General features: G+C 42.2%; 1 protein-coding gene across 2 annotated transcripts; it reads right to left on the bottom strand.

Moving 5' to 3' along the window:
* Window positions 1–2559: 2559 nt before the first annotated feature.
* On the bottom strand, window positions 2560–65257 carry CDS1 (CDP-diacylglycerol synthase 1). Of its 2 annotated transcripts, none has more exons than XM_075284741.1 (13): window positions 64805–65257; window positions 35812–35942; window positions 31700–31796; window positions 28808–28905; window positions 22722–22861; window positions 18565–18623; window positions 16230–16312; window positions 13181–13268; window positions 11876–11944; window positions 8740–8892; window positions 8197–8319; window positions 7231–7334; window positions 2560–4377 (listed from the first exon to the last, which is right to left on the bottom strand). In XM_075284741.1, exons 1-13 carry the CDS (start codon window positions 64862–64864, stop codon window positions 4266–4268), a joined length of 1317 nt encoding a protein of 438 aa, XP_075140842.1. In that variant the 5' UTR covers window positions 64865–65257; the 3' UTR covers window positions 2560–4265. The 2 variants fall into 2 exon arrangements, with proteins under 2 accessions (XP_075140842.1, XP_075140850.1); XM_075284749.1 differs by having other exon boundaries at window positions 8197–8316.
* Window positions 65258–121896: the final 56639 nt, after the last annotated feature.

Raw genomic sequence — 121896 nt, 5'->3', positions numbered from 1 at the left:
TAAAGTCCTCAACACCGCTCCGCCAATTTGTGCAACTTGGAATGGTCGTCCACTAACTAATGTAAGTAAAAGCCATGATTCTAATGCATCAGTCTATGTGGACTTGAAAACGGCTTTTATGAAGCTGAAATGGAAAAAATAAATATTAGGTATTCAGAAGTTTTGGGGCGCCTTGTAAATTCTGCCCTTTTTTTTTTTTTTAATACATGATTCACTTGTTTCAAGCCTTAACCTGACATGCCCTGTATGAGTATATGGAAGTACTCTGATTTGTCTGGATAGATGCACATCTGAAGAAGGGACAACACTATGTGGATAGATTTCTACTAAGTGCTTGTCTGTCAATGGGTGCACCAGAACTTGCTTCCATAACCTGTAGCCATACATTGTGGAAAAGCTCGGGTTTTTTATTGCCAATTTTTACAGTGTTTTTACAGCCAAAACCAAAACTGGCTTTAAAGGGAATGAAAAATAGAAAGGAAGCTCCTACACGTCTCCTTTCTGCTCAATCTAATCTAAATCTGCAACAAAAAACACAACTTTCTGCAATGTTTGGCCTCAGCCTAATCAGGTTTTCTTTAATTAAAACATAATTACGGTATGTAAAATCTGAAGACAATGTCAATGGAAGATATAGATAAAAAGAAAAGAATGTAGAACCTATTTGGAACAATGGACATGATTTACTATTGTGGTTTCAACTAGCCATTGGCATATACAAGGCGCACCATTTATGCGGTGCATCTAGGTCGGGCTAGAATTTTCTGACATGTGGGCGTGGAATCTCAATAAAAGTGGGCGCAGCTTATATACGCCATGATGCACCAAAATAGTATCAAAAAAATTCTACCACATATCAAGCCAACTAAAAGTATAACTGCAGTCTCGTCAGTCTAAAGATATACCAGATCTATCATCCAGCCTCAGTCACTGTGATAAATCTGGCGTATTTTCAGACATTGTAAATTTATACTAATAGTCAATCTGGTCCAATGAATGTTATAAAATATACATGTACCCAATAGATCAGCTTATCAGGTGTTGTACTGGAAGACTCACAAACACTGGACTACGCATCTGTTAGAAGCAGGATATACGGTTTTTCCTATTTCTACTAATAAAGAAATGCTTCAATGAATTTAGCATCTTAATCTGTAGTTGTAAAGCACAATTCTAACTAGTAATTCATTACCATTATTATTAGAAGAGATGTCATCTAATTTATGAATGGAAATACAGAGTCCAGTATGACATATTGTTATATATCCCATCTACAAAGGGTGTTTTACGAATGCTAGCGCTACACTGACTTTACAGAATATTAGATGTGGACTATGCGGTGGGCTCAAGGCCAGTTATATAGCTGTGTACATAAGGGCATAAACTTCTTCTATATAAATATATGTCTAGACTTGCACTGGCCATTAAGAATTCCAAAGTATCTCAAATGTAAAATCCAAGTCATTCTCGTATAGCATATTGATACGGAATCTATCACTCATGCATGCCATTCAGATTAGGTATCCTTTCCTATGTTTTCTCAGTGGTGGATCATCGTAAAGACTGAATTGGACGGTGGCTGCACACCTGCCTGTATCTCTCCAGTGAAGGCTATAGGATTTAAGAAACATATATTCTAAGTGTATTCTCTCTTTCAATTACAAAGACAAGTTAACCTTGGTAATAGCATACTTCTATTACTGGAAATGCTTGGTTTACAGACTGGAGTGCCTCAGAAAGGGACAACTGTGGCATAAAATGAAATGGAGTGCTAGACTCCTATTGTTTATAATGGAGGAAAGGGGTTTTTTTTTTTGTCTTTTTTCTTTTCATAGAAAAGGACCTGACATCATTTCAGTTATATGTTTTTGTAAATAATTGTATGCAAAATGAAATAGCAAATCTGGCAACTCTTTACTCATAGATCTGTATTGTGCTCTTCTTGCGTTATTTTTTCCAGAAAATTAAAGAGATTCTATCATTAAAATGGAATTTTTTCTCCCTAACACGTAGGAATGGCCTTAAGAAAGACTATTCTTCTCCTACCTTTGGATGTCTTCTCTTCGCCACCGTTCCGTAGGTATCCTGGTTTTCTTCAGTATGTTAACGAGTTCTCTCGCAGTGCTGCAAAAGAACTCTCCAGCAATGGCCTCTGTCTTCTTCTGGCACGCCCTCTCCGCGACATCTTCTTCCGGATTTCAATGTCATGCATGAGTGTACTGTATAAGCGGCCACAAGAAAATGGCCACAGACATGCGCAGTCGGCTCCATGCGTGCCATTTAAAGCCAGAAGAAGCCATCGGAAGAAGACATTGCAGAGAGGCATGCCAGAAGAAGATAGAGGCCCGTTGCTGGAGAGTTTTCTCGCAGCATTGGGTATGCCCCCAGTGCTGTCTGAGTGCTGGGGACCGCCCCCAGTGCTGCGAGAAAACTCATTAGCATGCTGAAGAAAACCAGTATATCTACGGAACGGTGGCGCAGGGAAGACTTCTAAAGGTAGGAGAAGAATAGCCTTTTTTAAGGCTATTCCTACGTGTTAGGGAGAAAAAATTACATTTTAATGATTGAATCTCTTTAAGAATAAACCGATAGCTGGGCATTTCCTTTTCACATGTCAATAGGGGTGGTCAGCCCTGGTAATACGATGAGATAGTGTGCAGGCACTCCCTCCCAATTGGTAAGGAAGGGTACATATCACATAACTATATGGCTGAGCCAGAATTTTTATATGAAGCAGAACACAAATACGTCCTAAAACAGATGTCAGGTCCTCTTTATGTAATTCAATATATCATCTTAAAAAACTACTTAGCGGCAAAGGATCAGGCAAGGTTTCTTGCCAGAAATAATGTAAAGTCAATAGGATCCTTACAGACTTGTCATTTAATCAACTAATTTTTCGAATTAAAGAAGTGGCTTCAAAACATTTATTGTGTTAAAACTAGCATAGTCCACACTGTAGTCAGCTAGTACTGGTAGGCACGGAAGACCCTTCCCTACAGTTCCCAATGAAGAGCAGTATTCCATGTAAACCTTAATATGTACTCAATAACTGTGTACTGTTCCTAAAATAAATACACAGACTTTATCCTAGGTATTAAAAAAGATCATAGAACGTAGTGAACTTTCCATTCAGGAAGAAGGATTTAGTGCACATAAAAGCTGCACAAAGGACGGCACAAAGCATGTACAGAATCAATTCAGCAGAAGGGAAGCGCCTGTGCTAAAGCCCAAGGAATTCTGGCCGTGATACAAGATCACTTTAAGATCTGAATTCTGAAGACATCGTTCAATCTACTTGGACAGAACTGAGGGAGTTCACAGTTTATTACAAAATCATTCTCTTCCATCACCCAGACTTCCTATAGTAGAACTGTAGGTTGTCATAAATTCCCACCATTCATTACTAACTACAGATGAGCGAGTACAATTCAATATCCCAGTTTCAAATAGCACGCACCCATAGGAATGAATGGACGTAGCCGGCACGCAGGGGGTTAAGCGGACGGCCGCCGGCAAAGTCTGCATGCCGGCCGCTTTCATTCATTCCTATGGGTGCGTGCTATAGTACTCGCTCATCTCTATTACTAACCTTTGAGATTCATAGAGTTACATCAATTTCTTTTTGATTCTGAAGAAAAGAAAGCAGCATCTCAGTCCATCTACATAAAACATGTAGTACTGCCCTATAACACAGACCTCACATGGGAGCACTGAATGACTATGAGTTTCGCATGTATAGCGTACAGTAAATAAATACCATTACATTGTCTCCTAGAACATTTAAAATCTGCTAAAACAATCTTGGTGTTCATTGAAACATAAAATCTATCCCATAAAAGCAATATAGAGAAAGTGGAATTACAGAGCCATCTATTCAGCAAGAAGAGGTACACAGTGTGATAAGTAAACAATATGTCGGTCCCTTCCTATAAGAACTTGTGCACAGAGTCATCATTGAAGGAACTGCCCTCCTTCTTTAATATACTCACATGGAAATATAAGCTATTGGGGTATAGTACCCATACAGAATGTTTAGGCCTAGTGGAAAGATACCGTTCCAACATTCAGAGCTTCACTCAGCAGATTCATGTGTTTGATGGACAAGGATTGTGGGAAGGATAAGACAGCCATGTGCCTTCGCTACAGGGAACTAGCAAGGGAAAAAAAGTGAGTCTTTGGTTGTATGCTCTGGAGTCAGTGCAATAGCTCTGGCGCCATGAATATAGTCTTTGACATGAAGGTTACAGGTCAAATAGTGCTCCTCAGAGGACCCCTTTCTCCATTAAGTGGGTCTTCAACGCTTTGTAGATATTTAGTTGTTGTTCTGGCTGTAGTGTTAATAGTTGCTGCAGGACTTTGCTGGGATTTGGACCCCTAGAAATAGAGAAAATGAAAAACTGGATTAAAAATACGTATTGATTCATTATTTGATAAATGAAGAGGCTTGTGGCAATATAGGGAAATCCTTATTTACTCCTAATATTGGAGAACAGGGGAATTGGGTTCCTTTGGAGGTAATTTTTGTTAGCAGACAGATGGAGAGAGACTATGGTCCAGAGAGAGCAGTATACACTCAGCCCTCCCACCTCTACCTAAGAACCAAAAAAGTAATGCTTCTTAGGCACCATACTGCTTGGAGAAACCAAAGAAGATGTAAAGTGTGTCCTCATTTAGCACTCGACTACAGCTCTAAAACTGGGCACAAATATTAGATTCTTGTTGGCCAATATTGCTCATGATTGGACATGTAGATGCCATGAACAGATTATCATACAACATCCCAGCCAAGTATCAGTACATAATCCTATCATGTCCAAATCTAGAGTATGCAGCCCTATTTTTACACATCATATGAGAAATCATTTCCAATATTTTCAAGGAAACCTTTTAAAGGGGATATATCAAATTTTCAACCTATCACCAGTCTACAGGATCAGAGTTAAGTGTGCAAACAATGGGGGTCTAACCACTAAGTCCACCCACCACCAATGATAAGAACTGGGTCCTGTGGCCCTCCATCTGAGCATGTACATTTTTATAAAGGTTCCCATTAACATAACCATATTTAAAAACCGTAGACAATTAAAAGTTAAAGAGGACCTTTCACCACTTTTGGGCACAGGCAGTTCTATATACTGCCAGAAAGCTGACAGTGCGCTGAATTCAGCGCACTGTCGGCTTTCCCGATCTGTGCCCGGTGTGAAGAGCTTACGGCCCGGTACCGTAGCTCTTCTATGGTCAGAAGGGCGTTTCTGACCATTAGCCAGAGACGTCCTTCTGCCTCGCGGCGCCAATCGCTCTGTGCTGTGGAGCGGGGAGGAACGCCCCCTCCCTCTGCTCACACAGCTTGTCCGTAGACTAGCATTATCAGGAGAGGAAGGGGGGAGTTCCTCCCCACTCCACAGCACAGTGCGATTGGCGCCGCGAGGCAGAAGGACGTTCCTGGCTAATGGTCAGAAACGCCCTTCTGACTGTAAAGCGCTACGGTACCGGGACCGATAGCGCTTTACACCGGGCACGGATCGGGAAAGCCAACAGTGCGCTGAATTCAGCGCACTGTCAGCTTTCTGGCAGTATATAACAATGCCTGTGCCCAGATATGGTGAAAGGTCCTCTTTAAACATCTTTTCAAAATATAAATTTGGTTGGGTTTCAAAATATACAGAAACAGTCTGCTGTTTTGATCGGTTACCAATGGATACGACCATGAATGCAGAAACTTTCTATACTTTGGAGCCCCACCATGATTTTGTTTTTTTTGCTGGGTTCTTGTTCATATAGTGTACCTGCCTGATAACCCATCCACAATAAGGTAATCATGGATGGGTTTCTGACATGTCCCAGGCTGTAGAAAGTTCCTCCATTTGTGGTCTTAGCCATCGGCAAGCGATCAAGACAACAGATTGCCACAGCTAAGATGGTTACAGAAAATCTTAACCCTCCCCAACATCTACTGTAATAGTACGGTGAATGTCGGGTATTTAAATATGTCGGCCGCTTAGTAGCTGAGCAGCCACCATAGCCACCGGGTCTCTACTGTATAATACTAAACGTTTAAATCACCCCCCTTTTCCTAGACTACATAAATAAGTTCTGAATTACTGTGAAACATATACCCATTATGTATCCTTGTATCTGAAAACACCCAGTCTACAAACTTTTATAAACATTTTTCCTGTATGGTGAATGTATAAATAAAAAAAGATATTAAAAAATTATGGGTGTCAGAATATGGCGATATTTTTTTCTTTTTTGCAAAGTCTTTTATTTTTATTAAGGGGTGAAAAACTATATATATTTGGTATCCATGGAATCGTACTGAAACATAGAATACAGATGACATGTCATTTTGGCTGCAGAGTCAATGCCGTAAAAACGAAGCCCATACGAGAGTCGAACAAATGCAATTTTTCTCCATTTCCACCCCATTTGGAATTTTTTTTTCCAGGTACATTGTACAGAATAATACATAGTACCATTATGAAGAACAGTTTGTCTATAAAACACTGAGCCCTCAAATGGCTCTGTGAATTGAAAGGTTATGGGGTTTGAAAGATGGGTAGTAAAAAATGAAAATTTTTAATAATTTATATTTGGAATTTTTACTTCGATTTGTAGACAGTTAAATGATATTGTTATTTTTCTGGGATTATCCCTTTAAGTAGCTCTGGCAGTCCTTTGTTATGTCATTCAACTATAATTATCCACTGTTCTCGTGATGGGGAGGGGGGGTCTCCCAAGTGCCAAATTTAGACTTCTACATATGTAACCACAAAATCTCAAGAATTTTGGAAGAATTTTGCTATAGTATAATGTAGAATTCAGTAGTGATGGTAGAGCTGTGAAATTAAGCAAATGAATTAGATTTATTCACCTTGTCAAAAAATTGCATTTCTAATTTTCACAAGAATCATGAAATTTGTGTTAGCCCTGCTTGAGAGTCTGATATATTCCATGCAGGCTTTGTCTTCCCTGATGCAAACCATGATACATACTTTCTTCACTGAAGGATCATGAAGTTACCTTACCAAACTTTTTTTTTTTTTTTTTTATTTATTTAAGCAAATGCTTGAAAATCGAGATGAAAAAACTGGGATTTTATCTTTAGGCTACAAATACAAAAGCTCACAAGTCTAATTTATTTTAGAATGATTTTTATATTTAAACATAATTTCCATGACCCCATTCATTTTACGCTAAAGTAATACAAGAAAGAAGACCTCCTACCTTATGAAGCTTGCGATATACACATGGACAAAGGTGGCCATCAAATACTGGCAGTCAAATCGGTCCATAATGCCACCATGTCCAGGAATGGTGTCAGCAAAATCCTGGAAAATATCAATTGTATTTGCAAATTGTCTGTTGCAAAGCAAGTAGGGAATCGAGAAACTAATATTAAAAAATGCTGCTTAAACATGTACAGCAATATAGTATAGTATGAATGAATGTTCAGGAGGTTTTCTGGTTTTATATAAATAAAAGTTATGAAAGCAAAGAAGTGGTCAGCTCAACCGGAAGATTCACTCGATCCAGTCTCCAAGTCACAAGCCAAACACAGCAGAGATCAAACACTTGGGTAAAAGTCCATCATTTTATTAGTAAACCATTAAAATCTATGTAGAGATTAGCATAAACATATGGAATCCATGCAGTGCACCACTGAGGTCTGAGATGCATAAACCACTGTTCCCCGAGGGTGCACTGGAGGGATTCTATAGATTTGTGCTAATCTGTACATAGATTTTAATGGCTTACTAATAAAATGGTGGATTTTTAACTAAATGCTGGATTAGTGTTGTGCTTGGACTATAAGTAAAGCTCAGTTTGGTCACATATACACACCTGACCTCCACTGTAGTTTCCCCCTAGAATGGTACAAAAAAAAGCTAAAGGGGAAATTTATGCCAATGTGGTGGCACCCTGCATCCATCTGAGGTTCCAGGCGTAGGCCAAGGCCAGCAAGAAGGCAGACAATTACCGTATATACATGTCTTAGCAGAGAGCAGCCCTAGCTCTGCTCAAGTTGGAATGGAATCTGTATTTGTAAAAAATACATAATCAAAAATGGCGGAAATAGCATATATGTCTATATCTGTGTAATCCACAAATGATCTAGTGGCTTTTAAAAAAATAGTTGGACAGGTAACAATATAGACACAATGGATTTCAGTACCTGCAATGAGAACTTACCTTAATTTTAAAGGCTCGCTTAAAGCCACTAGCAAAGAAACCTCCAAATGGCCCAATGAGAGAACCGAATGTTGATAGGGCAATGCTGTGTACCTGGAATGGGTAAAGGCCAACTGTCCTCTGCTTAAATAAAGACAATATTGTCAGAGCTGCCCTATAATTCTAACTTTTAGCTATTATAGAGAAATCAAAGACAAAAGGAAAGCCTTCACATAGACCACTGAATAATAATAATAATACTAGTGTAATCCATAAACCATCAACATTGGAATCATGGGATTGTCTATTAACCCACGGACACAGGGAGTGCTGTCATTCACCATGTGGGCAGAATAAGCAGGACGCCCTGCTGTCAGAATTTATCTTGCTTTTTACGCAGAAACTCTCCTTGTAATCCTATAAACCTATAGAACGCAGTTCAGCTCCTCTCCCTGGATTATACCCTGCTCTCAAAGAGGGCAGCAGAAATCACTGGGCCACACTTTTCATCATGATAAATATTCTGATGTAGAAGACAATGAAAATACAAGAGTGAGCGCTTACCCATCCCACCAGCGCCTGCAGATAAGGGGGGACAGCGTAATCGTGGATTCTGAACAGCTCGGATGGTTCACAGCTGGTCGAGAAGCTGTTAGTTTCACTGTTATACTCCACAGGACATACAAAGTACTGAAACTGGGCCAGAATGTACGAAAACTGAAAAAGAGCCGTGAGTGAAGTTACAAAAAATTAACCAAGAATTTATATACTAAGCGATCTATGGATTAACCCCATCCTCTTGCAACCAGTTTACGTTTTTCAATTTTCGTTTTTTACTCCCCTCCTTTCAAAAGACATAATTTTTTTTCTATTCACTAAGGTCTCATTCACATCTGCGCCCGTACTCCGTTCTGCAGGTTTCCGTTTGCTGCACAAAACAGAGGCAGGAGATGGAAACCTGCCAGCATGTTTCAATCCTATTCATTTGTTTTATGCACTACATGCAGTACTCTGTGTCCGGTTTTAAAAAAAATGGTTTTGCCGCGGAGAGCTCACGGCCGGACTCGGCATGACAGGTTTCCGAAACCTGAAAACGGAGTTCAGGTGCTGGTGTGAACCCGGCGTAAGCTGTACTTGGCTTCATTTTTGAAGGAAAAATTGTGTTTTGTATTGGTACCATTTAATATTACATATGATGCACTAGGAATCTGGAAGAAAAAAAATCAGAAAGGGGTGAAACTGGAGAAAAATGCCATTTGTGCCACTTACTTATGAATTTTGTTTTTATGGTGTTCACTGGGCAGCCAAAAAATTCATGGGGATATCAATCATTACAATTGTAGCGGCGATGCACACGTGCTGCTGGTAGATAGATGCCTCAGTAAAACAGTCGAAAGATGGCAGCTATGGTGGACGCTCAGTTTCTCATTAGCGGTCCAACAGCTGTTATTCACATTGATCAGCTGTTCTCAACAATGGAAACACAGAGAATGGTGCAACCAGCAGACAGCTCTGTTCTATGACTAGGGGCTGAAAGACTTCTGGACCAGGTTATGGGGATAATATCTTTCCTTGAGGAGAGAGCACCTTGACAGGCGTACGGAGTCTTACTAAGCTATTTTTGCTCTGCTGGGGGATTGTGGGAAAAATATGCAAATCTGTTTTCCAAGCTGTAAATATGGGAAGAATATGCAAATCCGCCTTCCATGATGTAATTAGGAAGACAGTTGCTGCCTCATTGTTGCAAACCAATAGAGGGCGCTCACTGGAATGTGCAAGCCTGTCTTAAGACAGGATTCCAGTGAAATAACCCAATAATGGCTGCTCCCTTTAGCCTCATGCCCGACCTTCCAAGAGGCCTTTGTTTAGCAATGACGCTGGGATTATTACCAGGTTATAGTCTCTCAATCGAGGACAGCTGTTTCGATCTGGTTGGATCTCATCAGCCCGATGTAGAGAGGACTATAACCTGGTAGAGGCGGATTTGCATATTCTTCCCATAGTTCCTTGCAAAGTGGAGTGCTAAAGGCTTAACAAATCTCCACACACCTATATGGTGGTCTCTCCCTAAGGAGTGACAATATCCCCCGAACCCTGTCTAAGCCTCTCACCTCTACCAGGTTATAGTCCTCTCTACATCGGGCTGATGAGATCCAACCAGATTGAAACAGCTGTCCTCGATTGAGAGACTATAACCTGGTAATAATCCCAGCGTCATTACTAAACAAAGGTCGGGCATGAGGCTAAAGGGAGCAGCCATTATTGGGTTATTTCACTGGAATCCTGTCTTAAGACAGGCTTGCACATTCCAGTGAGCGCCCTCTATTGGTTTGCAACAATGAGGCAGCAACTGTCTTCCTAATTACATCATGGAAGGCGGATTTGCATATTCTTCCCATAGTTCCTTGCAAAGTGGAGTGCTAAAGGCTTAACAAATCTCCACACACCTATATGGTGGTCTCTCCCTAAGGAGTGACAATATCCCCCGAACCCAAGCTGTAAATAGGAAAACATTGCCTCTGTTTGCTGCCCTCTAGGGGTAGCCCTCTTATACATCATGCATGGCTTTTTCAAGTCTATTGCTATGATGCGAGGATATGCCAATCCAATTTATTCTATTCCAAAAGTCATGGCAGCATAGTTCCAAGTCCAGTGACACAGAGCTGAAATGCAGTAACCTGGATTGGCCACCACAGAACAGACCTGTCTGCTTCCTGCTCCATTCTCTGGGTTTCAGAACAGCTGAACAATGACAATCCCAGCTGCTGGACCCCACTGACCCCTTAAAAAGGAATGCATCAAAAAATGTAAATCACTATTTATTAATTTTAAGATTTTTGCCATCTTTAACATTTAAGCAAATATCAAAAATAAAATTAGTTTTGATATCTCACACTGAAACATCATCTGTGTATGGGGGTCACTGCCTACCAGGGTATATTAGTTGTATGGCTGACGGACTGTGCCCATCGCAGCTAACATGCACTCCACCTCAACAGCTTTTGCAGCATGATCCAAGTCACAGTAAGTAGATATGCGTCTCCTTATGCTTAAACATGGACACAGGATGTAGTGCTTAAACCTTGCAGGCTTCCATACTGCTGCTATGGGACCTGTGATCATGATATCACTAATCCTTAAAGAGCAGCACATATACAGCTCCACACTGATACACTCAAGCTTATAGAAGGCAGCTAATATGTACTGTTCAGACAGCTGTAGCAATAATCTTAGTGCAGTCTTTCATGCAAGCTTCAAATGTAGTAGTGAAGATCGGTGTTGTGTCACTGTGATCGCTTAAGGACCTTTGATAATGTCATAAAAGGTCATGTAGTAGGTAGAAATCATCTTTATACAGTGCAGAGCATTAACACAGTACACTGATGATGCTCCCTCTAGTGGACAACAGTGGACAACATTCAAAATTATTTTCTACATTTTCAATATTGAACAAAAAAAATCTAGAAAATTCTAAAATGATTAAACAGTAATTTTCATTATCATCCAATTTCCTTTCATCATTTGTAGATATATTGCTTGTCTTGTCATATTTATTGGAGTTCTATGAAACCAGTCCATCTGACAAGGTAAAGTCAGAAAAGACAGCATATCGGTCTATGGAATAATACAAGTACTCTGAAATCATTATTTCAACTGAATCACTAATTCCCTACACACCAATAATATTATGAGTACTCACCAAAAATCCAAATATAATGGTCAGAAAAAATCCACCAATGAACCCTTCCCATGTTTTTTTGGGTGACAGCTAAAAGATCAAAGGTTTACAATTAAAATTATGAAACCACAAATCATAGGTGAAAATAACATCCATGTATTAGATCTGTATTTTTTCTTTTAAATATGTTTGCCATACATTTGAATCTATGGGGTCACCTTTAAATTGATATAATTGGATGAATTGGACTGGAAGAACTTCGAGCAAATCCAATCGCATCATGTAGCCAGAGGAAAATAATGCAAATGCCATTAAAATGGACCATCACGGTTCATTTTCCAATGTAGTACAATTGACATAGAAGTTTGACATCACTGATCTGTCCTAGTAACTAAACATAAGGACACAGTATTGCTTTACACCTTTAGTACCTTCTGAGCTCTGATGTCTGTTCTATTGAGATTTAGAGCTATATGTATGCGTTCAACAATGAGGAGCCAGGGATTAAAGGGTTTTCCAGGCAAATGACTCTGATGACCTATTATTAAGTTATCAATATTAATTAAGTTAATCAATATTGGATTGTCAGGGGTCTGACACATCAAACCCTCAACGATCATTTGTTCTCACCAACCACTATACTAATAACAGGACTGGAAGCCAAAAGCTCTGTTCTCCATGTATTGGCTGCACTGAGTTTCATAACTTAGTTCCCATTTACTTGTATGGGAACTGAGCTGCAGTAACTCGTGGCCACTAGAGAACAGAGCTATCAGCTTCCAGCTCTGTTCTCCATAGAATGGTTGGTGAGAACAACTTTTATTGATGTTGTATCCTAAAAATAGGTTAACAATATAATTTATATACACAAAAAAAAAATATATAGGGCAAAAAGGGCAGAACTATATAAATATTTATACTGTGCCTGAATCAGGCGAACTGCCATAAACATCTCAAAAAATTGTAAATTGTACTTTATTAAATTTAACACATTAAAAATACACAATAATAAATGTACAGGGGATAGTACAAACCATATAATACATGGAGGTTAAGTTGTAATACTGCATCAAAGGCTGTAGGTGTGACTCTGGTTACATATATATATATATCAGATGTTATGGTATAATTGTGCGTCTGAACAGCACTTCATTAGTTTAAACATGGTTTACATAGAGTATATACACAAACAGAATTAAGGTCGTGCAGGGTTACATTTACCTATAAGTAGACCTCCATGTACATGAACGCGCCCCGACGCCCTGACAAACTTATAGACATCTCACTCAAGACATTTACAGTATTAATTTATTGACTGCCACTTACTTTTATTAATGGGGTCCTACCAATGAAGAACCCAAAAAGGTAAGCCATGATATCATTACAGATGACAATTGAAACTGGAACCAGAAACCTATAAAACATGAAAGAAACTACAACTTAATACCAAAAATCAATGTAATGTTATACACGAGATTGAGATTTAGAAGCGTACCTAATGCAAACTTTATCAATAGGAGCAAATTGGGCATATAGACATATGGGCTTTCACTTTCAACACAACTTCACAAATATATTTTGGTCTCTACTAGTGTTGAGCGAATAGTATTCATCGAATACCTCGCTCCCATAGGAATGCGTGTTAGCGGCTGGCAAATCTTCACAGCGCTTAAAGGGGCTCTATCAGCAAAATAAAACTATAAAAACATATAGGTAAATCATACCTTTGCAAGCACAGGGGGCGGTCGTGCACGATCCGACATCATCTTCGGTCCCTCCTTCCTCTTCTTTCTTCTTCCAGCGACGTCCTCCTGTTCTAGCTCTTCTTCGCCTTCATCCTCTGTTTTTCCGGCGGGCTGCGCACACGCCACCACCATTTTTGTTGTAGTTCTAAGTATCCTTAGAACTACATGAGCATGCGCAGTACGCTCGCAAACGTCTTCATATCCGGAAGACAAGAAGATGAAGGCAGAGAAGAGGCAGGACAGGAGGAAGTTGTTGGAAGAAGAAAGAAGAGGAAGGAGGGACCGAAGATGACGTCGGATCGTGCACGACCGCCCAGCGTGCATATTCAGGTATTATTTACATATATGTTTTTATAGTTTTATTTTAAAATGAGAGCAGGGGTTAAAATAAGATTAGCGGTGCCTGAATAGCCTTTTTAAAGGCTATTCACACATATGTGCGGCTCATACAGCATAATATTGCTGATAGAGCCCCTTTAACTTCTTGGGGTTTGGCCACTTCCACGCATTCCTATGGGAGCGAGGTATTAAATGAATAGTTTCGAATACTATTCGCTCAACACTAGTCTCTACTTTGGAAATACACCAGTAAAATAAAGTTCCAAGTTTCAACCAATCAGGTAGTAAAAATGTCCTTTTGTTGTTATATTAAAGGTTGCCATAAATTTTATGCTAGGTTAACACTAGCGTTGTCTCTCTGTTGGAAAGGTGGTCTGCTAGCGGTCACATAGAGTCTGATGGACCCCACTTGACTATAATGTGGTCCATTGGATGTCTGTTGAAAAAGCTGAAATGGACAGAGGAAAAAGTTCTCCACGCAGGAAATTTTCCTCCACTGATTTTCAGGCAGACACTGCAATGGAGACTCTGGCCAAGATGCGAACCTACCTTATATTGCAGTTCATACAATTGCAAACTCATTACAATTGTGGGGGACAGTTAAGACACCCCGATAAACATACGATGGCCAATGTTCTTGTAAGGTGTTCTTTTTCTAATAAAAGATTAAGAAGTAGAGTGGTTGCATCTCCTCACTCCTGCACTTACTCAGAATATGTGACAACTTTACCAGAATCTGGATCATCGAGACCTTTGATCTATTTTTGTCTGTGGAATATGTGAAGGTACATAAATGTAGACACAGACATAAGTGACATACACAAACTTTACTTTAAAAAGGGTTAGGTTGTGCTTGGGTCAGAATTTTAGCCGCAAACATGAATTTCTAACAATATAGTACACTTTGACGGAAAAATATATGATGACGTCCATGAATGTAAAGTGCTGTGTGGTAATTTTACCATGTGACTACTTTCAGAAAAAGTATGGGCATGGGAGAAATTTTCAATTATTTATAGATTTTTAATCATTGTCCCAGCAGTGGTTTAAAGGTTTCTTCATAGAAATGTGTATAATAAACGATTGGCCAGCGCTGCAGCAATACCACGCGTGTGTATTTACAATCAGCTTATATATGTGTTTCAGCATTCATGTATTTTGTCCATTACACCTTTGTAGGACTTCTAACCAAGCCCCCTTCTTGAAGCCTCTCATCTGTGACCATGGTGGGTTAGTTACACACACCAAATCAAGACAGATATGACCCATGTGGAGATTATGCCATACCTCTGGGTGGGCATCTCTTAAAGATATGACATGCATTGCAAGTGATGCCACATATTTTTCCAAGTCCAGGCATACCAAACAGTAATAATGGTCCAGATGTTTGATGCCACCAACTTATGCTGGGACACACATGGTTACAAAACACAAATTATGACATAAAAACCATTGATGTCATGTTTTTCCCTTTATTTAATATCAAAGTTTTTGGCCTCACATGCTTCTATGTATCTCTCTCTCTCTCTCACACACACACACACACACACACACACACATTTGGTCACTTGGCATATAAATCAACCTGTGCATTACCTTGACTGTCACAACAAAATTAACATCTGTTATGTAATAAATGTGAAATCATTGTTGGAGTGCACAGAGCGGGAGGCAGCAAGTTGCACATAGTGGCCCGGATCTGCAGTATTGGCACCCAACCACTATGCAGGGCATGGAGCCAAGTGTACACAGTAATACACAATTGGACAATCAGCTATTAGCCCCGGCTGATTAGATATTTACAGCCTATCCTAAGTACAGACCATACATAACAAAGTCATGGACAACCCTTTAATCTTTTGCTTGATTTCTTCCAGTCGTCAGAAGTAAAAAACACAATCTCAAAATCTATACATTATACAAGTGTTCCCTTGCCCTACATTGGCAGAACAGCTGTAACTGCAGAATGCTGCAGAAATATCATGTTCTTAGCAATAAGCAGAATTTGTGCTTGCATTGTTGTTTCTGGGTACTACAAATAGCTATGGCACAAAAAACATCCCCAGAACCTTCACTATGCACTACACTGAAAAATCTCATAACTGTAAGGTCAGTTCCATTCTTCTTCTATACAGTGCAAGACAGAAATACAAGTCAACCTTTGAAAGGTATCTAAAGAGTGAATATCTACTTTTAGTACATGCCAGGGCCATAACCTGTTGGTTATATGGGGTTCAGGTATCTCTCAATGAACATATTCAATATGAAGCTTGCACAGATGCCAGCCTTACCAGATAATGCCTTCGAAAAGATTTTGGATGATAAGATGAGACTGTGTGACAGTGATCAGCAAAGTGACATGAGTCCATCCAAACTGTGGATAGGGAAGACAACACAACAATCAGTAAACAGGACAGAACATACTAAAGGTCCTATTAGACATGCCGAAAGCTGATTGACAATATACGTATTGATCTGTGCCCAGTGTACCATGAGCGGTCCTCCCCCATTCAGATGTATTGATTATCAGCAACATGTCCCTGTTTACATGCAGAGATGTGCTAGCGTAATATGGCGTCTTTAATGCTGCACTTGTTTTTTGATGGCTGATCTGAAGCACAGAATTTCTACTCAGCCATGATGATACCTTGATCCATCCAATATCATGAATTAGGGGGGATCTCATTGGTGTCACTTAAATCACTTTATAGATCCTTACTCCCGTGAGTGGAGAGGACAAGTTTATAAGAATATACTGTATGAAAGAATTCATACAAGAATATACTGCATGAAATGGTATCATTTACACAATGACACAATTATTTTATATTGTCACCTTCTTTATTCGCTAATAAAGAAATTATTAACACTAAAAACAAGTCAGCTATAGGAAGGAGCGTTCCCAGGAACGTATGTTACCAATGATAACCAGACAATGTAACAGACTCAGTACAGGGATGATGTCACAGGCAGGACAGATGACCAAAAAGATGGTAGAAAAATAAACTATGAAAAGGTGTTCTCATCATATGACTGACACACAGCTCCTATAACAAGCCATGAGCCTGTGACCATCACGTGACCAGGACAAAAGTTCTTCCAGAGTAATTAATTGATGTATCAAGTATATAGGACAGTTAGATAACTTTTACTATACTATGAATAAGCTTTCTTTGCAGGCACTGGAATAGCCCTGAATAGAAGAAATTGGAATAAGAATTGTTAGGATTTAGTGATCACTAGGTTAAACCACTGGATTGTTTTTTTACTTTTTAGGTTTTCCAACTCCAAACTCCATATCAAATATGTACGAATATGGCAGCGAATGTGTTCTGAATGGGAGAGGGGAGTAAGAAACAGCCTGACACCTGGTTCCCTAAGAAGAGGAGGATCGGGCATGAAAATTCCACTTGTCCAATCTTCCTGTTTCCGGGACATCATCTGTGAGAGTCAGGATGCTCCACACACTTAAGAGAGATGCCAGCCTCCCCTAAAATAGTCAGGTTCAGAGGTATGGATACTGTTTTAACCTGTAATCTGCTAATGTACAGGTAGACTAAGAAGAGGAAAGTAAACCGAAAACTGTACATTGTTGGTTTAGGTGGCCATACATATTAATATAAAGTTTTGAAGGCATCTGCATTCTTTAAAGTTTACATCCAATAATCCCCAAATCCTTCCTAGTCTGTGAATAGTGCTGTCAGCTAAACCATGAATGATCACTCCATTAAAAGAACATCCCACTAAAAACTGTTCTGTAAATTGCCAATGTGGTTTACACTACAGTATATGGCTGCATTAAAATAATGGTCACTAGCCAGAAAAAGTATGCCTGGAGTGGTAGTGGGATATTGAGCTGCACTAAAATATTCATTGTCATGTTCAGAATGGATGTGTGTTTTGTTAGAGATTTGTAATACGTGTAGCACCAATCTCTATAGATATCCCTAAAAGGGGTATTCCTATAACCCTTGTTCTGAAGCCTGCAGGCTCTGTGCTCTCTTTACTTCCTGGTTTTCTCGGCACATTGGTGGGTGGGGTTTTACTTGCTCTGCTATCTGCTATGTTTGCAGTCAGTAATGAGGGATTGGTTGTAAATGCATTACCACAGTGTGAAGCTGATGTAGCAGAGTGGGATTTGAGTCAGTTTGTAATACATACAGAGGTAATGGACTCCTTATCTCAGCCCTTACCAGCCAAATTCAATTAAACCGACTGATAAGTGGAAGAGCAGGAGATAAAAAGTTCAAAAATCTCGGAGCTCTCGCCTTCCCCCTCCCCTATCTGAGGAGCTCCGCTGCGACATACAAAGCTCAGAGCTGCTTCCAGCACGCAGCCTCTCCCTCCCCCCCTAAGAGCAGGCAGCTAGTCACTGAGGGACTGAGCAGATAAGCCCCTGGTTCAGGGCCTGTGGTCATAGAAAGGCCTGTAAACAATGAAATGAATAAATTAAGATAGCGGCCAAACAAAGCAGTTTTGATAGAGTAATGTATTTAGAAAAAATCTTAAATCCACATAAACTAGCCTTATAGATAGGATCCTTATTATGGGACAACCCCTTTAACTAAACGCAGTCCTGTACACACACATTACAGGTCAATAAGACTTAGCAAGAAAAATACAAACCATGTAAAACTGGAGTCGGTAGTGCTTCTTTACTAGGCTCAACACAAACAGGCAGAAACCTGTGAAACAAAAAAGAAAAAAAAAAACAAAACAATGAAATAGCTTGATAGGTTTGTGTATCCAGGGAGAGGTACTTAAGGTGAGTCTATCAGTCCATCTAGTAATTCATGCACAGTGCACTGGGGGTCTAGTCACTTCTCCCAAAGATCACGGACTAGCACTGCTCCCTAATATAGAGATTGACAGATCCTGATCCTGGCAGATGCGACTATGCCCTTTGCACACTAGACAGCAAATTTGCAAATGGATTACGAGCTGATTTTCTAGGCAGCAAGTTTGCACTTTGACACAAAAAGGTATTTTCACAATGGCACTAATAGCCCCTACAACATACAAGAGGGTAAGATGTGATTTTGGTCCCTTTAATAAGTGTGCTGCTCACAGTAAATAGGCCACACCACACAGATAAAGTGATTATCTTTCTAGGGATGGGTGATCTTGCCTAGAAATAATAACTTTTAAAGATAACTAATTTAAAGGGATTCTACCACTAAAACCCTTTTTTTTCTAGTTACCACGTCGGAATAGCCTTTAAAAAGGCTATTCGTCTCTTACCTGTAGAAGTGCTCTCCGCCGCGCCGTTCGTTCAAAATACCGGTTTGTACCGGTATGCTAATGAGGTCTCTCGCAGCGATGGGGGCGTCCCCCATTGCAGCTCGAAAACTCACCGCAGCGCCGCCTCTCCGGTCTTCAGTGTCCTCCCCTTCCATCTTCAGCGTCTTGTCGGACGCCTGCGCAGTATGCTCTCTGTTTGGCGAAGATTGCCGAACGCACTGCGCATGCGCGAAAGTTCGGTGCCCACACTATGGCTGGGATCGCAATTTCGCGCATACGCAGTACGTTCGGCAATTTTCGTCGAACAGAGCATACTGCGCAGGCGTCCGACAGTACGCTGAAGAAGCAAGGGGAGGACACCGAAGACCAGAGAGGCGGCGCTGCGGTGAGTTTTCGAGCTGCAATGGGGACGTCCCCATCGCTGCTCCTGCGATGGGAATGCCCCCATCGCTGCGAGAGAACTCATTAGCATACCGGTACAAACCGGTATTTTGAACGAACGGCGCGGCGGAGAGCACCTCCACAGGTAAGAGACGAATAGCCTTTTTAAAGGCTATTCCGACGTGGTAACTAGAAAAAAAAAGTGTTTTAGTGGTAGAATCCCTTTAATAATAATATCAATTGTATGGTGATTCTTGATATTAATTTGATTTTTCTTAGAAACTATATAAGGCTCAGTGATCTGACACAGTGTGTGTGTGTGTGTGTGTGGGGGGGGGGGGGTCAGATATAGCTGATGCAGGCTTCCTCCTCTTACCACCCAAGTATTGACTATAGTGAAGAAACTATTGATCATAGCGTGCAGAAATATAAGAACGCTTGCATGGGATATAGACAAAGAGGGTGTATTCTGTTTTTCATGTGACTGTACATATGTATATTATACTTTGCATTGCTATTTCAATTGTCTGCAGAACATGACAACATACCATAGAAGTATGTTAAACTGTCAGCTGCTAGTGACTATGTACACTAATGCAACAGCTGACAGTCTCCATATCAATTGACATCGGCATACAAAGCTATCCATGCCAAGACAACTTTATAATTGTTTGCTTTCCTCCCAGGTGTCAATGAAGAACATCTATCCACAGTGAAGTAAGACATAAGACTGAAGTAGTAGCAAAGCCTAAACATGTGTTCTTATACTCAAAGGCTGACTCATCCTCACTAGAGGTAAACGTGTATGTAAAGCTACTGTTCTCTGTGAAAAGTGCAAAAAACCTTGTTCACGTTCAATACATTATCTTGTTTATCTTAGGCCCAGTTCACATCTGCGTTCAGTATTCAGTTGAGGATGTCCACTTGGGGATCCAATGAACAGAATACCTAATGCATTGAAAAGCGGTTAGCTAAGAAAGCACACGGACTCCATCCTATCCTATCCTATCCTACTAAGTATATATAATATAATATAATATAAATGTGAAAGTTTGTTCGTTTGGATGTTTGTTCCTCAATCACGCAAAAACAGCTGAACAAATTTGGATGAAATTTGGCACATAGATAGATTGTAACCTTGAATAAAACCTAAGCTACTTTTTATCCCAGTAAATGACATGGCTTCACGACCGCTAGGAACAAATTTATGTTCAGACTACACTAAAGGACCCTTGATGATGTCATCACAGGTCCTTGAGAAGGTTCTTGGCCTTGAGAAGGTTCTTGGAAAGGATCACGCCATTGTGTGGGCGGAACTATGTAGGATGAAAACGGACAGCGTGGAAGCGGCCGAAAATGGAGTCTAATAGAAGGTCAGGAGAGTACATAACATGCAGGCTGTGTGAGGGCAAGAGGAGTACGGTATATCGGGCGTAGCTTGCATGGAATATATCAGATTGAGCAGGGACAACAGCGATTATGATGAAAATTATCATTGTGCTTTACTGTGAATTAATTACCATAAATGAATCTGATTAATTGACCAGGACTACCATTCACCCTAGCACCACAAGAAAAAGTTCACATATATCAGGAGTTTGGTTAAGACTTTAAAACGATTGCTCATCTTTGATAATCACTTTTTCTTGGTTAAAAAAAAAAAAAAAAAAAGTCTACCCACTGAAGTGTCAGAATACTGTCAGTTGTAAGAAATGTAGAAAACGAGTGCCAAGTCTGTTCAAATCTTTTTCATCACCTCCTCTGTAGAGAATAAGGATCACAATTGCCACAGAAATCAATAACCTGATCACTAATGTGCTGGACCCTCCAGAGTGAGAGTTGCTTTTTGTAGCTACTGTCAGTTTTGTCTAAGGCTAGGTTCACACTTGTGTTCAGGGATTCTGAAGAGAGACACTATAGTATATGGAGTCCGCAGGTAACTGCTTATTAAGCAGATTGGGTTTCCGTTGTTCGGGTCCCTAAGTGGACCTGAATAATGAAAACCCCAACACAGATGTGAACCTAGCATCATAGATGAGAGCCCCGTACTACCTCAGAAAGCCCCTAACAATATTTAAAATAGGCCAGACTAGGCCTTTCAATGATGTCTATGACACCAGAAATAAATCACACCCCGATTATCCCTGAGTAGCTAGTTTATAGAATGATCATAGACATCTCAGTGTCACAGTACTATCTCCAACACTTAGATTTATGGCAGCTTGCAACTGGTCTTCCCCAATGAGTTCTCACAAGATCCATCTCCCTAAAATAGCCAAAACAGTAGCATCCATATACCCCACAAAGCCTTTCTGCTTATATTGGACGCCTCCCTCTCCTCCTGATAGTACTCGTCCACAGTCGAGTACTGGGGGGGGGGGGGGGGGGGCGTTCCTCCCCGCTCTCACAGTACAGCGCTATAGGCGCTGCTGTGCAAAAGGGCGTTCCTTACTGACAGTGAAGAGCTACGGTACCCGCACCAATAGTTCTTCACCGGGGACACAGATCGTGAAAGCCGACACTGCGCTGAATTCAGCACACTGTCGACTTTCTAGCGAAGAAGAAAGAAGAGGTAGGCGTTACAGAAGATGACGTCGTATCGTGCATGACCGTGACCCCCGTGCATGCAAAGGTATGATTTACATATATGTTTTTATAGTTTTATTTTAAAATGGGACGGGGGTTTAAAATAAGATTAGCGGTGCCTGAATAGCCTTTTTAGTCTATTCACGCATATGTGGAGCTCATACAGCAAAATATTGCTGATAGAGCCCCTTTAAGGTTGTATCTACCTCATTTTAAGTCTGTCAAAAGGACCAAATGTTTTTATTATTTCCTGATACATAAAAACAAAGAGGGTGTATTCTGTTTTTCATGTGACTGTATATATGTATATTATACTTTGCATTGCTATTTCAATTGTCTGCAGAACATGACAACATACCATAGAAGTATGTTAAACTATCAGCTGCTAGTGACTATGTACACTAATGCAACAGCTGACAGTCTCCATATCAATTGACATCGGCATACAAAGCTATCCATGCCAAGACAACTTTATAATTGTTTGCTTTCCTCCCAGGTGTCAATGAAGAACATCTATCCACAGTGAAGTAAGAGATAAGACTGAAGTAGTAAGATAGAATACTATGACAACTCACCTATGACATAAAGTGCAAATGATATAAAGCGATGATAGCGGATGAGGAATTGGAGAGATTCTTCCCTTTGTACAAATGTGGCAAAGTAGTCTGCCAGAGTCTCTCCATAGAAAAAATAGTTGACACACAGAAGGAAGTACCTGAAATACATTTAGAAGTTGTCAGAGGTTTCATATCAGTTGTTAAGTATAGTGATTCTGCTGTCATACACCTTCAATAGTTCAATAATCGTTTGGCTACCCGCTTATCACCAGGGATAAAAAAATTAAAAAAAAAAAAAAGACTGGGAGAGAGCCACGTACACATTACATATATGGCCTGTTCTGCCAAACTCAGTGGGCTCAGATGATGTTTCTCCAATGTCTATGAGAGGCTTAACACAGTAAAAAGGTCAGTACTGCAGGGATGGATTTGATGGACCTATGTCTTCAGCCAACATCATCTACTATGTAAGACACATAATTACAAAAAACTGAGGGTAAGGACATACTTTGAGATTTTATTTATGTAGTTTCTGAAGCCAAACGCAGGTGTGGATCTTAAAGGATAAAAACCTATAACTGAAAAATCTACACCTAGTATAGGCTTCAATGACTGCATCAGCAAAACCTAAACGTGTTCTTATACTCAAAGGCTGACTTATCCTCACTAGAGGTACAGGCCAACAACAACACGCGGACGAAGTCACGGGCAGATGCTAGTAAACTATAATTGGGTCCGTGTGTTTTATGCACAAATCATGTGGCGAGAAAAGTAGTGCAAACACCACACCCCGAACGGAATACCGAACGTAGATGTGAACCGGGCCTTAAATAGAATGTGTAATCAGAAAATGTTCTCTTGTTTATATCAAATTTTATGGTAAACATATTTTAAGAATTTTTGTTGATGTTTTTTGAATCTTCCATGTCTTCATCTATATTTTACAACATCCTACAGTGAATTGCAAAAGTATTCATACCCCTTGTACTTTTTCACATTTTGTCACCTGAAAACCACAAACTTAAATTTATTTTATTGAGATTTTAAGTGATAGAGTAACACAAAGTAGTAGATAATTGTAAAGTGGAATGAGAACAATACGTGATTTTCAAATAAAAATCTGAAAAGTGTGACGTGTAAAAGTACTCAGCCCCCTAGATCAATACTTGGTAGAGTCACCTCTCTCTGCAATTACAGGCTTTGTGCATCTAGAGACTGAGACTTTTGTTTGTTCTTCTTTGCAAAATCATTCCCAGGTACAGAGGAGCAGCAGGATCCACAATCACCCCAAAGGTGTCAAGAGGTATACAGTATACGAAAAGCTTAAACTAGTAGTTTGCGAATGCGCAGGCCACCCTTTCCAGATGCCGAGGTGGGGCAGTCATGTGATCCCCATCTCCAGGTAAAAATGTTTTGTTTTTGGGTTTTTTTTTAATTTGCTTACTTTATTTTTTTATTTCTTGAACAGCCTATTTATTTATAATAACCCTTCCATTGTTACGCTCCTTTTTTTTTTAATGTTCTGTAACTCCCAAATATGATCTGCATATACCCCAAATCTAGATCACATACTATATGGCAGTGATGGTGAACCTTTTAGAAACAGAGTGCATAATCTGCAACCCAAGACCCATTAATTTATCACAAAGTACCAACATGGAAATTTAACCTTAATATCGTGCGGATCCACAATTGTGGACAGTTACGGACCCACACACGTTCATGAGCTACAGAGCACGTTCCAGAGCTTTAAATGATACAAACAATTTTGTACAGAAAGGTAATAGTTTGCATTTGGTATAATTTGGAACAATTAATGTTCGCTATTTAAATTGCGCAGGATCTGTTATATAGTGACCGTGGAATGTTATTATGGCCTGTACTAATATCACATGACTGTTCTAAAACAGATATTGTGTGAAAGGTTCTGATTGCGTATCAGCACTTGAAAAAGGATGGACACATCCCCTTGTTAGTTTTGAATAAAAGTTACTTTGTTCCCTCAACCTGGGCGAATGCAGTTCATCCTTCTCCGCCCTAGCTTTACGATTTGGAATTGGTCCTATACTCTATAGTTAAAGGGCTCTATCAGCAGATTTACGAGTTATGAGCTAAAGATATTCCTGAATAGCCATTAAAAAGGCTATTCAGGTGCTGCTATTAGTGTGTAAAAAGACCTCCTCACCGTTTTTTTAATTACCTTGGTAATCAATATGTAAATTAGCTGGATCGTGCACGGTGGGCGTTTCTTGCAACCTTTAGCGTCATAGCTTCTGCACGCCCACTGCTGCCTCCAAGCCTCCCCTTCTCCTGCTTATTCACGTCAGTTTATATTAAAAGCACGCGTGTGTGCAGTACCGCTCCCTCCGGCGTGTTCACAGCGAAATTTTCCCATAGAGCATTGCAAGTTGGAGCATGCGCAGTAGCGCGTTGCAGGGGGCACTACTGCGCACTTTCAATACCTTTTAATAGAAACTGACATGAATAAGCAGGAGAAGGGGGGCTTGGCGACAGCGGTGGGCGCGCAGAAGCTATGACGCTGAGGGATGCACAACACGCCCGCTGTGCACGATCCAACTAATATACATATTAAGAGGGGCCTTTTTACACACTAATAGCAGCACCCGAATAGCCTTTTAAAAGCCTCTTTAAGAGCCCTTTTAATATTAGAAGCAGGGATCTGTATATGCTATAAATATAGTACCTGGAAATACAAGACCGTTTTGCTACAGTTCTTTGGCACTTAGTCTATTAGCACAAATAATCAGTTGACATATTAATGATATATTAATATATCAGGTCAGCAATATGCATATACATACAATATCACCATATCATGGTAAGTGTATATAGTATACACTGTCTACCAATAAGTAATAGAACACCCATGTAAATGAAGATATCTGCGGTCGTGATGTACGTCATGCCTTACGCCGTTAAATAGGAAACAGCATTGGATTAGTGCATTGGCATTAGTCGCATGCAATATGCCACGAAGTGCAGAGTTGTTTCGAGAAAGGGGTAATTGTGGGGTACCGTAGAAACGGTCGATCCTTAAGGGACATAGCAAGCGAAATGAATTACCCAAAATCGACAGTGGCCTATGTGATTACGAAGTGGAAGGTGAACGGTGATTATCGGAATGTGCCTCGAGTTGGCAGACCCCCGAACTGATAGATAGAGACCGACGGGTGCTGGCCAGAGAAACCGCACCCAACTGATGAGAAATCACATACACCGGGAGTTTCACCAGGCATCCGGGAGTATTGTGTCACTCAATACCATGTGTAAGGAAACATTTGCTGGGTTCTACCAACTACTGAATATGAAGAAATGTTGTTTTATTCTACCACAGGTGTTCAAATGCTTATTGGTAATAATTTTAATTTGTAACCCACAGTGGTGAAGAGACAAAATATATCAAGATGATCCTTAAAGGGGTTGTCTTAGTTATACCTTAAAAGAAAAACATGCCAATGGTATGGATATGCCATCAGTATCACAATAACCCCTTTACCATTGAAGTGAATTACGATAGATACAAATTGAAAGTACCGTATATACTCGAGTATAAGCTGAGTTTTTCAGCACAGTTTTTGTGCTGAGAAAGCCCCCCTCGGGTTATACTCAAGTTAAGCAAAAAAAAAAAAAAAAAAAATTATGTATTTACCTTTTCTTTTTTTTCTTCTTTTTTTTTTTTTTTTTTTGGGGGGGGGGGTGTCTATGACTAGCCGCAATAGTAATGTATACAATCTCCCATAAAATTGTGAAATATAAGAAGCTTTAAAAAAACATAATAAAAAAATAAAATACATTAAAGTTCGAAATCTCTCCTTACCCTAGAATACATATAAAAGTAGAAAATTACTGTGAAACACATACACATGAAAGTGCCCGGTCTACTGAATATAGGGTCTGCAGTGCTCCTGAAGGGGTTAGCACTGCAGATACCCTATATACAGCCAGGCTGAATTCCAAGTGGGGGAGAAAAAAACTCAGTCCTCAAGCTCAGGGAAGGGGCAGACAGACAACCAAAACACCCCCTCCCCTTCCCCAGCACCCAGCAACTACTACACTCAAAAACTCCGACCATTTTAATTTTTGAAATTTTCCAGTAGCTGCTGCATTTACCCCCTAGGATTATACTCGAGTCAATAAGTTTTCCTAGTTTTTTTGGAGTAAAATTAGGGGCCCCGGCTTGTATTCAGGTCGGCTTATACTCAAGTATATACGGTATGTTTCTTTTCTTTTTTTTGTTCTTGGGCAAAAAACATGGCCTTACTGAAATATGGAAAGCAAATGACAAGGTGCAGTTCAGTCACAACAGAGCTTTTGCCCCAGGAGGCAGTATGCAATTATGTATTTGGTAAGATGCTGTAGTATGGCAATATGACACACTAAATGTCCTTTTATAGCCACTTTCTAGTCTTCCCTTTTTCTCACTTTGATGCAGAGTAAGAATAACCTTCTCTCCAAAGAGTGATGTGGAAAAGGTCTCCTAATCTAGTTATTATTCTAATGTACTCATTATTTTGCATATAGCATAAATCTTTCATGGACCTTTGTTTCAGGGACAACCTGTGCCAAACAGAAGGATTGCTAGCTACACCCCAGCAGCAGACCAAGAACAGGATTTTCATGCAGAGTGTTAACATTCTGTCTAAGTCACACTGTGTTCTGGCCTAATTTAATCTTAAGTGAAAGAAGAGAACGTGAAGGAGCATGCCAACTCTTCAAAGCGGAAATACAGACTTCCAATACAAAGCTAAGTCTAAGACCCTGCTTGGCTCGTGAATAAAGAGCGCACAACAGAACATGTTCAATAGACATAGATATTTAGTCTCATTGCCCTGGAATAGGGAAATCACTTCTCATGTAACAGTTTTTGACTGGTCTTCTATTATATGGAAATGGTGATGACATGTAACAGATATAGTTTTTATTTTTGGATAGGAATTCATAAGTTACATTTTATAAAATAGCCCAGAATCGTAGTTCTATGTCATATATTAAAGAGGTGCTCGAAGACTAATCACTAATATAAAAGAGATCCCATTGCTATGAGAGACTTATAGATATAGTAACAGGATACTTACACAATGATTAGCCATATTTAATGTACCAAAACAACCTAGAAATCCACAGAACTTCAAACCATAGCAGAAATGCACAATTTTTCTGATATGTACTTTGTGCCGTGTAGACATACCTTATGTACTATACTGTTTTTCTGTTTGTGACACTTACTCTAGGTCCACACCTGCACTTGTGTTTCTGTTCTTCTGGATCTGTTGGGGACCCAGAAAACGGAAAACCGATCCGCTTAAAATGTGGTTACCCACACGGGGGTGCTTGCAGGACTTTTCTCTCTGCATTTTTCAAGCGGATTCGGGGACGGAATCCTCAAATGAAACTAAGTGCTGGTATGACTGTTGTGTTAATGCAGAGACAGAATTGTCACTGTTTATATTGAAGAAATGCAACATCACATAAAAATAATAACCAAAGAAAAAACAAAACATTTTGGCTAGTTCGCACTGAGTTTTTTGCAGGCGGATTTTGATGCGGAATTCGCCTCAAAATCCACCTGCAAAAAAGGCTCCCATTCATTTCAATGAGAGCCGCTCGCTTCTTTTTCCAGCTAGCGTTTTTTTTTTCAGCTAGTGGGAAAAAGAAGCGACATGTCCTATCTTCCGAGACTGACTCCCGATAAATAGAGATGAGCGAACACTGTTCAGATCAGCCGATCCAAACAGCACGCACCCATAGAAATGAATGGAAGCACCTGTGACGCTGACTTTGCCGGCGGCCGGCGTCACAGGTGCTTCCATTCATTTCTATGGGTGCGTACTGTTCGGATCAGCGGATCCGAACAGTGTTCGCTCATCTCTACCGATAAAGCCCATTCATTCGGGCCTAATCAGGAACGGGATGCTGGTGCACTACATCGGCATCCCGTCACGGCTAGCCACGCGGAGAGTTCACACTGCGCCGTGTGAACATACCCCAAAGGAGTTTCTAGCTACTTACCGTATGCACTATAGCTAGTATATATGTTATAGATACCCCTATGTGACCATTTCATCTGATAGATTGTGACCTACCAGCTAAGAGTTCTGAACCATGGAAGCTCATAGGACTTGTAGAATCTGTGGCCAATGGATATTATTTCATGGAAGCATTTCACCTGGATTGCAGATACCTGAAAGATATATGAGGAAATGTCAGCCAAACAAAGGATGGGACTGAGAGTGAGCAAAGCCTTTGCAGGCAGAGACAGTTTATTCTCCCTTCTGTGAATACTTCAGTAAAAATTGATGGGTACTTCACCAGCGAGGCAGCTTCATAGCTTCAGAGGCACTGGTAGATGGAAACATGGTGTGAACAGAGTTGTAGCACTGTTGACTGAATCTGTGCTTAATCTAAAATAAAGGTGGAAGTTGTGTTTCTCTGCTATTCCCAAGCTAACTAAATCCCATCGTAACAGTGCTTACATTGGCCACCCCCAGCTGTTGGATCTCCAGAGATCATGGCATCAGCAATGTAAAAAGTGTTCTTCCAGCTTCACTCTCTTATGTCTGATGTGCGAGAAACTGTGAAATTGAGTGCATTTTCACATAACTGTTCCTATCAGCAGCCCTTCGCACATACAATAATATATCTACAGTAATAAGTACAATACCACATCTAGATATGCAAGTGTGAACACTCCTTTAGGTAATGCAAGCTGTTATGTGGAAACAAGAAAAAAAAAAAAACACGTGGACAGTAATTTCATACATTTATCAAGTGAAATCTGAAGATCAGCCCTATAACACAGATGACAAGACAGGAACACATGAGGACTTTGCCTGCTGGGTGATAATGCTTGAGACTCCAGGTGTAATAAAAGGACCGAGTAGCCTTATACAACCTTTGATAGAATGAAGGTCCAAGTTCAGCATTTCTCCTTATATTAAAGGTAGAACTATTGAGCCACCGCTCACAATGTCCTTGTGTAGTTATCTTGTCACAGTGCTATAAGAAAACATAACATAGGGGGTTACAAAAGTTTTATTCCTGTATTGTATGTAATATGCGGTACTGGAGTCTGGTTTTGTACTGTTGTACCCCTGCATATGATATGGTGTTTGACATTTCACTACAGCGCCGTAATTAAAGGTTATAGCCCCACCCCCGACGACACCATATAAAATAAAAGTTACCGTATGTTAAATATTATATATTTACAATATTCTCTAGCAGACATGGGCCACTGTTAAATATCTTGTATTTAACACTGTAATGGAGAGGAAAAACTATTTTATAAAGTTTTTCAGTTATACTTTGTGTTATTAAATAAAAAAAAAAAGAAAAGTGAAAACCAGACACAATTTCCCTCCTATTATGTGTATATTTTTCCGGATATAAAAAAAATTAAAACACATTCGAAAATAAAAACAACATAAAAATAAAGCCCTATGTGTCCCCGAAAAAAGACGCAAAAATTAGTTGAATGAGACGTCTGAGAAAAATGTCACAGCCCTCTAAACTGCACATACAAAATAAACCTAGAATGTGTCTGGTCCTGGACACATTTTAGGTCCTCTAAACTGCACATACAAAATAAACCTAAAATGTGTCTGGTCCTGGACCACAAATTGGCCCAGTATATATTTTTTTAATATATATATATATATATATATATATATATATATATCTCATTATGTTCACCGCATATTATAGTATGTTATGGTAAACTACTACTCAATATTGCACGGTAAAACCTCATCACTCCTCACATATTTATTTTAGCAAAGACTTCCCCAAGAAAGAAAATACTAGTGTCTGTGGTTCCCAAACTATGGGTTGTAACTAGTGTTGAGCGAATAGTATTCGTGGAATATCTCGCCGGCATAGGAGTGTGTGTAATCGGCCGAACACCAAGGGGTTAAACGCTTCGAATATTCGATTCCAGCATTGTCCTTCCCCGCGGTTTCTGTTGAAATTTTGAACGTGCGCAGTAGTGCTCCCTCCTGAGTGCTACTCCACACGCTCCAGCGTCAGTTCGCAATGTTCTCTATAGGAAAATGGCGCTGGAGCATGCGCATTAGCGCTCCGGAGGGTGTCTTTTGCAGTCTATAGAGGAAATCAACCTATGCAGACGAATAGGCTGACTTCCTCACTTCTGAGCAGGAACAACCAGGTACTGGGGGCTACTAGCAACCTGATTCACTGGCCAGACCCCAGGCTGCAGAAAATACATATCGACAACTTCCAATGTCGCCGCTGGGGGTGTAGAGGGGGACATGTAGCATGGTGGAACCCCTTGGATGCCGAAGGAGCCATATGCTCCAACCGGGGATTATGGAGCATGGTGTTACAGCTAATAACCACTCCCAATGCCATAGATGGTCATGAAGGGCTGTGACATCACAGGGCTAGCTGCACGCATGGCATTGTGCATGATCCCACGTTTCCAGGGTTCCTTGCTCCATGTTTTAAAGTGCAGCAGCCATTTTATGAAAAAATGCGATTAGTTTCCATGAAGCGTGAGGAAATCCAGATTCGATCCGAATTTCAGGATATATTCGATTTGCTTCGAATTCCACTTTGCCAGCTTCGATTCACTCATCTCTAGTTAAACTATATTACAAATGCTAGAGTTTCATAATCTGGGGTTCCTCAGAACAAAACAGCAATTTCATTGCAATAAGATAAGGTCAGTGGAAATCAGTAAAGGAAGTGTCTTCTGTCACATTTTAGCATATCCTCAAAACTTGGCAAATAAACTATCAAAACAAACAGGGAGTGGGAAAAGTCGTTTATCAGAAACATTCTGGTTTCGGGTTCATTTAAAGGACAGTAGACAGTTCAGCTCTATTCAAGTGAATGAGCTTAAACTGTAATACGATATACAGTCCATGGGCAAGTGTGGCACTGTTTGTTTTTTTGTTTTTTTTTATTTAAAAAAAAAAAGTCCAATCGTGGACCAGTAAACAATATGAAAAACTTACCAAAAGTATCAGCATAACAGGCCCCAAGTAGATGAGGATAAAAAATGACGTAATCATTGTTAAGCTGAAAATACCTCGTATCCACCAGTTTTTCCATCTGAAATATGAAAATATATAAAATTAACATATACTTTAATGTGATCAAATTAAAAATTTTAATTGAGGCATTAGATAAAAATAAAATAAAATTCAGCAGAGCAAATAGTGCGAGCATCTTCTGCAGTATATATCAAGATGCGTAAAACATGATTTACTCGGGTCGCCAGTGCGGGCCTACTGGGAGGTTCCTAATAACATTAGTCGGGTATATATTAAACTCATAAGAAGCAGTATGTGACTACTAAGGGCATACAAAAACTGAAGAGTTAAAAGAGGGCAATGACGTGGCAGGTGGACTTCAAGATGGCTGGTGATTATTGGCCGCTGCAATGCGGTAATTACGTTGGCACAATTATTAGGGCTTTATAGCTTACATTTACAGGAGCAATGTGGCTGGCACCTGCTGTATGGCTGGAACTCAGAAGAGTACTATGTACACCATTGTAGTAAGTGTCATTGCTACGGGTATTTTATGCTGCATTTTGATATTTGTTTGGCACAGTATTGTGGATATTTAAAAAGGGTTGTGCTTTTCTGCTATGGGGCTGCTGAGACTGAAATAGAAGTGAATGAAGTGCCGGGCATGCAAGCCCACTGGTACTTAATTCACAAGGAGAATGCAGGGGGACTTTGGGTCCTTTGGGCTCCTGAGATAACTGGGGGACCCAGCAACTGAACTCCAATTAATGTGACTCTTATACCCTATCATTTTGATAGAAGATAGGTGCCTTCTAAAAGTACAACGCATTTAATATTACACTATGGTATGGCACCACTAGAACAGTGTTTAGTGCGACAGACTTAAACCAACATCCTAATGAGTTCAACATGTCCAATAACAGCCATACTTGCTTGCAGGGTGTGGTATTTTTTTAGCTATAACCAGAGCAAACAGCTTACTATTCAAATGTAATATTTACCGTACTTATTATTCTAGTACTATCATACAAAGAAAGATTAAACAGGAAACAACTACCGTAATTTCTACATCATTATACTGACTGGCGGAGGTGAAAACTCCTTTAACCATTCAAATGCTGTGGTCTAATGTGGCAATGGCATAAGATGGGATTTTTTTTTTATCTAACATTTCGTTCTCGGCACTGAATGGCTCTCCTACCACAAGATTGTGGGAGCCATTAGAGAATAAAGGCTTCCATGCCTGGAACTCTTAAGTTACTCTGTCAGGGCCAAATAGTAATATAGCAATTTTCCCACAGATTAAAATACTGTAGTATTGAAGTCTAGGGCATAAGGAATCGAATGATTGCTTGTTCAAGACCCCAAAGAAGTAGTAAATGTATTTTAAAATTTAAAAAATAAATAATTAAAAGCACAAAAAAAAATATATAAAAATTCAAATCACCACCATACCCTACAACACATACAAAAATATATAAAAGGGATAAAAAAAAAAATTGATAGTTGAATGGAATAGTTTCCGGCCATGTATAGAAATTTTTTCCCCCAAAGATTTACATGTTTTTAAAGTTATTAAAATAAAACAAAAATGGTCTGGGCCTGAACTTGTCCCTGGTCCCCCCCTTCTTTATTTTCCTTTTCCTATATGTAGTTTTTTGCAGCCGGAATTTGACGCAGAATCCGCCTGTAAAAAAAAGCCTCCCGTTCATTTCAATGGGAGCCGCTCTCTTTTTCCCGCTAGCGATTTTTTTTCAGCTAGTGGGAAAGAAGCAACATGACTAGAGATGAGCGAACACTATTCAAAACTCCCGTTTCGAATAGCACCCACCCATAGGAATGAACGGACGCAGCTGGCAGGGGGCTAAGCGGCTGGCCGCTTCCATTCATTCGGGTCTAATCAGGAGCGGGATGCCGCTGCAGTACATCGGCATCCCGATGTAGCTAGCCACGCGGAGAGTTCACATGATGGAAAAGGTTTCCACCAGCGAAGCGTTTTTTGACGCGTTTTTTACACGTGTAAAAAATTCCATTGAAGTCAATGGGACTGCTATTTTTACATGTGTATTCTATACACGTGTATTATGCTAAAATGCGCGCACGTGTGCACGGCCCCTTAGACTGGTTATGGGGATTGTTTGCTCCTGATGCCTGTCCCTCAAGGGCAAATGCTTTTTCTATAGTATTGTTATACGTCATATTTGTGAAAATTGCATAAATAAAGAATTTAAAAAACAACAAAAACTATACTTTCACATAATGTTATACAGGTCCACCTGACTGATATGTTTTTATAAGGTAAACAGCTATAAAAACGTATCACTCAATGGACCCATTGCCTCCAATAAAAAAAATAAAAAAAACCCACAAATCTGTTATGGTCTCTGTATGCTCCTGTCCGTTATTTTCTGTCTCTAGAGTTTTTTTATGTAAACGGATACAAGCGATTTGTAGCCGCAAGCATTCCGTTACAGCTTTGTCAGTTCAAGAGGGACCCCCACCCCCATTAGACACAACTCTGTCCTTTATGTTCATGCTGAAACCGCACAGCAGGGTCTTGTAGGAAAGAGAAGCCAGCCGAACTCTCCATAAGGTAAACCCAAATTCCCTCCTATCCAATCCTTCCCTCCCTTTCCTGGTCCTAGAATGAATGATCCTGTCATTGTGACCCCCTTAGAGAAATGTTTGCTGCCCCTCCCCACCTCTTGCCACGGGTGCGTTCCGGCTCCGGAATGTCTCCAGCACTACCTATCTTCTCCTTCCTTGCTACAAGAGCCGCCCTTCTCCCACCTCATTCAGGAGCTGGGACATGTGAGTGGTGAAAGGTGGGGGAGGGGCAGCAATCGTTGTGGGGGAGGAAAAGATAGGACTGGGGTGGCGCTGGAGACCTTCAGGAGCTGGGACACACAGCCATTTCTCTAATGTGGGGTTACAAATGGTAGTATCATTCATGCTGGGACCAGAGGTAGCACACATCGGGGAGGCAATCAATCCCTAATGGCTGCCCTCTTCCCCCACATATGCTACCCCTAATGCTATTAGGTGAAGCACATATGAGGTCTAGCAGAGGAGCTGTCCCCCAAGCACTACAAGTTACACAGCACATTTTTTTTTTTATCTGTGCTGTAACTTGCAGTGCTTGGGGCACAGCTCTTCTGCCATCCCCACATGCGATTCACCTAATTCTATAATTCCATCAGGTATGCTACCCCTACATGGTATAATGCCTCATTACTGCCCCTTAAATAGTATAATGCTTCATGAGTACCCCCTACATAGTATAATGCTTCATTACTGCCCCCTACATAGTATAATGCTTCATTACTTCCCCCTACATGGTATAATGCTTTCATTTATGCCCCCTACATAGTATAATGCTTCATTAGCAACCCCTACACAGTATAATGCTTCATTAGTACCCCCTATACAGTATAATGCTTCATTAGTACCCCCTACACAGTATAATGCTACTTAGTGCCCCACACACAGTATAATTCTGCATTAGTTCACCCCATACAGTATAATGCTCTTTAGTGCCCCTTTCCTTAATGCAAACCGGCAACATATGCATTGGAGATTCCATTATGACCTTTGTAAATTATTCTGTCTCTGACTGGAAGAAAGGAGCTATTTCTCGAGTGAAAATAAAGAAAAAGAAATAAAAATCTTCCAGTCAGGAAGGAAAAGGCTCGAGAAGTGGCACCGAGAAGTATTGGTGGGTGGTATGTCACATAAAATAAGTGTGGGTGGCCTGTGTAGAAAACAACCACCCTTCTTCGAGCAATAGTAAGAGACAGTGGTACAAGTCTCTGCGGTGATCCACACAATGTAAGTAGCATCTTCGATTAGTAATCTGTGGAAGAAGCCCAGAGCTCCTAACTTGTCCAGACCTGAACAATATTGCTATGTCGCCATTCCAGCCCAACTACAGTAGAAGTTTATGAAACAGCTGATAAACCTGCACTGTGAGATTATTTTCTATCTAGAAGTGGTCATTACTCATCACATTGCATATTTATTTTACAATCATCTGCTTTCAATAAAAGCTTTTTATTCTTATTTTTTCATTAGACAGATTGTATAGACATTTGTACCTGGATGACATGCCAGATAGTGCCGTATTCAGCAGCTGTGGGGTGCTATCTGTAGGTTGAGGGGCATCTGCCACATCGCCTTCAACTGCAGAGTCAGCATCTGCCTCTGCATACTTGTCCTCCACAGTCTCCTGTAGAATAAAATACATGTTAATATATACTTCAATTACCTGCATAAAATAGCATTTGGTAGACAGCCTAATAGTCCAACGATTATGGAAAGAGTGTTAGATTTGGAGCTTTTATTAAGGGATCATACTGTAGTATATTACTGCAGTGAAATAGTTTGCTGTAGTAAACATCTGCTTCATAGGCAGAAATTGGACAGCAATAGAAAACAAAATAAGGGAGGGTTCACACGGTGTAACGTGCCGCGTGATGTGGCACGTCTAGCCACGGGAGCCGTTGCGGGCCGTACACGCTCCCATTGATTTCAATGGGAGCGGGGATCGTATGCGCCGCGCTATTTTGCGTCCGTGATTTTGAAATCAATGGGAGCGTGTACGGCCCGCAAAGGCTCCCGCGGCGTAGACGTGCCACATCACGCGGCACGTTACACCGTGTGAACCCTCCCTAAAATGTCAATGTTGAGGGTATACAACTATCTCACATATGTCCTGTGAACTGGCATAGTAGATTCCATATAGCATGGTGTAAAAACGCCAGAGGGAAACTGATGCTATTGTTTTCTAAGGGATCCGCTCTGTGGAAAATGAAATGCCCAATGATAGACTCCCTTTAAACCTCCCTATGCTGTAAAGAAAGAAAGAAATAACTAAATCACCCAGGAACAGGTCATCTTTACCATGTTGTTACAGTATATTAATAACACTGTAGTTATTTGGTCCCTGAATGCAAACCATTTTTTTTTACTGGTTAAATAACTTGAGCTTGTTCTTAGAACTAGGAAGAATTTGTCCAAGTCTATAATTGTGTGAACAGAATCTAAAAAACTTCCAGCACCCCTGCTTATTATTAGCAGAACATTTCCACAGTATTTATCACTAAGTGGCTTCACCACCTCCTCCAATTCTAGTTCTTAGCATCTATTAATATGCTCCACTGATTCCAGCACAGCTAGAATTTTCTCTCTAGCTCCCCCCATTCCCAAGTAACAAACACAGTTAGTTTTGATGCATGATGTGCAATTAAGATTCTATAACGTCAGACGGGCGGTGTCTTACAGGGGGCGTGATACAGAGCTCCAATCAAAGGCAGCCAGTGTCAGATCTCAGAATCACCCCCCTTGCCTTGTCCTTCCCGACACCGCCCTCCTGATAGTACAGAGCCTAAACAGAAAGTCAGACACAAAAGAAATCAGCACTGATTACTCGGTAATGACGGGGGCTACAGAAAAATTCCTACTGTGGAGCAGCACCTTTTAATTGATGTAAGGAACTGGACTTGTTGTCGGTGAAAAGGTCCTCTATCATTGGAAAAAGTCATTTTTAGCTAAGCAAATACTTGGATAGCCTTTAGAGAGGCTATTTCACACCTACCTTTTGTATGCTTATCGCCTCAGTAATTTTTGAATGAGCCCTTTTTTATTCATATGCTAATTAGCCTCCAGCACAGGCTGCTGTTGATGATGACTCATCTCCCACACATAGAGAGGGTGTTCGCTGAGACTTCCAGTGCATGCTGGAGGCTAACTAGCATATGGTTAAAAACAGGCACATTCAAAAACTTCTGAGGGGATTAACATACAAAAGGTATGTGTGGAATAGACTTTCTAAAGGCTATGCAAGTATATGTTTAGTTAAAAATGACTTTTCCCAATGATAAAGCCCCTTTAGAGCAGAGTCTGACTTTCAGCTAATATTCAACATGTTAATCTAACAACAAAGAAATTGCTAAATAACAAGTATTTAAATATAAGACCATAAGTGGGTGAATCTCGTGCAATAAAGGAAATTACATGTAGCAGTAGTAATGAAGAAGACATACTTATCCCTAAACTGAAACTTCTACACACATAACTATAACATTACTAACACATCACAAATATGGAATATTGTACACAGGCTAACAAAAGCATTTTCACCAGGACAACATCTTCTAGAAACAAAGCTGGAATGTAAAACCCTCAGCTACACATTTTATAGCTATAGGGTAATAAAAGCACGGCATGGATTCGCCAATGAATTTATGAATAAATGGACAAATGGGTGTTACTATTACCCTTATCAAAGGGGTGTGTCTTTAACAGTCTGGCACCATCAGCATTGTGTAGGAACACGCCAACAGTTGTTGAAGACTTGTCGAGTTTTGGCAAATAAATGTTATTCTTAGTATAATGAAAACTTAAATAATTTTCTAACATAATTTCTTTATTAATTCCTCATGTTTTTCTAGATCTCTGCTTGCTGTCATTCCGATTAGTACCAGTGAATAAAAGTCCATACTCAATGTGTTTTCTGACTGTATAAGCCTTCATACATAGTATCCTACCAGTTTTTTTTTTTGTTTTTTTTTTGTTAATAGCTCCTTTATACATTCTACTTTTCTTACTCAAGCTATGGGCATGTACAATAAAGCAGTCTGCCCCACTCTCCAATCCATTACTACTATTACCACTACTGATTTCTTTATATTTAATTCTAACAACAGTAATTGTAAAAAGTAAAAATAAATAAAAAGTAACTGTGAAAAGCCCAACTGAGTATAAAATAGCATATCCAGGGACACTGTACTGCAAATCCAGGTTATGATGCAGCTAAAAAGATACCCAACATAAAAAAAAACAAAAGATCTGAGCAGTCAGGAAAGCAGCTTGCTGACTACAACTAACATATCATCAGTAACAACACAAGAACCTGGTCACAAATATATATAAAAAATACATAGACTCTCCTTACTTTGTAGAAGCTAAAATATTCTCTCAGTTACATGGGTAGCTTTCTGTTGTCTTAGCCTACAACTACCATGATGCATTGCAGTTCACTCAGATCCCCCCTCTCATTTCCTCCCTCATAACCCCCCCACCCGTTTCCCTAGCTAGCCCGTGGACTACTAGCCCTACCTACCTATTGCACAGCTCACTTGTGAAGGAAGCGGTGGCCAGTGAGCGTTGGAGAGTATGAGGGGGACAGCGGACGGGGGGAGAGAGAGGAGTACTGATGGCTTCCCGTCGCCGGAAACAGTGAAACGGGATGTCACCAGGAAATCAAAAAATGTGCCTGTGTTTTTTTCTGCAGCGCTTTTCCCTATTATATCTAAACGGGAACTGCACAGTGTCCGCAGGTATATCTGACATGCTGACTTTTACAAAAACACAACAGTTTTTCAAATCACAGCATTTCCATTGCAGATACTTTCTGAGGTGTGGATGGGATTAGCCAGAATGCCATCCATTTTGCAGGTACTGTAAAATGCAGCATGTTTTGCCATGACTTGTTCCCCATGGCCAAATCACGGCATTTTCACAACACAAGGCCCTGACCTAAAAGGTTTTTGAGACAACAAAATAACATTTCTAAATAAAAGTGCACTTTACTTTGGTCCAGAATCAAATGCTAAATGAGTCACATGTTAAGAGAGGCTAAATTGTCTGAAAAGTTAAACATTTAAGGCGGAGGCCATAAGTTGAAGAAAAATACATTTTTTTATTGCAGATTTTGTGCATTATTTTGAGTGACGCTGGGTTCACACCTGCGTTTGGGGTCTCCGTTCTATGGTTTCCGTCTTCTGCACGCTAAAAGACGGAAACCATAGACCGGGTCCGGCCGTGAGCGGCGGTGAGCGTTTTAGGCTCTCCACCGCGAAACCGGATTTTTTTATCCGGACACAGAGTACTGCATGTCCGACTCTGTGTCCGGATTAAAAAACCCGGTTTCGCGGCGGAGAGAGCAAAACGCTCACCGCCGCTCACAGCCGGACATCTCTCTCACCCATTCAAATGAATGGGTGAGAGAGACTCCTGCAGGTTTCCGTATCCTGCCTGTGTTTTAGGCAGGAAACGGAAACCTAAGTTTCCGCAGATGTGAACGAGCCCTGACTTCAAAGGCAATGGAGAATATAAAGGAAGCCACTTATACTTCTGTCTACTAAACCTACTATTGACTTTGGCTATTTTAAAATACTGAGTATTGTGTAAGTGAGCAGAAACCAATTACAATCTTACAAATGTTTTGGTTATAAGAGGTTGAAGTGATTGAATACCAAAGAGAGGTGAGGTAGGGATGGTTTTACCCTTTTAGTGACTAGATGGCAGAAGATGTATACCCATAAGACCAAATCTGCCTGGCATTGGCAAAAACGGAGACTCTGGAGCTGATGTGAAACTAGTCTTAGGTTTGTAAGAAAAAGATTGTATGCAGTTACTACACATAATTCAATAGTACTGCAAAGTTATCATTTTTTATATTGACATTCTCATTTTCAACAGACAGTAAAACTTTCTAAAAGGATAAAGAAAAAAATCCATATTGGATGTACATGTTTCTATTAAAAACTGGCATCATACTATGGCCACAGATAAAGAATCTGCGCACAAAACTGCCAATTCATAAGCACATGCTTAAGGAAAACTCGAGAAGAACTTCACTTTGGCCGGTATTCCAATTTATATCAAGCTGAGTTACTGGTTAGGCATGTGTAAATAGCAAGCTTGACATTGATGCCAAGAGTAAATACTATGAGAAGAGAGCCAAGATAACAGAAACCAGTCAAGCTTCTTCTAGAAAGATGTAGTTATACTGTCTGCATCAGTGGCGTAACTACTCGGGTAGCAGGGGTAGCGACTGCCACAGGCCATGGGACATTAGGGGCCTGGCGACAGCCGCTACCGCTGCGTTTTTTTTCTCCTTAATAGGCTATAATAGGCCCTATTTACTTACCGATCCTGGCAGAGGCCCCACAAACACTATTATTATATATTATATTATATATTATTATATATTATTATTATTATTTTATCAGACCCCCGAGTATAATGATTGGAGGTCCGGGAGAGGTAAGGGAACATAAAAAATAGTGTTACTTACCTTTCCGCGCTCCATACAGGCATCGGGCCTACTTGTGTGACGTCCCTGACGTCACTTGACCGGGACCTGCGTCCTGGGTCAAGTGACAGTGTTTTTTATGCTTGACCCCTTGGGTCTTCGATTATTATACTCTGGGGTCTGAAAAGACCCCAGAGTATAATAATTGTTCATGGGTGTTCATTATGGGGCATAATAGTATATGCAGGGGCCACAATGGGGCATAATACTGTGCGCAGGGGCCACTATGGGGCATAATACTGTGTGCAAGGGCCACTATGGGGCAATAATACTGTGTGCAGGGGCCACTATGGGGCATATGGGGGGGGGGAGGGGGGAGTCGGTCGGTCGAGGTCGTTGGTGTCGGTCGGGGGGGCCCCATGTCAAAAGTTCGCCACGGGGCCCCGCCATTCTTAGTTATGTCACTGGTCTGCATTAAATATGACAGGTTAATATAATGACATTTTAAATTTGGAAAAAAATTTTAACCCTTTCCCACCACAGCCAATTTTTCGAATTTTTTTTCTATTCCCCTCCTTCCTAAAGCCACAACATTTCTTTCATTCACAAAGGTGTACGTGTACTTAATTTTTGCAATTGTACTTTGCAATGATACTACTTGATATTCCGTATGATGTACTGCTAAACTGAAAAAAAAAAAAAAAAAAATTAAATGGAATTGGAAAAAAACTGCGTTTGTGAACTTTTTTGCAGGCCTCGTTTTTACGGTGTTCACTATTTCACTGTGTAGCCAAAATGAAAAGTCACCAGTATTCTATGGGTTGGTATAATTCTGGGGGTACCAAATTGATAGATTTTTTTTTTACATTTTAACCCCTAAAAAAAATCCAAAACTTTGAAAAAAAATTATTTTTTGCAGTTGCCATATTCTGTCACCTGTAACTGTTTTCATACTTCAGTGCACAGCGCTGCATAAGATATGTTCCGATATACTTTTTACTCATAGCAATTGGGGAAGGTCTGATGATTTCAGAATTACAGCGGGGAAAAAAAAAAGTATTTCGTCAGCCACCAATTGTGCAAGTTCTCCCACTTAAAGATCTTTCATGTCCTTGGGCACTTGCGGTGTAATACACCGCTAGAAGGCCGACAGTGCGCTGAATTCATCTGAGGTAAAACACCAAAAAAGCTCTAGGGACTAGGCAGCCCATAAGGGCCCCTTCACACGGCGTAAGCGCTCGGCTCATTCCGAGCCGTACACGCTAGCGCTTCTAAACACTTCCAATTCACTTCAATGGGAGCGCTCGTAAAGCCGGCTTTACGCGCGCTCCCATTGAAGTGAACGGGAAGTGTTTAGAAGCGCTCGCATGTACGGCTCGGAATGAGCCGAGCGCTTACGCCGTGTGAAGGGGCCCTAAAAGAAGTCAGTTAACGACAAGCCTGGGAACTTTTAATAGGCTCCGGCTGTGTTAATGTATCACTGGTCCCTAAATCTCGTTCCAGGGATTACGAGCCACGTTAAAATGGCAGCACCCGTGCACCAAAGTCAAAATGGTGCCTTGGTCAGCTTTGAATGAGGCATGAGGAGACTGCAAACAATTGGGGCACTGATCGCAGCATTGCTGCTGGGTCGCCAAATAGAAGTTAAAACCAAAGGCCAAGGGTTTACAAACTAGGACTTTTAAAGAAGACCTTTCCCACCACAGTTCTTTACATCCTTTAATACGTGCCACTCTGCTGAACCTGTCTGATATGCCAATAAGACTCTCTACTGTCTAGCACTCCTACTGCCCACCCTTGTGACAACATATCTCATACAGAAATGAACTGCATTTATTGCTAGGGAACAGTACAGGCTACAGAAATAGTACCAACTGTGCTGGAATCAGTAGAGAGACACCTATTAGAAGGATTCAAAGAGTTGGGGTTGGTTTAGGTAATGAAAGGTCCTCTTTACAACTGAACTGAATTAAACCCACCCACACACAAAAATAATACAATAGTACAGTAAGGCCACAAAGGATGCATCCACATAGACATTTTTTCACACGAATTTTGATCCAAATTCTGAGCAAAATCAATAACAAATCCACATCAAAATCTACATTAGTTATTGCTGATTTTGTAGTGGATCTTTTAGGGTATTTGCCATACATATTTACGTCGAGGGCCTCACGTTGCAAAAATGCAGAATTTTGGCCACGGCGAAAAACATTACAAACAGGGCAATATGACTATAGTGGAGTATAAATAAACCCTAAAAGTTAAAAGAGGACCTTTCATGTCCTGCAGCACATGCGGTTTTATATATCACTAGAAAGCTGACAGTTTCCCTTTCTGTGCCCCCAGGCTGGAGAAATCGGTGCCATTAGTTTCAGCATTAAACTCTGTCCACTTTCAGGAAGGCGATCCTGACAGTCTAGCTGGGCTTTGAGGAATGCCCCTTCTGACAGTACTCATCCATAGACTTTCACTGGGGTGTGGGCATTCCTCACAGCTCAGCGTCATTCTTGCGGTAAGAAATGCCCCGTCTGACAGTACAGGGCTATGGACCAGTTCTGACAGTGGGCAGAGATCAGTGGCAAAACTAACGGCACTGATATCTCCAGCTCAGGAGCACATAATGGGAAAACTAAATGTGTGCTGTATTCAGTGCACTGTTGGCTTTCTAGCAGTGTATAAAACCAAATATGCAGGAGCACATGAAAGGTCCTCTTTAATACCCAGTTGCCTGTTTTGGAACATTATAGTTATTGTGAAAAAGAAGGTATTTTGGCCCCCTCCTCATGAGCAAACTGCTTCATTTGTCTTGGGTTTGAAGGTCGCCTTTTCCAGACGGCATGTTTTCGCTCCTTCCAAAGATGCTCAATAGGACTTAGATCAAGGCTCATAGAAGGCCACTTCAGAATAGTCCAATGTTTTCCTCTTAGCCATTCTTGAATGTTTTTAGCTGCGTGTTTTGGGTCATTATCCTGTTGCAAGACCCATGACCTGTGACTGAGACCAAGCTTTCTGACACTGGGCAGCACATATGTCTCTAGAATTCCTTGATAATCTTGAGATTTCATTGTACCCTGCACAGATTCAAGACACCCAGTGCCAGATGCAGCAAAGCAGCCCCAGAACATAACAGAGCCTCCTCCATGTTTAACAGTAGGGACAGTGTTCTTTTCAAGATATGCTTCATTTTTCTGTCTTATGAACAGCTGATGTGACAGCTGATGTGATGTGGCAATGCCATAGGACAGTGCCATAGGAAATTCTCCCAGAAGCTTTGTGGTTTGTCATCATTTTTTTTATTATTATTATTACCGTATATACTAGAGTATAAGCCAAATTTTTCAAAACAGTTTTTGTGCTGAAAAAGCCCCCCTCGGCTTATACTCGAGTCAAGCAAAAACATAAATAAATAAATATTTATATATATATATATATATATATATATATATATATATATATATATATTTAATTTTTTTTTGGGGGGGGGGGGGGGGAGAGGGTCTACGACCAGCCGCAATAGTAATGTATAGAATCTCCCATAAAATAGTGGGGGAAAAAAGAAGCTTTAAAAAAAATATATAATAAAAAAAAATAAAGTAAATAAAAGTTCTAAATCACTCCTTTCCCTAGAATACATATAAAAGTAGAAAATTCCTGTGAAACACATACACATTAGGTATCCCTGTGTCTGAAAATGCCCGGTCTACTGAATATAGGGGATCTGCAGTGCTCTTGTTCCGTCCGGAAGGGGTTAATAGGAGCACTGCAGATACCCTATATTCAGCCAGGCTGAAGTCCAAGTGGGGGAAAAAAACTCAGTCCTCAAGCTCAGGGAAGGGGCAGACAGACAAACAAAACACTCCCCCCCCCAGCACCCAGCAACTACTGCACCCAAAAACTCCAACCATTTTAATTTTTGAAATTTTCCAGTAGCTGCTGTATTTCCCCCCCTCGGTTTATACTCGAGTCAATAAGTTTTCCCAGTTTTTTGTGGTAAAATTAGGGGCCTCGGCTTATACTCGAGTATATATGGTACTTTTGTCAGATTCAAGTTATTTCTGTAACTATTGTGAGTTTTTCTTTCATTAAACGAGAGGGACCAACAATTTTGTCCACGTGGATATATGGGCAGCTGCCACTGACAAGCTCTGCAAGCAAATGGGGCCACACCGTGGCTCAGTGGTTAGCACTGCAGCCTTGCAGCGCTGGAGTCCTGGTGTTCAAATCCCGCCAAGGGCAAAAAAAAAAAACATCTGCAAGGAGTTTGTATGTTCTCCCCGTGTTTGTATGGATTTCCATGCCATATTTCAAAGACATACTGACAGAGAGAAAAAATGTACATTGTGAGCTCTATGTGGGGTTCACAATCTACATAAAAAAAAAAAAAGAGAATTGAAGATCTGCAAGCAAATGGGGGTGTAAAGCTCTAGCCACACTATAAATGTTGGGGACTTACTATGAGCAGTTTTAAATATTTTGTCCTCTATTTCAGAAGTTCAGTTTTCTTTTTGTCTTTACTTTTGGATCATTACAATAATAATTATAAGGATCCCTCTAAAAAAATAATTTGTTCTCTGATAGAACCATAAAAACATCAATATTTCAGGAATATATCCTTTATACTCCTAATATAAACTCAGCTGACCCAAGTCACTAGAGAAGTAAAAGCTACCACTTCAACCGCATGGGTCACATGATGTCATAGATCCTCAGAAGGTTATGAAAGTTCAGAGTACTCTGCCCACAGCCCTGACCCATCACACCATTAACAAGCAGGCGTCATGCTGCTTTTCTTTTTTTCACTTCTTTTTACTTAAAAAGTAGATTAGATTATTGTCGGAGATCATGCTGCAATGTACAGAAAGCACAGCACCCTCTAAACGTGTACAAACCACAGCAGAAAATATATATAATACCGTAAATAAAGCGGATTTCATAATCTATAACTGTATCGGATGGCTCATGTTAACAGCCAACAGGTGCCAGCAGAGATCCCATAGAAAGCGTTAATCCTCCACAGATAAAACGTTTATTGGCATTGGATCTAAAGTCCAGTGTGAGACAGGAGCAGTGACTTGATAGTGATACTGAGTGATACAGGGAGCTAAGGTGGATTACTTCGTCCACGTTTCCACTCTTTTGTTTACCTAGGGCACAATGCCATGGGCTCCAACAAGACTCCTCTATTAGGAGCATTTACCAATAAGCTTTAGCAGCTATTAAATGTCACCTGTAACTTGTAAATGACAGCATAATACGCTGGATATTATTTGCTCTTTTCTTTAAAATAAAATAATTCAAAAACAACAGCAAAAGATCACACAGCAATGAGAAAGTACTGTTTAGCATTCCAAAAAAATTAAAAAATATGATCTTGAGTCGTCGTCATGGTATTGTCTTTATTCCACCACCTTGCCATAGAACATTATCATCTTCTCCATGGCCTCCCAGCGAATACTCTCTCCCCCCTCCAGTCCACCTTATACTATGCTGCTCGCTTAATCCACCTCACCCCCCGTTCTTCATCAGCTGCTCCCGTCTGCCAAGCCCTTCACTGACTACCTGTTGCCCAGCGAAGAGAGCTCAAAATACTAACACTGACATACAAAGCCATCCACAACATGTCCCTTCCATGTGTCTCTGACTTAATCTCCCGCTACCTGCCCACACGTAACCTCCAACCCTCCAAAGACTTCCTACTCCGCTCTACTCTTTTCACTCATCACATAACTGTCTCCAAGATTTCTTCCGTGCATCCCTCATACTCTGGAACTCATAGCCAAGAAATATAAGACTGACCCCCACAATCACAGGCTTCAAGAAGGCCCTGAAGACTCAAGAAGGCCTACAAGCTCCAGTAACACTACTGCCACCACCTGAACAATCTCTCCCCTCACCTTCTGTCTCTATCCCTCATAGACTGTAAGCCCTTGTGGGCAGGGCCCTCTATCCCACTGTGCCAGTCAGTCATTGTTAGTATTACCGTATATACTCGAGTATAAGCCGAATTCGTAAGCCCAGGTTTTCTACTGAAAAAGCCCCCCTCAGCTTATATCAATGTATAGAATCTCCCATAAAATAGTGCAAAAAAATAAATAAATAAATAAATAAAAGTTCTAAATCCCTCCTTTCCCTAGAATACATACACATTGGGTATCTCGGTGTCTGAAAGTGCTCGGTCTACTGAGTATAGGATCTGCAGTGCTCCTGTTCCGTCAGGAAGGGGTTAATAGGAGCACTGCAGATACCCTATATTCAGTCAGACTGAATTCCAAGTGGGGGAAGAAAAAGCAGTCCTCAATCTCAGGGAAGGGGCAAACAGACAACCAAAACACCCCACCCCTTTCCCAGCACCCAGCAACTACTGCACCCAAAAACTCCGACCATTTTCATTTCTGAAATTTTCCAGTAGCTGCTGCATTTCCCCCCTAGGCTTATACTCGAGTCAATAAGTTTTCCCATTTTTTTGTGGTAAAATTAGGGGCCTTGGCTTATATTAGGGTCGGCTTATACTCAAGTATATACGGTATATCTGTTTGTATAGTTTGTGTACTGTATGTAAACCCCCAAATGTAAAGCACCATGGAATTAATGGTGCTATATAAATAATAATAATAATAATAATAATAATAATAATCTTGTAATGGATAGAGACTTTCAAAGTAGACAGTGTCCCTCCAGGTTTTATTAACTGCAAATGCAGCTTTATATACCGTTTACCCTATGTGGCTAGCTGTGTTCCCGAGCTACCCAGAACCTCTTATCATTAGGTAAGAGGTGGACAGCATATGGCCTAGGAATTTATTGTGCAAATAGCCTATTGCAGTACTACCTAACCAGATAAACAATGATACACACCACCAAGAGAGCTTGGAACATACAGACACATTTTTCAGGTACTGTACTTGGGTTTTTGAGATCTAGGTCACTTTGTTATCAAGTATATGGAAGAAATAAAGGCATCAGATGAATGGATGATGGGCTCAGATGAATTTGTGCACAACCCTCCTCATTCACATTAGCCCAATAACCAAAAAAGACACCGCACAACTGACAGCGGAGTGGCGTGGATACAGGATTAGGGGCCGCGCACACCACATTTGTGTCATGCATTCAGATCAGGTTTAGGGATGTTAAAAACAGAGGAAAATAGATGCAAACATAGGGTGAGTTCACATGGAGGAAAGTAGAGCGCAATCTGGCACGTATACACGTTTGAGCAGATTGCGCTCACAAAAAGATCCCATTCATTTCAATGGGAGTTAGGATCGTATACGTCGCGTTATTTTGCGGCCGTGATTTTACTGGAGTGTGTAGCACCATGCTCTGCACTTTCCTACAAAGCAAAAAAAAAAAAAAAAACTACATTCTTTCATTTCCATCACAATCTGTCTGATAATGCAATACAAAGTATAGGAATTGATGGATAGGGAAGGATGGCAAAACTTATCAAATTTTTCATCCAGTTTTAGAACAACAATAAAGTCAGAATCCCCGCCCACACCCAATTATCACATGATCCCCAAATGTGGGCTGTTTCCCCAACCCATGTGTAAATGGGAGAACCTTTTTGAGAAGAAGCATACCAGGCTATGAGTACATCACTATCAATATCTATGAGTATCTGTCACGCCCATTCAGCATTTTCCAAGAGGTACAAAGTCCAAAACCAAACTAGAAAAAACCCTAAAGGCAGGATTTTGGAGTTTTTTTTGCAGATTTTGCTGTGTTTTATTGAGCTTAAGGCTACATTTAGACAATCCAGATGCAAAACGGCTGTGAAAAATGTCCATTTTTTATGGCTATCTTGCAACCAGGGGGCATCTGTTTTCATAGATTTGAGTGTACAGAGGGATCCATGAAAACAGGCAAAAATAGGACATGACCTATATTTTGACGGTCCATAGCCAACATTCACTGACATTGAATTTAATGCGTAAACAAAGGCAAAAGATACCAGGAGTTCCCAGAGACACCCAGAAATCACTCAAAACACTGATAAAGGTATACGGGTGCATTTATTAACTCATTAATAGCACTAAAACACCTTTTTTTAAAAACAAAACATTTTTTGCTCGGAAAACCAGTTTAAAGAGCCTTTATCATTGGGAAAAGTCATTTTTAACTAATCACATCCTTGCATAGACTTTAGAAAGGCTATTCCACACTTACCTTTAGTATGTAAATTGCCTCAGTGGTTTTTGAATAAGTCCGTTTTTATTCATATGCTAATTAGACTGGTGCACGATGTATCATGCACCCCCTTTGCTATTGTTTCCTATGGGTGTATACAGCACATGCTGCTGATGATGACGACTTCCTGCTTCCTGTTTGCACACACACAGGAGATAAAGGTCATGCTCTAATTTTGTCCATTTTAACGAATCCCTCCATACACTGTAACATATGAGGGATTTGTGAAAATGGCTGCCATCCACTTTGCATAAACTTCGGATCTGGCCTTAGAAGGTGTTACACAATGTCATAATTTATTTATAGGTTACCTGAGTTTTCATTAAAAATTGAGATGCCATGGTCACATTCAAGAGGTTAAATAGCAAGGTGTCACTTTGAGGAACATGAAAAAGTGTTCAAGGTGATGACACAGCTTCAAGATTTTCCAGATCTCAATCTAATCGAGTATCTGTTGCTGGAAAAACAAGTTTGTCCATGGAGATCTTGTGCAATCCATGCCTAATGGGTCAGAGTAGTATTGCTTTTACCAGGACCTCTACATTATTAGGAATAAGGAAGGTGATTTTAACATCTGGTTGATCCAGAATGGTAGGGTACACAATAACTAAGTCATGTTCATAGCAGTCTTGGAATTTTGGTTTGCAGGAAACAGGTTTCCTCCCTGTAGGTACTTAGTAGGTGATCCCTGGGTTGTACCTTAGCTTAGTTCATTGTGTAATAACTGGATTTACAGAGCTTCCATCTTGCTGAACCTTGTGACTTTTGCAAACAAATGTGGTGTTTTATTGCACTGCTTTTTTCTGCATAAATAAGTTCTTGTAACTCAGGAATGGAGTACAAAAATACTCTCACCTCCTTTATGATCCAGGCCTGTACCTGGAAATCTGAAATTGAAAAACACCCTACAAAACACAACTGCAGTAAGCCCATAATAGCTAAAGAAACCTCAGGTGCACACGATCCACTATCAGAAAAATAACACATCAAGTGTAGCTACGAAATCTGAGCATCAGCCGCTCACAATGACATGAAGCTTGGCACAGGTTTAGTTACAAACAGGTTGACTCATTCCATATGAATAGCACATCTGTATATAAATGCCTTTCTGGGTTTCCACCACCCTCTAATATTCAGACTATATATAGATAGAGTACACAGACAGCAGCAGCTTAGATGAACAGTTCTCTGTTTTTTTGTCTGGAAGCATGCAAAGAAATATTAGATAGTCTGATAGTATAACCAGCAAGGTATAACCAGCAAGGTAAAAGTGGGCAAGGACATGAAAATCAGGGCTGGACAACTATGACCCAAATCAAAGTCACAATTAATTGAACATTTTACCTCAATTATAATTAAACAATTATTTTAGGACACTCCCCCTATTGATATTCCACGCCATACCACTGAATTTTAGTTTTGGTTATTCACATATCAGTAATCCGGATTGGATAGTCTACAGTGAATGACATATCCTTTAGTCAATGGCAGTGTGAGAAAGTGTGAGGCAGGTTAATATGGATGCAAAATAGCTGGAATAATTCATGTGAGCAAGTCCATAACAAAAAAATAATGGAGCTGACTTTCCATTCAATGAATTGCTCAACTCACAGGGCTTTACTTTTAGATCAAACCTTCTTATGCTCTATATGTTTAGCTAGAGTGGAATGGAAAGAAGGCAGCCTTGTTTGGTCTCTACTCTGGTTAAAGGGATCCTATCATACAAACCCTTTTTTTTTCTCATTAACACGTCGGAATAGCCTTAAGAAGGCTATTCTTCTCCTACCTTTCGTTGTCTTCTCCGCGCCACCGTTCCGTAGGAATCCTGGTTCTTGTGCTCAAACAGCACTGGGGGCGTCCCCAACGATGCGAGAGAGCTCTCTCCAGCGCTGCCTCCATCTTTGTCAGCAGCTTCCTCTTCATCCTCTTCTTCCAGTGCTGGCTTGTAACTTCTAGGCCTCGGCCTTGGGTAGAGCAGACTGTGCATGTTCACAAGCCACAAGAAAATGGCCGCTTGCACAATATTGTAAGAAATGGATGAAGAGAACGCTTCTGACGAAATTGGAGGCAGCGCTGGAGAGAGTTCTCTCACAGCATTGGGGATGCCTCCAGTGCTGTTTGAGCGCTGGGGCCCGCTGAGAGAACTCATTTGCATACCAAAAAGAACCGGGATTCCTACGGAATGGCGGCGCGGAGAGGACAACGAAAGGTAGGAGAAGAATAGCCTTTCTTAAGGCTATTCCAACGTGTTAATAAGAAAAAAAATGGGTTTGTATGATAGGATCCCTTTAAGTCAGATGAGGTACATACTGAAGCAAGCAGACACCCATCCCAAGCAAAGCTTAAAGGGGTTGTCCAGGATTTTTTTTTTTTCACTTTAGGCTGGGGAAGGTGGGGGAAAAAAAAAAAAAGTATGTATATACTCCGCATGTGATCACTGTGGCCGATCAACGGCCTAAGGAAAGGGACACGGGACATCACAGCTAGCGAGGACCAGCAAAAGAAGCCAAGTATTAGGACTGGACCACTCACATTCATTTACTCAGCCATCACTCACATGCCTATAATACCAAAGCTGTGGTAAAGCAAGGTCATCCTTTTAATTGTATTGTGAAGGGGAGAAATAGTACAGTGTTTAGGCCAGGATTCAAAGTTACACCATATCAGAGTAATTTGCATTTTGGAGTTGAGAATAAAGACATACACTCACCGGCCACTTTATTAGGTACACCTGTCTAACTGCGCGTTAACACTTACTTTCTAATCAGCCAATCACATGGCGGCAACTCAGTGCCTTTAGGCATGTAGACATGGTCAAGACAATCTCCTGCAGTTCAAACCGAGCATCAGTATGGGGAAGAAAGGTGATTTGAGTGCCTTTGAACGTGGCATGGTTGTTGGTGCCAGAAGGGCTGGTCTGAGTATTTCAGAAACTGCTGATCTACTGGGATTTTCACGCACAACCATCTCTAGGGTTTACAGAGAATGGTCCGAAAAAGAAAAAACATCCAGTGAGCGGCAGTTCTGTGGGTGGAAATGCGTTGTTGATGCCAGAGGAGAATGGCCAGACTGGTTCGAGCTGATAGAAAGGCAACAGTGACTCAAATAGCCACCCGTTACAACCAAGGTAGCCAGAAGAGCATCTCTGAACACACAGTACGTCGAACTTTGAGGCAGATGGGCTACAGCAGCAGAAGACCACACCGGGTGCCACTCCTTTCAGCTAAGAACAGGAAACTGAGGCTACAATTTGCACAAGCTCATCGAAATTGGACAATTGAAGATTGGAAAAACGTTGCCTGGTCTGATGAGTCTCGATTTCTGCTGCGGCATTCGGATGGTAGGGTCAGAATTTGGCGTCAACAACATGAAAGCATGGATCCATCCTGCCTTGTATCAACGGTTCAGGCTGGTGGTGGTGGTGTCATGGTGTGGGGAATATTTCCTTGGCACTCTTTGGGCCCCTTGGTACCAATTGAGCATCGTTGCAACGCCAAGGCCTACCTGAGTATTGTTGCTGACCATGTCCATCCCTTTATGACCACAATGTACCCAACATCTGATGGCTACTTTCAGCAGGATAATGCGCCATGTCATAAAGCTGGAATCATCTCAGACTGGTTTCTTGAACATGACAATGAGTTCACTGTACTCCAATGGCCTCCACAGTCACCAGATCTCAATCCAATAGAGCATCTTTGGGATGTGGTGGAACGGGAGATTTGCATCATGGATGTGCAGCCGACAAATCTGCGGCAACTGTGTGATGCCATCATGTCAATATGGACCAAAATCTCTGAGGAATGCTTCCAGCACCTTGTTGAATCTATGCCATGAAGAATTGAGGCAGTTCTGAAGGCAAAAGGGGGTCCAACCCGTTACTAGCATGGTGTACCTAATAAAGTGGCCGGTGAGTGTATATTTTTAAGTGCTAATATTAGGGCTGGGTTCACATCTGCGTTGGTGTCTCTGCACCTAATCAGTTTCTGGGATGCTTTGAAAGATCATAAAAACCAATTAGAACTGGTTGGTTAAAAACCCATTGATACAACGGGTCTTTAAAACCATCCGCAAGTGTGCATTTGGAGCATTTCCACGGTGTATCTGCTCTTTTGGACAGAGACAAAAGTCAAATTTGTAGGACTTTTGCTCCACCCAAAAAAATAAGGATACATAACAGACAGAAACAACTCATTTTTTTTCCTTTAACATTTAAAGGGATCTGTGAAGAGGTAAACTATTTTGTGTTATGTTTCCATGTGATTTCTTCTTTGTAACCTTAGTGGTGGTACATAAGACCCCAGATCTGGTAATATCTCTGTGTGAATGTTCTATTACTCCTTCTTATTTCTTTCTTTCCTCATTAGGCTGGCCACCTAATGCTCTATTTTCCTACTATTTCTTGTCTTACCATCTCGGAACCATATACTAACACTAAGGAACTGTTCACATTAACATGGATTTATAAAGTGTTTTTTGTATATTTACCTGCAGTAGTGGAGTTGCACTGGGTGTGTCCGCCCTGATCTTATAAGAGGCAAGTCTGCAGCAACTCCAGGGTTTTATAGGGAAAACTGCAGAGTATTATGGGAAATGTCTAAGGTATAAAATGATTCCAATTCCCAGAAAGCTGGGTGTGTTGGTGAAGTTCACATGATGAATTGTTTGTGAGACTACAGCAGCCTGAGGTACAAGGTGTTTGTTGTATGCATTATGGAAATTTTCTTAAGAATTATTTTTTTTGTTAAAACTGGACTTCCTGAAATAAACTCCTTGGATTCTTTTCATCAATCAAGGTCCGATTGTTTTTTTGAAAAAATCCCATGCTTCACATATGGTGTCAGAAACGGGATGATTTTTGGAGTATTGCTGTAAGTACTCAAGCCTAAAGAAACAAGGGAGTTATGTACAAGACACGTTCCTGGCGTATTAATGCAAAGCCACCAACTAAGTCTGCAAAGCGAACTGTTGCAAGGAAACTGGTGAATATGGAAAGTCAAGGTGTCAGACAGAGAGCACTGCTAGAGGAGGATGCAGAAGGGCAAGGAGCCACAGCTGCTCCATTAACTCCAAGTGTTGCTGAGCCTTCTGAAAAGACTTTACCAGAGAGCATTGCTGACCTTATGAAATGGTTAACTGTGCAGCAGATCAATGCAGAAAAAAGGCAAATGGAGGAAGCCAGGAGAAATTGCGAGGAATTGCGACGTCAGGATGAACGCTGGAGGGAGCTGTTTCAAACTCTGAGACCGCCTGTTGCTTGGAAAGACCCTCGCATGACAAAACTTTCTCCAGAAGATGATATTGAAGCCTATTTATCCACATTTGAAAGAATTGCACATACCTGTCAGTGGCCTAAGGAACAGTGGGTTGTAAGACTGGTGCCATATCTTACTGGACAAGCCCAACTGGCATATAGCCACATGAACATGAATGATGCAAATAACTATGACTTGGTTAAAGAGACTATTCTAAGGCGATATGACATCAGTGAGGAAACCTATAGACAGAGGTTCAGAGAACTCAAGTACAGCTACACTGATGGTCCAAGGGAAGTCTTTACTCGCCTGCAAGACTTATACATGAAATGGATGAAACCAGACAACAAGACGACTGAGCAGATCAGTGAAGTGATCATACTTGAACAATTTCTACAAATTCTTCCAGCTGATGTTCTTGCTTGGGTTAAAAAACATTGGCCCAAAAATGCTGACAAAGTTATTTCTTTGGCAGAGGACTTTATCCTAGCAAAGAGAGACTTAAGCAGGTCTGCAACTGGCCCAGCCAAACCATTCAGAACTTTCTCTGGAGGGAGAAGTCAAGAAGCTAGAAGTCCATTAAAAACTGTCACCAGTGAAAAAAATGTGCTATATTTGCCAAGAAAAGGGACACATAGCTAAATTTTGCCCCAGGAAAAGCTCTAAAGGCACAAAGTCTGGATTGTTTTTTGCTAGCAGTGACTTCATGCTGCCAATCCAAGTTAATGGACAGAACGTGGATGCTTTGCTTGATTCTGGCAGTAAACTAAGCTTGGTAAAGGAGAACCTAATAACTCAGAAGATGGACTCTCCCAAAGTGCCAATTACTTGTGTTCATGGAGATACAAAAAAATACTCCACATCAAATATTGACCTGCAGTTGGCTGAGAAATGTTTTACCATGCCAGTAGTTGTTGTTCCAGAACTACAAGTACCAGTGATCCTTGGAAGAACCACACCCGGATTCAAAGATTTGCTAGTGGGGAAAAGCCAGCTGTCTGCTGTGACTACCAGAGCTAAAGCAAAGGCACACAAGAGAGGTGAGACTTTGGAGGACATTTTCCCATTCCATGAGGACATCATGGAGCCGCCATCATCAAAGCCTCTGAGAGTTCCAGGACAGCAGGATGTCTCTAGGAGAAGAGTTTCCCTGGATGGCAAGTATAAAAATGCTGACTTGTGGGACACTGATATTGCATTTGAACAAAAACAGGACATTGACTTGTATGCATTGTATGAACAAGGTTTAACTAACAGTAAAGTGGTTGCAGAAAGTGGTAAGCAGCTTGTTACACCCTATTATCTGGTGGAAAACAATATTTTATATAGAGTGTGTAGTCACCCAAAAACAGGAGAGCAAGTGCAACAGTTAGTTGTGCCAAAAAAGTTTAGACCAGAAATTTTGAAATTAGCGCATGATGTTCCTGTTGCTGGACATTTGGGTTATAAAAGAACTTTGGCCAGAGTACTCTATCGGTTCTATTGGCCTGGAGTTTATGATGAGATCACTACTTACTGTCGTAGTTGCCCAATATGTCAGTACACTGCTTCAGCTCCTCCCAAAGCAGAGCTTATACCCTTACCAATAATTGATGAACCATTTAATACTGTGGGTATGGATATTATCGGTCCACTAGAAAGAAGTTCCAAAGGTAACAGTTTTATTCTTACAATTGTTGATTACTGTACCAAGTATCCTGAAGCCATACCTATGCGCACAGTTACTGCTAAAAGAGTTGCAGAGGAAATTTTGAAGGTGTTTAGCAGGGTTGGATTACCTAAGCAAATCCTTACTGATCAGGGGAGTAACTTTACATCTTCCTTTCTGTTAGAAGTTTATAAGCTTCTTGGTATACAGCCTCTCAGGACTACCCCTTATCATCCACAAACTGATGGGTTGACTGAACGGTATAACCAAACCTTGAAAAACATGCTTAGGAAATTTGCACATAACGATCCAAAACTGTGGGACAAATGGTTGCCCTTTCTGTTATTTGCCTATCGTGAGGTTCCACAAAAGTCTACAGGGTTTAGCCCTTTTGAATTGTTATATGGGAGACGACCCAGGGGACTCTTGGATGTTATTAAAGAGGTATGGGAAGGTAAAGATGGTCATCAGAAGAATGTGGTGGAACATGTATTGGAAATGAGAGAAAGATTAATGAAATTGATTAAGGTAGCTCATGATAATGTCCACAAGGCAAAAGTTTACCAAAAGAAATGGTATGATCAACATGCCAAAAATAAATCGATTAAAGTTGGGGATAAGGTTCTTCTCTTACTTCCCAGCAGTGAGAATAAGTTGTTGGCCAGATGGCAAGGGCCATATAAAGTGGTTAGACAAACAGGTCCTGTTGACTTTGAAATTGAAACCCCAGATAAAAGACAAAAAAATAAGGTTTACCATGTAAATTTATTAAAACGTTGGATTGAACCAGAGGTTAGTCCTAAAGATAACACTACGTGTACTATTGTAGCAGAGTCTTCACAAGATATGTCTGAAGAAATGTATGATTTGTTGAAAAATTGTGCTCACTGGTCAGAGGTAACATTGAATCCAAAGTTATCTAAAACGCAACATTGTGACCTGAGGAAGATTATTGGGTCTAGTTCACATATTTTTGGAAGTAAGCCTGGCCGTGTGTCTTTAGTTTCTCATACAATAAATACTGGAGATCATCCACCTATCAGACAGAGACCTTATCGAATACCTGAAAAATTAAAGGGTAAGGCTGAAAATGAGGTTCAAGAAATGCTTAAATTGGGAGTTATTGAACCCTCTAAAAGTCCTTGGTCATCACCTGTAGTGATGGTTGGGAAAAAAGATGGGACAATAAGATTTTGCATAGATTTTCGTAAAATTAATGCTATATCTAGTTTTGACAATTACCCAATGCCGCGTATTGATGAGCTCATAGATAGATTGGGGTGTGCAGAATATATTTCTACCCTAGATTTAAGTAAGGGGTACTGGCAAATTCCACTTGATGAGAAATCAAAAGAAAAAACTGCCTTTGTGATGCCTAATGGTTTGTATCAGTTCAGAAACATGCCATTTGGTCTTCATGGTGCTCCAGCCACGTTTCAAAGAGCCATGGACTTACTCTTGAAGGATCATACGGAGTACAGTGCTGCTTATTTAGATGATGTGGTAATCTTTAGCAAATCATGGGAAGAGCACTTGTATCACTTGGAAAAGGTGATAACTGAAATTGGGAAAGCAGGATTCACAATTAATCCACGTAAATGTGCTTTGGGATTCCAAGAAACAAAGTACCTTGGGTTTATTGTGGGTAGTGGTAAAGTAAGGCCAGAGATATCCAAAGTACAAGCCATTCAATCTGCGACTATTCCAGCCACAAAGAAAGAGGTCAGATCCTTTTTAGGTCTTGTTGGCTATTATAGACGTTTTATTCCAAACTTTGCTACTATCGTTGCTCCCTTATCCGACCTAACTAAAAAGAACAGTAGAGAGGACGTGATATGGACAACAGAATGTGATTTAGCTTTTGAACAAATAAAAGAAATTTTGTGTAAAGAACCAGTCTTACAAAGTCCAAACTTTGACAAACCATTTATTGTACAGACGGATGCATCTGAGGTGGGACTTGGGGCAGTCCTGAGTCAAGAGATTAATGGTGAGGAACACCCTATTCTTTATTTAAGTAGGAAACTTTTTCCCCGTGAACAAAAGTATTCTACAATCGAGAAGGAAGGGCTGGCGATAAAGTGGGCATTGGAGGCATTACGCTATTATTTATTAGGAAGAGAGTTTACTTTAGTGACGGATCATCATCCCCTCACTTGGATTCATACCATGAAGGACAAAAATGCCAGAATAACTAGATGGTATTTAGCATTACAGCCATTTAAATTTGAGATACAACATCGGTCAGGGTCCAAGCACCAAAATGCCGATCATTTGTCCAGGTATGGTGCTGAAGTGAAAGCTGTCTGAAGAAGGACAAGCTTCTTCTTAAGGGGGGAGGAATGTGAAGAGGTAAACTATTTTGTGTTATGTTTCCATGTGATTTCTTCTTTGTAACCTTAGTGGTGGTACATAAGACCCCAGATCTGGTAATATCTCTGTGTGAATGTTCTATTACTCCTTCTTATTTCTTTCTTTCCTCATTAGGCTGGCCACCTAATGCTCTATTTTCCTACTATTTCTTGTCTTACCATCTCGGAACCATATACTAACACTAAGGAACTGTTCACATTAACATGGATTTATAAAGTGTTTTTTGTATATTTACCTGCAGTAGTGGAGTTGCACTGGGTGTGTCCGCCCTGATCTTATAAGAGGCAAGTCTGCAGCAACTCCAGGGTTTTATAGGGAAAACTGCAGAGTATTATGGGAAATGTCTAAGGTATAAAATGATTCCAATTCCCAGAAAGCTGGGTGTGTTGGTGAAGTTCACATGATGAATTGTTTGTGAGACTACAGCAGCCTGAGGTACAAGGTGTTTGTTGTATGCATTATGGAAATTTTCTTAAGAATTATTTTTTTTGTTAAAACTGGACTTCCTGAAATAAACTCCTTGGATTCTTTTCATCAATCAAGGTCCGATTGTTTTTTTGAAAAAATCCCATGCTTCACAGGATCCTATCTTTTAAAACACAATTTTTTCTCCCTAACATGTTGGAATAGCCTTAAGAAAGGCTAGTCATCTCCTACCTTTCCTTTTCTTCTTTGCGCTGCCGTTCACCTGCAATCCTGGTTTTTCTCGGTATGCAGATGAGCTCTCTCGCAGCACTGGGGACGGGCCCCAGCGTTCAAACAGCACTGGGGGTGTCCCCAATGCTGCCAGAGAGCTCTCCAGCGCCGCCACCATCTTCTTCTGTGACGAGGTCTTCAGTACGTCTTCTTCCGGCGGCGTCTTCTTACTTCTAGGCCTTGGGCCTAGGGCAAGCCAACTGTGCATGCAAAACTGTGGAAACGGCCATTTTTCTTGTGGCCGTGGGTATGTGCAGTCGGCTTGCCCGAGGTCTAGAAGTAAGAAGAAGCCGCCGGAAGAAGACCTCGTCGCAGAAGAAGATGGACAGCATCCAGTGCTGTTTGAGCGCTGGGGCCCGCCCCCAGTGCTACAAGAGAGCTAATTTACATACCGAGAAAAAGCAGGATTTCAGGCGAATGGCGGTGTGGAGAACAAAAGGAAAGGTAGGAGACGAATAGCCTTTCTTAAGGCTATTCCGACATGGTAGGGAGAAAAAATTGTGTTTAAAAGATAGGAAAGTGCAAACAAATAGCTGAGAAAAGCTCAAGTGACCATTACAAAGGAGATTCAGGAACACTGATCTGCAAATATAGGGCCGATATATGTTGGTACCCACTACACTCTTGCATCTACTATGCAAGCATGACACAGAAAAAGAGCAATCTATGAGCACAGTCATTTAGGTCTGTGATAAGAACAGGGCCCTCCCATCAGTGTTCACTGGGTGAAGCGAGGTGGGAGATGTTGTTTATAGGACCCCGTATAGATTAGATGGTCGGCCAGTCCTGAAATCATTGAGTATGGTCAAAAGTTATCTAAGGTGTATGGACAGCTTAAGGGCCCCTTCACACGGAGTTTACGCTCCGCTCATTCAGACACGTATACACGAGCGCTTCAAAACACATTCCATTCACTTCAATGGGAGCGCGTGCTCACATTGAAGTGAATGGGATGTGCTTTGAAGCGCTCGTGTATACGTGTCTGAATGAGCGGAGCGTAAACTCCGTGTGAAGGGGCCCTAAATGTGTCTTAAAGACAATCAAAATATACTGCAAAGAAACATTAAAAGGAGCAATACATTTGTTGTAAACCTAATCCCAGTACTTTATAGAGGGAATTCTACAGTTTCCAAATATGCCTCTGTTATTTGGCTTTGAAATACAATATTCATGTAATTCACATTTTTAATTCATATGCAAAGGAGACAAACTTACTTTGGTGGTGTGTCTACATTCCTAGGTAAGGCACTTTTCCCTCATCTGCATAACATGAAATAAAAATGGGGCTCCAAAGCTGTATAACAGGAGCATATTTGGAAACTGTAGAGTCACCTCTGCAAGACACTTGGATTAAGTTGATAAAAAATTGACTGCTGACAGAATATTTTTAATCAAGCATAACACATTTTACAAGGTTCGTCTATCAAGATGGGCACAAAGCCCTCAGGAAATGAACAAAGTACTCATCTCCCTTATTACTAAACAATGTAACATGTTTTCTAATATTTCGTTTGCATTTAGCCATTTTTATATTTGATACAATTACAAAAAAGAAATCTAGTAACTTGATAGCTATTTTTAAATATCACCTTTAGGCTAAGGCCCTACGTAGCAAGAAAAATGCGGTGGAAAACACTGCGAAGGAAACGCATCACATTTTATTTCCACAGCGTTTTTCCAGAGAAAGTCCAGAGGTTCCCCCTTCGGACTTTCTGTCTCTATTGTACTTACACCAGAATTTCTGTAGATATAATTGACATGTTTGCGTTTTTGAAATCGCAGTATTTCCGCTCCAGATTTTTTTCTGCATTGTGTGGATGGGATTAGCCAAAATCCCATCAACTTTATAGGTAATGTACAAAGCAACATTTTTTTGCTGCAGTGTTTTTGCAATGTGGTGTCCCTACCTAAAGTGGTGTTGAATTAGACAAAGTAAAAAAATAAATACTCACTGGAAGCCCTGTGCCACATAAAACCAACCAGTGCCCCTTCAAGATCGTTGGAGAGGGATCAGTAACTTCACTCACATACATCCCATATTCCTTTCCTGTGACTGCTGAGGCCACTGACAGGTGTCGGGCTCCAAGAAACTTGGAGGCACAGGGAGTGACTGAATGGACTGCATGGTTTTGGTTTTTTTTGTACACCTGCCCGGGCATCTCCGGAGTGCGTCCAATTCCTGAACATCCCGCTTATTGGAACATTACATTCACATTTTTTTTTTTTTTTAATGTAGATTGTGAGCCCCACATAGAGCTCACAATGTACATTTTTTCCCCTATCAGTATGTCTTTGGAATATGGGATGGAAATCCATGCAAACGCGGGGAGAACATACAAACTCCTTGCAGATGGTTTTTTGCTCTTGGTGGGATTTGAACACCAGGACCCAGGGCTGGAGGGCTGCAGTGCTAACCACTGAGCCAGAGTGTGGCCCAACATTCCATTCACATTTGAACAGGAATGGTAATATTGTGTTGCGCTGGTTTAATGAAAAATTGGAGCATTTAACCAAATTCTCACTAAGGTAAGTTTGGGCACATCTAAATGGGGAACACAAAACATTAAAAGTAATGCTCAGGCCCTGGATGGAGTAAGGGCTCGTTCACACGGGCACAGAGGGGGCGGATTATGGCGTGGAATCCACATCCCCTCACAATGGTGGTCTATGGAGACCGCTAGCGTTCGTTTTTCCGCTAGCGTTTTTTTTTGCCACTAGCGGAAAAAATAAGTGACATGACCTTTCTTGAGGCGGATTCCGCCTCAGGAAGCCAATACAAGTGAATGCGAGGCGGAAACCATGTCGTGGTTTTTGGCACGTTTTTTTTGTCAAAAACCGCAACACGGTTTTTTAAGGTCCATTCACTGTATGGGAGTGGCGTTTTTTGAGGCGGTTTTTACCAAAAACCGCCTCAGTGTCCAAAAACCGCTTCCTAATTCCTGAAACGGAAACCTGCATAACGGACACCCCGGGCGCAGATATGAATGAGTCCTTATTCAGGATTACTACTCCATTCTTGTGAAAATCGTCATGTTTTTGACTATGTAAAGCAGAAAAGGGCTTTACACGCGTAGCTTTCCATCTATAGGCTTCACAATCTGATGCTGTTAACTGCTGCTCAGCTCTGTCCTGAGAATATCTGATGATGATACACTGGCCTCTGGCTTCATTCACTTCTGGGCACAGTGTATAATCATCAGACATGCACAGTGCAGTTAGTACTGTGTGCTGAGGCCGAGGAAAGATATGTCAGTCAACTAGCAGGGGCAGAGCTGATCAGCTGTTAGCAGCAGCAAATAGTGAAGCCTGCTGATGGAAATCAGTAATCCTAAAGCCCTTTTCTGCTCATTTGAATAGAGGTAAAAGGATGATTTTGCAGGAACTGAGCAAGGGTCTCCTTTTTCCAGGTAGTAGCAGCAGCAAACTCCCTCTTCTTCCCCAGTTGGAGGATAAGCAGTATAAGGGTCCACCTAGTTGCAAGGTCACCCTGCGGTACAAATTGCAGCCCTGGTGATCACGTTCAGTTCGCAAGCTTTTACCATTGGTCCCTACAATATAACTCATTGATGTGAGTGACCTATGAATGGATAAATCACATAAACACCTTCTGTAGCCAGAGCTGTGGAGCTGGTAGGCCAAAACAAGATTCCAACCCGACTTCTGCTCCAATTCCTTCATAAATGGCTGACAGACATTGTCACACAGGCACCATGATGTTCCTCTAATTCAAGTACAAGCTAATGATTTCATACAAAAGTAAGCAACAAACTATGCACTAAATAAAATACACAGTATCCATATATGTAATATCATTTAAAATAATTCAGCAATTTATTTTAAAATTGGTAATTTTTCCCAACTCCACAGCCCTGTCTGTAGCTGCCATTTAGAGATTGCGCTGATTTTGATAGTTGCAATAAGGGATCTGACAAATACTTAAAGCACTGAACTAGGCTGTGCAATGTGATGTACTCCATCAACATTTCCTTTCTGTGAAAACAGAACTGAATGAGGTCAAGAAAGGTAAACTGCCCCCTTTGCGGACTAGCTGTGCAGAGTTGCACCTCTATGGGCCCGTTCCCACGGAGGAATCTGCCTTTTATTGTTTCCAACAAGCTGAAAAAAGAAGCGTCCTGCTTGATCTTGCCATGGCCCCCATTGTATCTAAGGCTAATCTGTGTGCAAACCTGCGGCTTTGGATTTCACAGGGCTGGTATTCCTCTGTGTGAGCCTAGCCTAAAGGTAAGTTTACACGGGTTGGAAATGCTATTAATATTTTGTGCAAATTTGCAGTTCAATTTGTTGTGCATTTTTGTTGGGTTGTGCATTTTTAAATCCACAGCATGAAAATCTTTTCTGGCCATATTCCTTTATGACTTAATTATAAAGTCATAAAGTACATTTGCTGCAGATTTCAGTAGATTTGCTGCACAAAATTTCAAACAAAGAAAATTTGCTGAAGAAATTCTGCAACTGTCTTCTAAATAGGATCTGCAGAAATGTACGTGCTTGCTGACAACCCCATTCATTTCTGCTGTAAATCTATGTGTGAATGTACCCTAAAGATAAGTCTTTCCATTTTTTAAAGTGTCTAATTTTACTACAAATTGTTACTGTAGCTGTGGGTCTCATGCTTAGGCAAGGGTCACACCTGTGCTCGGGTTTCCATACTTCGGGTCCACTTAAATAGCGGACCAAAGGAAACCCAATTCTCTTAAATAGCAGTTACCTGCAGACTGTAATGGGGTCCACCAGGTTTCCACCCACAAAATGCTTGAAAAACTTTTCTCTCAACATTTTTCAAGTGGAATGGGGTACAGAATCCCTAAATGGTCATTAAGAGCACCCAGGTCACACAGACAACTCAGACTTAGAAGGTTGTAGCTGTTTTTCAAAGAAAATCTGTAAGTCTCTCTTCACATATGCCTTCAAAGCCTCTATGATAAATTTTGTGAGCTATGTCAGGAGAAATAGGAGCACTATTCTATTTATGACACCATGATATCACCTGAAGGCTACATTGTAAGTCACTGCGGTCCTTCAGGCCCTATTCACATCTGTGTTCAAATTTCCGTTTGGGGAGTCTGCTTGGGGACCCCCTGAACAGAAACCTATGTGCATAAAAAAGCAGTTACCTAAGGAAACCCGCGGACCCCATAGACTATAATGGGGTCCGTGTGGTTTCCACACAAAACACGTGTAGAGAAATGTCTTGCAAGCAGCACTTTTCGCTCCGCATGTTTTGTGCGGAAACTAAACAGAAACCACACGGACCTCATTATAGTCTATGGGGTCCGCAGGTTTCCTTAGGTAACTCCTTTTTTTATGCACATAGGTTTCCGTTCGAGGGGACTCCAAGTGGACTCAGTGAATGGAAACCGGAACGCAGGTGTGAATACGGCCTTAGGTGTTGTTGGCACCATACAAATACTAAGAGCAGTGTAGCTTCTGTTATAAATGGACACAAAGGTGGCTAGAGCATAAGCAGTGTGTACAGGGCTCTATAAAGCCCTCCCTCTCCTTCTGGAAATTGCCTTTGTGACGCTCCTACAATAAGGCCATGTTGCTGTAATATGTCTGCACTCATTTCCTGTAAGAAAACATTGGGGAGACTTGTGAGAAGTGGTGGAAAGGTAAAATGGAGCATTTCCTTGCAGCAGCCAATCACAACGCTTCCCAAAATGATAGAAATAATCTGATTGGTTGCTAGGGGCAACAGCAGTGTTTTTCTTATTTGCCCTAGTTTTTCTGAATAAACTTTATGTGTCAAGCCGGTGCACAGTGACGGAATAAGGCCAAGGCCACTGTGCCATCATAGAGACGGGCACACACAGGTGACACAATGACAGGCAGTGCCGGGAGGGCAGAAAGCAGTGCTCACTTACTCGGTCGCTGTGGTCGCGCTCGGCCTCTGCCGTGGCCCCTCTCTTCCTGAGCTCGGACATGTCACACAAGGTATTAGGATGAAGTGCAGGTAAGTGGATAGAAGAGATCAGTGGGATCTGCAGGCAGGAGGCGGGTCACGCTGCACCCGGAAGCATGGCACAGGAGACTCTCAGGGGTTGTTGCCCCGCTCCCTCCACTGTGTTTGGGACAGTCTTCGGTGAAGAGGTGAGGAGTAAGCAGTGTCGTTGTCACTTGTTACCAGGGGACGTGAAGGCAGGAGATGTCCTGGAGGTGACTGTGAGGTGCCGCTGTCCATGCACTTCACCCCTCCTCCCGCCTACACTCCTGACAGCAGGGCGGGGACATGGAGGGGAATACACCAAGCACAATTCAAGTTGTAAGGAAACAAAACAAATACTGGGAGCAGTACAGGCATAGGAGGGAGTGTACCAAACAGCCCGGGAGGGAGGGGGGATCAACTTACTACAAGGGCCCAAGCTCAGAGCCGCAGAAACAATTACCAATGTATTACGCTGGTGGCAGTACTGGAGCAGCCCGTAGCCACAAGCCTATAATAACAAGCCACAAGGACGTAATCACAAGCCCATAGTAACAAGCCACAAGGACAAGCAGCTCATAGCCACAAGGAGATAGTCACAAGCCCATAGTAACAAGCCACAAGGACTTAGTCACAGGCCCATAGTAACAAGTCTCAAGGACGTAGCCACAAGCCCATTGTAACAAGCCACAAGGACAAGTAGCAGACAACCACAGGGAGATAGTCACAAGCCCATAGTAACAAGCCACAAGGACTTAGTCACAAGCCCATAGTAACAAGTCTCAAGGACGTAGCCACAAGCCCATTGTAACAAGCCACAAGGACAAGTAGCAGACAACCACAGGGAGATAGTCACAAGCCTCAAGGACTAGCAGCCCATAGCAACAAGGAGATAGTCACAAGCCGATAGTAACAAGCCACAAGGACGTAGCCACAAGCCCATTGTAACAAGCCACAAGGACAAGTAGAAGACAACCACAGGGAGATAGTCACAAGCCCATAGTAACAAGCCTCAAGGACTAGCAGCCCATAGCCACAAGGACATAGTCACAAGCCCATAGTAACAAACCACAAGGACTAGCTGCCCATAGCCACAAGGACATAGTCACAAGCCCATAGTAAAAAGCCACAAGGACACACAGCCCATAGTAAAGCACTTACATACTTCACATGGCAGCAAAAATTGAAATGGCTGAGGCCAGGGCTCTGCACTGACTTTTACATCTGTAGCACTCATTCCATTTCCTATTCCGTTGCAGGAACAGTAAAAGATGGATCTGTCCAATAACAGACACCAACAAAGCCTGTCAGATCCCATCGATAGAGATGAGCGAGTACTGTTGGGATCAGCCGATCCGAACAGCACGCTCCATAGAAATGAATGGATGCACCTGGTACTTCCGCTTTGACGGCGGACGGCCGCTTAACCCCCTGCGTGCCGGCTACGTCCATTCATTTCTATGCGAGCGTGCTGTTTGGATCGGCTGATCCGAACAGTACTCGCTCATCTCTACCCATCGAGTATAATGGGGTCCTCCGGGTATCCTTTATGGTGCCATTGCTTTTCCAAATTGAAAAAAAAAAGGCCAACTTGCAGAACTTTTTCATCTGGGAATTTTCGAGGGAATCTGCCCCAAAAACTCAGATGCAGATCTCAGCCTAGCCTTTGAGTACATAAGATCACAATTTCATGCCTCGACAGCACATCTAATGATGGTAAAAGTGGTTGTGTTGCAATATACAAAGCACTGTGACCGGAACTTAACAGTCAACTGAAACCAAACCTACTTAATTTCTGAATTACTACACTGACTACCATTACGTATCCCTGACGGCAAGGTATTTGGAGACTTGAAGAAAGCCTTTCAACCTCTCCATTAACCCCCACTCTGTACCCTTGAATAGGCCCTGCTCCACTGATTCTGGTACAGCTGAAATTTTTTTCTCTAGTTCTCTTCATTTCCCAGCAATCATTGTTATTAGTTTCAGCACAATCATGCTCTCTACTGTCAGGTGGCTGGTCTCTATCTGCTATAGCAAAGGATTGTACAATTGTGCTGAAACTAACAGAAGTGATTACTCAGGAATGGTGGGGGGAAAATTCTAACTGGGCCAGAACTAGTGGAGAAGCACCTGCTGATGGATACAATTAGTTGAAAGTGGTGAAAGGTCCTCTTTACTGGGAACTTCTTTGCTGGGCTGGTTTTGATAGTATGACCCTTCATCAAGATAGGTTATCAGTATCAGCTCAGTGGGGCTCCAACACTCAGACTCTGCACTAATCTGCTGTTTCAAGCAGCCATAGTAACCAATACAAGGATGGAGCCAAATGCAGACGGCTGTATAGCAGTCATGCTAGATTGCTGCAGCTCTGCACCTGGTTATTAACTGTACTTCTGCAATACAGGGGATTGAGCCTTCTGCTTCTGGAATCATCCTTTGTATAAGGTTCTGGTGTCTGGAACAGCTGATCAGTACAGGGTGTTGGACCCCCACCAATCTGATACTTATTACCTAGCCTAAGAATAGGACACCATTATAAAAAGGAGTACCCAGCTTCGAAAACCCCTTTGAGGGTGAGGTGTACACTTCTTCCTATGTCAAGCTACAAAAACTGCCTCAAAAAGCTTCAGGAATGTGAGGGTGAATTTTTCCAAATCGATATTGACACACAAACGAAACAGGAACAGGAATGTGGCGTCAGCTGACGCGTTTCAGATAGGTCTCCTTTCTCAAAGTCTGATGCTCCTTGCTCCTTTCTACCCTTGCTGGATTGGATGACAGGTCTGTCCATTCACACGGAGGAAAATGGTGAGGAATTTGGTGTGTAATTTCAGCGCTGAAAAAAAGCCTCCCATTGACTTCAATGGGTTTCCTAGCAGAAAAAGGAGCCCATTGAAGTCAATGGGAGGCTTTTTTTTCAGCGCTGAAATTCCACACCAAATTTCTCACCGTTTTCCTCCGTGTGAATGAACCCTTATAAAGCTCTTGCAAAAGAAGACTGTGCTCTGGGAAACAAAGACAGTTTTTCTTTCACTGGCCCACATTGCAGAAGAGCAGCTTTTTTTCTTGCAAATTTTGCTGTGGTTTTTTTTTTAACCAAAGCCAAGAGTGGCTACAAAAGGAATAGCAACGTGGGCCCCTAGATTAGACAGTTTTCCTAAATCTATTCTTTGTAATGTGGGAGCCTGCCAGTATTTCCTGCTACCAATGGTTATGGCTGCATGTATCTGTTCCCTAAAAACATTTTAAATCTGTTCACTGTGTACTTTGTATTCATTAAAGAAAGAAAAAAATCCCTCTGCCTATGAAAATGATTTATTTTGAAGTGAAGTTATGTGCTCCCCTCTGGAGAGGTGGCCTCCTATCCGCTCCTCTGAAGTGTACTGAAGTCAATTGATCATGCCTTGTATATCTGCAGTGTGGGCAAATTATAGCTGAAATGTACACTATCAGGAGGCTTCCGTATGTAAATAAACCAAATGAGCGTGCTCACATACAAAAAGGATACATAATACATCTGGTAAGGTAAGCTTTACATAATTTTAACCTGCTCTCCCAAAGCCAGCATTTCAGAATATAAACTTAGCCATCTACCCAACCACAAAAAAACTTAAAAATGTCATCTCCCCAATATCAGGGGATAATCGTACACATTAGGGAGAGTGTGTGCCTACATAGGCAGTACGGAGACTTACAAGTCATTCCTGCTCTGCTAGGGATTCTGGGTAAAAAAATATGCAAATCTATTCTCCAGGATGTAATTAGGAGAACAGTGCCTCTGTATGCTGTCCTCTAGGGGCAGCCCCCTTAACATCATGCATGACTCAGTTAATAAGCCTACTGACATGATGCTGATTTAATTGCCAAGTTAGTATTTCTATTCCAAAAGGAACAGATTACCAGCTATGGACAGCGCTGTTTCGGCCTATTGGACCATCCTCAGCATAGCATAGGGATACTGATTGGGCAGAGTGAGAGACTATAGACAAGGGTCAGGGGATAATCTTGGTCTTGAGTTTGTAGCCCAGAATATTGCACAACTGGCATTCATTTGTACAGTAAGTAGATCCATGTGTTATGGGTGTTTACTGCCCTGATTGTTAATGCTATCAACAAAATCTATACAAGCTATTGGAAAATATAATGTAGGAAGAAGAAACATTGCAATTTACAGTGTGCCAACAAGTACTTTCGACACTTAGCAGTGACCTTAGCACTGGTCCCCACTGTTATCTCACAGGGTGCTACTCTCCTGCTACAATCTTGAATAGCTTCTTTCAGCAAGTCATACTCTGAAAGTACTGCACTGACTGGAGCATATCCTGCTGGAAGCTGGACTATTTGTCTGGAAAATTAGGTACTCCATGAATGAAACCTGATGGACCCCAGTAAAACCAGTGTTGGTGTTGTTGGTGTCCAACATCTGCTACCATTTTTATTGTTCTGATTCTATGATGCGGAGAACAACATAAATGAGCAATGTAGGTTATTATTATGTCGCTATATAATTGCTGCAATATCAACGTGGCGTTCTATGAAACACCTATGCATGCACCAATCTGTTTTACAGGTCTTTTCATACAACTCTCTGTTTTATTTTTAATTTTTTTTTTACTGTGTGTGTTGCAACACACTCTCTTGTATGTTTTCTTTGATAAAAATTCAATAAAGATTTATTCAAAAAATAAATGAACAATGCTGGTCTGCAAAAAGCCTAAGGCCTCGTTCACACGGGGCGCGGTATGGTGAATTTTTGTCCTCATTCTGACGTGGGAAGCTGTGTCAGAATAGGGCCAAAATGCACTTGCCACGACTGTCGTGGCTTCCCGCTCCAGACTAGGCCCAAATGAATGGGCCCAGTCTGGAGGGTGCTGCCACGAGGTGGATGCTGGGTCTGAACCAGCCACGGAATCCACCTAAAGAAAGAGCAGCTCGCTAGCAATCTACATAGACCTCTATCGTGAGGGGGCAGATTATGACGTGGATTCAGCGCCAAAGTCCGCCCCCTCTTGCCCCGTGTGAACGAGCCCTTACAGGCAAGGATGCACCATATTGTGTTTCGTTATTTGTTTCTAATATTTGGTTGACACATATATAATCTAACACATACAGAACAAGACTCTCCTATTCTAAGGGCTAAAATGTTGGCTGTAGTCAGTATAACTGTCTGGGAGCAATCCTGTTTGTTTGAAAGAAGCGTTACTTCCTACTTATTAAACTGGAAAAAAATTTTCTTACCCTTTGTTCACATCTGCATTCGGTATTCCGTTCGGGGAGTCTGTATGGGGACCCCCTGAACGGAATACCGAACGCAACTGCAAACGGTGTGCAGTAAAAGCACAGACTATAATGAGGTCCATGTGCTTGCCGTGCGCTGCCCGCATAAATCATGCGGACAGGAAAGTAGAGTGAACTACTTTCCTCTCCACATGATCCGTGCGGAGATCTGGCTGCAAGCATACGACCCCATTATAGTCTATGGGGTCAATGTGTTTTCACTGGCACACCGCTTGCAGTTGCGTTCGGTATTCCATTGGGGGGGGGGTCCTCATGTGGACTTCCCCAGACTCCCCCCATAATTGTTTTTTTGGGGGGATAAGTTGTATTTTTTTAAAAAATACCTCCAAATGGGATATCCATCTTTAAAAAATTTATAGATTATTATTAAGATATTTCAATAATTAATTTTGTTTCCTGCTCCTGGTATTGTTTGCATGCCAAATGTTGTACCGCTCCCTCAGTGAACGTTTTTACAAGAGGTGGTCACGGGTACTGCAGCGGTGTACCATTCAAGTCTATGGGATACTCATGCAGTACCCATAACCACTGCTACTAAAAAACGGAAAGCGAGTGAGCAGTGCCCAACATGTAAACGATGGCAGGAGCTGCACACTGGAGGAAACAGCTGATATGGGTTCAGACTCATGTCAATGTAAAATTGATGGCGAATCCTAGGTTAACCCCTTCCTGCTGGTGGTAATTTTTGTTTTTGACTCCCCGCCTTCCAAAATCCATAACTTTTTTATTTTTCCATTTATATAGCCATATTAGGGCTTAATTGTTCTTTATAATGGTACCATTTATTATTCTGTACAAGGTGCTGGGAAGCTGGAAAAGAATGGGGTGGAATTGGAGAAAAAGTGCATTTGTGCGACTTTCTTATGGGCTTCGTTTTTACAGCGTTCACTGTGCAGCCAAATTGACATGTCACCTGTATTCTAAGTTTCTGCATAATTACAGGGATACCAAATTTATATAGTTTTATTTACATTTTAACATTTTAATAAAAATCAATAAAACTTTGCAACAAAATTCTTAAAGTCGCCGTATTCTGACACCCATAACTTTTTTATATTTCTGAGTTCTATGTATGGGGCTGGTCAGGGCTCAAACTTAACAATGTCCACAATCAGTTAATTACTAGTCACATGGTAACAACAAAACCACACAGCCAGTCACTAACCCGTCCACACCACAGTCATATTTTGTTTTTTACTCCGCACCTTGCAAGAGCCATACATTTTTTTATTCACAGAGCCATGTGAGGGTTAATTATGTGCAGAACAACTTGTACTCCTTAATGGAATTATAGAATATTTTGTGCAATATACTAGGAAGCTAGAGAAAAACTGCATTTGTGCATTTTTCGTATGGGTTTCATGTTTACAGGATTCACTCTAGTCAAAATGACACATTCCTTATATTCTTTGGATCAGCATGAGAGCACAAAACGCTCACCGGCGCTCACGGCCAGACACGGTCTGACAGGTTTCCGTCATCTATTGGCAGAAGATGGAAACCTGAAAACGGAGATCGGGCACTGGTGTGAACCCAGCGTCAGTAGTTTTTGAATAAGTCTGTTTTTATTCATATGCCAATTAGCCTTATCTGTGTACTCTGGAAGTGTCTGTGTGCACCCTCTACTATTCTCTATGTGTATGAGAGCAGAGAGGCTGTGACTTATCTCCCTTCTCTCATTCATATAGAGCAGACAGTGCACAGAGACACTTCCGGGGTGCACAGAGAAGCCTAATTAGCATATGAATAAAAACAGACTTATTTAAAAACTACTGAGGCAATTCACATACAAAAGGTATGTGTGGAATAGCCTTTCTAAAGGCTATGCAAGGATGTGCTTAGTTAAAAAATGACTTTTCCCAGTGATAGAGCCCCTTTATGTTCTATCTGAGTAGCCAAATGGATGTGAATAAATGGTGAAAAAAACGACATATTGGCTCATTTGGTTTCTTTTTACCGCATGAGATAAATATTTTTTATTAGCGTTGAGCCGATCTTGACTTTTCAGGATCGATTTTGAAATCCGATTTCCAATCATTTTTCATTCGAACCCGATCTCGATCCCAATTCTGATCCCAATGCAAGTCAATGGGATTTTTTTACTAATTGGAGATCGGATTTTAAAAACAATCCTATTCACTATACAGCATGGAATCTAACAACTGAACGCTATAATTGTTAGAATCCACGCTGTGTAGTGATTTTTTTAAATCACTAAGTAGCCAGAGGATTTTTTTTTTTAATCCTCTCGCTACTTAGTCCCCCCTAGTGTCCACTTACCTGCAGAGATGGCTGGCCTGGTGCCCGGTGTTCTTGTTCTTCTTCACCTCACTGTCCCCTGCCTCCCAGGTTAGGAGAGTGTGGGCGGGTACTGAGAGGGAAGACGTTACGTCTCCGCGCCCTGTACTCGCCCACACTCTCCTAAGCCACAAGCCCCGCCTTCTTCCTAGCTCTTTAACACTAACATGGGAGGCGGGGGCAGCGAGGTGAAGAAGACCGAGAACACCGGGCACCGGACCAGCCTTCTCTGCAGATAAGTAGCTACTAGAGATGTTAGCTAGTCTCCCGTTAGAATGAATGGATGCAGCCGGCATGCAGGGGGTTAAGGCTGTGTGTCGAATGCTTCCATTCATTCCTATGGAACTGCAGCGGTGCCTTCACACTGAGTATACACTCCGCTCAGAATGAGTGGAGCGTGTACTCAGTGTGAAGGCTAACATTGTTAGCTTTTCCCACAATGCTTGGCCAATAGCAAAGCATTGTGGGAAATAATTCCCGATCTCGATCCCACCTAAAAAGATTGTGTTCAGAATTCCGATCGTGAAATCCGATCTTTTCCGAACACGATCGCTCAACCCTAATTTTTATAGTTTGGCCATTTTTGGGGTGCACTGATGTCTAATTTGTGGGATAAAATGAAAGAGTTAATGCTCGTGATCAGTATGAAACAGCAGAAAGCCTGCAGGTATGATACTCACTCTGCTTCAGGGCAGGCACCATATTTAAAAACCTGACACCTGCCTTAATAGTGTGGCGAATGTCAGGAAAAGGGTAAATATAGCTGAAATTAATTGGTGTTTCACTTACTGAGGAGTAAGCAGCATCCTTAACATAAGTGCTGTTTTTCTATAGTTATGAAAATCAGTAAGGCCACATTCACAAGAATCTATTCAGGGAAATTGTGCCAAGAAATAGCCATAATTCTGATCATAAGTTCCAAACGTGATTTCAAGAAGCGCATGTGTTAACTCAAGCAAAAACACTTATGTGCAATAACACCCACCCTTACTAATGTTGCTTATCAATTGGATTATGAATTTATTCTAAATCAATACCAGGGACATATGAATGTATTATAACTTACCACGCCTTATTAAAGTATGCAGTTGAAAAGTGACAATCTATTGAGTTCCGCACTGTTTCTATTCTCATAGGCCAGCCTTTGTACGCTGTGACACTAAGACTTTACAAACAAGTCTGTCAAGCAGTTATACTACATACATTCTGTGGTTGAATTAGCACAGGACATTTTTGTTGCAGTTCTGCTTATGTGGCAACTACATAAATTAAGGTATTTTGTGTTGCAGAAGTTTTAGATTTGTTATTTTGTTATTTAAAAACGAACATCAAAAAATACCCGCAGCAGGAAGGTGTTAAGTCTTCTTTTTGTAGGAGAGTAATTTTCCTCCTTTTTTTCATATGGAACATCGTCCTAAAAACTGAACAATAAGAGCCAGTTTTAGATCAGTCTGATTAGTTAGGAATCTGTTTGCGTGTAAAAAACAAAGTTTTAGAAATAATCCTTGGAGCTTTTATTTTCTTTACAGGCAATGTGGCTTCAAAAAAATTTTTTAACCAATTTTAAATCATTTTTTTTTCTTTCTTTGCAGCAGCCACATTATTATCACCACAGGGAACTGGGGTAACCTTTGATTCTGCCTTGTCCTTCAAGCTCTCAGCACCTCCTTCCATCTACATCTCAAAAATAGTCATCAAATCTGCTTTTTCTTCACTCCTGACACCACACAAATGCTAGTCCACTTCCTCGTCTTATCCTGCTTAGATTACTGTAATGCCCTTCTCTGCGGCCTCCCATGTCATATATATGGGTTCTATCCCTGTAATATAACTAATGGGTGTTTATGCCTCTGTTTTATAGCGCTTGCTTGACACTTTTCTTTGTACTGTTTTCGTTATTCTTTTTATTGAAGTTAATAAAATATTTTTATATTTTTCCATAATCTATGTGTTGTAATTCTGAGTGTCATTCAAATCAATTGTTGTTTTGCTGTGTGGCCTCCCAGGAAATGCTCTTGTTCCCCTCCAGTCCACCCTGAACTCTGCTGCTCGCTTAATCCATCTTTCTCCTCATTTTTCATCAGCCTCTCCTGTTTGCCAATCTCTTTACTAGTTACTAGAGATGAGCGAACGCTGTTTGGATCAGCCAATCCGAACAGCACGCTCCCATAGAAATGAATGGGAGCACCTGTGACGCCGGACGCCGGCAAAGTCAGCGTCACAGGTGCTTCCATTCATTTCTATGGGGGCATGCTGTTCGGATCGGCTGATCCGAACAGTGTTCGCTCATCTCTACTAGTTACCCGTTGCCCAACAAATAGAGTTTAAAATGGTTACACAGACTTATAAAATCATCCACAACCTGTCTCCTTCATACATCTGTAGGCTAATCTACCACTACCTCTCCTCCCTAACACCTTCTTCTTTGCTTTGCTCTTATTTGTTCTTTTCACAACCACCTCTAAGATTTCTCCTGTGCATACCCTATACTCTGGAACCCACTACCAGGATACATAAGACTGACCCCCACAATCACAAGCTTTAAGATGTCCCTGAAGACTCAGCTCTGTAGGAAATCCTACAACTTTCAATAATCCCACTTTTAACATTACCTAGTGTCTCTTATTTCCCTTCCCTTATAGATTGTAAGCACTTGCGGACAGAGCCCTCCATCCCACTGACCCAGTTCGTCACTATGTTATTATCTCTTTGCTTATTTTGTGTTTTGTATGCAAAATCTCCTTCAAATGTAAAGCACTATGGAATCAATGATGCTCTAAAATGAATAACAAAGCTGATAGGTGGCATCTATATATGTAGCATAGGGACCACAATTGACACAAGGTGATAGACACTGCTTATCCTTGACAATGACTTATTTACAGGTTGCAAAGCATATCTAGAAAGCTTTCACAGACTTCAATGAACATCTTCAAACTATGGACCAAGTATTTGCTGTAAAACTTATCTCTAAGTACTGTTAACATCAGCACAGGCAAGATGTCTTATAGAGAATCTGAAATAAAAAATAAAATCTATAAACAAAAAGCAAAATAGATTAGAAAAAGATAATATATTTCACTGTCTGGTTTTATGGTATGATCATGCCAATGCCAAATTTATATACATTGTTTTATGCTTTACTACTGAAAAAAATACAGTAAAAATATTTCCTTCGCATTGCTGTGCTATTCTGACCCTCATAACATTTTATACTTCTGCCTGCACAACTTTTTCTTCCGTTACCAAAGTAAACAAACATGACAGAAGAAAGCGTCTGTCATGTTGTTTACATTAATGTCAATGAGAACGGACACAGACATTGCTGTCATCCATAGGGCTCCTTTTTGCAAATCAAGCTGCAGTCTGTGGGGAGTAGTGGGCACGACCTTGGAGACCACCGTCAGGTTCATACTTGTCTAGGTTATACAGTTACTCATGAGACAGTGTGTTGAGAGGTTGTGTGCCGCTCTATATAGTGAATTGTATTCTGAATTCTTGCCTGTATACAAGGAGTTAGCAGAATTATATTTTTTACTTACATACGTTCTTATTTCCTTTCCATCAGATCATGCCTGCCTCTGCTATTTCTTGTCGTAGAAGTGCATAAACAACCCTGATTCGTTTTGTTATATTTGTGGCAGTTTCACCATTTCCAGTCAAAGGACAAAATCAGACAAGCCTATTTTGCATATCTTAAAATAAAACTTGGTAATTAAGAAAAGTCTTGACCCCTCACAAGATGTGAAAGCAGTGTGTCAAGAGTTTACGGATGCGGACGAAGGCGACATGGGATAAATTGCCATTTGGCATATCTATGGTTTGGCGAGAGCCCAGAGATCATTCAAGTGACTGTTACTTTTGAATAGTAAAAACGTCATGGTATAACAATAAAAAATAAATGTAAACTAGAGTATCTGAGTCTACCATCAGCTATACGCCCAGTGCCTCCTTCTGCTAAAATCCCAGGGCCAATTTTCATTGAACTACCCTGTTTTGAAATAATATGAGGATGGTGAAGAACTAATTGAATGCAATAATGAAAATTTTTAAAGGGATTCGATCAGCATGAGTTGAATGATTTAGTACGAGATTTGGGACTATAAACACCCTGGAATTTAGACACCTAATTTTGTTTTTCTAGTCTTATGATAGTTAGGTCCCCTGATGATAGGTGCAAAAGCACCTTGAAACGCATAGGCACTTTAAAGGACATTTTTCTGTGATAGTCTAGTTTGGTACTGCCCTTGTTAGGGTGGGAGACATTTGGGGTTCACAGGGACAATGCCCTAGGGCCATCATAGGAATTGTAAGGTTGACTCTCTTGACCTGTTTTGACCATATGCGTGACAATTGATTAGGTAAGATCAAACCATAATATTATATATGATCTATATTTGTCATAGCAGTCTATGATATACTCTCTTGTTTTCTTGGGGTATCTACTCTGGAGTGATTGACCTTTTTGTGCTCTTTGTTGTGCATTACACTATGAATGTTTGTTGTTTTTAGGGGTAGCTAAGTCTAAATGTTAAGTTTTAATATATTCATCACTGCTTTAACGAATTGATTGATATCTGAGGTTATTGGATGTTCCTTTTCTACATTGATAGAGGAATTCTGTCTTTGTGTCTTTTTGCTTTTGGTGCTCTGCAAAAGTGGCATGACATTCAAAAACCAAACTGTGCTCCAAAAGTCAAAATAGTGCTCCTTCCCTTTAGTGCCCAGCTCTGCCCAAACAGCAGTTTATACCCACATATAGCATGGTTAAGTACGTTATCCTGGGTATATACATATGGGCATAAACTGCCATTTGGGCACACAGCAGGGTGCAGATGTGAAGGAGCGATATGTGCTTTTGCAGAGACCATAAAATTGTCCCTACAAAATGGTGTCACTTCTTGGTGAATTCCAGTTTACTGGACCTCCAGGGCTCTGCAAAAACAAAATGGCGTCCAGAAAGTCCCTCTAAATCTGTACCCCAAAAGCTAAAAAGTGCAGTGTTCCTTCCCTTCTGAGCCCTGCTGTGTGCCCAAGCAGCAGTTTACACCCACATATATATTTTTTATCCCTGGGATATCCCACTTAATGTAATAATAATAATAATAAATTTTATTTATATAGCGCCAACATATTCCGCAGCGCTGTACAATTTGTAGGGTTCAAATCCAGACAGAAAGATACATTACAAAGAAAATCATTTCACACAATGGGACTGAGGGCCCTGCTCGCAAGAGCTTACAATCTATGAGGTAGAGGGGGTGACACAAGAGGTAGCAGGGGCGGCATTGCTTATGCAGAGGTCAGACACTTTTGTAATAGAGGTGACTGTCATTGCATAAACATAAGACTTTATGAGCAGTTGACAGTCGTGTCCTGTAACATGTGGATGGAGCTTGGACAGAAAGTTATCCTTAGATGACATCATATCATGTGGGGAAGTGTGGGAGCGGAGACAGAGGAAGGTTAAGGGTTTACGTTAGACATTGTGATAGGCCTGTCTGAAAAGATGCGTCTTTAGTTTGCGTTTGAAACTGAAGAAATTGGGAGTTAATCTGATTGTCCGGGGTAGAGCATTCCAGAGAAGTGGTGCAGCTCGGGAGAAGTCTTGTATACGAGCGTGGGAGGTTCTGATAATAGAGGATGTAAGTGTTAGGTCATTGAGTGAGCGGAGAGCACGGGTTGGGCGGTAGACAGAGAAGAGGGAGGCAATGTAGGGAGGGGCGGCATTATGGAGAGCTTTGTGGATGAGAGTGATAACTTTATATTTTATTCTATAATGAATAGGCAGCCAGTGTAGTGACTGGCACAGACCAGAGGTATCACTGTAGCGTCTAGCCTGATAGATGAGCCTGGCCGCTGCATTCAGAATAGATTGTAGAGGGGAGAGTTTAGTGAGGGGAAGACCGATTAGTAAGGAGTTACAGTAGTCAAGGCGAGAATGAATCAGAGAGACAATAAGTGTCTTTAGTGTATCTCTGGTAAGGAAAGGGCATGTTCTGGAGATGTTTTTGAGGTGGAGGTGACATGAACGTGTGAGTGATTCAATATGAGGGGTGAAGGAAAGGTCTGCATCAAACATGACCCCGAGGCAGCGGGCCTGCTGCCTAGGAGTTATAGTAAGACCTGAGACTGCAATGGATATATCAGGGACAGATCTATTAGATGGTGGAAACAGTAGTAGTTCAGTCTTGGAGAGATTTAGTTTCAGATAGAGTGAGGACATGATATTTGAGACAGCAGAGAGACAGTTGCTAGTGTTCTGTATGAGTGCAGGGGTGATGTCCCGGGAAGATGTGTATAATTGGGTGTCATCAGCATAAAGATGGTACCTGAAGCCAAATCTGGCGATGGTTTGTCCAATGGGGGCTGTGTAGAGAGAAAAGAGCAGGGGGCCTAGGACCGAGCCCTGAGGAACCCCAACAGCAAGGGAAAGCGGGGAGGAAACAGAGCCCGCAAATGATACACTGAAAGTGCGGTCTGAGAGATAAGAGGAGAACCTTAATAGTTTTAGGAGTGCATGTCTCTGGTGCCACAAAGTATTAGGCATTGAAAAAAAGTTTTCACTTTGTACATTAATTTTTGGGAATCATTCTTCAAAATTATAATACACCTTGATATATTCCTTGATGGGTGTAGTTTCTAAAATGGGATCACTTTTGAGAGGTTTTCATTGCATTGGTACTTTAAGGGCTCTGCAAATGTGACAAGGCACCTGAAAACTATTCCAGCCACATCTTCCCTTCAAAAGTCAAATAGCGCTCTTTCCATTCTGAGCCCCACCATGTTCCCAAACAGCATTTCTGTGTACAGAAGAAATTGTGTAACGAAATCTGGGGAGCTTTTAATCCTCTATTCTCTCCTGAAAAGTAAAAATTTGGGGCTAACTAGACGGTTTATTGGAAAATAAAGCAATTTTTCATTTTAATGTCCCAATGTTAATAAAATCTGTGAAACAGCTGTAAGGTCAATATTTTCATTATGCCCCTTGATATATTCTGTGAGGAGTGTAGTTTCCAAAATGGAGTCACTTTTAGTGGGTTTCCACTGTGTTGGTACTTTGGGGGCTCTGCTCACACCTGAAAACATGTACCCGTACAGCAGATTATGACCACATATGGGGTATTACTGTGTTCAGGAGCAATTTTTTAACAAATTGTGGGGTATATGGTTTCCATTGTATTGGTAGGTACTCTAGAGGCTCTGCGAATGAGACATGGCGCCTGAAAATTATTCCAGCAAAATCTGCTTTTCAAACGTCCACTGGTGCTCCCTCCATTCTGTGCACTGCCGTGTGCCCAAACATCAATTTACACCCACATGTGGGGTATTTCTGTGTCCGGGAGAAATTGCATGATAAACTGTCAGATGCATTTTCTCCTTTAACCATTTGTGAGTGTGTTAATTTTAGGTCTAAATAAATGTAGTAGTGAAAAAAATATCTAAATATCACCTCCATATTGTTTTTATTCTTGTGAAATGCTTAAAGGGTTAACAAACATCCCAAATGCTCTTATGAATTATTTGAGGGGTGCACTTTTGAAAATGGGGTGATTTATGGGGGTTTCTATTATATAGGCCTTTATAATCCGTTTCAGATTATCTGTTTCAAAAAATAGTTTTGGAAACTTTCTTGTAAACCTGGAAAATCACTGTTATACTTGTAAGCCTTCTAACCTCCAATATAAATTAAAACATGATGCCAATATATATCAGAGATATGGTAGATAATATTTATTAATGTATTTGGGTGGTATGAATATCTGTCTGAAAAGCAGAGCACATTTTATTCTTATTCTTATGGTAGAGTTGGAAGGGACCTCAAGGGCCATCGGGTCCAACCCCCTGCGAGTGCAGGTTTTCCTAAATCATCCCAGCTATATGTTTATCCAGATTCCGCTTGAAGATTTCCATTGATGGAGCGCCCACCACCTCCCGTGGCAGCCTATTCCACTCTCTCACTACCCTCACTGTCAGAAAGTTTTTCCTAATGTCTAATCTGTATCTCTTTCCCTTTAGTTTCATCCCATTGCTTCTTGTACTTCCTTGTGCTAATGAGAATAGGGTAGATCCCTCTGCACTGTGACTACCTTTCAGATATTTGTAGACTGCTATTAAATCTCCCCTCAGCCTTCTCTTCTGCAAACTAAACAATCCCAGTTCTTTTAGCCGCTCCTCATAGGACATGGTTTGCAGACCTTCCACCATTTTGGTTGCTCTTCTCTGGACTTGCTCCAATATATCGATGTCTTTCTTGAATTGAGGCGCCCAGAACTGTACACAGTATTCCAGGTGTGGTCTGACCAGGGAAGAGTACAGCGGAATAATGACCTCTCTTGATCTAGATTCAATGCTTGTCTTAATACATCCCAGAATTTTATTAGCCTTTTTTGCAGCAGCACCGCACTGTTGGCTCATGTTGAATTTGTGATCTACTATTATGCCCAAGTCCTTTTCCCCTATGCTATCACTTAGTTCTATTCCTCCCATACTATATATGTTTTTTACATTTCTGTTACCCAGATGTAGAACTTTGCATTTGTCCCTGTTAAATACCATTTTGTTCGCCTCCGCCCATTGTTCCAGTGTGTCTAAGTCCTTTTGAATACACTCTCTCTCCTCTCTAGTGTTGGCTATTCCTCCTATCTTCGTATCATCTGCAAATTTTATGAGTTCCCCAATAATTCCATCGTCCAGATCATTTATAAAGATATTAAAAAGTACTGGGCCCAGAACAGAGCCCTGCGGCACCCCGCTTTTGACTTTCTTCCAGTTCGATGTGTAGTCATTTAGTATTACTCGTTATGCCCGATCATTAAGCCAGTTGTGAATCCACCTAACTGATTTTTTGTCAAAGCCATACTTAATCATTTTTTCAATAAGAAGGTTATGTGATACTTTATCAAATTTTGAAAACTGCGATTATTTTTTCCCCCAAATTTCCTATTTTTATTTTTTAAATAAGTACAAAAATATTGCTTAGCGTTTACCATTAATGTGTCACAAAAAAACAATCTTAAAGAGCAGAGGAAGAAGTGTTGAAGAGAGCTCCTCAGTTTACAGCAAATAATCTCTTCCATCCACGGCTACAAACACTTAAAAACACCCAGAGGCATTCCCCTAGGTCTCAGTGAACCCATCGAAATAACATCAAATTGCGCGGTATCTCTGAGGACATTGCGACTGAGGACTTAACAGCTTATGTTAAACGCCTTTTCAAAAAAATTCTGCCCCATCTTACTGAGCTTGAGCTCACCCTGGACAGAACACACCGCATCCCTAAAGCTGGTTCGGCGCCTGCTGAGGCTCCCAGAGATGTGCTCACTAGAGTTCACTTCTACCAAGTAAAGGACTCTATTCTCACCGAAACTCGCAAGTGTGGCTCTCTTCCTGCCCCTTTCCAATCTATTTCTCTGTATCCGGACCTGTCGGCTGCTACTATGCAGGCACGACGTGATCTTATGCCCATTACTAAGATCCTCCGAGACAAAGGTATTAGATACCGCTGGGGCTTCCCTACCAAGCTCCTGGTGCCCCGCAATGGTGTGATTCATTCTGTACCCTCTGTGGATGCAGGTCTGGCTCTTCTCCGCGAATGGCGTCTGATCTCTGAGAACCCTCCCCCTTCGGAGTCGGGAACTACCGCCCGTCTCCAATATGTATCCGAGGACTGGCAGCTGGCTGGTGACTCACAATGACTTGCTATTTCCTTCTGATAGAGTGGACCTTAGGTCCTCCACTTTACTTTGTTCGTAATTTTGGGCGATTTGTTTGCCATGTTGATCTTAGCTTAACTAAGTACTTGAATGTTTGACTTTTCCTTCCCCCCGTTTCTAGCTTATTCGGTGTTTTTTGACACTAGGTTGTTCAGTTTGTATTATCTGTTTTTAGTTATTAATTGGAGTATTATTTGGTTTACTCACGTACCTCCGCATGACTTTGAAGTAAATTTTGGTGCACTTCCTCCAGCTTTGTTATACCGCTATATCTTTAGCTTTTGCAATGGTCCTCCATATCTCTTCCCTTTATGTTAGGGGTTTGAATAGCCCCTACAAAAGGAGCTCGGTTTGGAGGGAGGCTCATAGTCTCCGCTGCGATGTTCTCATGCTCCAGGAAACTCACTTCCACCGGGATAAGTGTCCCAAATTCACCAACCCTTCCTTTCCTCATATTTTTCAGGCCTCTTGTACAGCCAAACGCAAAGGGGTCCTTATAGCTGTTAAAGATTCCGTTGCCTTCTCAGTGGACTCTGTGCTATCCGATATACCCTGGTTACTGTGTATCTTCCTAACAGGTCCCAGTCTTCATATTGGCAATCCGTTATTCGTAAGATACGTTCCTTTGCTACAGGCATGCTAATTATCGGGGGGGGGGGACTTTAATTGCTTAGTGGATAACTTCTTAGATAGCTCTAATCCTTGCAGGCATTCCCCCACTCTGTCCTCTTCTCTGCTTGACCAAGGGTTGTATGATGTCTGGAGATGTCAGCATGGTGGAGAGAGGGATTATAGTTTTTTTTCACCTTCCTCCTCCTCATATTCTAGGTTGGATTTTTTCTTGACGGATAAGATCGGTCTGATGCAGTCAGAATCCTCTTGTATTGGTCTAATCACTTGGTCAGATCATGCCCCAGTGTCTTTAACTCTTCGCGAGAAATTTGCCACGGCCTTACCTTCTCAGTGGCGTCTGAACGAATATATACTGAACCATCCTAAGTATAGTACCCATATTCGTGACGCCCTAGTTGAATATTTCACACTTAACTCCCCCTCCACCCCGGACCCGCATATTCTATGGAACGCCCATAAGGCTTATATGCATGGAATATTTATTCAGGCCTGCGCAAGGGCTAAGAAGGATCGCTCCAGAAACATTGATGCTCTGCTACGTACTTTGACCTCTTTGTCTGCGTCCAATAAAGCTAGCCCTTCCCCCATCACCTCTGCTGAGATTAGGAAGTGTCAGCTTCAGCTACAAGGCCTATTTGCCCACCAACAGGATTTGGTGTTCAAGAGGTTTCAGTGTCAGGCGTATGTACATAATAACAGGGCAAGCGCCTTCTTAGCCAGAAGGATTAAACAAGCCCATACTAAGTCCAGGATAGTTTACCTACTAAATGACCAAGGTGAAAAAGTCATGGACCCACGTCACATTGCTGACCAATTTCGCTCTTACTACACTTCCTTATATAATCTCAGGGACGACCCAGGGACATATCAGCCTACTGGTGAGGAGATAGATAATTTTTTACACTCTGTGTCCCTCCCCCGTCTCTCTCCTGCACAATCTCGGTCTCTAGCTGCGCCTTTCACTTTATTGGAAGTTCATGGGGCCATAGCCTCGCTAAAGCCATTGAAATCTCCCGGCCCGGATGGTTTTTCGGGGATCTATTATAAGAAGTTTGCAGAGATCGTCTCCCCCTATCTTTTAAGAGTGTTCAAGAAAGCTGCGGAGGATCAACGGTTCCCGGAGGAGATGCTCTCAGCCACTGTAGTTACACTCCCGAAGCCAGGCAAACCTCCCACTACCCCCGCTAACTTTAGGCACATTTCACTTTTGAATGTAGACGTCAAACTATATGAAAAGATTCTGGCTGAACGCCTACTTCACATCCTTCCTCAGCTAGTTCACCCTGATCAGGTGGGGTTTGTTTTGGGCAGGCAGGCCCCGGATGGCACTCGAAGGTTCATAGATCTTGTCCAGAAAGCTGATCGTGATGGTACATCGTCCTTGCTTCTTGCTTTAGATGCCGAAAAAGCCTTTGACAGGGTCCACTGGCATTACTTGGAAAAGCTTTTGGACAGGTTTGGCATGGACCCTGTGTTTAAATCTGCTATATTGGCCTTATACTCGTGTCCGTCTGCTCGTGTGCTATCCTCGGGCTTCCTGTCCGATGCATTTTCCATCTCCAACGGAACCCGTCAGGGTTGCCCCCTCTCCCCTATAATTTTTGCCTTGGTAATGGAACCCCTAGCGGAGTGTATTAGAACAGATAAGGATATTGAGGGTATTACTGTCGGTCGTCAGCAGCACAAGATCGGACTGTATGCAGATGACGTCATCTTAGCTCTATCCTCCCCTGGCCCTTCCTTACCGGCCGCTACCAAAGTTCTTGACTGTTTTGGTAAAATTTCCTATTATAAAGTGAATCCCTCTAAATCTCATATCTTGCCTATTACAGTATCTCCTCCCCTGCGGGCTGACCTCTGTTGTAGCTTTCCCTACCAGTGGAAAAATGACTGCATCACATATTTAGGTATCTCCCTGACGGCATCCAGCTCCGGTCTCTTTTCTGCTAATTATTCCCCACTGTTAACTAAGGTGTCATCTCTTTTGGCCTCCTACTCCAAACCGCTACTTTCCTGGGCGGCTAGAATTGCCGTTGTTAAAATGATGATTCTTCCTCTGATTCTGTATTTATTTCGCACGGTAGTTATTCCCCTTCCTGATTCTTATTTAACCAAACTTCAGCGTATACAGTGGGGCAAAAAAGTATTTAGTCAGTCACCAATAGTGCAAGTTCCACCACTTAAAAAGATGAGAGGCGTCTGTAATTTACATCATAGGTAGACCTCAACTATGAGAGACAAAATGAGAAAACAAATCCAGAAAATCACATTGTCTGATTTTGTAAGAATTTATTTGCAAATTATGGTAGAAAATAAGTATTTGGTCACCTACAAACAATCAAGATTTCTGGCTCTCACAGACCTGTAACTTCTTCTTTAAGAGTCTCCTCTTTCCTCCACTCATTACCTGTAGTAATGGTACCTGTTTAAACTTATCAGTATAAAAAGACACCTGTGCACACCCTCAAACAGTCAGACACCAAACTCCACTATGGTGAAGACCAAAGAGCTGTCAAAGGACACCAGAAACAAAATTGTAGCCCTGCACCAGGCTGGGAAGACTGAATCTGCAATAGGCAACCAGCTTGGATTGAAGAAATCAACTGTGGGAGCAATAATTAGAAAATGGAAGACATACAAGACCACTGATAATCTCCCTCGATCTGGGGCTCCACGCAAAATCTCACCCCGTGGGGTCAAAATGATCACAAGAACGATGAGCCAAAATCCCAGAACCACGCGGGTGGACCTAGTGAATGAACTGCAGAGAGCTGGGACCAATGTTACAAAGCCTACCATCAGTAACACACTACGCCGCCAGGAACTCAGATCCTGCAGTGCCAGATGTGTCCCACTGCTTAAGCCAGTACATGTCCGGGCCCGTCTGAAGTTTGCTAGAGAGCATTTGGATGATCCAGAAGAGTATTGGGAGAATGTCCTATGGTCTGATGAAACCAAACTGGAACTGTTTGGTAGAAACACAACTTTTCGTGTTTGGAGGGAAAAGAATACTGAGTTGCATCCATCAAACACCATACCTACTGTAAAGCATGGGGGTGGAAACATCATGCTTTGGGGCTGTTTCTCTGCAAAGGGGCCAGGACGACTGATCCGGGTACATGAAAGAATGAATGGGGCCATGTATCGTGAGATTTTGAGTGCAAACCTCCTTCCATCAGCAAGGGCATTGAAAATGAAACGTGGCTGGGTCTTTCAACATGACAATGATCCAAAGCACACCGCCAGGGCAACAAAGGAGTGGCTTTGTAAGAAGCATTTCAAGGTCCTGGAGTGGCCTAGCCAGTCTCCCGATTTCAACCCTATAGAAAACCTTTGGAGGGAGTTGAAAGTCTGTGTTGCCAAGCGACAGCCCCAAAACATCACTGCTCTAGAGGAGATCTGCATGGAGGAATGGGCCAACATACCAACAACAGTGTGTGCCAACCTTGTGAAGACTTACAGAAAACGTTTGACCTCTGTCATTGCCAACAAAGGATATATAACAAAGTATTGAGATGAAATTTTGTTACTGACCAAATACTTACTTTCCACCATAATTTGCAAATAAATTCTGACAAAATCAGACAATGTGATTTTCTGGATTTGTTTTCTCATTTTGTCTCTCATAGTTGAGGTCTACCTGTGATGTAAATTACAGACGCCTGTCATCTTTTTAAGTGGTGGAACTTGCACTATTGGTGACTGACTAAATACTTTTTTGCCCCACTGTATTGTCTTGTTTTATGTGGGAGGGTAAAAAGTCCAGGATCCGCTTCCAGGTTGTCTCTAGGCCTTGGACTTGCGGGGGGGGGCTGGAGTCCCGGATATCAAGAAATATTATGTGGCAACGGTTTTAGATCAACTCCGGGTTAGTTGGAGCAACTCTGCTGCATGGAGGTGGGCAGAGATTGAGGAGGCTATGTTGAGATCCCCGCTTATGAGCCTCGTTCGTCCTGGTTCTCTGGGTCCCCTTTACTTACAAACTCCCTTACTGAGCATCCAGACCTCGATCTGGGCATGGAAATACTTTTTGTCACGTACCTCTCTGAAAGACCTGGCCCCCCTACGGAAACTACCTCTTCTATATGTGACTGCATTCCTTCCCCAGTTGGCAGTTAGGGGGTGGATAGCTAAGGGTCTCTATAAGATTAAACAGTTATTTGCTGGAGACTGCTTCAAATCTTTTGCTATGCTACAGGAGGAATTCGATCTCCCTCATAAAGATTTTTTTAAATACCTGCAAATCAGACATCTTCTGCAGACCCAAGGAGCCTCTAGTCTTGTTTTCCCCAGACTTGCTTTACGTCTGTGGAACCGGACTGAGTCTACTAAAGGCAGTACTTCAGCCTTTTACTTTTTTCTCTCCACCCCTTCTAGCCAGGTCAAACCCCTCTGTCTTTCTCGGTGGGAAGCTGACCTTGCAAGAACCATATCTTTGACGGAGTGGCATGAGGCCTGCGGGTTTGTCAGACGGGTGTCTAAGGGTGCGACCCATTGGGAAACGGCGCAGAAGATTATGTTCTGTTGGTATAGAACACCTAATCAGTTGGCGCATATGAATCCTTCGTATCCGAGACTGGCTGGCGGCGGGGATTAGGTCACATAGGAACTCTTCTACACATGTGGTGGGAGTGCCCTTCAATCCAGACTTTCTAGGTAGCTGTGTTTCAATTTCTTTCTATGCTGGCGGGTCTTCCTATCCCACCCTCCCCAAGTCTTGCCCTTTGTTTTTTGGATACAGGCTCCTTTCCCTCAGATATGCAAGTAGTGTTGGGACAAATAATTTTAGCTGCCAGGTTAATGATTGTGAGACAGTGGAAATATGCACCCTGCCTGACAATAGGAGAACTAATTCATCATGTTGATTTGGCATTCACCCTGGAGCGGATGCTGGCTTCAAAGAATCACACCTTCCCCCGTTTTCGTTCTAGATGGGCATTGTGGTTTTCTTTCATGGAGAATAGAACGGGCTCCCCCACTCAGGCCTTTTCCCCTCCTGTCGCGACCCCTTGACTTGGGCCGGGGCCGATAGTCATTATGCGCACTTGCTTATATATGATTTGTGACCTCTATAGGACATGTGCCGGTTTGCTCTAGGATCTGCGGAGATGTTTTATGCTAGAATTTTGTTGTTTTACTTTTGCCCTTACAGTTATTATTTTTTGTTTTTTTTCTACCAAAGGATTTCCCTTGTGCCCTGTCCCGCATCCCTATTCCCTTATTCCCCTCCTCCCTACCCTTTGCTCACATGGTTTTCCCTTTTCCTACTGATTTGTGATGGACATTAAGAGGGTTGTTTCCTTCCAATTACCGTATTTTTCGGACTATAAGACGCACTGGACTATAAGAGGTTTTAGAGGAGGAAAATAGGGAAAAAAAATTTTGAAGCAAAAACTGGTAAAATATTTAATATATGGGAGTTGTAGTTTTGCAACAGCTGTAAGGCCACATTGACAGGTGACCCTGCAGCTGTACGGGGATGCATAGAGTGGTTTTTTTTGCGGGGCCAGATGTACTTTTTAGTTATACCATTTTGGGGAATGTCTATTTCTTAGATCACCTTGTATTGAAAAAAAAACCAGAAGGTGATTTAGAACTTTTATTTATTTCATATTTTAATTATATATTTTTAAAGCTTTTTTTTTTTTTTTTTTTTTACTATTTTATTCCCCCCCGGGGGCTTGAACCTGCGGTCACTTGATCGCAAGTCCCATAGACGGCAATACAAGTGTATTGCCGTCTATGGGACATTCTGTATATTAGTATTATGGCGGCTGGTCATAGACCCAGCCGCAATACTAATATAGCCGTGACAGGCCTGGGAGCCTCATTAGGTTCCCGGCTGTCACCCGAACAGGTCGGCTCCTGCGATATCGCCGCGCAGGAGCCGGCCTGCAACTTCACAGGTACGGGGCCGGTGGGGACCGGCCCCGGGGGAGAAGGGGCCATGGATACTGACCTGGCATCCGCTGTACTAGAGAGGCGGATGCCGGCAAGGGATAGACGCCGGGGCCTGAGACATCGCTACGATCCTCTGCCCTGCATGAAGCCAGCGGCGGGGGCACAGAGGAGCGGAATAGCATCGCCCCTCCCGCTGCTGGCTTCATGCAGGGCAGAGGAGCGCAGCGATGTCTCAGGCCCCGGCGTCTATCACTTGCCGGCTTCCGCCTCTCTATTACAGCGGGTGCCAGGCGCCACATTCAGACTATAAGACGCACCCTTCTTTTCCCCCCAAATTTTGCGTCTTATAGTCCGAAAAATACGGTACCTTTGATCCAATGTTTGTGGGCATTGTTACCTTCCCCTTGTATTCAATGTTTTGTGATATGATTATCCTTTTGTAATGAAAAATTTCTTTCTCAATAAAAATAAAATTTAAAATAAAATAAAGCAAAGGTGATAACTAAATGGCTCAGGGAACAAAACATAGAGATTTTGGGTCCATGGCCTGGAAACTCCCCAGATCTTAATCCCATTGAGAACTTGTGGTCAATCATCAAGAGACGGGTGGACAAACAAAAACCTACAAATTCTGACAAAATGCAAGCATTGATTGTGCAAGAATGGACTGCTATCAGTCAGGATTTGGTCCAGAAGTTGATTGAGAGCATGCCAGGGAGAATTGCAGAGGTCCTGAAGAAGAAGGGTCAACACTGCAAGTATTGACTTGCTGCATTAACTCATTCTAACTGTCAATATAAGCTTTTGTTACTCATAATATGATTGCAATTATATTTCTGTATGTGATAAAAACATCTGACAAACTCACATAAAAACCAGAGGGCAGCAGATCATGTGAAAATAGAAGATTTGTGTCATTCTCAAAACTTTTGGCCATGACTGTAGTGTTCGGCTGCTGCAGCCGATCACCACTCTCTACAGTACAGCAGAATATAGTGTTGGGGCACTGCAGCCGATCACCACTCTCTACAGTACAGCAGAATATAGTGTTGGGCTGCTGCAGCCGATCACCACTCTCTACAGTACAGCAGTATATAGTGTTGGGGCGCTACAGCCGATCACCACTCTCTACAGTACAGCAGAATATAGTGTTGGGGCACTGCAGCCGATCACAGCTCTCTACAGTACAGCAGTATATAGTGTTGGGGCCCTGCAGCCGATCACCACTCTCTACAGTACAGCAGTATATAGTGTTGGGGCGCTGCAGCCGATCACCACTCTATACAGTACAGCAGTATATAGTTTTGGGTCGCTGCAGCCGATGACCGCTCTCTACAGTACAGCAGTATATAATGTTAGACCGCTGCAGCCAATCATCGCTCTCTACAGTACAGCAGTATATAGTGTTGGGATGCCACTCTGTATACACCGATGCTCTGGTGTCCTTCTGGCGCGTTCCGGTCCTTTTGCTGAACGGGTCTCTTCTGGAGTTCTGCTGAAGCTGCTGATTGGCCTCAGTGGTCAGTGGTCACGTGACAGCTGAGACCAATCACCGGCTTCAGTGTAATTCCTGAAGAGACCTGGAAGAAGCTGCTGAAATGCGCGAAAGGAAACCAAACTCCGGGACAGGTGAGTATGCATCTTTTTTTTTATTTTTTTTTTTACTCTTAATAAGGTAAAGGGGACGTCCATGTGTAACAGGCCAGCGATGTTATAGGGACTGTGCTCAGAAGATGGACACCCTGTTGGAACCCTGAAAACCCCATTATGTCAGTCTCTGTGTTGTCGTGTGCAGGTAGCCTTAGATATGGAAGACACAATTCTGTCTGTCTCTGGTCACCACTAGGGGGCGCTTATAAGCTTAGTGTATACTGATCATACACAGAACTAAATAGTAAACACACATAGGGGTCTCTCATGGGACAATGAGGGTAAAATATTTTTAATATATAGTTGTCTGCACAGTCCATATCTGGCACATATACGAAGACCCAGCCAGTCAGTATGGGCTATAGATGGGCGAACTCCAGGGGATTTGTTTTGTCCTGTGTTTAAAGTGGACATCCATTTTGGTCCAAACTTGTTCAAATAGAACTAGAATGGAAATTATTACACACTGGGGTCTCTACATCATCACTTGACCTGACATCACTGGGTTCCATGTCCATTATGACATCATCATGCAGAAGTTCTATATCAGACCTCAGCAGTAGAATCTCCATAGAGTTGTGCTAGCACTGTTCTGGATAGAGAAGCGGATCAGCGGATCTCTGAAATCTCTAAACTTTCTGAGCGAAAGCGTTTTATGGATATGGATCGGACACAAAATTCTTCCCTAGGAGGTAAGTGATATTGGTGATGGAATGTAGAATATACTTTATATGATGTAGAATAATAGATATATATTTGTAATTGTTGTGATTTATTTAAAACAGGAAATGGAAGTGAAAGATCACCGGAGGCAACTCAAGGACAGCAAAGTCCTGAGCCCCAGCCCCTAGAGGGCACTGCTGCCCGAACAAGAGGCCTCCCGCCAAGAGAGCAGCCACCTGATCGTGGCGCTGCTCGCACCAGAGGCTCCCCTTCAAGAAGGAGACCTCATGAACATCGACAGAGGAGACAAGACCCAGCGGCCCAACAACCAACCAGAGCGAGAAGCCGTTCTCCTTTGAATTCCCAGCCCAACGGACAACAACAGCCCTGGCCAGTCAGGAGACCCAGAAAGGTGGTTAGGAAGCTGCGTCACGCCACTGATGACATGCCCATCTGTGTTGAGGAGTGGATTGGAATCCGGGGGCCATGTGTAATATGTCTAATGGACTATGAAGATGGAGAAACCATCATTACCCTGGACTGCAAACACGAGTTCCACCTTAAATGTCTCCATACCTGGCATAAAGAAAACCGCGTCTGTCCCATCTGCCGCTGCCCCCTGAAGTGGATTTAGTGGGCCCCAAAAGTTTTTTTTTTCTTTTCATTATTTCTTTAATTTATTAAATATCTATCATGTTCTGCACACCACAGAACATGGAGAAGGAACAAAAACTTCCTTCTGTCCTTCCATTTTCTTTATAACATCCTTCATACCTTTGTGTTAGGTCCAGCGTTTGCCATAGACAGGATCAGTGGCGTAACTACCGCCATAGCAGCAGAGGCAGCTGCCACAGGGCCCAGGACATTAAGGGCCCGGTGACAGCCACTACCGCTGCTATCATTATACTCGGGGGGGTTTTCGGACCCCCGAGTATAATGATTGGCGGACCGGGAGAGGTAAGAAACATAACAAACACTGTAACTTACCTCTCCACGATCCGGGCAGGCTTCGGCCTAGTCGTCTCATGACCCCGGCCCGCGTCCTGGGTCATGTGACGTCTGACGTCATTGAAGATCGACTACTTCAGAGGCCAACAGCGTAGAAGACGGGAGATAGGTGAGGTTTTTTTATGTGTTTATACTGTGTGCAGGGGCCACTATGGGGGGTAATACTGTGTGCAGGTGCCAATATGGGGGATAATACTGTGTGCAGGGGCCAATATGGGGGGTAATACTGTGTGCAGGGGCTACTATGGGGGATAATACTGTTTGCAGGGGCCACTATGGGGGATAATACAGTGTGGAGGGGCCGCTATGGGGGATAATACTGTGTGCAGGGGCCACTATGGGGCATAATAGTGTGACCAGGTGCCACTATGGGGGTAATACCGTGTGCAGGGGCCACTATGGGGGATAATACTGTGTAGAGGGGCCACTATGGGGCACAATACTGTGTGCCGGGGCCACTATGGGAGATAATACTGTGTAGAGGGGCCACTATGGGGCATAATACTGTGTGCCGGGGTCACTATGGGGGATAATACAGTGTGCAGGGGCCACTATGGGGGATAATGCTGTGAGCAGGAGCCACTATCGGGCATAATACTGTGTGTAGGGGCCACGATGGGGGATAATACTGTGTGCAGGAGCCACTAAGGGACATAATACTGTGTGCAGGGGCCACTATGGGGCATAATACATTGTGCAGGGGCCACTATGGGGGATAATACTGTGTGGAGGGGCCACTATGGGTGATAATTCTGTGTGCAGGGGCCACTAAGGGACATAATACTCTGTGCAGGGGCCACTATGGGGCATAATACTGTGTATAAGGGCCACTACGGGGGATAATACTGTGTGCAGGGGCCATTATGGGGGATAATACTGTGTGGAGGGGTCACTGAGGGAAATAATACTGTGTGCAGGGGCCACTATGGGGCATGATAGAGCGCGCAAGAATGCATAGGAGGGGGTCGATCGAGGATTTTGGCGTCGGTCTGGGGGGGGGACCCATGTCAAAAGTTCACCACGGGGCCCCGCCATTCCTAGTTACGCCACTGGACAGGATACCAGGTGTAGTGTGCTACAAGCTGAAGTTCTCATCAGCAAACTTTGCTCCATAGATGGACAGGGGGGCGAACATGTCCAAGTAGGCCCCCAACTTAGATATACTGATATTATCACTATATGGTGACGGTGGTTGGAGTTCCATTGATGGTAGTTGCAGGAATAAGACTCAGGAGACAGGGCTGCGAACATGATAGCTCTTTGTGTTACCGGTTAAGAATAGGGTATAATCAGAGGTGTAGCTGGGGGGGAGGGGAACATATCCAAGAGGGCCCCCTACCTGGCTATACTGATATTATCATTATACGGTGACTGTATGGTGATATACTGGCTGTACACAAGGCTCTGCATATAGTTTATGGAAATATAGTACAGGAAAATGTTTTGCCTTACAGGTGATGTCTCTGACTAATCCTTCACATTTCTCATCTCCTCCATCTGGACCGCCATGACCCTTCTTCCAGCCGCAACGTGTCTCTGTAAAGGTTGTAGCACAGTACAGAAGTATATAGTGTTGGGCCGCTGCAGCCGATCACCGCTCTCTACAGTACAGCAGTATATACAGTCATGGCCAAAAGTTTTGAGAATGATATAAATATTAATTTTTTATAAAGTCTACTGCTTCAGTTGTTCTAATGGCAATTTGCATATACTCCAGAATGTTATAAAGAGTGATCAGCTCAACAGCAATTACTTGCAAAGTCAATATTTGCCTAGAAAATGAACTTTATCCCCATCATTGCAGCCCTGCCTTAAAAGGACCAGCAAACATCGTTTCAGTGATTGCTCCATTAACACAGGTGTGGGTGTTGATGAGGACAGGGCTGGAGATCAATCTGTCATGATTAAGTAAGAATGACACCACTGGACACTTTAAAAGGAGGTTGGTGCTTGGCATCATTGTTTCTCTTCTGTTATCCATGGTTATCTGTAAAGAAACGTCTGCAGTCATCATTGTACTGCACAAAAATGGCCTAACAGGGAAGAGTATCGCAGCTAGAAAGATTGCACTTCAGTCAACAATCTATCGCATCATCAAGAACTTCAAGGAGAGAGGTTCCATTGTTGGCAAAAAGGCTCCAGGGCGCCCAAGAAAGACCAGCAAGCGCCAGGACCGTCTCTTAAAAGTGTTTCAGATGCGGGATCGGGCTACCAGCAGTGCAGAGCTTGCTCAGGAATGGCAGCAGGCAGGTGTGAGTGCATCTGCACGCACTGTGAGGCGGAGACTCTTGGAGCAAGGCCTGGTCTCAAGGAGGGCAGCAAAGAATCCACTTCTCTCCAGAAAAAACATCAGGGACAGACTGATATTCTGCAAAAGGTACAGGGAGTGGACTGCTGAGGACTGGGGTAAAGTCATTTTCTCTGATGAATCCCCTTTTCGAGTGTTTGGGACATCTGGAAAACAGCTTATTTGGAGAAGACGAGGTGAGCACTACCACCAGTCTTGTTTCATGCCAACTGTAAAGCATCCTGAAACCATTCATGTGTGGGGTTGCTTCTCAGCCAAGGGAATCGGCTCTCTCACAGTCTTGCCTAAAAACACAGCCATGAATAAAGAATGGTACCAGAATGTCCTCCAAGATCAACTTCTCCCAACCGTCCAAGAGCAGTTTGGTGATCAACAATGCCTTTTCCAGCATGATGGAGCACCTTGCCATAAAGCAAAGGTGATAACTAAATGGCTCAGGGAACAAAACATAGAGATTTTGGGTCCATGGCCTGGAAACTCCCCAGATCTTAATCCCATTGAGAACTTGAGCTCAATCAAGAGACGGGTGGACAAACAAAAACCTACAAATTCTGACAAAATGCAAGCATTGATTGTGCAAGAATGGACTGCTATCAGTCAGGATTTGGTCCAGAAGTTGATTGAGAGCATGCCAGGGAGAATTGCAGAGGTCCTGAAGAAGAAGGGTCAACACTGAAAATATTGACTTGCTGCATTAACTCATTCTAACTGTCAATATAAGCTTTTGTTACTCATAATATGATTGAAATTATATTTCTGTATGTGATAAAAACATCTGACAAACACACATAAAAACCAGAGGGCAGCAGATCATGTGAAAATAGAAGATTTGTGTCATTCTCAAAACTTTTGGCCATGACTGTAGTGTTGGGCTGCTGCAGCCGATCACCACTCTCTACAGTACAGCAGAATATAGTGTTGGGGCGCTGCAGCCAATCACCACTCTCTACAGTACAGCAGAATATAGTGTTGGGGCGCTGCAGCCGATCACCACTCCTACAGTACAGCAGTATATAGCGTTGGGTCGCTGCAGCCGATCACCACTCTCTACAGTACAGCAGTATATAGTGTTGGGTCGCTGCAGCCGATCACCACTCTCTACAGTACAGCAGTATATAGTGTTGGGTCGCTGCAGCCGATCACCGCTCTCTACAGTATAGCAGTATATAGTGTTGGGGCGCTGCAGCCGATCACCGTTCTCTACAGTACAGCAGTATATAGTGTCGGGGCGCTGCAGCCGATCACCGTTCTCTACAGTACAGAGTATATAGTGTTGGGGCGCTGCAGCCGATCACAGCTCTCTACAGTACAGCAGTATATAGTGTTGGGGCGCTGCAGCCGATCACAGCTCTCTACAGTACAGCAGTATACAGTGTTGGGGCGCTGCAGCCGATCACAGCTCTCTACAGTACAGCAGTATATAGTGTTGGGGCACTGCAGCCGATCACCCCTCTCTACAGTACAGCAGTATATAGTGTTGGGGCGCTGCAGCCGATCACCGCTCTCTACAGTACAGCAGTATATAGTGTTGGGGCGCTGCAGCCGATCACCACTCTATACAGTACAGCAGTATATAGTTTTGGGTCGCTGCAGCCGATGACCGCTCTCTACAGTACAGCAGTATATAATGTTAGACCGCTGCAGCCAATCACCGCTCTCTACAGTACAGCAGTATATAGTGTTGGGGCGCTGCAGCCGATCACCACTCTCTACAGTACAGCAGTATATAGTTTTGGGTCGCTGCAGCCGATCACCACTCTCTACAGTACAGCAGTATATAATGTTAGACCGCTGCAGCCAATCACCACTCTCTACAGTACAGCAGTATATAGTGTTGGGGCGCTGCAGCCGATCACCGCTCTCTACAGTACAGCAGTATATACTGTTGGGCTGCTGCAGCCGATCACCGCTCTCTACAGTACAGCAGTATATAGTGTTGGGGCGCTGGAGCCGATCACCGCTCTCTACAGTACAGCAGTATATAGTGTTGGGGCGCTGGAGCCGATCACCGCTCTCTACAGTACAGCAGTATATAGTGTTGGGGCGCTGCAGCCGATCACCGCTCTCTACAGTACAGCAGTATATAGTGTTGGGGCGCTGCAGCCGATCACCTCTCTCTACAGTACAGCAGTATATAGTGTTGGGGTGCTGCAGCCGATCACCGCTCTCTACAGTACAGCAGTATATAGTTTTGGGTCGCTGCAGCCGATTACCGCTCTCTACAGTACAGCAGTATATAGTTTTGGGTCGCTGCAGCCGATCACCGCTCTCTACAGTACAGCAGTATATAATGTTAGACCGCTGCAGCCAATCACCGCTCTCTACAGTACAGCAGTATATAGTGTTGGGATGCCACTCTGTATACACCGATGCTCTGGTGTCCTTCTGGCGCGTTCCAGTCCTTTTGCTGAACGGGTCTCTTCTGGAGTTCTGCTGAAGCTGCTGATTGGCCTCAGTGGTCAGCGGTCACATGACAGCTGTGACCAATCACCGGCTTCAGTGTAATTCCTGAAGAGACCTGGAAGAAGCTGCTGAAATGCGCAAAAGGAAACCAAACTCCGGGACAGGTGAGTATGCATTTTTTTTATTTTTTACTGTTAGTAAGGTAAAGGGGATGTCCATAGGGACTGTGCTCAGAAGTCTCTCTCACAGATTTAGTCGCCTATTTTTTAACATTTTTTTAGTAAAATGATGGACACCCTGTTGGAACCCTGAAAACCCCATTATGTCAGTCTCTGTGTTGTCGTGTGCAGGTAGCCTTAGATATGGAAGACACAATTCTGTCTGTCTCTGGTCACCACTAGGGGGCGTTTATAAGCTTAGTGTATACTGATCATACACAGAACTAAATAGTAAACACACATAGGGGTCTCTCATGGGACAATGAGGGTAAAATATTTTTAATATATAGTTGTCTGCACTGTCCATATCTGGCGCATATACGAAGACCCAGCCAGTCAGTATGGGCTATAGATGGGCGAACTCCAGGGGATTTGTTTTGTCCTGTGTTTAAAGTAGACATCCATTTTGGTCCAAACTTGTTCAAATAAAACTAGAATGGAAATTTTTACACACTGGGGTCTCTACATCATCACTTGACCTGACATCACTGGGTTCCATGTCCCTTATGACATCATCATGCAGAAGTTCTATATCAGACCTCAGCAGCAGAATCTCCATAGAGTTGTGCTAGCACTGTTCTGGATAGAGAAGCGGATCAGCGGATCTCTGAAATCTCTAAACTTTCTGAGCGAAAGCGTTTTATGGATATGGATCGGACACAAAATTCTTCCCTAGGAGGTAAGTGATATTGGTGATGGAATGTAGAATATACTTTATATGACGTAGAATAATAGATATATATTTGTAATTGTTGTGATTTATTTAAAACAGGAAATGGAAGTGAAAGATCACCGGAGGCAACTCAGGGACAGCAAAGTCCTGAGCCCCAGCCCCTAGAGGGCACTGCTGCCCGAACAAGAGGCCTCCCGCCAAGAGAGCAGCCACCTGATCGTGGCGCTGCTCGCACCAGAGGCTCCCCTTCAAGAAGGAGACCTCATGAACATCGACAGAGGAGACAAGACCCAGCGGCCCAACAACCAACCAGAGTGAGAAGCCGTTCTCCTTTGAATTCCCAGCCCAACGGACAACAACAGCCCTGGCCAGTCAGGAGACCCAGAAAGGTGGTTAGGAAGCTGCGTCACGCCACTGATGACATGCCCATCTATGTTGAGGAATGGATTGGAATCCGGGGGCCATGTGTAATATGTCTCATGGACTATGAAGATGGAGAAACCATCATTACCCTGGACTGCAAACACGAGTTCCACCTTAACCCCTTAGCGACCTTTGACGTACTATTACGTCATGGACGCGAGGTACTTCGCGCACCATGAAGTAATAATACGTCATGGTTATAAACAGCCTCCGTGTCTCAAGACACGGAAACTGTAAGAAGGTTGCTGCTGTCCATGACAGCAGACAACTTTCTTTACATGAATCGGAAGATTTAACCCCCTCCCTGCCACGTGGATCGCTGCAATTGGACGATTGCTTCGCAATGTCCAATTGCAGCTTGCCGGCACAGATCCAATGATCTGTGCCGACAGATCGGTACAAAAGTGACAGTGATTGGAGCTACACCTTGCACCAATCCCTGTCGAGTGTTTGGGGGGCGTACAGTGGTGCGACCCCCTCCAGATGTTTTAATTGGTCAATCTGCCAGCATCATGGCAGATTGACCAATCAATGGCGTGCAGGGCAGTGTAAACTTCGGGCACTTCTCTGCTTACATCACTCCCTCTGGGAATTGCGAGCAGAGCAGAACCCGTGCTGCCCTGTGAGCCCTGTGCGTGAGATTGCTGCGTTACCGCTGCGTCATACCTCGATCAGATTCTGCCAGACGTCCTAGGTCCTCTCCCAGCCAGCCCTCTACTGCCCATCTCTCCCCTCTGCCGTCTCCCGTCCCCCCTCCCATCTCCTCTCCACCCTTTCCTGACCGAGGCATCTGAGACTGTCTGGCTCCTCCAGCTTCTGGGTCCTAAACTCTGCATTCTGTGCAGAAAAGAGACTCACCTCCCTCCCCTTTTTGAGAAAGCCCTTTTTGGCATTTCTCCAAATCTTATTTTTTTTTTTGTTAGGTTTTTTTGCATTTTTGCATTTTTTTTCCTTTTCTTTTTTTTTTGTTTGTGCACAAGCTTTTTTTTTTTTGTAAAACTCGCCACCGCAAATTGACCAGTAATAAAATATACGTTATTGGTCACATTTGTGATTTTTGGCTCAGTTTTTTTTTCTAGTAGGTAGAAAAGAGAATTTTGTTTGTGCACAAGCTTTTTTTTTTGTAAAACTCGCCACCGCAAATTGACCAGTAATAAAATATACGTTATTGGTCACATTTGTGATTTTTGGCTGAGTTTTTTTTTCTAGTAGGTAGAAAAGAGAATTTTGTTTGTGCACAAGCTTTTTTTTTTGTAAAACTCGCCACCGCAAATTGACCAGTAATAAAATATACGTTATTGGTCACATTTGTGATTTTTGGCTCAGTTTTTTTTCAATCTATATATAGCTCCATTTTTGATAGAAGGGAAGGTTTGGTTTTTTTTTGTTTTTTTTTACATAAAATACACGTGTTAAAGCACAACACACACCCCACACTGAAAAAGTTTCAAAGAAATAAAGTTTCAAAGAAATAAAGTTTCAAGAAATAAAGTTTTATATACTCAAGTAAAACACCACACACACACAAAAATGTCCCAATCATCCCAAAGAAGGTTTTCAGTAGAAGAGGCGTACGCCATACTGGCCTCTGACACTGATACCGCCAGTGAGGGAGAAGAGGAAAATGCCCCATTCCTGTATTTTTCCTCTTCTTCCTCCTCCTCCTCCTCCTCCAGTGATGAGCAACCCCAAAGGAGGTGCCCCAGAACAATTGCTGATTTAGTTGCCACACCTGTAGAGCCCATGTGGACCCCACCCCCAGAAAATTATGAGCCTCAGCTTCCTGACTTTGTTGCCCGGTCAGGAATACAAATTGAGACTGAGGGCTTCAGAGAAAATGACTTTTTCAAAATCTTTTTCTCTGATGAGTTTGTAGATCTTATGGTGGCCCAAACGAATTTGTACGCTGAACAATTTTTGGAACAAAATGCCACCTCTTCCTATGCCAGGCCACAGAACTGGACCCCAGTAAATGCAGCAGAAATGAAGATTTTCTGGGGTCTTATTCTGCATATGGGCATAGTGAAAAAACCTAAAATTCGTCAGTATTGGAGTACAGACGTCTTGCACAACACTCCAATCTATCGAATGGCTATGTCCAGGAAGCGGTTTGAAAGTATCCTAAAGTTCATTCATTATAATGATAATTCCCAGTGCCCGCCCCAAGATGCCCCAAATTTTGACCGCTTATACAAAGTTAGGCCAGTCATTGACCACTTTAGTTCCAAATTTGCAGAGTCCTACATCCCTGATCAGAACATTGCAATTGATGAGTCTCTGATCAGTTTCAAAGGGAGGCTAAAATTCCGCCAATACTTGCCCAGTAAGCGGGCACGGTATGGCATTAAAATGTATAAGCTATGAGAGCAGTTCAGGATACACTTATAAATTTAGGGTGTATGAAGGAAGGGACACAAGGATTGAGCCCCCAGACTGCCCCCCAATCCTAGGAGTTAGTGGGAAAATTGTGTGGGATTTGATGCACCCACTGCTGGACAAGGGTTATCACCTCTATGTGGATAACTTTTACACCAGAATCCCACTCTTTAGGTCCCTGAGTTCTAGAGGAACTGCAGCTTGTGGGACTGTGCGCAGAAATCAAAGAGGCCTCCCTAGGGCACATATTGAGCAGCGCCTCAAAAAGGGTGAGAGTAGTGCCGTCTGCAATGAGAATATGCTGCTGGTCAAGTATAGGGACAAGAGGGATGTCCTTGTACTGACCACAGCTAATGGCAGCGGCAGCACCTCTGTCCCTCTGCGTGGCACCAGTACCACTGTCTCCAAGCCAGACTGCATCCTGGCATACAATAAGTACATGGGAGGGGTTGATCTATCTGATCAAGTCCTAAAGCCCTACAGTGCCATGCGAAAAACAAGAGTGTGGTACAAAAAGCTGGTCGTGCACATGGTTCAGATGGCATTGTATAACTCTTACGTGCTATCACGATGTGCAGGCCACACAGGAACTTTCCTTGAGTTTCAGGAGGCAATTATCAAGTCCCTGATATTTGGGGACCTAGAAGTGCCAGGCCCCAGTACTTCTGAAACTCAAGGTTCCCGTATAGTACCAGGGCAACATTTTCCCGGTGAAGTCCCCCAAACTGCTAAAAAAGGGAAAACTCAGAAAAGATGCAGAGTGTGTTACAAAAGAGGAATAAGGAGAGACACCATTTATCAGTGTGACACCTGCCCTGATAAACCTGGCCTGTGCATGAAGGAGTGCTTTAGGGTGCATTCACACTGAGTAAACGCTAGCTTATTTTGTAGAGTAAAATTACACTTGTAAATTTTGCTATCCCATTGACTTCAATGACATTTTACAGGCGTATTTTTACAGGCGTATTTTTTACAGGCGTATTTTTTACAGGCGTATTTTTACACTTGTAAAAAAATATCATTGAAGTCAATGGGATAGCAAAATTTACAAGTGTAATTTTACTCTACAAAATAAGCTAGCGTTTACTCAGTGTGAATGCACCCTTAGATTGTACCACACTTCCATGGAATATTAATTTTAGAATTTATTTTCCATGGAATATCGCCTCCTTATACCATCACGTACTCTGCACACAATTACTTTCATCCGGTTATGCAGTAATTTCTGGATAATAAATTATTGCCATACAAGCTGCATCCAAATGTTTGCTATACTTCTTGGTAAATTTTTTAAGAGGTGTAATTTAACACTAACGTCACTGAAGTCAAGGGGTCTAGTTTCCAAAATGGGGTCACATTGTGGGGGTTTCCACTGTTTTGGCACTTCAAGGCCTCTACAAATGTGACATGGTAACTAAAACCAATTTCAGCCAAATCTACCCTCCAACTATTGTTCTATCCCACTGTGTGACCATACATCACTTTACGTCCACATGTGGGGCATTTCTGTAGTTGGGAGAAAATGCTTGACAATTTGTGGGGTGCAATTTCTCTTTTAACCCCTTGTGGAAATGCATAATTTGGGGTTAAAGCTACATTTTATAGCAAAAAAATGTCACTTTTCCTTTTGTTGGGCCAATTCTGTTACACTCCTGTAGGGTCAAAGGGCTCACTATACCCCTTGATAAATTCCTTGAGGGGTCTAGTTTCCAAAATGGGGTCACATTTTGGGGGTTTCCACTGTTTTGGCACTTCAAGGCCTCTACAAATGTGACATGGTAACTAAAACCAATTTCAGCCAAATCTACCCTCCAACTATTGTTCTATCCCACTGTGTGACCATACATCACTTTACGTCCACATGTGGGGCATTTCTGTAGTTGGGAGAAAATGCTTGACAATTTGTGGGGTGCATTTTCTCTTTTAACCCCTTGTGGAAATGCATAATTTGGGGTTAAAGCTACATTTTATAGCAAAAAAATGTCACTTTTCCTTTTGTTGGGCCAATTCTGTTACACTCCTGTAGGGTCAAAGTGCTCACTATACCCCTTGATAAATTCCTTGAGGGGTCTAGTTTCCAAAATGGGGTCACATTTTGGGGGTTTCCACTGTTTTGGCACCTTGGGGGCTCTGCTAAAGGAACATGGTGCCTGCAATTTATTTTAGCAAAATCTGGCCTACAAAATCCAATTAGCGCTCCATCCGTTCTGAGAGCGACCGTGTGCCCGTACATTAGGGTACCAGCACATATGGGGTATTGCCGTGTTCGGGAGAAATTGCGTAACAAAATGTGGGGTGCAATTTCTCCTTTAACCCCTCGTGAAGATGAAAAATTTGGGGCTACAGTGACATTTTATTATAAAAAAAGTAATTTTTCATTTTCACTTCTCAATGGTAAAAAAATCTGTGAAGCACCTGTAGGGTTCAAGTGCTCACTATACCCCTTGATAAATTCCTTGAGGGGTCTATTTTCCAAAATGGGGTCATTTTGGGGGGGTTTCTACTGTTCTGGCACTTCAGGGGCTCTCCAAATGCAACATGGTGCCTTGTACAAACTCAAGCTAAATTTGCCCTCCAAAATCCCAATAGCGCTCCTTCCGCTCTGGACCTTACAGCGTGCCCATAGATCACTTTACATCCACATGTGGGGCATTCCTGTTTTTGGGAGAAAATGCTTGACAACTTGTGGGGTGCATTTTCTCTTTTAACCCCTTGTGGAAATGCATAATTTGGGGTTAAAGCTACATTTTATAGCAAAAAATGTCACTTTTACTTTTGTTGGGCCAATTCTGTTACACTCCTGTAGGGTCAAAGTGCTCACTATACCCCTTGATAAATTCCTTGAGGGGTCTAGTTTCCAAAATGGGGTCACATTTTGGGGGTTTCCACTGTTTTGGCACCTTGGGGGCTCTGCAAAAGGAACATGGTGCCTGCAATCTATTTTAGCAAAATCTGGCCTACAAAATCCAATTAGCGCTCCATCCGTTCTGAGAGCGACCGTGTGCCCGTACATTAGGGTACCAGCACATATGGGGTATTGCCGTGTTCGGGAGAAATTGCGTAACAAAATGTGGGGTGCAATTTCTCCTTTAACCCCTCGTGAAGATGAAAAATTTGGGGCTACAGTGACATTTTATTATAAAAAAAGTAATTTTTCATTTTCACTTCTCAATGGTAAAAAAATCTGTGAAGCACCTGTAGGGTTCAAGTGCTCACTATACCCCTTGATAAATTCCTTGAGGGGTCTAGTTTCCAAAATGGGGTCATTTTGGGGGGGTTTCTACTGTTCTGGCACTTCAGGGGCTCTCCAAATGCAACATGGTGCCTTGTACAAACTCAAGCTAAATTTGCCCTCCAAAATCCCAATAGCGCTCCTTCCGCTCTGGACCTTACAGCGTGCCCATAGATCACTTTACATCCACATGTGGGGCATTCCTGTTTTTGGGAGAAAATGCTTGACAACTTGTGGGGTGCATTTTCTCTTTTAACCCCTTGTGGAAATGCATAATTTGGGGTTAAAGCTACATTTTATAGCAAAAAAATGTCACTTTTCCTTTTGTTGGGCCAATTCTGTTACACTCCTGTAGGGTCAAAGTGCTCACTATTCCTCTTGATAAATTCCTTGAGGGGTCTAGTTTCCAAAATGGGGTCACATTTTGGGGGTTTCCATTGTTTTGGCACCCTGCAAAAGGAACATGGTGCCTGCAATCTATTTTAGCAAAATCTGGCCTACAAAATCCAATTAGCGCTCCATCCGCTCTGAGAGCAACCGTGTGCCCGTACATTAGGGTAACAGAACATATGGGGTATTGCCGTGTTCGGGAGAAATTGCGTAACAAAATGTGGGGTGCAATTTCTCCTTTAACCCTTAGTAAATGTGTAAATTCTAGGGCTAAATGAATATATTAGTGATAGAAATTGAAAAATGTAAATTTGACCTCCATTTTGTTGTAATTGCTGTGAAATGCTGAAAGGGTTAAGAAACTTTCTAACTGCTGTTTTGGATTCTTTCAGGAGTGCAGTTTTGAGAATGGGGTGACTTATGGGGGTTTTTACAAGAGAGGCCTCTCAAGTTCCCTTCAAAACTGAACTGGTCCCTTGAAAAATGTGTTTTGGAAATTTTCTTGAAAATTTGGAAAATCACTGCTTGACTTGTAAGCCTTATAATATCTGAAAAAAATGAAAGGGTGATTAAAATTTGACTTCTACATAAATCAGAGACATGGTTAATTATATTTATCAAAAAATTTGGGTAGTATGGCTTTCCATTTGAAAGGCTTGCAATTTCAAAGTTTGAAAACTGCACTTTTTTCCAAATTTTCATCAAATTTCCTATTTTTCATAATCAAAGGCAAAAAATATCGACAAAAATTTTCTACTGACATGAAGTACAATATGTCACAAAAAAACAATCTCAGAATCACTTGTGTAAGTTAAAGCGTCTCAAAGATATTGCCATTTAAAGTGACACATGTCAGTTTTGAAAAAAGAGGCCTGGTCCTTAAGTCACTTTTGGGCTGTGTCTCTAAGGGGTTAAATGTCTCCATACCTGGCATAAAGAAAACCGCGTCTGTCCCATCTGCCGCTGCCCCCTGCAGTGGATTTAGTGGGCCCCAAAAGTTTTTTTTTTTTTTCATTATTTCTTTAATTTATTAAATATCTATCATGTTCTGCACACCACAGAACATGGAGATTGAACAAAAACTTCCTTCTGTCCTTCCATTTTCTTTATAACATCCTTCATACCTTTGTGTTAGGTCCAGCGTTTGCCATAGACAGGATCAGTGGCGTAACTACCGCCATAGCAGCAGAGGCAGCTGCCACAGGGCCCGGGACATTAGGGGCCCGGTGACAGCCACTACTGCTGCTATCATTATACTCGGGTTTTTTTTCGGACCCCCGAGTATAATGATTGGCGGATTGGGAGAGGTAAGAAACATAACAAACACTGTAACTTACCTCTCCACGATCCGGGCAGGCTTCGGCCAAGTCGTCTCATGACTCCGGCCCGCGTCCTGGATCATGTGATTTGATCTTTGAATACTTTTATTTATTTAAATTTTTTTGCATTTATTAGTCCCTCTAGGGGTCTTGAATCCCAGGGGATCTGATCACTACTGCAATGCATTTCAATGCATTGCAAAAAGCCTGTATTTCTATTGCAGGCTACATAGAGTATTCTGCAAAAGAATATACTGAAGACAGGCCTGGGAACCTTCAGAATGCTCCTGTCTTTCATGACAACGGGACACCGACCCTGGAGCTTGCTCTGGGTGCCGGAGATCCTGGGCAATGGCGCCTCGGTCAGCAACTGGTGCTCCCATTTTTTCTTTAAGAAAGTTATCAAAAGAAAATACCTCATTCTTAATTTGGAAGGTAAAAATAACATTAAAGGGATCCTATCAAAGACATTTTTTTCTCATTAACACGTCAGAATAGCCTTAAGAAAGGCTATTCTTCTCCTACCGTTAGATGTCTTCTCCGCGCCGCCGTTCACTTGAAATCCCAGTTTGGTTGGTATGCAAATGAGTTCTCTTGCAGCACTTGCGGCGGGCCCCAGCGCTCAAACAGCACTGGGGGAATCCCCAATGCTGTGAGAGAACCCTCTCCAGCGCCGCCTCCATCTTCTTCAGCAACGTCCTCTTCACGCGTCTTCTTCCAGCGCAGGCTTCAGACTTCTAGGCCTAGTGTAAAGCCGACAGCAAATGCTGGCCGGCCACGAGAAAAAGCATAAGAAGGGGCAACATGGTGGCTCCGTGGTTAGCACTGCAGCCTTGCAGTGCTGGAGTCCTGGGTTCAAATCCTCCCAGGAACAATATCTGCAAGGAGTTTGTATGTTCTCCCCATGGTTGCGTGGATTTCCTCCTGTACTCCAAAGACATACTGATAGGGGAAAAATGTAAATTGTGAGTTCTATATGGGGCTCACAATCTACATTAAAAAAAAAGAAAATGTGTAAGTGGCCATTTTCTTCTGGCTGGCGGGCCAAGGCCTAGAAGTTTGAAGCCTGTGCCAGAAGAAGACGTGTGAAGAGGACGTTGCTGAAGAAGATGGAGGCGGCGCTGGAGAGCGTTCTCTTGCAGCATTGGGGACGCCCCCAGTGCTGTGAGATAACTCATTTGCATATTGACAAAAAACGGTATTTCAAGCGAACGGCGGCGCAGAGAAGACAACGAAAGGTAGGAGAAGAATAGCCTTTCTTAAGTCTATTCCGACGTGTTAATGAGAAAAAAAAATGTCTGAATGATAGGATCCCTTTAAAGAGATTCTATCATTAGAATCCCTTTTTGAACAAAGACCACATTGGAATAGCCTTCCGATGTAATTTCGTTTTTCATGCGTATGCAAATAAGTCTTCAAAAAGCACAGGGTGCTTTCCTCCTTTGCTCAGAAAGCACAGGGGGCGTCCCCTGTGCTCTTTGAAGACTCTCCAGCGACACCTCCATCTTCTTCAGAGGTGGCCTCTCACTTTTAAAATGTGCCACGGGTTAGGATCCCTCTTGGCACTCCTGTGTCCCCCAAGGTATTACACGGTCCTAGAGAAAACTGTCAGGATCCTCCGCCTACAAGATCTCGAGCCTGACATTTTGGGGGACTAGAGGATGGCAACAGGAGCCCATGGAGGCAGTTCCAGGCTATACTGATGTAAGGTCCAAAATGGTATGGAAGAATGCGTTTGTAAATTTCCTGGCAAATGTGCATAAGGACCTTGCCTGGGCAGTCGTACACCAGTGCCTCCCAACCAGAGAGTTCCAGCATAGGAGAGGCCTGGTGGTGACAGCCTGGTGTCCGAGGTAAAGGTGCGGCGGAGATGACTCCGTACTACATCTAGTCTGGAACGTCCAGTGCGCACAGGAGGTCTGGAGGAAGACAGGTCCACTGTTAAAGTGGGCCTGCAGTCTTAAAGATTTTAACCATCTCTATGTTTTATGCATTTTTTTTACCTGCCCGACTTATAAGCAACACAGTGTATGCTGGACAATTATTAACTGTTTTAAGAGTGCAGCCAGGGGTGTTTTCACCCAACTTTTCTAGAATTTTAAATCCGCCCTGTTATATCACTAAACTAAGCACAATTTTTATTCAGCACACTAGAAAAGGTATGTGGTATCCATCACAGCTCACCCAGCTTTATAGAGCGCAGAATGACAAATATACCACGTTTTGCTTGGTTTCATCCACTCTTACTTGATAACTAGACCTTTTTGCCATTCAGTACTATAAAAAGCAGAGGTGGAACCTGTTTGTTGTCATTCAGCTTTTCTAGTGTCCTGATTAGCAAATCTGCCTCTGCTATAAATATATACATCCCCTATCACTGTATAACTAGGCCTCTTACCATTCAGATCTCTGGAAAAGCTGGGACAATCAAAGTCTTTCATTAAAAAAAATTCTTATTATACAGTGATAAGGGATTTATTGATGATGTGCAGGACTCCAAGAAAGCTGGATGACAACCATTATGGTCCCAATAATTACCCCCACCCAGTTTTTCTAGAGACTTAAAGGGGTTGTCCCATCTCAAGGATCCTATCTATACTGGTAGCTTATGTAAATTGAAGCCTTATTCTAAATATATTGCTTTAGAAACTCTGCTTTGTTTGCCTGCTATGTGACCTTATTCCTCCCATTGTTTACACCGCGTCGCTATAACCACGGACCTTGGAGACAAGACAAGTGACATCACTTAGGAGAATCCTGCACTTTGCTAATAGAGAGATAACAGACTCACTCTAAGTAAACACACAAAGAACACAGAATCCATTCTGTACAAGAATCTGCAGAGTATCTGACCTGCAGAAGTGTTGTTTGTCCCTTCAACAGGAGGGAGGGAGAGAAATACAGTAAGTGAAAAGCAGACAGTGCATGCAGCCTGGCTGAATGGCTGATATGGTATAACCCCTTTAATGGCAAAATGGTAGAGCGATAAAAGAAGCAAAGAGGCATAACAAAGAAGATTTTCCATTCAGTACTCCAGAAAAGAAGGATGATCTTGGTGCTACAGCAACCATACTGGTTGTCATCTAGCTTTTCTAGATAATCTCTCCATATTACAACATAACTATACATTCAGGGAGAGAGTTGTACTATTCAGGACTCTAGAAAAGCCTGGTAAAACCCTAGTGATGGCTAAGACTACCATATTGTCACCCAGCTGGTCCAGGAATAGATAAAGCTAAGAACACAGGATACCTCAAGGACTGGGAATTTTTGGATTTTAGGGAGGAATGCTTTTTGAAACTGTTTGTCAACACCTCAAAAGAAAGAGTGCTGGCAGCCATTTTGCAATTACAAGGGGTTGTAACACAAAATTCCTGAACATTCCTGTAGTTGTAGCATGGCAGTCTCTCCCCTGAGCCACTAGAGGGAGCCGTCCCTCTAACGCATGAAAGCCCATTTTGGCAACAGAAAAGATAATGAAAGGTGCATGGTTGCAGATCTCCCTGAGAATCAAGCAGGACTCAGATCAAGGACATTGAGGCCAGATCGGAAAAATAGTCAGGGGACAGACAGCAGTATCCACCAGTCAAGCAGTACGGAAGCCCTGTTGTGTTAAAAACTAAAAAGGTGCAAAAAGTGACTTAAAAATTAAGTGCGCATGTCGAAACTTTAACCCTCATGTTGCTGCATTGTGTACTAAGTATTCCGATTAGCTTGTTGTGAAATTAGATGCTGCATATCTGCTTGTTACGCGCTCATTCTGAACGAATTTTAGCGTAACATAGTGTGAATGCTCCCTAAGAAAGTCACACAAATGCACTTTTTCTTCAAATCCAGCTTCCTAGTACATTGTACAGAACAATTAATGGTAGCATCATCAAGAAAAATTTGTCCCGCAAACATTAAGACCTCATATGACTCTGAGAGCAGAAAAATAAAAATGATGGGCTTTGGAGGGGGGCGGGGTGGAGTCGAGAACAAAAATCTAAAAATGCTGTCGACAGGAAGGAGTTAAAAGGTCCAAAGTTTTATGTACATAAGTATAAATATTTTATCTATGTAGAAATAACATTGTGGGGTTAGGGTTTAGGGCTAGGTTTAGTGGTTAGAAATTATGGATGGCAATACGATTAGAATATGTATCTTATTATTTAGATTGATTATAAAAATATTATTTAGGCAGGGGTATAATGTACAATGCACATGTCTTAGCCATGAAATGGATTAAGGAATAAGATCAGACACTCATCCAGCCCCATCCAGCTATGGGACTGGGCACAAGTGTGATGACTGTAGTTACTTCAGGAGTAGATGACAATATATGTAACATAATAAATATTCAAGTAGTCAAATCCACCAAACATAATTTTATTTCTTATGTCGTGCTTTTGATGTCGGCAATGTTGCTTTATATCCCTTCATTCTCTTCCTCCTTTCTCCTCCTTAAAGGGATTCTACCACTAAGTCGACATTTTTTTTCTAATTACCACGTCGGAATAGCCTTAAGAAAGGCTATTCGTCTCTTACCTTTAGACGTGGTCTCCGCAGAGCCGTTCCTTAGAAATACCGGTTTTAACCGGTATGCAAATGAGTTCTCCGCAGAAATGAGGGCAGGCCCCAGCGCTCAAACGGCGATGGGGGCGTCCCCACTGCTGCCTGAGAGCTCACTCCAGTGACGCCTCCATCTTCAGCTGCAACCCCGCCTCTTCTGTCTTGGTCCAACCTTTGACGCCTGCGCAGTACACTCCTGTATTGAACTACAAGAGCAAGAGCGGCCTCCCAAAAACGGAGGGGACCACGTCTAAAGGTAAGAGACGAATAGCCTTTCTTAAGGCTATTCTGACGTGGTAATTAGAAATAATGTTGGTTTAGTGGTAGAATCCCTTTAAGGCTCCTAGGTCTGCTAGCATATCAATTTTGTCATAATTGTTATACAATTGGTGTAAAGAATCTGATGATTGCATGTTCAGGGCCTGACACAGCCCTATTAACAAAATAGTTAAAAAAAAAAATAATTAAAATATAATTTATACAATTTAGACTTTATGAAACATAATATAAATGATATCACTGACATCGTAATGACCCACTGGGCAGAGTTACATGTCATTTTTAATGTAGAGCGAATGCCATAAAAGAGAGCAGGGAGGCTGATGAGTCGTCATCATTATCAGCAGCAGCCTGTGCTGTACACACAGCAGATAGTGCTCACTGAACTTCGGGGTGCACGCTGGAGGCTAATTAACATATCAATAAAAGCAGGCTAATTCAAAAACTACTGAGGGGATTAAAATACAAAAGGTATGTCTGGAATAGCCTTTCTACAGGCTATGCAAATATATGCTTAGTTAAAAATGAGTTTTCCCAATGATAGAGCCCCTTTAAAGAGTTAAAGATGGAGGAACATCTCTCAATGGATTGTATCTCATCAATATGTAAGACTCTTCTGATTTACCCTTATTCTCACATCAATAGGATTTGGGTATTTCTTGCAGATGCTAACTAGCAGTGAGGACAGAAAATGTCCCCTCAAAGAAGTGCAAATAAAGTGCAAACTCAGGATTGAATAAGTGCTAAAAACTGGTTGAGAGAGTGGGCCCCTGTATATGTCTAGACAGACCCCAGGGAGACTCACAAGGAGGGGTGAGGGGTACAATAAGGAAGGGTACCTTGAGACACTTGGAAAAAGACTGGAGTATCTATGGTTGCAAAATATAACATTACTTTAATTATATCATCCTATAAATCATAGTTTGCACCGAGTTATTAATTATCCATTTCCACTGATGTAGCCCTTTTTTTTAACTCCCTTCTTTCCAAAACCCATAACTTTTTAACTTTTCGTTTGTAGATCCATGTGAGGATTTCATGATATGGGGTAAATTTTTATAGTCTGGACATTTTCTGACTCAGGAAGGCCTGATGTGTATTTTTCTTTACTTACAAGACCAAAAATCACTGGGTCACACAGCAACCTCTTCATCTCATGTTCCTGAATGGTGATGTACTGTGACCGTAAGGGTGCTGCGACTTCAAAACACAAAAAGGCAAGCAGTGTTCAACTGGAAGTCGCAGCACCCTCACGGCACTCTCTGGGATCACTAATATTGGGTGAAAAGTTTTGCAAGATGACCCAGTGATCATTGACCATAGTCCTAGTTTAAGAATAAGTAAGCAGAAATACACATTACGCCTCCCCAAGTAAGAAAATACCCAGTCTATTTTTTTTTTCTTTTCTTTCACAGTATTGGGTTGAATAATTTTTATAGTCTGGGCATTTTTGAACTCAGAAAGGCCAGAGTTATTTTTATTTACTTAATTTTAGGCCCCTTGCAGTGTGCTCTCCTGGATTTTCCCGGACAGCACACTGACTCACTTATTTCAGTCGGGGCTGAAAAACTCAGGCTAAGATCTATACGTACCCAGTTTTGCAGCCATGCTTCCATCGCTCCTATTCATTGAATGAATGGGGCTGCGGAAGCATGGGCATCACACAGGTGACACGCAGATGAGTGGTATGGCCCAGTGGCTAACACATGGTCAAGTGCAACCGGTGTTAAGCTACGGCTGTAAAGCTAAAGATCACTGGTTCGCTTTACAACTCCTTTGCCCCATATTAGTAAATAGTTACATTGCGACCCTGATTTACAAATGTTAGATTTTTAAAAGTATAAAAATAAATAGAAATATTTCCATTTTTTTTATAACAGTTCTATGACATTACAGATTTATTCATAGGTTTGTTTCTAGTTTTATCACCACAACCGAAACAACCTGCACTAAAAAGGTTAACATGTTATTTACCCACAGAGTGTACCTTGTTAGAAAAAAAATTAAACAAACTGATCAAAAAGTTGAATGTGCCCAAGAGTACATATGGAAACTACAGTTAAAGGGGTTGGCCACTTTCACACAAATATTGACAAACAAATGTACAATAGAAGTTATACAATTTTCCAATATACTTTCTATATCAATTCCTCACAGTTTTCTAGATTTCTGCTTGCTGTCATTCATTCTGTTACTTCTAGAGGATAAACCTCTGACCATGGTCATGTGATTTGCAGTCCATGGTCATGTGATGAGCACACAGGTGCATAGCTGATGTCTGATTACTGTGTTGTGACTGTAACGAGCGGCACCTGTGTGTCATCACATGACCATGGACCGTAAATCACATGACCATGGTCAGACATTTTTCCTCTAGAAGTAACAGAATGAATTACAGCAAGCAGAGATCTAGAAAACCGGGAGGAATTGATACAGAAAGTATATTGGAAAATTGTATATCTTTTTATTGTACATTTGTTTGTCAATGTTGGTCTGAAAGTGGCCAACTCCTTTAAGGCTCAGTTTACAACTGCATTTAGGCTTTCCATTCCCTTCTCCGCATTTTTCATGCGGAGAGAAAAGCACTGCAACCAACACTTTTCTCTCTGCATTCTTCTCTGAGCAGAAACCACATGGACCCCAAACGGAAACCCATACGAAGTTGTGAATCAAGCCTCGCCCCACAAAAAATAATATACCTTTACACAGCTTGAGCAATGAAGACATGTGCAGATGCAAAATTAATATTTTAATAGTGACATTGTGCAAAAATAATAAAACAAAAAACCTTGGTTATTACTGTAATTGTACTGACCCAAAAAGAAAGAAATAGAATTGCAATACAGATTTTGTGTTTATTATTCCCCCCATAAATAGAAGTTTTTTTTATCACATTATATATCCTTCAAGATGATTTAGTTTAAAAATACAACTTGTCTTCTGATAACCAAGCTATGATATGGCTATGTCAATGGACAAATAATAAAAAGTTATGGTTTATAGAAGACAGGGATGAAAGAGCAAACTATGCCTTGTCCTAAAGGTCAAACTGTCATTAAGGGGTTAAGGTGGCAATGATAACAATGGAAAAATGGCCGCAGGAGACATTCACACTTCATGTGGTTAAAGCCCAAAAATGAAAGGATAGAAATAAAAAAATAAAAAAATCCACAAACTCTGAACAGATCTAAGCCTTAAAAATGCAGCAGGGTAATCTTCTGTGAAACTCTTCTGGAAGAGATGATGTAATTTATGTTTTATTTTTCAGAGAAAATGGAGAATTAAAGACATCCTGATATGGGAAGGAGGAGGATAAAGGACATACGTGATTTCATAATATTTTTTTCCTTGCAGGCAGGACCAGATATTAGAAGATCTTCCATTCTTTTTGCATTTTAAGGAAAAGCCTCTAAATTTATTACAGTATGTAGTCAGGATAAATAAATTGGACAAATTCCAAATGAGATTTTTTTTTCTTTTTTTTTTTTTTTTTTACCCACTAACTTTGCTACAAAATTGAATTTGTTGCCATTGTAAGGCAAATGTCCAGGTCTGGGTTCTGATATCTATATATTCGCACATTTGTTAGCCCTTTGTTTATAGTAGCAGCGTTCTCATTTACATATAATGGGTGGATGAGGTTTGCATATGTTTATTATTAATGTATTTACCTCATTGGTAACTTAGTTTCTCCATTTCCTACCACAGTCATTTTATTTTGCATTTTAACTCCTTGTCTTCCATATAGTTTACTCAACAAGCTGATGTTTTTCGGTTTTATTTTATATGCATTCTAGGTAAAGGGGGAGTTTCACATTAGATTTTTCAAAAACAGTATCTTTTTTTTATAAGAATTATAAGCAGCAACAATCTGGAATTTGGAATTTTTTGGGCACTTTCTGTTATCTATTAGAGATGAGCGAACAGAGTTCTATCGAACACATGTTCGATCGGATATCAGGGTGTTCGCCATGTTCGAATCGAATCGAACACCGTGTGGTAAAGTGCGCCAAAATTCGATTCCCCTCCCACCTTCCCTGGCGCCTTTTTTGCACCAATAACAGCGCAGGGGAGGTGGGACAGGAACTACGACACCGGGGGGCATTGAAAAAAATTGGAAAAAGTCATTGGCTGCCGAAATCAGGTGACCTCCATTTTAGACGAATAGTGGATTTCAAATCCGGGTCATATGAGAATGTGAACTTTGTGACTATGAGACAGGGATAGCTGTACAGGCAGGGATAGCTAGGGATAACCTTTATTTAGGGGGGAATGTTATTAAAAATAACTTTTTGGGGCTCTATCGGGTGTGTAATTGTGATTTTTGTGAGATAAACTTTTTCCCATAGGGATGCATTGGCCAGCGCTGATTGGCCGAATTCCGTACTCTGGCCAATCAGTGCTGGCCAATGCATTCTATTAGCTTGATGAAGCAGAGTGTGCACAAGGGTTCAAGCGCACCCTCGGCTCTGATGTAGCAGAGCCGAGGCTGCACAAGGGTTCAAGCGCACCCTCGGCTCTGATGTAGGAGAGCCGAGGGTGCACTTGAACCCTTGTGCACCCTCGGCTCTGCTACATCAGAGCCGAGGGTGCGCTTGAACCCTTGTGCACACTCTGCTTCATCAAGCTAATAGAATGCATTGGCCAGCGCTGATTGGCCAATGCATTCTATTAGCCCGATGAAGTAGAGCTGAATGTGTGTGCTAAGCACACACATTCAGCTCTACTTCATCGGGCTAATAGAATGCATTGGCCAGCGCTGATTGGCCAGATTACGGAATTCGGCCAATCAGCGCTGGCTCTGCTGGAGGAGGCGGAGTCTAAGATCGCTCCACACCAGTCTCCATTCAGGTCCGACCTTAGACTCCGCCTCCTCCAGCAGAGCCAGCGCTGATTGGCCGAATTCCGTACTCTGGCCAATCAGCACTGGCTAATGCATTGTATTGGTGTGATGAAGCAGTGCTGAATGTGTATGCTTAGCATACACATTCAGCTCTACTTCATCGGGCTAATAGAATGCATTGGCCAGCGCTGATTGGCCAGAGTACGGAATTCGGCCAATCAGCGCTGGCTCTGCTGGAGGAGGCGGAGTCTAAGATCGCTCCACACCAGTCTCCATTCAGGTCCGACCTTAGACTCCGCCTCCTCCAGCAGAGCCAGCGCTGATTGGCCGAATTCCGTACTCTGGCCAATCAGCACTGGCTAATGCATTGTATTGGTGTGATGAAGCAGTGCTGAATGTGTATGCTTAGCATACACATTCAGCTCTACTTCATCGGGCTAATAGAATGCATTGGCCAGCGCTGATTGGCCAGAGTACGGAATTCGGCCAATCAGCGCTGGCTCTGCTGGAGGAGGCGGAGTCTAAGATCGCTCCACACCAGTCTCCATTCAGGTCCGACCTTAGACTCCGCCTCCTCCAGCAGAGCCAGCGCTGATTGGCCGAATTCCGTACTCTGGCCAATCAGCACTGGCTAATGCATTGTATTGGTGTGATGAAGCAGTGCTGAATGTGTGTGCTTAACACACACATTCAGCTCTACTTCATCGGGCTAATAGAATGCATTGGCCAGCGCTGATTGGCCAGAGTACGGAATTTGGCCAATCAGCGCTGGCTCTGCTGGAGGAGGCGGAGTCTAAGATCGCTCCACACCAGTCTCCATTCAGGTCCGACCTTAGACTCCGCCTCCTCCAGCAGAGCCAGCGCTGATTGGCCGAATTCCGTACTCTGGCCAATCAGCACTGGCTAATGCATTGTATTGGCGTGATGAAGCAGTGCTGAATGTGTGTGCTTAGCACACACATTCAGCTCTACTTCATCGGGCTAATAGAATGCATTGGCCAATCAGCGCTGGCCAATGCATTCTATTAGCGTGAACTGAGTTTGCACAGGGGTTCTAGTGCACCCTCGGCTCTGCTACATCAGATTGCTACATCTGATGTAGCAGTGCCGAGTGTGCATCAGATGTGTAGTTGAGCAAAACTGACTCAGCACTGCTAAGTCTCTGCATTCGCATAGGAATGCATTGGCCAGCCTTCGGCCAATCAGCGCTGGCTCTGCCGGAGGAGGCGGAGTCTAAGGTCGGACCTGAATGGAGACTGGTGTGGAGCGATCTTAGACTCTGCCTCCTCCAGCAGAGCCAGCGCTGATTGGTCGAGTTCCGTACTCTGGCCAATCAGCACTGGCCAATGCATTTCTATGGGGAAAAGTTAGCTTGCGAAAATCGCAAACTGACAGGGATTTCCATGAAATAAAGTGACTTTTATGCCCCCAGACATGCTTCCCCTGCTGTCCCAGTGTCATTCCAGGGTGTTGGTATCATTTCCTGGGGTGTCATAGTGGACTTGGTGACCCTCCAGACACGAATTTGGGTTTCCCCCTTAACGAGTTTATGTTCCCCATAGACTATAATGGGGTTCGAAACCCATTCGAACACTCGAACAGTGAGCGGCTGTTCGAATCGAATTTCGAACCTCGAACATTTTAGTGTTCGCTCATCTCTATTATCTATGTCTAAGTAAAACCAGTTATTTAGTTGTACTTAGTTCATTCAACAGCTCCGGTCATCACAGATTCTGATCCTTAGGCTAAGGCCCCACGGGCTGGAAACACCACGCTAGATTGCTGCGGGAACAACAGTGGTGGGAAAGAATCGCGGTTCTTCCTGCAGCGCTTTGAACAGAAAGTTCAGAGTTTTCCTCTGGACTTTCTGTTACAATTATATCTACAGGAAAGCCGCCGGCGTTTTTGTAGATATATAGTTAACATGCTGCAATTTCAAAAACCGCGCTGGTTTGGGAAAACGTAAAGTGTTCATGCTGCAGATTTTAATGCAAAGTGGGCATGGGATTTGCAAGAATCCACTTTGTTTTTACTGTAAAACACTGCAATTTTTCTCGCGGTGTTTCCGGCCCGTGGGGCCCCGGCCTTAAACAAGTTTTTCCCACAAATATAAATAAACAAAAAAAACATTTGCAGAGTTTTAAAAATTTTCTCCAATCATCTTCTTGGTGACAATCTTGATTGATTGGTAATGGATACGACCATGAAAGCAGGAACTTTCTTTAATTTGGGACTTGTCAAAAGACACACTACATGTATGAGAAGATAACCTGATCACAATAATGACATCATGGCTGGTTATCCGGAGAGACACTACATCTATGAGAAGATAATCCGGCCACAATAAGGACATCATGGCTGGGTCTCAGACATAGAAAGTTCCTGCATTCATAATCATATCCATTGGCAACCAATAAAGATGAAAGACATCATTGAGCTTATTAGAAGAATTTTTATTAAAACTATTTATGGGAAAACCCCTTTAAATTACTAGAACTATATTTAAGTTGGAATCTTACACATTTTATAGTACAATGAGGTTATGGTGCGCACATTCTGTGGTTCCTAATGTACATAACATCTCTTCTAAAGTGAGTAATATGTCTCCGAAATAAGTTTTTATAGCTGAACATGGAGCTGATATATAAGTTATACGATAAGTGTGAAATATTAAACCCCTGTAACTGGATGGAGAGAATATATCGGAGATGACCAGAAGAGGAACACATTGTCCCTCAAGGCGGGGGGAGGGTGAGGATCTATAAGAAACACTGTTTTATGAATAAAAACTTCACGATATATCTGATTTTTCATTATCTGTTGTACTATTATGGCACATGCCAGTTGGTGGATGTCAGTGCTGGGCAGCCTGTAATAGAACTTTATGTATGTATTTTACAATACTCTGCAACCCCTGGTGTTCATAAAGAAAAAAAATGTAAATGTTTAAATCACATCACTTTCATAAGATAACATATTAAAATAAAGTATAAAAAAAAACACCTCTACACCCACAGAATAGATATCGCTGCATCCTAAAATGTCCAAACTACAAAGATAGAAAATATTTTTTCCATATGGTGAATAACGTTGTTGTGGAAAAAAAAAAAAAAAAAAAAAAACCTTATTCCCCAGAATTGGAAATATAAACTGACCCCACCCCCACCAAAAAAAAAAAGTTTGGGAAATATAAAGTTACCAGTGTTCCAATATGACAACTTCAACTTCATTTATTTTTTCAAAGTTTTTGTTCCATTTTAACATTCAAAAATCCAAAACTATAGAAATTTTGCATTTCTACAATCATAAGCACAGAATACAGGTAATGTCACTTCTGCTGCAGAGTGAACAGAAAAAGTCACACAAATGCAGTTTTCTCTCTTTCTAACCCATTTTGAATTTTTACCCAGTTTCCCAGTAAATCATATGGAATATTAAATGCTTCCATTATGAAGTACAGCTTATCTCACAAAAAATAAGCCCTAATATGGACCTGTGGATGGGGAAAAAAATTATAGATTTTGAGAGGCGAAGAGTAAAACTTGGAAATTGTCTGTGGCAGGAAGGGGTTAAAGATAGAAAGAAAAAGTGTCTCAGCAGAAAGTATCTAATTAACAATTCGATATACCTAATGTTTACCCCCTGCACTCATATCAATAGGACCCACATCCATAGGGCATTGCCTATATATTGTGACCTTTATCTGTAGACATTCATTCTACTTTGGTAATAGAAGCTGAGATTATGAAAGATAATCTGTTTTCCCTTAGTCATAACAGCAGCACAAGTGGGGGTATTCTGCCCCTGTGCGCTGGTAGGACAGATGGAATTTTTAATTCATTAACCAGCACAACCTGGCCCTATAAGAGGGCACAAGGACCTCCCACCTGCGTGTTAATACAAGAGTACATAATCTATACAACACACATAACAATAATTTACAAAAAGTAATAGGGAGGGAGCCTTGTGCTGCTGTTATGACTAAGGGAAAACAGATTATCTTTCATAATCTCAGCTTCCCTGTCGTCAAACAGCAGCACAAGTGGGGAGGTAGCAAGTAATCCCCCCACTGAGGGAGGGTTTCCACAGCCCATAGAGGTCAGGATTGACCGCCCAAAGCCGTCGCGACAGACGCCCGGGAGTTTAGGCGGTAATGCCTTACAAAGGTTAGGGGAGAGGACCAAGAGGCGGCCGCACAGATGTGCTCTAATGGGACTGCCGACCTCTCCACCCAGGATGAAGACACTGCCCGAGTCAAATGCGCCGTTAGGCACTCAGGAGGGGACAAACTCCAAGTTGATAAGGCCATCTTGATGGCCCCCCTCACCAAACAGAAAATAGAGGCCTTTGAGGCCTTCTGACCTCTAAACCTCCCGGCTAGATTGATCAGGAGGTGTTCTGACCTCCTAAAAGGCAGGGTCCGGTCGAGGTAGATCCGGAGACATCTGCCCAGGTCTAAGGAGTGCAGCCTAACTCCCTCCGGGGAGGAAGGCTCCGGTACAAAGGTTAGTAATGAAATGAGTTGGTTCAGGTTTGCCAAAGAGGGTACCTTGGGTATAAACCCTGGCAAAACGGAGTTGAACACTGTCACTGAAAAAGGAGGTGTAAGGCTCCTCTGATGACAGGGCCTGGAGCTCCCCAACCCTTTTAGCTGAGGTTATAGTCAGCAAAAGCTTCTTTAAATGCTACCAGCTTTAAATCCACTTCCTCCAGTGGCTCAAACGGTGGGTCACATAAAGCCGCCAACACGATCCCAAGGTCCCATTGGGGAACGGGGGCTGACACCGAAGGTCTAATTCTCGTTGCACCCCTAAGGAACCCTTTCACTAAGGGGTGTTGAGATAAACGCCTCCTCAGATAGGCGGACAAAGCGGCTACCTGTACCTTCCAGGTTGCTGGAGATAGCCTTTTGTCTAGGCCGTCCTGGAGGAGCTCCAGTATTGATTCCACAGAGGGGTCGGTCACTCCTATGCCATGCTCCGACCCCCAGGTTCTGCAGACATTCCAGACTCTGCGGTAGCTCCTATTTGTGGATTCCGCTCTGGTGCAGGAGATAGTTCTCACGACGGCCTCTGACAGCCCGCTATGACTTAATAGGGACTGGTCAACCTTCAGGCTGTCAGGTTGAATCTCCTCAGAACCTGGCATCTCTGACCTCCTTAAGTGACCAGGTCTGGGAGAGGGGGAAGCCTCCAATATATGCCATGACTCATGCCTATGAGCTGGGCAAACCAAGTCCTCTTGGGCCAGAATGGTATTGTGGCAGTCGCCTGGACTTGGTCTTGTCTTATTTCTATCAGTACTCTGGTATGATGGGTATTGGAGGGAATATGTAAGCCAGCCTGAACCTCCATGGGATAGACAGGGCATCCACTGCCAAGGGATCGTTCTCCTGGTACAGAGAGCAGAACTTCTCCACCTTGGCGTTGAGTCGGGTTGCCATGGGGTTGACTTCTGGAAGGCCCCATTTCTGGGCAATTTCTTGGAACACCTCTAGATTGAGGGACCATTCTCCTGATATGGTAATACCTCGACTCAACCGATCCGCCACTATGTTCAGGGAGCCCTTGATGTGAACAGTGGATAAATGGGACAGACTCTTATCTGCCCAGATTTGTTTCTTTCAGGAGAGCTTTGGACCTGGTTCCTCCCTGTTTGTTCAGGCACAACATTGTGGTCATGTTGTCCGACCGGCCTCTGACAGCCTTCCCCTTGAGAATATGGGGTGAAGTGCAGCAATGCAAGGCATACCACCTTGAGTTCCCTCTGGTTGGAAGATCCTACTTCCGGGCTGCTCCAACAACCTTGCACAGTCCTCACGTCCACATAGGCTCCCCATCCCGACTGGGATGCATCTGTTGTCAACAGAGTCCAATACTGGTTGGACTAAGGACCTTCTGTCTTTCAGGAGTATTCACCTTCTGAGGGAAAGACAGGTACTGGGAGAAAGGCAGATCCTCTTCAGGAGTCCTCCTAGAGACACGTTCCAGGTCTGCAACATTTCCGTCTGGAGCAGATGGGAATGCCATAAGGCCTAAGGGGTCGCCCTGACTGAGGGTGACATTAGGCCTAGGACTCTCCTGATTCTGATGGATACACGCTGCGTTTGTATAGAAAACGGGCGGCTGCCTCTGTCTTCAGCCTCCTTGGGGCGGATAATGAGATCTGCAGCCACTGAGTCTAACCCTGGAACCTTCTTCAGGGTGGATGATAGTACCTCAGATTTCTCCCAAATGATTAGCCAGCATAGCCTCTGAAGGAAGGAGATGGCTATCTGTGGACGTTATTGGAGGACTGGAGCTGACTGAGCTTTTATGAGCCAGTCGTCAAATAGGGAACTACGAACAGACCTTGAAGTCTGAGGGCGGCAGCGACGGGAGCCATCACCTTAGTGAAGGTGTGAGGAGCGGAATAGGTGCCGAAGGGTAGGTCGGCCAACTGGTAACGCCTCTGTGAACGGAATCTTGGATCCTCCTCAGGACGTCCACGTCCAGGCCTCTCGGGCGAAATTTTGTGCGCCTCTGTGACTGGGATCTGGGGCCAGTAGATCCACGCCCTTCTACCAGAGGCCTCCCGTGTGCCTCTGGAGGCTTGGGGCAGGGACTTGCCCTTAATGTCCACGAGACCCTCCCTCAAATCGTCCAGTCTGCATCCAAGAACCTTCTTGGCTCAAACGTTAGCACATAGCGCAAATTTTGATGAGGTTACAGCCCTCCAGGGCTTTAGTCAGAGAGGTCTCCTTGTCGCGGTGGATAGAGCCATGTTCGTAGAGGCTACTATCAATTGTTGATGGGAGGCTTCGCCCATGAAGTCAGCAGCATAAACAGGGAGGACATTGAGGATGTTAT

Source organism: Leptodactylus fuscus, chromosome 1, assembly GCF_031893055.1.
Source record: "Leptodactylus fuscus isolate aLepFus1 chromosome 1, aLepFus1.hap2, whole genome shotgun sequence".
Taxonomy (NCBI): Eukaryota; Metazoa; Chordata; class Amphibia; order Anura; family Leptodactylidae; genus Leptodactylus; species Leptodactylus fuscus.
The sequence above is the reverse complement of the archived record's forward strand: the minus strand, read 5'-3'. Positions and strand labels throughout refer to the sequence as shown.

Coding starts and splice junctions, on each gene's coding strand:
- CDS1 (XM_075284741.1), bottom strand. CDS start 64,864: ATGTCCGAGCTCAGGAAGAGAGGGGCCACGGCAGAGGCCGAGCGCGAC. Junction 35,943..64,804: donor AGCGCGACCACAGCGACCGA/GTAAGTGAGCAC, acceptor TTTATTCTACAG/GAGACTGTGGAGGACAAGTA. Junction 8,320..8,739: donor TGCAGGCGCTGGTGGGATGG/GTAAGCGCTCAC, acceptor TCTTTATTTAAG/CAGAGGACAGTTGGCCTTTA.